At 37.4% G+C, this 144,179-nt stretch overlaps 3 protein-coding genes across 4 annotated transcripts; 1 reads left to right on the plus strand and 2 right to left on the minus strand.

Annotated features, from left to right (window-relative positions):
- The first annotated feature begins 28,093 nt into the window (after positions 1-28,093).
- Positions 28,094-76,263, plus strand: LOC139722696 (epithelial sodium channel subunit alpha-like). Its single transcript, XM_071633989.1, has 14 exons — positions 28,094-28,101; positions 50,966-51,168; positions 52,807-52,983; positions 54,304-54,399; positions 56,960-57,145; positions 57,773-57,935; positions 58,897-59,012; positions 59,272-59,435; positions 60,127-60,337; positions 61,413-61,485; positions 62,390-62,447; positions 63,029-63,102; positions 74,095-74,170; positions 76,027-76,263. Exons 1-14 carry the CDS (start codon positions 28,094-28,096, stop codon positions 76,261-76,263), a joined length of 1,842 nt encoding a protein of 613 aa, XP_071490090.1.
- Positions 76,264-86,851: 10,588 nt separating this feature from the next.
- On the minus strand, positions 86,852-142,837 carry LOC139722757 (uncharacterized). 2 transcript variants are annotated; one of them, XM_071634044.1, is made up of 4 exons: positions 142,638-142,837; positions 109,671-109,734; positions 90,938-91,135; positions 86,852-89,720 (listed from the first exon to the last, which is right to left on the minus strand). In XM_071634044.1, the coding sequence occupies exons 2-4, from the start codon at positions 109,720-109,722 to the stop codon at positions 89,305-89,307; spliced, it is 666 nt and encodes a 221-aa protein (XP_071490145.1). In that variant the 5' UTR covers positions 109,723-109,734; positions 142,638-142,837; the 3' UTR covers positions 86,852-89,304. The 2 variants fall into 2 exon arrangements, with proteins under 2 accessions (XP_071490145.1, XP_071490146.1); XM_071634045.1 differs by lacking the exon at positions 142,638-142,837 and adding an exon at positions 121,521-121,684.
- Positions 94,814-99,624, minus strand: LOC139722727 (uncharacterized). The gene is made up of 2 exons (XM_071634016.1): positions 99,465-99,624; positions 94,814-96,068 (listed from the first exon to the last, which is right to left on the minus strand). The coding sequence occupies exons 1-2, from the start codon at positions 99,601-99,603 to the stop codon at positions 95,659-95,661; spliced, it is 549 nt and encodes a 182-aa protein (XP_071490117.1). The 5' UTR covers positions 99,604-99,624; the 3' UTR covers positions 94,814-95,658.
- Positions 142,838-144,179: the final 1,342 nt, after the last annotated feature.

Genomic DNA, 144,179 nt, shown 5'->3' on the forward strand with positions numbered 1-144,179 from the left:
AAGCCTTAGAATTTCGTTAGAACTTTCACCTCCCTTAATCGAAACTGAATATCCCTCAAATTGATGCATTTTCATTGCAGGCATCAAAAAATGTTGTCCTTTATCCATAGATGAGGGGACACATTCACTCATTCAATTGTAACGTTGTTTTTAATCATTAGCGGGAAAAGGATATTTGAATGAAACCTTTCACAGAATTGAGAAACAACAACAAAATTAAACAAAAGCAATAGGAGAAAAGAAAAAGGATGGGAAAAGAAAAGCAGCAACATTAAGACTCTAATACGGAATGTCTTCATAACAACTTCCCAGCCATAGGTAGCAATTGTTTCCAACCACATGACCCAAACAATAACAAAATCGTATCCACTTTAGTGTTTCTATACTTCTTCGTGTTTTAATTATCTTTTAGAAAAGACAAAAAGTGGAAGAAATGAGCTTTAAGGAATTGAAAGCCGGCTGCCTAACCTTTTAAATGTATAGAACACGTATTAGAAGACGTTTAGAAACTAAATGGCAAACATTTTGAAAAGGATTTTTAAGTTTATTCAAAGCATAATGACTCACTTTGAACATAGATAGAGCTAGAAGTTGTTAAAGAAAATCCGTTGCAAACGTTTAAAAGGGTTTATAAACTTACCATGGATGTTTCCGCACTCCTTGGCAACATTTTACTTTTTATTCATAGCAAATTAAAACATTGGATGTAATTATAGCCGATTTGTTTCAAAGCGGCTTTACCGGGATTTTCAGGCACACTTTCGCAGGTTAGGCGGAGAAAAGTCTTTGACCTACGAAGCTTTGAACTGAAATTCTAAGTTTAATATGATTCTAACTGCCTTTAAAGGGATTGCATAGTTTTGGTTGAGACCTAATTTCAGGTTTCTAACATTTTTTGTTGAGATAATGAGAAACCTCTTATGAAATATCAAAGAGCATGTAATTCTATGAGGAATTCAACGTTTATTTGATGAAAATTGGTTTTGAAATGGCTGAGATATCCAAACAGAGCGATTCTAATAAGTGTGGGACCCACACTTTATTACGATCGCTTTGTTCTGCTTTGTTTTTGGATGTTTCAGTCATTCCAAACCCAATTTTTATCAAATAAACTTTGAATTCCTCTTAAAGTGGTATGCTCTGTACTATTTAATATGTGTTTTCTTGTTATCTCGCAAAAAGTTAAAAGCCAAATCCTCAGCTCCACCAATACTGTACCATCCCTTTAAGTACTTATATTTGGATTTCACATTTTCAAATTATAAAATCAGACAAAAACAAGCTATGTAATAAGGCCTGCCATCAAATAACACTCAAGCCTATTTTGTCTATCTACCAAGCACATACATTTAGACCAACACAAACACACACACACACACACACACACACACACACATAAACACTCACACACAAATACATGTAAATCATGAATGTTTTTGTTACAATCTTTAATGATACATGGGCATAAGGGATTTCCCCCTGTGCATCAGAGTACTTCACGAGTAGCTTGGTTGGGATTCCGTTAAGCACTAAAGACGGTAACGTGTAACACCCTACTCATGATAGTGAAAATTACTGGATTTAAATGCACTGTAGAGAGTTTTAGCCCCGTCTTGATTTTGTAGCTACAAAAGAAAAAAAAAATGATCAAGCTTGAGTTTTTTTTTTTTTTTTTGGACAATAATTATTCAGGAGTGAGTTCTCAAGTACTGCTGTGGCAAAAATTGAAGTTGAACACTTCCAAATCGAAAGAAAAAACGATGCTAGATGTAGCGTAAGATAAAGGTTTAGGCAACGTTCTTCCCCTGAGTTTTTTTTTTGTTTTGTTTTGTTTTTTTTTTGTTTTTTTTTAAGAATTGCTGCCAGAATACGCTGTCTTCCCTTGCGACTAGAGATGGTAAATTATTGATACGCCTCCTTTCACGTAAGCTCGGTCAGGTGAAGTCTGTTTTTGCTTTATTTCGAGGCAAATTTGAAACCGCCATCACTTTATTACATTGCATTAATGTTGTGTATGTTCAGTAATCGAGACATAAACCAAACAGACATTTCTCTCCAAGATATATATATATATATATATATATATATATATATATATATATATAATGAATCGTTGGCATGGTAACCACTTACACGAAATCTGTCATTTAACAAATCTAATGTGAATATTACAAGCAACTTACAAACAGCATTGGAACAATCGTCTGTCGCTGCATGGGGATAATGCTGATAATATTTTTTTTTTTCAGGATTCAAAATAATGATGAAAAGGAAGACGATCAATGACGTCATGTCCACCATCATAATCATAATTTCAAGGATAATAATGGGATTGGGCAATTATGGAGTGAATGATTCAGTTGCAGAATTAGAAAGAAAACAAATAAACAATGGAAAGCACTCGCAAAACAACTGTCGGAAATTGAAGGCATAGGCATTATAATATATATATATATATATATATATATATATACATTCTGTAATCATTTGTGGTCGTAAGTGCGTACGCATGAATAATAACATTTTGTGAGACACAAAATGAAGGTGTTTTTTTTTTCTTTCTTTAAATGAAATTTCTATGAATAGTGAAAGAATTCGCTTGACATTTACAAAAATAAAAACAAAAGCAAAATATTCGACGTACTGACGATCGTCCAATTACTGAGGCTGAGTCTCAGCGAGCGATGGCTTGTCGAATGTAGTTAGTTGCCAATCGATTCAAGTGGACTATTAAGCTGCGATCGTGGGGTAGCTTATTGAAATGGGATTGCTGTTCTTCCAGTAGGCGTTCCAGCAACACGGGGAGCAAATTATCCAACACTACAAGGGTCAGAATTGTCGAGATCTGCGGAGAATATATCTCAGTGCATGGTGATATGTAAGGATATAGCAATGGAGAAATTGAAGTGCGTAGCTTTGTTGATTTGACCGTACCGACTGCATATTTGTGTGGCATGTCATTTCAAATTAGGTATTGCCATTTTGATGACACCACATCTGGCATCGCCTGAATCAAAAACTCCTCGGTATGCTTTATTTTGAAGGTATTGTAGGTTTCGAAAAGCACGTTCTTTAATATAGACATTGTAGCCATAGGTTATATGCATATTTGACATAAGTGAATCCAAATTTCGAAAGTGCCAGACAGTTGCAGCTGCAGAAAATAATTACAGGGGGTCAAAGAAAACAAAAATATATAATTCTGCAAGTTGACAGGATTAAAAAAAAAAATGATTAAGTATCATTATTTGTGTTGACCAATTGACATTGTATTCGTTTCGCAAGTCCAGCTATTATGCTGGGAAATTCGGGATAAAATGAAGCTGGAAAAAAAATAGATACGATTGTTTACAAGAGTACTATAAACGCTGCACTATCCATCCCACGGAAAAGGGAGAAAAAAAAAAACTTTTACAGATAAAAACACGTCTAGTCAATTTCACTTTGCAAAAAAATGAATGGATGTTGTTTCATTAAAACCAAGAATAACAGAAAAAAGACAATATCAAAGATTGTATAGATATATATTATTGTCCCCAAGTAATTCTTGAATTTTCTATGAATCATAACGCATGCAGAAGTATGTGAGGTACGTGCTCTGTGTTTTGTGCGTCCTTGAAAAAAAAACAGTCATGTGTTTCACATGAAAAAAAAAAAAGAAACCATACCCCCAAAACACGAAAAAGAATATTATTGATTCTGGCTCGACGATAATGGCACAAATTATATGCTTACCCCGATATGATGTTTAACTACGGTAATGATGACAGCTTTACAAAGGCAGTTAAAGTATTATAAATCAGCTATTATAACAGCTTATTTAACGTATCATCTTACACTAAACTACCGGTTATCTAGCCATCAAATAGCAATGTGGATTTCCAACCATAAACTTAAAAAGTTAGATCGCTATGTCCTCCCTGTGACTTACAATCTGCATGCATGAGTATCATATTGTGAGAAGACGACGCATATTGCAACGTAATGAGCCATTCTCGCTCATGTCTGAAATCTACTTACCACAATCTACTTGCAACCTGGTCCCATCTACTATGGAGCTATCTGCTTATGAAGATGTCCGCTGCATTTCTAATTATCATGATATTATATTCATTTTTGCGTATTTAAGCTTTAAAATATTATACAACTTGTTTCATAGGCGCACACTAAGCCACTCACAAAGAAAGTAATTGAAATTAGAAAAGCAGTTAGGAGGTGTCGTTACATAGAAAGGGGTGAAAAGAGGATCTAAGGATTGTGGTGACTCAAGAACACATAAAAACATGATCCGAAAAAAAAAATACGCCATTTCTTTTTTGCTGCCAAATTTCGACTGTACTTCCCAAATACTGTAGAAATTTTAGTCGGCCAACCCAAAATAAATGATATATTTTTGTCCGTTACATTGAATCTTAATATAAGACTTTTTTTTTTTCCTTGGGAGGGGGAGGGTTGGGTTTTGAGATTGGCAGTCACGGATTAATACATATTTTAACTGTGCACAGCAGGGTTCAAGGGAATCTTTATCAATGAACGAATTAATTAATTAATTAATTATTGAATTAAATCATTTATACATATTTATCGTTTCCTTTATCTGTTACTTTTTACATGTGCTTTCAGACAGCCAAGTGAAGAACACTGCTTGCAGTGAGAAAGCGCAAACTCCCAGCTTTTTTGTCCTTAAGGTCTGATTAATTTCTGGCATAAAACTGTTCCGGGGCTTATCAGGTGATTATCTGTTAAAAGGATAGGATACTCTTGTAGGTATTTGAGCTTATGTGAATTTTGCATAAGCAATGTAGAAAGTTGACTTTGTATTATTTTTGAGTGTGAGTGTCAGTGTGAGTGTGTAATTTAGTGCGCAATTTTTTGTTTGTAGAATAAGAATGTTATGAAGTTTTCTTCTGTTTTCCTTTCGATATTCGAGTAGGTTTTGGAGCATTACCGGTGCTTAGAATGAAAAGTAATTTTGTCCTTTATATGTTTCACTTCAATTATTGCTTTCATAGAATAACAATTCAACAAACAAGCATTTGCGTCTCGATTTTAGCACTATACACCATCTAATATGATTATATACTTTTTGATGTTTCTACTTCCATACTACTCATTTAATCATTTTCTACTACTAGTGTCACCATATCCCATAGACAGAAGGAGAGAGAAAGTGAGAGAGAGAGAGAGAGAGAGAGGGTTGGTTCTCGTTAGTTTGAAAATAGGTAAGACTGCGTGCATTAGGTACGATAGCGCTAACGAGTCCTTGATCGACGTGGTGATGTACGGGCAGCAGGAAGACTTTATTTGTCTCTCTCTATGTTTTCTTGACTTGCTCCATCACAGCGGGACGAGACGGAGCGAAGAAACATCTCTCGTTACCATGACGACGGTATTCACCGCCTTGCCGAAATCCCGTGCCTCCAGCAATTAATGTGCGCCTTTAATTGATACCACTTCTCTCGGTTACACGTTACTAAGTAACCATGGACACAAGGTATCACCCCCCCCCCCAACTTCGGCCCTGTCCTGTCAGAAAGCACACGAAGAAACTTGACAAATGAGGTTTATTTATTGCAAAACCAGTAACGAGATCAAGTGCATTCATTTGTCACGCCTTTGCTTTGTTTTAATCCTATTTAAGTCGCTTCTCGGTTTCAATATTTCCAATATTATTATCATAAACATTTCTGTTTAAAGCGAGAAAATGAGAAATACAGTATTTGTTATCGGATAAACAATGAAATGTATATATGTACATATATATATATATATATATATATATATATATATACGATTATATATATAAACATGGATATATACAAACTTGAAGGCAAGCACGTAAGGGTTGCAAAAAATAGCAACGCAGATATAGAATAGATGGTTAGAACCGATGTTTTCGAGAAAGATTCATCACCGCAAACTCAAATACTTTTTTTTTACATCTCAGACACTCAAAAATTTATGAGAAGCCCGTCCTGAGTACACTTTAATGATGTCCCACCTGAACCTAGAGCGGTCGGTAGCAAACAAACACGGAATATATTCGTTGCAATAGAAACCCCGTAGTGTTACTTAATGCAACAACAGCGACGTCGGCATTAGACAGGCAACAAAGCAAAAGATTAAAAATAGGGAAATACGTGAAGCATTTTTTTAATGATTGCAACTGTAGACATTTTCGACAAGCCCATGTTTCTCCGGAGCAAGGGTTGTTTCTAAATGCGTGTAAATGCTATGTTTACCTGTGAATGTCTATTATCAGTCCCTATAAAATGATTTTATCAAAGACGAGTAGACAAGTATACAAACTTACAAGTATAAGTGATTTTATATTATTCTCTATACCTCCTTAAAAAAAATCTTCCCGAATGGCATCCGAGCGCTTGATAATGCTTCACTTGTATCTATTCCTAGCTGTGTTTGTTTGTATGTGATTGAAAGCTGCTGCTGTTTCCTTGTTTTTGGTGTTTTTATTCGTGTTTCTCTCAATAAACATTGGAACACTTTGACATTTTGCACATGTGCAAACACTCTGAACATGTTAATTGCTTGTCAGTATCACTGTACAGCATCTGATCACTGTTTCATACAGTCTGTCATATTATATTGTATCTATTGTTTGGATTTGTCTGAGTGTTTGTCTAGGGTAGTTAGGCTTGTATTCGTAGTTTGTGTAAGTCATTTGATAATTTAATTCAATTCAATTCAAAGTAGAAGATCAACGATATTATGTAGAATTGTTTAATTATGTACATTTATGAAGAAATGCACTCTACAAGCTTTGCTTCTTCAGCATTCCTCCCCATCTCCTGTATTTTCTAAACTTCAGAATGTTTTTTTTGTGCTTTTTTCTCACCTTATGATTTGTTTATCCATAAATATCATTCCATATTGTGTAATGTTGACACGTACATGTACTTATGTTTTATATGGAAAATATATATTTACATGCTCTGTTGGAGATGGAAAAATGAATGAATCAATCAATCAATCAATCAATCAATCAATCAATCAATGTATACTCTCACATATTTCCTGTTGGAGTGTGAATTCAAGGAGAAGAAGAAAACAACAAAGCAAGCAAACTTGGCATTGGTCTACCAAAACATTACTAGTAATCGCATAGGCAGCTCTAAAAGATTTAATTTGAAAATTAGCCAAAGTACCAACCAAAAACAAAGCAAAAATGAAATACATATGTGACCCTGCACCTCAAAACAAACAAAAAGTCGCCAGACATGAAATTTTAGTTAAGACCATATTCTGACAGAACAGACTTTAAGCTTTAAAATGATGTATAACTCAAATTAAATGGAATCTCCTAACCTATCTAAATATTGGAAAGAAAGCGCAAACCCAGGAAAAATGTGAACTGAGAAAAGAGGCTCTGAAGTACAGTGTCTATTCAAGCGCTTACTCTTTACCAAACCGTGCTGGCTGTGCGATGAATGGGACAAAAAACAGGAAGTAAACCACCAGAGTAACAACAATGAAAGGATTATCAGATTAAACTGAAATTACACATGCCTCATTAACACATTCTGTCCAAAATCAATGCCAACTTTCAAAGCAGTAGCACTATCCTTTCAAAAGTTATTAGAGTTGAAAGTGAAGAGTGTTGACAAGGTTTTTCAGAAATGAAAAAGGGATTCTAAAGACACACCAAATCACACTATTCCACCAAAAATGTTTGAGATAAAATGCTAAAAAACACACTTTCCTGCCCGTTTTATGATACCAATTTTTAGCATATTGTAAAAGAAGACCCGCTCTTTCAGAAAATATGAAAAAGTCAAGTTCGGCTAGGTTGACCCATTTCACTTATTTTCAGTCCTCACGCAAAATCAGTGTGTGCGACTTTATGTTCGTTTTGAGGTGCACGGTCACATATATATATATATATATATATATCAGCAGAGTGCAAATTATTTCCACTGTAATTCAGTTCATTACTGCCCATTTGTGAAAGAGGCATAATGTCGTATCAGCACATCGTATATAAATAAATGCGTCATGTGTTATTATGGCTGTATAATTCATTGACTGTATTATTCATTGTTGTATTACTGATACGTTTTGCTGTACGTTGTATAAAGGCAATGTAGAAAAAATATTGTGTTAACAACTAATGTTTATCTATAAGCATGTCAGGAAGAATGTATGTATGTATACATGCACATGTGCAATAACAATACAGAAGCCAATGAATAAAAAACAGATAAAAACAACAAATAAAGTGTATTATTTAAACACATGTAGTCAACTGGCTATGAGTGTCTCCTCCACTCTTCATTCATGCTTTTCATAGACTGTAGCTTGAATTTTAACCCCCAAAAGGGGGCTAGAAGAGGAGGTGCCACTGACACCATTTTGTGTCTCGGAGCGCGTGTTTTCAGTGATGGAAGTGTCATCACGGTCGCCACCAATCACGTGTAATTTGATTACATGCTTCGGGGTTGGGATGTATGCTTTAATAATTTCCTTAATAACTGGATGTAAGTCTGTGCTTTTTCGTTTTTCTCACTTGTTTTTTTAACCCTGATGTTGTTATCAATGAGAGGTCTCCCGCCATTGAGGGAAGATTTTTTTAAAATATTATTATTACAAGTGCGTATTTTTTTTTACGCTGTCCAGATAGAGAAATCCAGGACTTTCAATGGAGAACAGCTTAAACTAAGGCACAGCACACAAAAAAACAACTCTATATACAAGCCCTCGTCGTGCGTCAGTGCAATTCTAAGAATCACTATTGTGACCGCGTAACCTATTTAAAATTACTCAAATTCGTATTTTAACAGACATCAGAAACGCCGAGGGAATATTGCAATAAAGGAAATTATCAGTTAATTGTGTTTTTTTTTTCCTCAAGTGATACTGATTCTCCCTTTGTGAATAGCCGCCCTACCTCGTCCTTGATTCCAGCTTCCGACAATTGAGAAGAGATGGACAAATGATTGCAATTTTCATAATGTTATATCGTTACTACCTTCAATTCTTATATCAACTATAAACATGACATTGAAGCACAGAGATATCACCAAAGCGTAAAAGTAATAACAAATTAATTTCATTGTACAACGATTATGATGCAGTAAGTCCTGGAAAAGATGTTGCCGATTGGCAGCAAGACTCACTTCCGCTGATGACGTCACCATGTCAGACATCTCTATCAAAATGCTAACGAACTTGGGATATTGAACTAACGCTTTCAGCAGCAGGGTCACCTGGGTATCTATTCTAGCGAACTCATGCACGCCAACCTCGTCAGATTTTTTTTTTCTTTTTAAGTAACATTATATTTTTGACACCTACCACGAAAATATGAGAAAACCAGTCACAAGGTGAATATATATATATATATATATATATGCATGTATATACATATATATATATATATATATATATATATATATATAAGTATAGATAAATCCATGAATTCAAGAACATGGTGAAAACTATCACTTCACAGCAATCAGAGTTACCATACATTCTTGGCATATGGGCAAGATCACTTGGAGAGATTCAACGTTTCCATTCTCGAACCAATATCTATTGTGAGTATTTTTCACTTTTCTTGGTTCTGAGGTTTGTGACTTCATCTGGTTAAAGTGAGGAATGACATACAGAGGAAAGTAATAAAATAAATAAATCCGTACAGCAATAAGTTTTTCTTCTTAATTATTCATTTAGGTGGTGGAACACTTTGCCTGGGGTCAACATTAATAGTGCCATGTGGAATTAAAAGAGTGTTACTGGCTATAACAATGTAAACACACACACACACACACACACACACACACACACACAGACACATACACACAAACAATGTTAACTTTCAGTGGCCCGATCCAGTGAACAAATTTGCAATCAACAAACCAAAAATAACGATCATTTTTGGGCCTTTAGAATTTACATTATAAGCATCAGAGATTTATGCGGGAATTAAATGTTCATTATTCAAGTGTCAAAATTGTTACGATTTTAAGATTCGGGATCGCTGTGCAGCGCTACTCAATGAATTGTACAGAGCAGAAGGGACTTTACTTGCTGAGAAACATTAGCAAACTTAAATCCGGATTTGGTGGTAAATATGACAAGAATTATGATTGCAATACATATATTTAAAAAAAAAGGATGTAGGAAACATATTGCATCAAACACTCTTATCCACATCTTAATAGTTTACACATCTGCAAAATTGAAAGCATGGGCGCAAAGGTCTCTGAAGCACTGAATTGCCCCTGGGATAGTGACCTAAAATTGTCAGTAATGATGTCATGTTCCGCTACTTTTTCTTCAATTGTAAAATTTGTGAAGAAAGTAATAAGCCATTTTGGAACTTTTAACTCAATGAGGTTCTCGTATTATTATTGAATCATCTCAACCAATTTAAAACAAATATATTTGACAAAGTCATGCACCATTAGAAGAAGCTGTGTACTGCATTACACACTAAATGCATATCTGTTGTCAGACCAGTAAGATTTTTGGTTAACATAAGAAAAAGGGGGAGTTGGTAGCATTCCGGAATCTCTAGTCTAGGATACAGGACGGATTTATTTTGCTAATAATATAGAGTTTACAAAGTTCCATAGTGGTTATTATTCCAAAAAGACAAACAATGAATCATAGTCATGTACATTTCTGTAATGATGGCAAAAGGAGTAAAGAAAGAGGCATTGATTGACTTCAGTGAGTCTTTTTCTGGCTTCCAGAATGTAAAATGTTATAAATATAGACATAAACACACACATACACGCACACATTTGACTCACACACAAACGAACAACAACCACACACACACACACACCCACACACACACACACACACAAACCACGTGCATGTAAAGATTAGTATATTGTACGGCGAATTAGGACATCAGCATTCGTTACCTGGCGCTGAAAGATTTCGGACTTTTATCTGATATTTTCATTATCAAACCGAAGTTGAGTTGAATTGAATAAAACCCTTGCGCAATCTCAGCACTACATGCTATACATAATAATAGGAAACATCATTTTCAAACCGCACCTACTGATCAGTATGCGCATGATAGCAAACAGCCGTCTTTAGTACACCAAATCTTTCGTGCATTTTCTCTAATTTATTTTCGTTAACACATCAGGTAACTGTCTGGCGCGTCTAGATTTCGCACTGTTAGGGCGATGATAACAACTACTGTATAAAGTTCACTGATGTATCATAGTGCGCCATGGCGGAAAACGGCCACGAAGGTATTGTCTTCCCGCTGTCCTCCTCGTTGCGCACTTCATAACGAGGACAGAATTTTTTTTTTTTTTTTAATGTTGCTCATTTCGTCGAATCTACTCGAATCGCGGGGGCGCGGAAAAACAACCTGACAACATGGCTGGGATATCACGCTGGCAGAAAACAGACTAGATGTAGAATCGGAGACGATAAAAAAAGTTACCTATTCTACACAACCCAAAATAAGAAAGTGAACTGATAACTCCTGATACTTTATTAATGTTTGTTGTCAGTGCAGAGTCGATAAGGATCGATGTCTCGGAGCAGCGATTGAAGTGAGTGGTTATAGGGCTAGAAACTGACAAAATTAATGACGGCAAATGCGAGGGAGTTATGACAACATGCAAGGATCGATTGACTGAAGGCAAAAAGGGACAAGCTCTGTCAAAATTTGAAGCGGAAAAAAAAGAAGAAGAAGAAGTAAGAAAACATGACCTGGAAAGTGGCTTTAGAGCTCAGGTAGGGAAGTGAGGGGCTAAACGTAGCGACACGTACACCCCAACCCCTTCCGGCTACGTTCAAGGCAAGATGAAAGATATCTGAAATACTCGTGGCTGGACGTTTTTTTCTCTTTTTGTTTTCTTGGTTTCTGCGACATTTTTCACTGTTTTTTTTTTTTTTTGATCTACGCATTTATCTGAATATTAGCATACAGCTATGTTTTCATTGTAAAAGCATTGTCACACTTGTCAGTTTGACACTGGAAATAATGGAAATAATGATACGGACGCCGTATTTTTCTCACTCCTCATTCGTTTGATTTCTTCTTCTTTTTTTCAGCAACCAAAGTTCTTCTTGTGCTACTTCTTTAAGGACGGTAACCCGCCGTGTGAAGCTTCTGAACTTTAATGCACGCTCACTGTAGAAATGATACCCTTAACTACACGAGAGCATAGTGCCCTGTATCTTTCTCATTCAAATAATCTTTACATTGTAATGTCAAAGTCTTTGTTTGTGTAATATTTATTTTGATGTTATGGTTCTATCCGAAAGAATAAATAACTGATATTGAATATAAAAAAGAATAATTACACATACCGAATTAGAATCAAATGGTTAACTGAAATTTTCGTTTCCTCGTATTTGGAATGCGCAGCCGAGAGAGAGAGAGAGAGAGAGAGAGAGAGAGAGAGAGAGAAAGAAAAAAAAAACACTGTTCACTATCTTCATACCGTCCACGTTTTCTCTTGACTTGCCGACATTTCCGACTGCTTCCCGTCAACAGCGATAACATTACACTTTGGTTTCTGACCGACACTTCTCAGCGACTCCGTAGATTTTGTGCACAATCGTCATGTTCAATCTGAACATAACTGTGTAGACAATAATCAACCGTTTAAAACCCTTGATTTGAGCAAGTGGTAGACAATATTTTGCTGAACATTTCAGGTTATCACCGTCTTATTCGTGATGACAGTTATTCAAATATTGATAGCTTCTTCTTTTTGAGTATAGTTAATACGTCAGTTCGGGCATATCTACTGTGCGATAACGTGTCTACAATGTCTAGAGCTAGACATAGCAATAGCATGATATAGCTTACTCACGCTCATGTGAAAATATCTTGAAATGTAAATCCAGAGAGAGGGAGAGAGAGTTCAAAGAGACCGAGAGGTTTTCATTTGTGTATTGTTTTCATGAACAGCCAAAAAAAGAAAGAAATATACAAACCAACTAACAGACCAGCAAACAAACAACGTCTTATCAAAGTTTAAGATTAGAGAGAGAGAGAAAAAAAAATCAAGAGAGCAAAGGGTCATATCAGAGTATAGAAAATGCAGTTATCAGCCCCGTCTTTATTTTCACGTTTTCTGCATTTCCGGTTCTAAGCGTATCTGTCGCATTAATAGTCCAGAATTAAAAAAAAAAAAAAAGTTGTTGGAATGCAAAGCTGTTGAAATCTTATAAAGGACGGTCGATGAGAGAGCAACACGCCGCCGCACTGACTCTGTTACATTGAGGAAAACATCAGATAGTTCAAAGAATGCTAAATGGTGGAATCAATCAATCTTACCCATCTCGTCTACCCTCCAAGGACACGGCTGGTCTCTGAATCCAAATTCATGTGATGCAGAGGGTAGCAAGCCACCAGCACCTGCTATCCACAAGGCACGCGCTATACCCAAGGATGACACAAAGAAGAACACCAACAACAACAACTCTCAAAATTTCCGTTCGGCAGAGAGGAGGACCTCCAACTTGACAGTGGTCATTCGCTGAGGAGCTTCTGAGCAACTGACCGGGAAGCGCGCAGACAACTGGGAGTAGCTGGGGGAATGAACGGTCGCGCTATGAAATGAATTACTTGAATGATAGCAAAACGACGAAGCGTGCGCGCGTTCGCGTTGCCATAGTTACACATTGAGGAAGAGATCTGCGACTTGCGTCTCAATTTTCGTTTGTTTTGAGGAGGTCGGGATGTACGTGTTTGTTATATACTGTGACTGCATTCATTGATATCTTCTTGTTTTGATGGAATTGCTGTGGCGTAGTTTGCAATATTTCACTAACATCATGATTGAGACAAATTGCTAACTCGTTGTATACTCAGTTTTATACGCAAAGTTGAATGTCCCAGCTTACCCTTCAGGTGTTTATAATGCTCGGCAAACTATATTCTGATCCTTTTAATGATTATGCCTGTTATATTGCACACATGAGCTCCATTTTCTTTTGTTTTGTTTTCATGTGCTTTTTGCAGCTTTGTTTTCCAGTATGTCCTATAAAATTTATATTAGAGTTAAACTGTAATTGGGTATTGCTAATGGGTGGTGGTACATGTTCCAATGTATAGCCAGTAAGCTGCGCTGGACAATCCAGTAGTTGGCAATGTGAGTTGTTACGTCATTCATTGATTGCAATCTAATCATGACTATTACTGAATCTCAATGCAATTAACATCATCCGTTCAAAAGGCCAAAAAAAAAGTAAAAAGGGCAGTGTTTAACGGACTTCTCGAGCACCGAATTCACATATCTGAGAAAGCTCACAACTGACACACACTTTATACATACACACACGCACACAAACACACAAAGTGTCCGACAAATACTACAAAAAAGATAACTCCCCCTGCGAGATAATTATTATGATTCAACACTTTAGAAGATCTTTTTAGGGAGGGGGGTTTATGCATTTAGAGGGTTGACCCATTTCAGTTGTTTCTAGTCTTCACAGAAAATCATGTCATAATTATGACTTTTTGTTGATTTTGTGATACACCGTAACATAATCACATGCATATCATATTGTACAAATTGTATAACGTATTATACACGTGAAAAACATAACACATTATAATTATGTATAAACATGTATTATGGGCTGCATAACATAGTGCTTGTTAGTATGATCATATAGAACTTCTTACTATGAAGAACATATATATATATATATATATATATATATATATATATATTGGTAATTAAGATACCCAACTTGTTGCATCCTTATTTTGACAATAAAATCAGAAAATTACCTTTTTGTTGAACAATGATAGCTTTCAAACAAAAACCATATTTAGTAGGTCCCTTCAAAAGTGCATGAAAACGAACATTCTGTATCACCTAAAACATCACTGAAACAAATCAGCAGACGAAATAGCAGTGTATGCCCTATGGAAAAAAAAAAGACCAAAAACCAAAAACAAACAAACAAACATGACTCTTGGTGTAAGAAGGACACCAGAAGTGGCGTCCCGCTTATACACAAGAAACCGTCAATTTCGGCATCTCAATACCTTTTTCACGTTAGTTTTATGTTTGTTTCAATACAAGTGGTTATTTTTAGATAATAAAAAAGTCAACTAAACTATTCAAAGAATCACACTACCCCAATTTTGGCCCAGGAAAAAGATTCACCATCATTGGTGTGAGACTCACTATTAAAGGTGTCCCGTGTTCATTCTGTTTGTTTGTTTGTTTGTTCGTTTGCTTGTTTTTTTTTATATTAACACTGGCAATGGTCATTGTTTTACACCATGACCTGTTAAAAAGAAACCACTGCTACATTGTTAAAGTGAGGAGCAATGATTATCATTACTATTGTAATGAGACACACGCACACATACACACACACACACACACACACACACATAAAAAAAAATAATAATTGTCGATGTTCCCCGACGTAATATTTTTAGGACACCAAAGCCATCTCTGAAAATTACAAAATATTAATGTTCATAATTATACTTTTCATCTTTGGTGTTTTTTAACCCAATTTTCTCTCAAAATATTTAAAACCATGTGAGTGCCCTTACAAAAAAAAAAAGATTAAAAAACAGCTCTGTGTTGATCTTGAATACGGATTCCACCATGATAAGTTAAAGTTCGATGTGTAAGCAATGTTCGAGACACCAAAGTTCATACGAAGAACATAATTATTGATCACAATTCACTTGGAAAAAAAAAATCCACCATTTCATGCACGACTTTTGTTTATAGAATTCAGAAGTTGCTTGTCTTCTATCATTTTCCAGCCACTGAAATATATTTGTATCCACTAATAAGATTTAAATTAATCAAACTGGTATTACAATCAAAACATAATCACCTGCTCGAGAAGTCACGATTTTGTACATTTTTGGTGAAAATATGTTGGTATTTTGTACTGTCAAATTTGGTTTGCCTTCAAAAGGGAAAATACTTACCTGAATACCAACACTCAAGAACGAATTTACTGTAGGTTTGTATTTTGTTAGCAGTGACATGATCAACATGGCCTGTAAAAACTGTGACCATATAACAAGGATGCCTTCCGTTTTCCCTTTTCCATTTGAAATGTGTGTGTGCGTGTGTGTGCGTGTGTGTGGGGTGTGTGTGTGTGTGTGTGTTCGTTTAATTATCATGATACTGTATCGTCCTTGCCCTCCCATACTACAAGTAGTCGTCATAAAAGACTCCTCACTCCACAAAGCAATGACTACGAAAACCAGCTTCAAAGGGAATGCGTGGTAACATGATGTCGACTCAAATGTAACGCGAGATACCGAGACTATGTTCATGGGAGTAGAGACCTAAAAGAAAAAAAAATACGAGAATGTTGTAGTTGTAAATATTCACATTTGAAAGGATAAAACTGCATTACTTCACAGAGTCTTGGGAGTAGTATGCTATTGTTTCGACATTCCGTTCCCATTGTCTGCGGAGGAGCGCCTCGGGCAAGGTTTGCCTTCACAATCAATTCGGATGATAGCTGCGAAACGAGGTTGATTTTGGAAAGAGCTATCGGCATGAAGGGAAATGAATTGAAGCGTAATTGCTTCCATAAATGCTAATCATATAAGAAAAAGACAAAAATACTCAGACAGGATGCTGGCAGCAACCGATGTGTAGATTAATGTTAACTCCATCACACAATTATCTTCAGCAGAAGCAAATTAATTAAATGGAACATTGTGACGTATGAAAAAAAAGAAAAACAAGATGGGGATTGAATCCCTCAGGAGATTTTACATCCCATTTCCACTAACGATGCCTCCTTTCTAGTCAACATCAACCTAATGAGGTCTAATCCACCTACCCTGGCGAACGCTATCCCGATTCATCCTTGCTATACCTCTCTTGCTCGTGCCATACACTGCAAACTGGGACGAGAAGGCACCTCACATTCGTCATACTTCTCGACGAGTAGATCTATATGGGCATTTGAGACTCCGGTCTTCGCCAAAATACGATGTCCACTCGTCTTGATCACCTACCCTGATAACATGTCAATAATTACTACGCGAAATGGATACTGTGACGTCATGACTATACCCTTAGATCCCCAATTTTGACACCCGATGTTGTCATCCCATTAGGTAAACATGAAATCCTCCGTAGACGCGTTCTACATTAATGTATAGGAGAACCCGAGAGAAAATAACTATATTTGCATCTTGGCATGGAAACACTAAAATTGATATTAGAAGAAGAAAGCAAGGGAGAAAGGAGAGAATAAGAAAGAAGTAGAAATAGTGCTTTCTTTTCAAACAAGACTCTTACTAGTGTGTCAATTACAATTTGAACAGCCTCATCATGCCATCACGTTTTATCTTTTCGCAATGATAACGGCGTTAATGACACAGCTTCTAAAAACTTGTAACAATTTAAGATGATAATAAAACTCGAAGGCAGAGGTAATGATAGTGCATCGTTAACAATATTAGTGCTATTAGATACAAAATCACCATAACCTTGTCATGACCCTTTAACCATGTTTATGAAAAACAAAACAAAACAAAACAAAAACCTTAATCCACGTTTATGTGGCCCATCGTGTGGACAAATGTACGCGTTAGCTCTCTAAACGTTATTCATAAAACATGATATCAATTGATGTCGTGTATAGATTCCGAGCTTTAGATGAACAATCGCTTAATATTCTACAACGCAGCTTCTGGACGTTGAATAAGTAGGCTTGGTTTCTTCACAGCACGTGATGTATTGACACAACCACTACTTGAAAACTTTGTTCATGATGTCAGTGCGCAAGGCTATCGAAATACATCGTTAATTTTTCTAACGGGCAGGTACGAGGTGGGGTGTCTGTGGGTTTCCATATCAATGCGTGATATCAAATGAACAAGTAATGACTACACTGTCTGAAAACACATTGGCTTGAGATGCTGCTATCGTTTATACGATTTGTGTGCTTGCTTTTATTTCCATCTTATTCTAATTTCGTGCCAGACCGAGGGTGTTATTCTGTTGGGTTTGGAGGATGGCGTTAGGGGTTTTCGTTTCGTGAAGTGGTTCCCCAGGGTAGTCTTTTGTCCGTCCTCAACGCTTCTTGCTAGGTTGGATTAAGATGTTCAGTATTCAACGGACATACTTCCTATCTACTTAGTTTGCTGCAGTTTCCTTACTTAACCATAGCCTACATGTTACGACTCACATAGGGTTGCGAACATTAAACTCTTCCAAACGCCACATTTTTATTGAGGAGGACGGTCTGATTGACACACAGACAAATACGCTAATGCACACATGCACCCACATACCCACATGCAATACACGCAAACACACCCAATATCTCATGCACACAGTCTTTCCCTCTTCCTTATTTGAATATTTATCGATGCCTGCATAATCAAATCATTTTCGTAAGTGAAATCATACACAGACATTAAAACGATATTTTCAAGCTACTATGCCACTCACCTAATTCTGCCTTATAAAATTTCAGTACGAAGACTTGCAGTCGTATATCATTATACATACAACTCTTGCTTCATTGTTCAACTTGTTCAACCTAATCAAACTCATTAATAATGCTCGATCATACAAATTCATTCTTGCAAAGAAAGAATTGTACAGTTACATGCCAAGAAATAGATTCTAAAGAAGTATGTATACTTTATTTAATCACATATGTGATTCGTCTATGTTATTTTACAAAATTGCATTTCACCCTCTTGTTCTTGTTTGTTTATTTGTTTATTTGTTAGTTTGTATGCCCCACAATAATCATGTGTGTGCGTGTTTTCCGCGTTAAACCACACGAACAGATGGATGGGGTGGAGATGGACTATGAAAAGGGAGAGAAGGAGGGGGAGGGAGAGAAAGAATTTGATTTGACTTGTTATTAGTAATGAAGCAAAAATGTCACGATACCATTTACATTGTGACAAAAATCCTGTGGACTTGACTTCATCTTTAGTTTGTAAGTTTCATTGTCGTTCTGATGAAGTGGTACCTGTCATTCGTGATACCCTACAGTGCAAGCAAAGCTGATGCTTTGGAATTATAACCATACAACATATGCGTGAAATAATGATATATCATTTTCACGTGGTGCAAACGTATGTGTCTCTCTGTGTGTGTGTCTATGGGTGTGTTCAATAGGGTTTAAAATTACCACGAACGATCTACTCTTAATCACAGATCAAGACGGCCACTCGACCTTGCCTTCGCTTTCTCCATGCACGTGATAGCTGCGTCCGTAATTACCGTCAGAAATCTATATCCCCATTCAGCCAGCAAGCAGCAAGAAGGCGACGACCTCCAGTAGTGAAAGATCGCAAGTCAAAACGCCGATGTTTATCTTATTATTGCTGCTAATGCAAAACGCGCCGCCTCAATTACCTCACTCCACTCACCAAGCGGAAGATGTGTTCCAAGAATAAAGACTCAATTTCCCAGATAACGTAGTAAGCCTAACCCATTGTGTCAAAGTTCACCCGGGCCTTTCGACGCATAATAAAGAAGAAGAAGAAAAAAAAACCCAGGAAAAACATTTAGACCAAAAAACGTTCAATTCGATTCGCTGTACAGTAGCGAATAGAGAGAGAGAGAGAGAGAGAGAGAGAGAGGGAGAGAGAGAGACAGACAGACAGACAGACAGACAGACAGACAAAACCCAAGAGGGATGGGAGGTGGGGGGGGGGGGGGGTACAGGTAGACTCCTAACTGGGCTTGCATTTGATATCATTATCTACAGTTACAGTCATCATGACTTTTTCGAACAAATCCAACCCCAAACGATGCACTCTCCTCATTACCGAATCACATCAGCGGAGACCCCTGTGGCGTCATGGCTGCTTTAAGACTGTTTGCTCTCTCTCTTCAAGTTCTATTCGGGACAACGTGTAAGTCAAAATTTTGTCATTTTATAATCTCATAACTGCTTGGTCTTTGTTGTTGTTGTAGTTGTTGTTGTTGTTGACTTGTTGTTTTGTACTTCTCAGAATGTGACGCAATACTGTGATCTCCAACAAAGAAGCAGGAGGTTCTCAAGCAGAACGATAATAAATATTATAGTGTTTGCTGCGTTTTGTTTTAAATGAAATGGGTTTCAGACAATTGTGATATTTTACTATAGTGTTTCGAGCAGGCCGAAATATCCTTGAGACGAAATAGTGCGTTTTGTTTTGTTTTATTTTGCTTTGCTTTGTTTTACTTTGTTTTTTAAACCTTTGGTTTCGTTTTGTTTTTTATTTGCTTTGTTTTGTTTTTTTTTTTGCTTTTCTTTTTGCTCAAAGAACTGTTACGTTCCGTTGAAGATCCACATATAATCTAAAATATAATTTGTAACCCCTGATCGTAGCATAAGATTATTACCGTCGTTATACCTTATCTTTACAGTGTATAGATTCAATTTAGATTTAGATGGGGCTATTCAAAAGCTACAACCACCATGTTGATTATGTATTCAATTCAATGTATGTATGTATGTATTTATGTATTTATTTCCATCATCAAAAAGAAAAGAAAAAAAATTGACATAATCCAAAGGGATACAATTTTTTTTTTCATTTTTCTTACACTCGTCTGATACAGGATTTTTTTTTCAAATACAATTGATTATAAAGTATATGCACGAATGATGTCATAAAAAATAAATAATGCACTTTGGCATGGCAACAGAAATAGTAAATAAATCACAGTAATGGAAAACAATGCTCCGTTGAAAATTGAACGGAAAGGGAGGTATGCAATCAGCCACAAAACATAACGACAACAACAGCAACAATAACAACACAAAACACAGAAATAACAGAACTTGAGGAAATGCACTCAGACAGATACTGGACAACGAAGAACGAGAAAAGAGGAGCAGGGAAGATTAGAGAAGGAAAAGGAGAGGGAAAAGGAGAGGGATGGAAAAGGTCTGTGGACACACTACAAAATCTTAAAGGACAAGTGAAACATGACGGGTTTTTTTCATACAACAAAATTAACTGGTATATTTAGAAAACAAATATATATATTTTTAAAGTTTATACTTAAATGTAATTAACTTCACAGATTCACAGATGTATAATTTCATACCATTAATCAAGCTGTTGATGAAGGATGATATGTTCTAACTAATTGTATTGAATTAACCAATGCAGTTGATATCATGGATCATTCAATAACGATATAATTGCAAAAGTTATATCACTATGGAGTCTGGGGTACCACATGAAAACTCTTAAAATTATCTTTCAGATCGCAAACAGCTCATGATAATAGGATGGAATGTCATCAAATCTTGAAACAAAATGTTTATTATGTGCATTAATTTTCGACTCAATTCAATTCAAAATTTATTTCATTTTTCGACAGAAAACATGCACATTTTACTTCATATGGTAACAGAGAGTAAGGTAAATTGAACATTGCAAAATGAAAATACGATACAGTAATTGAGGAACCTTATAGGTGTAGTAATTATACATGAAACCTTAAATTTTTATTCAATCAAAACGACATAATTGTTATATAAACGGAAGCCAGGTAAATAATATCAGTTTTTGCATAACAATTAAGTCACGCCTAACAATTCTACTTATTTAATTTAGGAAATCGATGTTGGAATACAGAAATCTGTAAAAATACACTAAGTCAAGTCGAACCATTCAAACCGCAAAACTACACACACAAAAAGACTAAATCAATTTTGCTTTGAAATCAAAGTTTTTATGCAACTCAGTTTTACAACTAAAAAATGAAGTATTTTACGGACTGAGCGTAAAATTCACATCAGAATTACTGCATTTACATTAAACAGGACAAATCTGATTATTTTTCTCCTGTAACAAAATGCAGATATATAATGTATGCATAATAATTATATGTATATACATCATTATGTATATGCATAGGCCTATATATATATATATATATATATATATATATATATACAATATATATATATACATATGAAGAGTTTGTTAGCAAAAACCGATAAGTCCATATTTGCCAAATGGAGATATTGGCGATTAAAGATCAAGAAAAATAAAGAGAATAATAAGAACATTTTTGCTCCTTTTGACCATAACTTCAAATATGTACCTTTATATGTAGTGACCAATATATCATTTAAAAGGTATCATTTTGTACTTTATGACAGAGACCAAACTTCAAAAACTTCAAAAATGGACTTATCCGATTTTGCAAACAAACTCTTCATATATATATATATATATATATATATATATATATATATATAAATATATACATATGTATATATATATATATATATATATATATATATATATATATATAATTATGTTTTTTACAGTGTACAATGTAATAATCTTCCACTTTTTTATATAATGGTTCAAATCCTTTGCAATAATTTCTAAAGTCAGTGAAGTGTATTAGTCTTTACATCAATTCAAGGACCTTTATAAAAATAACTGTCTGACAAACTTGAAGACTCAGTATGATTTATCAGTCAGATATAAGATAATTCCTTCTTTTCCTTTTCCTGTACCCTTCGTATTTTGCATGTCTTAAGCTTGATTTTGACTGATGGATTTGACCTAGTGGATAATTATGATGAAGCCTTTAATGTATGCTTCTCCACTATCATGTGAAAGGTCGTGTTTTGTTTTTTGTTTTTTGTATGACCAATGCTGTTGTATTAATGTGTAATGTGATGACAATAAAGTCAATTCAATTCACTGCCTATATTCGCCTATTACATAGTCGATAAACTTGCATCTTCTTCTTTTAACATGTTCCACTTTTCCTTTTTTTTGAAACTGCATGGTAATGTTCATTATTCCATTAGGAAGATTGCAAATATCCCTGCATATTTAGTTCCACTGTCGTGTGTGTGTATCAGGAAAAAAAGCATAAAAAATTAATAGAGACGTGAGTAACTTTAGGTAGGATTCATACATATACCTAGATAGCACACAAAAGGAATTGAAAGGGGAAGGAGCGAAAAGAAAATTAGTCTTGTATAATATTATGGTAATAGTTTTATGAAAAAAAAATGAAAAAAGTCACATAAACAGACACAGACACACAGACACACACACACACACACACACACACAACAAGCAAAAGTTTACTGCCAGTTTTTTTTTTTTTTTTAATCCCATATCATTTGGTATGATTTTTGTGTGGTATGGGTTCACAATTGAGTTAAAAGATACTTATCATTCTATAAAATAGAAAAAAATTCACTTGCGTATGTCAATTTTTGAAAGAAGAAATATGTTAGGGTATCAATTCGGTTTTTGCAGATCCGAATGACATCACTAACAAAATATGCCACACGTAAAAAATCACTTTGCTCGGTTTTTGTGTCCCTAATTTTTCTCATGGTAACTTTGATATCAGGTAGAATATTGTATACTGCCTAGTTTTTAAAATGTCGTAACGTGGTTAATTCTCATTTTCGTTCGGTAATTGGAGGATGTCAGCGCGGCTTCCTGAATGAGGAAGAGTGGAAGGGAAAACAAACAGAAACAGAACAAATAAACCAACATGCATGCTTGCTGAACATAACATCCCTAATTCCACTGTCTCTGTGCAATTTAGTATGTAGATTGAAAAATAGTAATACTGCTTTTCTACAGAGATACATGTACGGAAATGTAGTACAAAAAGATGCACCAGGGTGACATAATGAAAGTAGTTTTGTAAAACACGAAAAAAAAACAGAGAAAAGGAGACTTCGGAATTAAGGGAGAGGTAGAAAGAAAAAAAAAATCCTACCCTAATCCTATTTCATTCCTTCAAATTCATTTTGCGTCCTCATTCATCCTTTCATGTGTGGAAGGGTATAATATTAATACAGAACCGCACGTTGTTGGACCAAATTTCATGATAATACGCAATTACCATGACGCCACCATCGTCAAATGCGGGCGCCCCACCAGCAAATGAATGAGCAGATATTGAGCTCCTCGCCCTCTTACATAGACTGTGTGGCAGCCTGCGGAGCTGGTGCCGGTAGTGCTTAATGAAAAATAAAGAGGGAAAGAAAATGAAGAAGAAGATTAAAAAAAAGACGTATGTGGAAGTATGTGTGTATGGGTGTGTGTGCTTTGAGACAGTACCTATTTGGGATAGATTAAAAGCGATTACTATTTTCAGAGTATTTGATTACCGTTTTGTGTTTATCTTTGATTTGTCTTTGCATGTGTGTATTTTATTTGTATGTGTATGTGTTTTGTTTGTGTGTGTGCATGTGTGTGCATGTGTGCGGGTGTGTTTGTGTGTGTGTGTGTGTGTGTGAGAGAGAGAGAGAGAGAGAGAGAGAGAGAGAGAGAGAGAGAGATTATTTGGTTTCATTTAGGAAAATTTCAAAATTATTTGTGAGTTGTTTGTTTGGACAGGTATGACAAGAAAGACATTCTTGAAAGGACAGGGTCCCTTGTACTTAACGTGTATGGGCCCGGGGATGCAGTTGGAAGGCGTGATGATCGCCATTATCTTTAATAAAATGATCACCTATGTAAAGCTCCTTTTTAATACTGTCACGGATCGCTTCACGTAAGCCGATGGCTAAACTATGCCCTTGCTTTTGAGGTTATTGCTGTTGTTTCATTACTGTACTGATTATGTCATTCATTTTTGTTTCACTCATTCCAACAGGTTTGTTGCTACATCAACCTCAGATCGCTGTTAGCATGCCAGGCCCTGCATTCCTATCGGATGATGAGGACTTTGCTCCCGCAAGGTACTGGCGGGAAGCTGAGGACTCGTCTGGCGACGGGGAACGAATGCTCGCCGCGATGGACACCGCGATTGGACAGGAACTACTTCCGGGTCATTCAACCAGTAGCAGGGTCACGAGAAGCGAGCACGGGCGTGGCGGATGGCGGGCGAACGTCAAGTCGGACAGCGGACGAGACGATTTCAGAAGGATGATGGCACGTGCAATGTCCGACTACCAGGCCCAAAGGGGAACGGACGGAGCGAAGTCGGCGGCGAGTACAAGCAATCTTCGGCACATCAGCAATCAGAAAACTGAAGGATGGAAATCGCAAGAGGGCGCTCTTTCGAAGATTGTAAAGCGATTCCTCGCGATGCAACTGACAGGATAAGCCAGAGAGGACAATTTGAATGGAAACAGTCGTCAAGTAACATTAATCATGATTGGAAAAGAAAGAGGGTAATGAGGGTGGGGGAGGGGGAGATGACATACTGAGCTTGCTATCATGATGAAGGGCACGATAGGATGATATTAACAAATCTGCGAAATGTGTTGAGTCAAACAAGGGAATCTTAATCTCAATAATTTTGTGCATAAAATTATGTTTATAATATTCATTCAGAATATTTTCTTGGTCGGCTAGTCTTTGAAATAATTTACGGACAGGATTATAATGATGATCTAGATGCACGATGTGTGAACCTTAACGGGGTATTTGTCATATGAAATCAATCATAACTTTTATGAAAGATTTGCTTCCATGAATAACGAATTTTTATCATAGCCTAAAGTCGTCACTTTCAGCTGTCACAGAAACAAAAAAGTTTTTAATTTAGGTATAACTATTGTGGGAAAAAATAATCCCAGCCGTTTATCCAACATCCGTTTAGAAACTTCTCAAAAAGGGAGAACCTACTTAAAGGCTTCAAATCATTTCATAAACTAGATATAATGAGGACATTTTGTCTTACACTATTTGACAATCGAAATCACAATCGTTGTGGAGTTCGCGTCCGTCTGGAAAGTGCGACACAGGGAATCAATAAACTAAACGACTTTAGAAGCCCATTCATGAGGTATATTCGGTTTGTTCAAACCTTGTGTCAGCATCAGACTGCGTCACTAGTATTTCTGCAATTGCTAAATCCGTCGCTGGGATTTACTAAATCTATTTTCATTTTTGGTTCATTTTTCCCGGGGGGGGGGGGGGGGGGGGTTACAATGCACAATTTCCTTCCCTATGTGGGTGGTATATGGAATTCCAATGACATACCAACGTATACTGCGAAATATCGTACACTCACTGATTGTTCACTTGCAGACGGATTTATTTGTGACCGTGCACCTCAAAACGAACATAAAGTCGCACACACTGATTTTTCGTGAGGACTGAAAATAAGTGAAATGGGTCAACCTAGTCGAACTTGACTTTTTCATATTTTCTGAAAGAGCGGGTCTTCTTTTACATTATGCTAAAATTTGGTATCATAAAACGGGCAGGAAAGTGTGGGTTTTTTTTAGCAGTTTATCTCGAACATTTTTGGTAGAAAAGTGTGATTAGGTGTGTCTTTAGAATCCCTTTTTCATTTCTGAACAACCTTGTCCACACTCTTCACTTTCAACTCTAATAAATTTTGAAAGGATAGAGCTACTGCTTTGAAAGTTGGCATTAATTATGGACAGAATGTGTTAATGAGGCATGCTTAATTTCAGTTTAATCTGATAATCCCTTCATTGTTGTTACTCTGGTGGTTTACTTCCTGTTTCTTGTCCCATTCATCGCACAGCCAGCACGGTTTGGTAAAGATTAAGCGCTTGAATAGACACTGTACTTTAGAGCCTCTTTTCTCAGTTCACACTTTTCCTGAGTTTGTGCTTTCTTTCCAATATTTAGAAAGGTTAGGAGAGTCCATTTGATTTGAGTTATACATCATCTTAAAGCTTAAAGTCTGCTCTTTCAGAATATGGTCTTAACTAAAAATTCATGTCTGGCGACTTTTTGTTTGTTTTGAGGTGCAGGGTCACATTTTGTGTGTGTGTGTGTATTTTTTTTTTTCAAATGAAAACACAACAATGGCTCACACATTTTCGTAAAATGGGATTGAGGGGAGTAATATTAAAAACGAATTTTACAAACAAACGTACATCAGTTAGATTCAAAGCAAAGAAGAATTTCCCTTCCCTCTCTCTCTCTCTCTCTCTCTCTCTCTCTATCTCTCTCTCTCTCTCTCTCTCCTTCTCCCTCTATCGTGCATATTTGGTATTTTTATGTAAGTATATCATTTGCATATGAAGTAGGCCTATATGTACACATGATATACCCATACACGCATACAAACACACACACACACACACACACACATCGTTCACTATTTGTATGCTATTCAACTCGCCTATATTATAATTTTATCTAGAAATGAACGATTATTAGGTTTGATTCTGAAGAATCGTTTGCCATTATGCGGTTATTCGGTTTTATTTCATTTATTGGAGCCAGCTGAGAGATGGTATGCGAATAGGGCTACGCTTTATGTTATTATTGGCATTACTTAGCGTTATTTCAACCCACATTGATTCCATGGAAATTAAAACAGATCTATTCATGTATATGAAAAACTTGCTTCCAAATGGAGCTAAATCCATTGAAAAATGATGGATTTAGCCTCTTTTGGAAGCAAGCTCTTCATAACATGTGGATCTATGATTATTAGAATGAATACTATGTGCGAGTATGTACTTGTTTCTTTGATGGAAATAAATGAATTATTGAATTGATTTGAATATAGTGTACTTCTGTTTGTGTTAGCATTTGCTTCAAATATCATTGAACCTTATCTTGTACAAATCGTCACCATTATTTTGCGATAATTTTTTATCATTTTGATATGGAAAAATAAAACAATGAAAAGTTATTTGCAAATACTTACCAATTGTGGTGAAAGGGTTAAAATTAAAAGACCGAACTCGTCGTGTTCTTGGAGTGTTCTTGGAGTTCTTGGAATATGGTGAGTATTTTCTAGGGTACTATTAAGAATTTTCGAGTCCAACTTGTACAAGTTCGGTGAGAACGTTTAAGGTCTGTTATTACTGATCCTGTGATTATTCTCACAAGAACGGGTGCGACAGATGGTTCTTATGCTGGATTATAAGATTCGTTGTGTGTTTTTGTTACTTCAGAATCGACTGCCTATCAGATTTTTGTTGTCGCATATTATACTTCAGCTCATTATTACATTCTGACAATACCTGCAGAAGGACAACAACACCCACAGAATTAGCAATTCTGTGCCCAAATAACATTTAGTCACGTGAAACCAGAAGCATTGTATTCACCTGGCCGCCTTCAAGCCCCTGATGGGAGCATTGCGGTCGAGTAACATTCATTCGATGTTCACCTGCCGACTAGATCACACTATTACCTTAGTTGCTGGTACACAGTGCGAGGATTTTCGCTCCAACCATGCCGAGGTGAGTGTCAGAGTTTTCTCTGTACTCCTGAGCTTATGTTCTTCACACTGATTTCACTTGTTTCACCTTTTTTGTATACTTATTTAAGACAATGGTATTTGTTTTCTCTTTCTCCGTCCCCTTCCCCGGCTGTTTGACTGTTTGTCTGTCTGTCTGTCTGTCTGTTAATCTCGACTTGTCGGAAGAATAATAAAATCTCAAGAGAATAAAAACGTTAAAGGTAAAAAGGTGACGTCATATTTGATAAATGGTACACGAAAGAACCAAACGAGGTAGTAGCTTTAAAAAATTGACGTTCACTTCATATCAGGAAAAAAATCGTGTATATGCACTGGACATTGGCACAGGGCATATTTTGGAAGAGCGGCGGCAATAGTACTATAGTATCAGTAATCATGGTATAGTAGTAGCGTAGTAGCAGTTAAGTGGTAGTAGTAAAACAAAATATCCGTAATATTATCGTACAGTACGAAGAATATAGTGTTAGCCACAACCACACATGAGAATTCAGCGGCAATAGACAGAGGTAAAATGTAGAATAAACTCAGGTGATGGAAGCGGAGGAAGAGGAGGATGAAAGATGGACATATCAAGAACAAATCTCAAGCAAGAAAGGAGAGAGGAGAAAAAATAGAGAGAAAGAGTAAACAAGAAGTAGTAGTCAGGTAGTAGATCAAGATAAAGTTAATAAGAGAATGAAGGAAATAAAATGATGACGAATAATTTTGAGAGAATGGATTAGGAGCGAGAAAGTTGAGCAATGTCACAATAATGAGGAAAGAAGGAACCCAGTAGAGGTGACGTTATTTGATTTCTAAGGACCTCTTCCCGAGGGTTCCACCTGACTAATGAATCAATTGCTGAATTATTCTTTATCTATATTGCATTTGAAACATGATGGGGTCGACATTGTGTGCACCATGCTTTTCATAAGCCATTATCTTAGAGGAAAAAAAGAATTTGTCTTTGCAAATATTTACATTTTATTCTAACCCTCATCACCTATGTGCCTCAAAATATGATAATATCGTTAGAGCTGTTTGCTCTTTGCTATACGCTTCGTAGAAATGAATAGTTTATACACAACCACCACACTATCACGGAATCGAAAAGCAAATTAGGACCTCATTCTGTTCGAATAAGTTTTTACCATTCAGTGGCTGTTCTAGAGCATGAATACAATCGAGACAAGGTTAATTATGAAAATTAAAAACAAAAACAACGGAGCTCCCACATGAAAGGTACAATCCTTACAATCCTTTCTGTGTTTCTGGGTTTCTTCCTTCGGGATCTCCGTACTGCCTCAAACACACACGCACACACATCATAGTCATTCACACGAAAGTTCTGGAACCATTGCAAACTTACTGCAGTTTGACATATGGAATTACCATTAATCGGTACAGAGCAAATTATATCTTGTCCATTAAGATTACTATAAACTATTATTTCCATTCGATGTGCATTATGTAAATCCTTCTGATGTCTCTCGCCTTCTTATGTGTATTTGTTCTTTTTGTCGTTCTCTTTTTCCTTTTTGCAACATTAACTATTACAACATTTTATAGATTTAAATCTCGGAATCGGCCCTAGAACAACCAACGGTGTATGCTTATCCCTTACAAACTGAAATACAGTACTCTCCGCGTAATCGGGTATCGCTTAAACGGGTACTCCGTTTAATTGGGTAGTAATGTCAAAATCAGTTCGAATGCACATTAAAATTACCTGATAATCGGGTTGCCTCTCCGCATAAATGGGTAAATAATTTCCTTCTTATCTACTTTCTACCCACATTTTATAGCAGATATTACACTTAAAGAAATCATGACTGTCAAATTTTCACCTTCTCTGCCTAATTTGCACAGAAGATGGACCATTTGGGGAGTGATTAATTATGTCCATAAAAAGAGTGCATATTATTGCTCGTGACTGAGTAAGTGCAAGGTATGTATAATGTGCAGTGCAAGCACGAGTGTTAAGCATACAGTGTAGGTGTTTGGCGCAGTGTACAATGCATGCACATACACACTGTGTGTGTCAATTGTGAATGAGACGTGTTCTTCTGTTAATCGGGTACTCCGCTTAATCGGGTAAGAAACGCTCTGCCCGAGCCTACCCGATTATGCGGAGAGTACTGTACCTGTTTTCATGTCGTCCTTTGTCTCTCGTCGAAATATTACAACACTTTTTTCATGGAATGTTCCAGGGTTCTTTCATGATAGTTCTTACATTCTTTGTATTCCTTACATCTTTTTTTATAGAATTCAAATGAAATTAAATGAAAATCGGAGAAACGGAAAGTCATAGAAATCTAACTGTTCATCTTTACTCGGCACAAGGAGGAGTTCCTAGTTTCTATCACAAATTCGAATGCATGGTATAGTGCTATAGGAAAAAAATAAATGATTGTTTCGTAACCTCATAGCTTGGCATGTATCCGACGCCAATGCCCATGATCTTGAAGGTGTGTTTTACATGACTGATTTTCGTTGTTCATAATAATCACGGAGTTCTATTTTTACCTCTTTGCATGGCTAGACATTTTTATTTTTATTTTATTGAAACATATTTATTCAGGATAGCTTGATCAGCATGAGCTGTTTTTCATCAAGGTCCTGAGATAAAACATAAAAATACAAACAAAAATTCAATCATTACAATGAATTGTCACCAGTATAAAATCCAAGTCAGCTGCAGTAATTAAAGTATCAAATCAGATGAATAGTGAATTATTAACAATATAAAATTCATGTCCTAAAATTCACTTTGCAACTCCTTTGGCGAGAAGACTGCAGAGAAAGACAAAGAAAAACAAATCTGGACTAAGCATTAGAATTCATATTGGCATAAATGCCGGCATACATGTCACTCTTTTCAAAGGGAGCACATGACAGTAGAGTACTCATATCCACCCAATCTCTCACTCACACACACACTCACACACACACTCACATACACACATACACACACACTCACACACACTTACACACACACACACATACACACACACACACACACCAAAGAATAATCATAATATTAACAAGCATATAAGAGATATGATAATATTCCCTCGCTGTCTCTCGCAGAAAAGAGGTTACAAAAAAAAAGCCCAAAGATAAATAATTTTCAATAGCTAGATTAAAAACGACAGGAAAGATCTTCTGCAGCTGAGATGGTCACAACAACAAGTACATATTACAAAAAATATAACTGCTTATATACACGCTTAAAATTGTGAACAGCCCGGGCATTTTGTAAAATGTCTGGTAGTGAATTCCATACTTGTGCTCCTGAGAAGCGAAAGCACTTCTTAAAACATGCAAGATTTGGTTTTGGAATGACCACATTGAGTGAGTCGGCTGAACCTGTGTTATGAGAATGCCTGTCACAGACCATTTCTATTTCATTAACCATAAGAGTGGGGGCTAAACCATAAACACATTTGTACATTAATGTTGCCAAAAAATAATCTCGTCGTTACTCAAATGATTTCCATTTTTTAATTTCTTTGATAAAATCAACACCATGACTATTAACATAATCATAATAACTTTTCACCACTCTTGCTGCTCTCTTTTGCAAATTATCCAGTGATTTAGAAGAGCAATGGCCCCACACAGAAGAAGCAAAATCTATGCAAGGTTGTATTAGAGTGAGATACAAAAAAATCAACACATTTTGACTGACAAACTTACGCATTTTCTGTAGTAAATACATTTTACAACCTAGCTGCTTCGTTAACTGTCGTACATAATTATTCCATAATAACTTATCATCAATTTCAATACCTAAGTACCTAATACTGTGAACTTGCTCAATACGTTCAGCATTAATACAAATATTCAGATCATATTTTTTGGACATACTCAAAACCATCACTTTGGTTTTATCAACGTTGATCTTTAACTTATTCCTAGTATACCAAAGATATAAATCATTCAGATCTGACTGCAGACGTGAGGATGCTTCATCAACATACCCACTGGTGGTATATATAACCACATCATCCGCATATATATTGCATTGTGAAAATCTAAGACACTGAGTTATATCATTCATAAATAACAAAAATAAAAGGGGTCCTAGTATACTACCCTGGGACACACCCACTCTAATATCACGGAACTTTGACAAAGATCCATGCGCCCGGACAGCTTGACTTCGATCATGTAAATAACTGGAGAACCCTTTATACTCATATTCCTGAACTCCGTACCATTTAAGCTTGGTCAACAAAATATTCATATCAATACTATCAAAACATTTAGATATATCAAGAAAACAGGCTACTACACATTCATTGTTGTTAAACGCTTCATACCAGTCATCCACAACACGATGCAAACAAGTTTGCGTTGAATGTTCGGGAAGGAAAGCGAATTGATCAATATTGATTAAATCGTTGCTCTGGAGATATTTCAGAAACTGTTTTTGGACCTCTTTTTCCAAGAGTTTAGATATATGGCAAACTACAGAGATTGGCCGATAATTGGTAGGGTCATTCTTCGAACCCTTGCCTTTGTAAACAGGTGTAGTTCTTGCTTTCTTCCAATATACTGGTACTTGACCAGTTGTCAGGCTTTCATTGAACAATCTACAAAGAGAGGTATAAATCACTGGTGCAGCAACCTGCAATAGTTTTGCATCCATTTCTAACACATCAATACTACTATCTGTTGGTAGATTCGATAGTAATGTAAAGATTCTATTTGAGTCGATACTATCGAATTGAAAAGAATGAATACACTGCGGGTGATAACATTTAAAACCTTCGTCTTGAAAAGATCTAGATATTGTTTCACCAACATTAACAAAAAATCTGTTTAATTTATCACCATCAAGTTCACCAGGGCCCCGTTGCTAGAAACTTTGCGTTTAAACGCAACTTGCAACTGATTGTCACTGGCCAATCAAAATCATTGTTGCATGCATGTCTTCTTAATAGGGCAGACCCTGAGCCAATCAGAATGGTTGTTTCAAAATTAGCAATTATTTGCAATTGATTGCATCTTTCTTGCAAGGGGCCCAGGTATAATAGATATATGCTTATTGTCAACTCGAATTCTATTCAATTCCTTCCATAATACTTTACTATTTTACCATACTTTCGAGTGACATTATCAAAATACAGTTTCTTACTCAATCTAATTTCTTCAGATAACTTATTTCTGACTTGCCGATATTCTGACAAGACTTCTGGAGATTTGACAGAAACAGACTTTTTTTTTTTTTAAAAATCTTTTCTATAGATCAACTTGATAATGTCTGGTGTCATCCATGGATTATGTCTTCGTTTCAACCTACATTGTTTAATCGGAGCATGCTTATCACATATGTCCATGAATGCAGATTTAGATTTATTCCATTTCATTTCCACGTTATCGTCCATATCATTTTCTGAATGAAATATATCACATTTTTCTAAATCATCAATAAAATGAGTAGAATCAAACTTACTATAATCACGAAAATGTATCAAATTGTGTCCATACTCTTTCTTATGAAATACCACACACGTATAAATCAGATAATGGTCACTGACGGAAATCTTTGCGACTCCACAGAAATCATGATATTCGGGTATAGAAGTCAATATATAATAAAGGCATTTAAAACTGGTTTCAGTAACCCTAGTTGGTTCACTCACAAGTTGGGTCATCATAAATAAATTCTCAATATCATTAATTGGATTACTGGTATCACTTATTACATCATTTCTTTTATAATCATAATTCATATCCCCTAGGATTATAAGTTCTTTATCTTCCGTCATAATTCTTTCCAAAGTATCAAATATGATATCCATATACAAACTATCAGCATTTGGGGGTCTATAAAGACAACCAACAATCAATTTGTTAAACTTTGTCCGTGGTAGCTCAATCCAAACAGCCACAAGAACATCATTACAGAGCTCATCACGTTTCATAAAAGTTAGCGAAGTATGGATGTACATACATATACTCCTCCTCCTCGCCGATTATTTTGTCTATCTTGTCTTATTACCGTATAATCAGGGATTTGAATTAAATCATCTTCAATTCTTTCATGCAGCCATGTTTCAGATATACATAGAATATTAAACTTGATTTTGGATAACATAAATCGGACTTCATCCAGTTTATCAAACAAACTTCGTACATTTATATCACCAAGTTTTAACCCCTTACATTTTGATAAATTAAGGTAACATTTACTCTACTCATCAGTGAAATCGTCATCATTATCTTTGAGATTAATTGTTTTCTGTTCTAATACCTGATTGGGGATGCGTACAGAGTCAGCGTTATCTTCAGTGGCTCTCTCTTCTTGGCCAAGGACCTAGAATTGGCAGAACTTTTCCTTATGGCCGAAGTTTGCACATTTCCTACATTGCAGCTGATAGGTGTGTCTGCATGACAAGGCACGATGATTTGGTTCACCGCACTTTTCACATCCTATGAGGTAGTCACGTGACTCAATGGCGAACCAAAGTTTGGCATCAATGGGGACTCACCGCGAATCTGGGGTGGGGCTTGCAATACGGAAGCATAGCTTGGCATGTATCGACCTACAACATGCATCGACCTGCAACAGCTCATTCCGCCAATAATGCTTTAAATTGTTTTGTTTTTGTTTCTCTTTTCTTTTTTTGGCTGAGGACAACTACAGATATTATGTCCATTAAGACAAATTATGCATTTGCGGATTAGCAAAACGCTCAGTGGCGGGGCTCCTCCGGGTTTAAATTCGTTTAATCCATGCCACTAACGTCCAAAGCTTGGTCAGTTGCTTCAGACCATTGTTGACTTTCACGCAGGCAACATTTACGTTGTGATGAAAACGTCGCCATTTGAATATTTTTTCTCCCCAGAAGTTGCGTAATCATCATCATCATCATCATCATGACCATTACAATGACTATATCTATTATCATCACTGTCATCAATATTTTCACCTTCGCTATCATTATCACACCGTAAAGATCTAACTGCAGCTTCAATGATGCAGTATAGTACAATGTGCTTTGATGTCGAGTTGTCTTGGCCTTTAAGTTTACATCTTACTTTCCTGCATTTTGGAAGGTATAGACTTATGTTGATGCAATACATGAACAAATGCGCCTATATAAATGAATATATTTATACACAGCTACAGGGAAGAAAAATCAAGAATCCGTCAAGGCAAACCTTAGTAACTTGCTGAATATATGTGACCGTGCACCTCAAAACGAACATAAAGTCGCACACACTGATTTTGCGTGAGGACTGAAAATAAGTGAAATGGCTCAACCTAGCCGAACTTGACTTTTTCATATTTTCTGAAAGAGCGGGTCTTCTTTTACATTATGCTAAAATTTGGTATCATAAAACGGGCAGGAAAGTGTTTTTTTTTTCAGTTTATTTCGAACATTTTTGGTGAATAGTGTGATTAGGTTTGTCTTTAGAATCCCTTTTTCATTTCTGAAAAACCTTATCCACACTCTTCACTTTCAATTCTAATAACTTTTGAAAGGATAGTGCTACTGCTTTGAAAGTTGGCATTAATTATGGACAGAATGTGTTAATGACGCATGCTCAATTTCAGTTTAATCTGATAATCCCTTCATTGTTGTTACTCTGGTGGTTTACTTCCTGTTTTTTGTCCCATTCATTGCACAGCCAGCACGGTTTGGTAAAGATTAAGCGCTTGAATAGACATTGTACTTCAGAGCCTCTTTTCTCAGTTCACACTTTTCTTGAGTTTGTGCTTTCTTTCCAATATTTAGATAGGTTAGGAGAGTCCATTTGATTGAAGTAATACATCATTTTTAAAGCTTAAAGTCTGGTCTTTCAGAATATGGTCTTAACTAAAAATTCATGTCTGGCGACTTTTTGTTTGTTTTGAGGTGCAGGGTCACATATGTGACCGTGCACCTCAAAACGAACATAAAGTCGCACACTCTGATTTTGCGTGAGGACTGAAAATAAGTAAAATGGGTCAACCGAGCCGAACTTGACTTTTTTATATTTTCTGAAAGAGCGGGTCTTCTTTTACATTATGCTAAAATTTGGTATCATAAAACAGGCAGGAAAGTGTGTTTTTTTAGCAGTTTATCTCAAACATTTTTGGTAGAATAGTGTGATTAGGTGTGTCTTTAGAATCCCTTTCTCATTTCTGAAAAACCTTGTCCACACCCTTCACTTTCAACTCTAATAACTTTTGAAAGGATAGTGCTACTGCGTTGAAAGTTGGCATTAATTATGGACATAATGTGTTAATGAGGCGTGCTTAATTTCAGTTAAATCTGATAATCCCTTCATTGTTGTTACTCTGGTTGTTTACTTCCTGGTTTTGTTTTTTTTTTTTGTCCCATTCATCGCACAGCCAGCACGGTTTGGTAAAGATTAAGCGCTTGAATAGACACTGTACTTCAGAGCCTCTTTTCTCAGTTCACACTTTTCCTGAGTTTGTGCTTTCTTTCCAATATTTAGATAGTTTTGCTGAGTCCATTTGATTTGAGTTATACACCATTTTAAAGCTTAAAGTCTGCTTTTTCAGAATATGGTCTTAACTAAAAATTCATGTCTGGCGACTTTTTGTTTGTTTTGAGGTGCAGGGTCACATATAACATTATAGTCCATCATTGCGTGCGATCCTGACTTCTCTTCAAGGTCTGGCAAAACCAATGCAGGTTTATGATTACTCGTATAAAATAGACATAATTCATTAGGAACAAGGACGGCAATGTTTCCCAAGGCTAAATACTCGTATTTGTATACATGTCAAAGAATATTCGTTCGTTCGTGCGTATTTAATTATTTTGTTTTTCAAATCAAATCAACATAAATGGCATGGGTATGACAAATTTAAACAAAACGCAACCAAATAACAAAGGGGAAATACAACTGCAGCAGCAGCTGCAGTTCTTACTACACGCATAACAAAATCATTGCATGAATGGTCAGAATGGTTGCGTACAACACAGAAAAGGAAGTACATTTGCTTCAACAATGAAGTAGGAGACCGTCAGCGTCAGCATAAGCATAGCTTGACTGAGCTGATGGTCTCGTATCCATAGCTCTGATTTGGCCCTCACGAAAAGTAGTTTTGTTCTTTTTTAATTGGAATATTATATGTTTAAGAGGGCAAGAGAAGATATGAGTGAGTGCTGTGCATGTGCAGTAGGTTCATGTTTAGGTGTAATACGAATTGTCGATTACACATTGTATATATCATGTGTGTTTATGTACTGCGTGAGTGTAGTTAATACACAAAGTGATACAATGGTAACTCGTCTGGATTGAATTTGAAAGTGTAAGAATGCACGTAATATATGTCAGAATGTGAGTTCATATATCTCCTTTCTCTTTCCATTCGATTAAATTCACAGTTTGATTTGAACGATGTTTTCAGTGTGAAATGGGGCCTATGAGCAATGACGAGCAATCGTGAATAGGTGTATTATACGTTATGGTATACCTCCTGTACTGTACAAGTAATGTGTGTAATTTGATTTCACTTGCAAGTGTTTGTTCTTCTCTGTAGAAGAAAAGCTGATTCTTACCTTGAACTATGATGTACTTACGGTTAACGGTATAAAGGTACCACAGAATTCAATCAGGTGGGACTTATACACCAAGGCATTGCGGCACTAATGACATCTTTCTTTGGCAGAGGTAAAAAATTACCGGTTCATCTGAAAACGGCACAGTAATTACACTTTGGATGCTTTTGATTAGCTTATGATCCAGATTACCAGAGCGAGAAGACGTCATTTTGTTTTCTCGTTTTGTTGCGTGACATTTTAGTTAGTGAGGTGTGTTACTCCGTGTACCTGCTGGTGTGTACGAAAGCTCAAAACTGCAGCCAGAAGGCAACTTGTTGAAACTCGCTAAGGCACCCCTCACTGGCCGGCACATAGCATGAGAAGGTAACAGGGCGCCTCGCTGAGTCTTAGCAGGTTACCTTCTCCTCGTCAGAGCGCCTGTCGAGGTGCAATGGTGGACTCTCAGCCTTCTAGTTCTATAATATGATAAGGCCTCGTGGTTAGAACGAGTACACTTTTCGTCCCGCACGAGGTGTCTTCGACCCTTCAAGGCGTCAGTTAACAATTAAGAGTCCTCATTGGCGAGCTGTACAAAGCTGTTACTCGCAGATATGTGAGGTTAGTTCCTTATCCCAGTGTCAATCAATGGTTTAATGAAAACGTGTAAATATTTCAGAAAAAAGACCAATGGTCTTAATGACCCTTGACATGATGTTAATTGCATGGGGTAAGTTTGCAGTGTATCAGGTTTGACCCCGTTCATGTTCTTCTCTCTCGTTTTCATCAGGTCTTGGGGACCATTGCTTGAAAGAGGAAGAGATAGAAAGAGGAATATTGAAGAGGGAAACAACATAGGGAGAGTGTAAGGAAGGCAAATAGTGACAAGTGAGGGGCAGCTCGCAGAGAGGTGGAAGTTGAAGTTGCACCAGTGGAGACGGAAAAGGGGGACCGAGAGAGACGTAAGGAATAGAGTGGAAATCGGGTAAAGGTGTGGACATCGTTGGATGGAGAAAGATTAAATGGAAAGGAGAGAGAAGTGGGAAAAGTTAGAAGGTTTTAAACATCATGGAGATAGGAGAGAGAAGTGAAGTTTCACAAAACCAAAGGGAGAGAAACCAAGTTGACGATCGATGTGGACTATGGAACGGGGAATCAAAACGACAAAAGGAGGAATAAATTGGGGGGGGGGGCAGAGGTAAGTCTAAGAGAGACGAGACTATTGTGTCAAAGAAAGGAAAGAAAAGGAGAAATGACAGCTCGAAGTGATGGAGATTGGATGAGTGTATCCTATGGAGGATTGCTGTGGGAGAGAGGGAGACAACAATAAAATGATTTAAGTTAAGTCCTGAAAATGTTCTTGTGAAAGAACGGGAATGGGACAGAATATAAAGTCTCCCTCAACACAAATAATAGTTCAATATATACCTGATCCGTACGGTGCATTACAATATTGTAAGCAACGTTCCGGTCAGCACGTACACCGGGCTCACTGATGAAAAAAAAAAATGGTTTTATCATCATTCAATGTGAGGGCACAAATTGATGAGGCTTTTCATAAACTTTATGCGTTGTTGTCGAGAAACATAATCATGGTTCTGCTGGCAAAGATCAGATTCATTGTCGCGTGTGTTTGGATTTTGGGCTCTGTCACTTCGCTCAGGCATTGACATAACATGAAAGCAATCAAGCGCTTTCAAGGCCACAAAGAAACGGGCGCTTCTCACCATATCGCAGTTTGCACATTCAAAGGCATTAAGCTTCCATTATGTTTATTAGACAGAAATAAAACAGCCAAGTCAAGGCCATTGTCATGCGAAGCTTACACATTGACAGGAGAGGGTTCGGATATTACTTCCATCCCTAAATTAAACATTCTCACTACAGGATGAAAAGCGGAGTTTGGGTTTAGATAATGGCTTTATCGATTAAAGTTAGTCATCGCAGATCAGTATTTATAGACATTAATAACGAATAGTGTCTGTCCGATAACATGTTGTAAAGCATTAGAATACATAATTTGAAATTTTACAATGAATGAATTTAATTTTGTGAAGTGTTTCGTAAGCACGACATCAGCTCCTCATCTTTTCCTGTAGGCTGCGTTCTCTTGAGGCATCGATCATTTTTACTGCGTACTAGTATTCCGTATGGTCGTGCCCTCACGGTTAGCAGCTCTACTCATATCACTCTCAAAAACGCTTTGCTAATTGTCTCTGCAGGCTTTGGCCCTTGGTGTATGCATCAACATGATTTAGGTTTTTCTTTCTCTCTCTCTCTCCCTCTCTCTCTCTCTGATTCATATTCAGATTCAGATTTATTCAACACTTGCAGTAAAAAAAAACAGGAGAATACAGATAATTGACAACACCATCGTATAACAAGAAAAAAATTATCGCAATAAGCATCAGTACGAATACACAATACATTTGAAAGTGTTCGGAGACAGACAGAAAGGCTATGCCTTATGTAAAAGTCCTGTCCCCATACTATTTCATTCATGTAACATCAAAATATTGAATGAATACATTTCTTTATGAATTAATACACACATACATACGCACACGCACGCACACAAACATACACACACACACACACACTGACATATTTTATATGAGAAAAGTTTATCCCACCATTTCGGCATACTGATTTAAAACATGCAATCTTAATTTTCTTTTAAACACATTTAGCGCTGAACTTTATCTTATTTCAACCGGAATAGAATTCCAAATTTTGGGTCCATTTAAAAATATAGAATTATATGATGGCATAGTTCTGGCATAAGGCAATGTAAATTTATCTTTGATTCTCAAATCATATCTTCTGTTATCACTCATTTGAAAATAGTTAATCAAACATTTTTTTAAAGCATAAGTACATAAAAATTGCACTTTGATAATGATTATATATATCATTAGATTTTAAAATCTTCAGATTAAAAAATATAGGCAATGAATGGGCAACAAAATCACAGTGATGAATAATACGGACCAGCTTTTTCTGCAACAAAAACAATCTCCTGGCATTGGTCATACCTGAATTTGCCCAAGCTATTGCACAGTAGTTTAAATAAGGTAATACGAGAGTATTATAAAGAAGAAGCAACACCTTTCTTGACAGAAAACGCAATTTATGAAATATCCCTCCATTTTTGGACAATCTTTTGCAGACGACACCAGTATATTCGTTCAAATTAAGTTTGTTATTAATTGTCATACCAAGGAATTTAATCGAACAAACTTGATCAAAATGTAAATCTTAAATTCAATCTTAATTTTGTTGATATCTGTCTTTTCGTGAATACCATATAATTTGTTTTCTTTGCAATAAGAACAAGTTTATTACAGTCTAACCGATCAAAACAATTTAGAAATTCTTGATTAAAATCATTTTGAACTACAACTGGATCTCTACCCTTCATGAATATACTGGTGTCATCCGCAAACATTATTAACTGCAAAGAATCTGAAACATTACACATTATAATTTATATATAAAATAAAAAAAGCAAAGGACCAAGGATAGATCCTTGTGGCACACCACATCTTATTGTCATCATATCAGGTTCAATATCATCATACACAACATATTGCATCATACACAACATATTGCTTTCTTCCACTTAAATAGCTATCAAACCATTGTAGGTTCACTCCTCTTACGCCATACAAATTAAGCTTTTGCAATAAACTTGAATGGTTTAGTGAGTCAAAGGCTTTACTCAAATCTAAAAAAGACAAATCATTATTTCTTTATCATCAAAGGTATCAGCGACCTTGTGTATAAATTCAACAATTGCAGAAGATGTAGAATGTCCAGCTCGGAACCTAAACTGCTTATTACTGATTATATTGCACTTTCAACAAAAAAACAACAACAAACAAACAAACAAAAAAAAACAGAAAAACGATTATACACACATTTTATCTAATATCTTCGAGAAAAGAGGAAGAATAGACATAGGGCGATAACTACTAACTCTCTTCCTCTTCTAACTCTCTTCCTCTTCTCCCTATTTTCTGTTCCCATTTTTTTTAAAACTTATGCTTTCTTTTCTGTTTTTTTTTTATTCTCGACTTTCCAAGTTTCCAGCACTCTTTATAGTTGTAAGCTTTTCACCGACCCCCCCCCCCCTTATTTCCCCCTCTCCCTCAGAGGTATACCCACACATGATACAAGCATATAGTCTTTTGAGTGGGTACCTCCACCTTTTTTCTCGCCGAGTGTATATAGAGTATATGTTTCTTTTTTGTATTGATCATGTAGACATGAACATGTTCTTATCCTTCTCTGGTTATGTATATTCTCAACGACTCGCGTGTTATTTATCATTGTTTCTTGTACACTCTGTGGAAAAAGATGAAAATAAAATTTGAATTTGGATTTGAATAATAGAATATTGTTACACCGTATTTCTAACAATAAACCAGTTTCCCATACATACCTGCTGCTACATTGTTCGAGCTAACAATTAAACCATCAGCTAACAAAACGCGTAGGCTACAAGAGCGCTCTCTGTGCTAATCTCCTAACCCAAAATGACTGTCCGAGCGAGCCACGTGAGCTTCCGAATGGACGCACACACTCAGTGCGCATGCGCATAAAGAGAGGCCAAAAGAGCCACGCGTCTTCTGGCCTCTCTCCTCCAATCACCGCAGCTCGTGGTGACAATATTTGTGTATGATGCGTACACACACATGAACACACACACACACACGCGTCTTCTGGCCTCTCTCCTCCAATCACCGCAGCTCGCGGTGACAATGTTTGTGCATGATGCGTACACACACATGCGCGCACACACACGTATCGCAGTGGCAGCATTGTCCCACACGTTTATGGATATAGCACCGAGTCTGGCATTGCGCAATTTCATGCACAAACTTCGGTGTTCGGAGTTTACGTACCATTAGGGATGGCGATCGGCTGACTTTAATTAACATATTTGACACCACTTCTAACTCTTCCTAGTACTTACAATTCCAGTCATGGTTTTCTTTTAATTGTATGTCATACCCCCCCCCCTCCCTCTCTCTCTCCCTCGTTGTTGGTATATGTATATGTATATTTCTATTCATGTCTCTCATTATCCTGCGACTTGTTCCAGTTGTATCAGCTGCTTCAGTCTCTTTTTTTTTTTCTACTTCTTTTTAATGATTTTCATCCTTTTTTGGTCTCCGGTACTATCTATATATGAATTGCTTGTCTTTTCGCCTTTTAAGTTTTACAAGCGCACACATACACATAAAACATACATAAACTATACGCCCCTTGCGCAGTCACAGCCCATTACCCGGCGTGTGGTTTGCGAAGGTATTTCTTTGTGAAATAGCCTGAAAGCCATCAGTGACAATCACTTAAAGGCATACAATCGTGGCGAGTGGTTTGTGCGGCACGGAGACGAACGCAACACGCTGCCTCCCCCATTCTGTATCAAATGTAGTGACCCCGAATGAGAATAGCGCTGGCTCAATGGGTCAGCGAAAAACAATATACTACAAGGCCCGTATTCTGCTAAAAACTTAGACCCGAGTTTAGACCCACGCCTGGGTCTAAAGTGGGATTTTGGGGTTTAAACCTGGGTTTAAACCATCAGTTTAGACCAAGGTTTAAACCCAGGTTTAATTTGTATTCTACTAAGTCCAGCTGTGGTCTAAATCGGGTTTTAGATTAAACCTATCCAGGAGGAGGATTATTTCGAGTTTAAATCGAGTCTAACGATGACTGGTAAGGGTACCAGCACACGGATCAATGCCAATGGCACAAAATAGACAGGGCAGAGCCAGGAAAAAACTGCCTTTTTTTCCAGTCAAGGTTTTCTCATTTGATTCTGGTACTTTAGACCATACTTAACAAAATAAGCTTCTGCGCCATCTTGAAATCTGTCCCGAATCCAAGATGGCTGCCAAAAATCCAAAATGGCCGCCAGAGGACCTAAAAAGTGCCTTCTGTGGTTAAGATTTGTCTGAGGATGGTTTTTTTTTTACTCTATTTGATGATAAATGGTAAGCGAAATAAGATTCAGTGGATTAAAATTAGAATCAGTTTCTTTTTTATTGCGAAAATCCAACATGGCCGCCAGACGCAGCTCCCGAAATTAATAAATGTCATAATAACCGGAGGGCCAAACCCTAAAAACTCGCTTACTTAACGAGTGAGTTCCACTCTCTCTACAAACTAAGTAGACCATGCTTATTTTCAAATTTCTATTGTAACAAACAACATACCACTGGTCTACCTCAAAAAAATTGTTGCGAAAGCCTCCAAATCCAAAATGGCGTCCAAGATGGCCGCCATATTTACTGAATTTGCTATTTGAAAGATAGAATTTGATAGAAACATCAGATTTCAACAAATGTGATGTCATATGAAAGAGAATAAAATTTCCTACAAGTTGATACCATTTTTGTGGGAGATTGTGATAAATGGATTGAGATTTTAAGGAAAAAATACTTATTTTTTGATATTTTTCTGAAAAAAGGAAAATCATAAAAATGCTTGATTCAGCATAAATCAAAAAAAGACTGAAGGATTGTCTTGAAACGTTTTTAAGAATTTTGCTTAACATATAATAAATATTTTGAGAAAATTAGGTGCCAGTACCATATGCGGTTCAGGAGTTATAATGTCTCAAACTTGAAAACTCACTATGTAAAAATTTCCACTTTAGCTGTGACAAGACCTTGTTGGTCGTAAAGAGAGTCTGCACGCGCCAAGACTACAACACGCAACACTGGCACTGACGCTTGTAGCAGTGCCAGTGGTGCGTGTAGTAGTCTTGGTGCGTGCAGACTTTTTTGACAAACAAGAGTTTGAGCCTGCAAACTAACTTTTCATACCTAAGTGGTAGCTCAGGTGACGCTGATCGCTATCATTTCAAAGTAGATTGTTTTGGAGCAGATGAGATGAAGCAAAAAATGTCTTTCAAATAGAGGTAGAAGCTTGAAACAACCATGCTATAGAAAGTTTAAAACAAAATTTGGATCAATCACTCAAAAACTTCAAGATTGCAGGCCATCAAAGCTGACATAGTTTATTGCGCCAAATTAAATGTATTATTTTAATTTTGGTACAATTTTGTCTGTTGTGCCATCTATTTATAGTTTTTATATATTTTGAACATTGTAGTGCTATTTCAAACCGTCATGGGTTTTTAAGGAGATATTTTTAAAACCAGTGATATTCTACTCCGAAAAAGAAAAAAAAATCGAGTGGAAGTTTCATTTTTGAAGGAGTTAATAACGGAAAACAGTAAGTTTAAAGTAAAATTGGAGTGAATTTTGAGTGAAAATTTTCATTTTCACTCATTTTAGAGTGACCTTAGGGATCACTCGTCATTCTTTGAGTGATCCCTGAGATCACTCTAAAAGGAATGAAAATGAACATTTCCACTCTCGAGTGATCCTGATATCTAAAATGTGAAAGCATCTACCAATGGCATTAGTTCAATTCAATTTTGACACTATAACCCACATGAAATCAGCTTAAAACGATGTAAGAAAAATCTATTCACAGTGAATACACTTTCAGCATGCTTATTTGTAAATTCAATTCAATTCAATTCAATGTTTTATTTCATTTTTCGACAAGAACATATAAACATCACTTCTTTTTTGGTAACAGAAAATCAGGTGCTCAAAACTATGTAGGATGAAAAGAATACAATAATTGTAGCACCTTACAATCATTACAGATTATCATAAAACTCGAGTGATTTGAAGTAAGTAAACATTGTGGATAATTCGAAAAATGGAGGGACCCACTAAAAAGACAAGTTTTGGAGAATGTGGGCCCCTCAGAAATGTGAATATACAGCATGAATTATCATTTTGGACAGTGTTATTAGAATAATATACTGAAAAGTAATTTCGCACAACACATTTAAAAGCAACTTTGAGAAATTGCCGCCATGTCGGATTTTTTTTTTTTTTTTGGGGGGGGGGGGGGGGGTGCTCGGATCAGAAGGGCTTTCAAGGACATGTACGGATCAGATATTATTACACATATGCCATCATCATTCACGTTTCTACAACAGCAGAGTAACATACAAGTACAAAAGCATATCTTTCATACAGAAGCATTTCTTTTTTAAATGAAAGATCGGGCCTTACCCAAACACTAAAATGAGCTCCACCCCCCCCCCCCCCCCCAAAAAAAAAGAATAAATAAATAAACCCTCAATATGGTTTAAACAAGGACAATATATATGATAGACAGCAATACAAGAAATTCTAAAAATATATAAAATTATTAATCAAGATTTGACTCTGACGCAACACACTAAAGGTATCGTTTACCATTGGAAGAGATATCACATTCGATTTATATGTGCAAGTTAGTTGTATCATAAAACATTCTACCATGTAAAAAAAAAAATGTATATATGTAATGAAGCCTAAAACATACGGAGATATCACCATTTCTTTTCAAGAAACCATAACATTGATAACTGTTGACAGCTTAGTATAAAAAACTAGAAATGTCGCTACGGCGACTGGTATGCCTCCGCCATAATGCATGGTTCTCCTAATAGGTCTATAGTACAATGTCTTGACAATGTGTGATGACAGTTTCACACAATTGGCAAAATATTAAAATGACAGGTTTGCCACAAATCAATGTCTTGACAATGTGTGATGACAGTTTCACACAATTGGCAAAATACTAAAATGACAGGTTTGCCACAAATGTGCTGAATGTTCGCTTTCCTAGAACTAGGTTCAATTTAATGAATGATTAAAACGTCAGAGTGCAGGTATTTGGGGAACTGATGATTTTTACTTGACTTTTGACCCTTTTATAAGTTTATGCATTGAGTAATTTTCAAGGTATTGAGAAAAAGTATAATTTCAGTATCAAATGGTAAAATAGCATTATCTAAACCTGGCCTTTGACCTTTGACCTCACAGTTCCAAAGAGAATCACTGTCAGGTAGAACATGCATAAATATGTAAGTTTTATGATGATACCTTGAGTTACTTTCGAGATATGGAGGAAAAAGTGCAATTAAGCACTTTCACTTGACCTTTGACCTTTTGACTTTTGACCTTTTGGCAAAAACTTCCCACAGAATATATATTTGGTAATATATGCATACATCAAGTTAAAAAAAAAACCTTCAGGCATTGCATAAATATAAGTAGTGATATTTTGAGGAGTTGACCTTGACCTTTGACCCCCCTGACCTTTGACAAATGACCCCCAACTTTCCTAGATAATCACTGCCCATCGGTACAAGCATATAAAATAAACTAAGTTCCACGAAGATACCTTTAACCATTTGCGAGATACGGAGAAAAACATGAAATTTCAACCTTTTTTCACCAAATAACCTGTGACCTTTGACCTTTGACCCCATGACCCTAAAATCCAAACAAAGTATTATCCCCCAGGATATACCCTCATACCAAGTTTGATGTAAAACCACCACACGGTTCTTGAGATATCGACAAAAACAAAACGGGACGGACGTCCGGACGTACGTACGGACGGATGGACGGACGACCCGAAAACGTAATGCCTCCGGCCACTTCGTTGGTGGAGGCATAGAAAAATATCAGAACAATCTACTTTGAAATAATAACGATCAGCGTCACCTGAGCTACCACTTGGTATGAAAAGTTAGTTTGCAGGCACAAACTCTTGTTTGTCAAAAAAAGTCTGCGCACACCAAGACTACTACACGCACCACTGGCACTGCTGCAAGCGTCAGTGCCAGTGGTGCGTGTAGTAGTCTTGGCGCGTGCAGACTCTCTTTACGACCAACAAGGTCTTGTCACAGCTAAAGCGGAAATTTTTACATAGTGAGTTTTCAAGTTTGAGACATTATAACTCCTGAACCGCAAGTGGTACTGACCCCTAATTTTCTCCAAATATTAATTATATGTTAAGCAAAATTCTTAAAAACGTTTCAAGATAATCCTTCAGTCTTTTTCTGATTTATGCTGAATCAAGCATTTTCATGATTTTCCTTTTTTTCAGAAAAATATAAAAAATAAGTGTTTTTTCTTTATATCTCAATTCAGTTATCACAATCGCCCACAAAAATGGTATCAACTTGTAGGAAATTTTATTCTCTTTCATATGACATCATATTTGTTGAAATCTGATGTTTCTATCAAATTCTATCTTTCAAATAGCAAATTCAGTAAATATGGCGGCCATCTTGGACGCCATTTTGGATTTGGAGGCTTTCGCAACAAATTTTTTGTGGTAGACCAGTGGAATATTGTATGTTACAATAAAAATGTGAAAATAAGCATGGTCTTCTTAGTTTTTAGAGAGAGTGGAACTCACTTGTTAAGTAAGCAAGTTTTTAGGGTTTGGCCCTCCGGTTATTATGACATTTATTAATTTCGGGAGCTGCGTCTGGCGGCCATGTTGGATTTTCGCAATAAGAAAGAAACTGATTTTAATTCTAACTCACTGAATCTTATTTCTCTTACCATTTATCATCAAATAGAGTTTTAAAAACCCATCCCGAGACAAATCTTAACCACAGAAGGCACTTTTTAGGTCCTCTGGCGGCCATTTTGGATATTTGGCGGCCATCTTGGATTTGGGACAGATTTCAAGATGGCGCAGAAGCTTATTTTGTTAAGTATGGTCTAAAGTACCAGAATCAAGTGAGAAAACCTTGACTGTATCCTGTGATGTGCGCCGCACACGTACACAAACAAGGGGAGGTACAGTATACTAATGTACAGTGGTTTACGAGTCGTCGCAAGCAAAAATACAGCATGCTCTTATTCGACATAAATACCCGTAAAAACTATTCACAGTCCAAGAAAGTCACACTCATGTGCCTGATACACTGCCAATAATGAATTTAAGTGGATTTGTGGAACGAAACGTACTCAGAGAGAGAGAGAGAGTTTCTTCTTCCACGGAGGGCACCATGGTGGCTTGACCCAAGACTATTTCGGGTTTAATTTAAACCCGAAATAGACTTGGGTTTAACTAAACCTCGCTAGCAGAATACAAAATTAAACCTCGGGTCTAGCTAAACCATCTAAGGTGAGTCTAAAATATGTTTAAACCTTGGTCTACAGTAGAATACGGGCCCAAGAGTTCTGTGCCACAAATCTCCTGACCCGAAATGGCTGTCCGAGCGAGCCACGAGAGCTTCCGAATGGACGCACATTCTCAGTGCGCATGCGCATGAAGAGAGGCCAAAAGAGCCACGCGTCTTCTGGCCTCTCTCCTCCAATCACCGCAGCTCGCGGTCACAATGTTTGTGTATGATGCGTACACACACACGCACATACACACGTACGTGTCTCAATGGCAGCATTGTCCCACACGTTTATGGATATAGCACCGAATCTGGCATTTGTGCAATTGCGTGCACAAACTTCGGTCGTTCGGAGTTTACGTACCATTATAGCGATGACGATCGTCTGCCTTTAAAGCAAGCATTATGACTATCACGCTATATAAGCTATAGATCTTATGGCATGATAGTCATGAGCTTTAATCTATGTGGATCATGGAAACATTCATCAAAGACAAGGCAGAAATTATCTGTTCATTGTGCTATGTAAGATGGTTACAGTCGTCAAACAAATGCGAAGGCAATTCAGATAAATAATGTCGAGATTATAGATTGAACATGAATACTTAAACAACCAACCTATCAACACTTTCAACGTACATGAACGAAAGCATGGTCTTCAATTTGAATATATTCAAAATTTCTTTGCAACAAGAAAAAAAGCTGTTTGGAAAAATGAAAACCGTTGGAGAATTTGATTGGATCAGTTTACGACTTTGATTGCAACTCTTTAGGAACACTGACGAAACCGAGAATTCTTTACTTTTGCAAACATTAGCCGCTCAGTGAGATAACCCCGAATCGTATTTACCAAATCGTACAGATCAAATCGTACAGATTGATAAAAAAAGGAATGTCGTGTAAAACATCTTGTTCAGGAATTTACGCAACCCAACAAGATAAGAACGTTGAATTCCCTGTTTGAAGCATATACTGAGCTTTACAGACGGCAGCAGACTACCGAAGCTTAAAGTCTCTCCATTGCTCTCGGCGCGGCGTCTCGTCCACTTCGGGTGGGAGACGGCGAGAGATACGAGTTGTCTGTTCGTCATCTTCTCAACATCTCGGGTCCGATAAGACAAAAATATGAGATACACGACCCAGTCTTTGCATCTTCGACTATTCAAGAAGTCGAGAGGACGAGAATCTAATGTCTTAACTTATCGCCGTTTCAACACACTATCGGAATTGGATATCGTGTGGCCTTTATTTGGCTTTAATTCAGACAGAGTGAACCCAGATGAACAAAAATACAGAAATAAGAAAGCATTCAAATGAAGAGTTTGATTTGAAAATGCGCCAAGATATTTGTTCACATTTACAAGTAATTCCATCATCAGATAGAGCAAAATAAAACATTTGCGATATTACCTCACTTGTTACATTCACTACAAGTAATATTTTCAAAGTTTGATAAAAAATGTTCTCTGCTTTTAACAGCTTTCATTGTAAATATCTGAAATCAACAAGAATGGATTGACCTCTTTTTGCTATCAACTGTCAACACAATGATATTCGTAGGATTTCGAAAAATGGTATCCTTTTCATGAAAGTTATAGATTCTATCAACAACAGCCTACATTTGGGGTTAAGGCATCGCACTTTCCATGTTATCAATCAAAAAACGTGATTTTTGTCATGTTTCTGTCTACAAACCACAAGTGAGTGAATTTCAAGGTGATAAACACGTCGCCTCTTAATTTGTGCGTATGTTTGCAACGAATATCATTATTTGTGTCTAAATGCATTAAACCCCGAAATTTTGTTCGTCTTTATGCAGTCAACATGAACTGTATACGTCTTGTTTCAAAGATTATATAATACATCACAAAACATCCAGATGATGATAATTAAATGGAGATGTGGTAGAGGTGGTGTTAGTAGCCTGGTATTATTTCCCATCTATTCTTATACCACTTGAGAAGCAAGTATTATAATTCAAAAAGTATTTATATAATTGGTATAACTCCATCAATGTTTCTAGCATTGTTACCATGGATTTCAAAAGTTATGATAACGAATAGGTTACAGATCTAATCATTATGTATCATGTTATGAAAATCACAAGTAAAATTGATTTTTTTTTTCAGGAATATATAGGGTATTATAGTTGTTAGCATTATTATTACAAGTATCACTGTTATCATCATCAGAATTGTATTATTATTTTAAATATGCGAATGTTTTATACTGCCCTGCATATAAACCTGCCGTGGCCTTGCAGTTATTTCGGAATAACCATGAATCTTAGAATCCACGGAAAACTAAGTTTAGTTTTTCGCCCGATCTCATCAATCACTCAGCAAAGACGACGACATCGAAGTCGGGTCACGTGGTTTTGACGTGGAGTCCAGGTCTCCAAGCACCGTCACGGCTCTCCTGTCAGAGTTCGCCACCACGACCACCGCCCACGGGATACCGAATATCTACAGCGCCAGATCAATCATCGAGAAGATTTTCTGGACTTTGGCCTTCTTGGTTTGCCTTGGCGTGTTTCTCAGGCAAAGTATGCTGTTTTACTAGTCAAGATATATGAGGTTGATTGAATAATATTTACCATTCTCTGGCAAAGTATGCTGTTTAATTAATAGTCAAAGATTTATGGGGTTGATTGACTAATATTTACCATTCTCTGGCAAAGTATGCTGTTTTATTAGTCAGGATTTATGAGGTTGATTGACTAACATTTACCAGTCTCTGGCAAAGTATGCTGTTTTACTGGTCAAGATTTATGAGGTTGATTGACTAATAGTTACCATTCAGAAATGTAAAAGTACAAGTTTGAATATACTATGTCTGTCTGATTTCCTTGTTGAATTAAATTACCAACAGATAAAGTTCGTGAAGAACAAGATAAAAAATAATTGCATTAGAAGATTACAGAAAGTGTTATTGGAGAAGAAGATGAGGAAAAAGATGAAGAAAATAAATCCAGATTTTTATTTTCTTCATCTTTTTGAGATCAGAGGGCTGACGAAAATCACTTGAATTTGAACGCCTTCTCGTTTATTTGAATGCAAATCTAATGAAATTTGCCTTGAAGACCTGTACTAACGTAAATATGGAAATTATTCACTCAAACAGGCTAATGCTTTATTTATAAGCTAATAATCAATTTTACTAACTCGAATTAGAACAAATTGCCGGATGCTTTAAAAATGAATTTCCTGCATTTCCTTGATGGCTGCCAGTTTTCATGGCCAAACTTAAATCTATTTTACAAAAAAAAAAAAAAATAAAAATCGGTGAAATTATTCTTTGATTTTTACTACCAAACATATGTCTATAGAAGAGGATATACCCTTGTATTGAGTATGATAATTTCATAAATAAATCGGCAATGTCGTAAAAAAAGAAGTGTATTCCTCATTCTTAATATCTATTGCATATAGAGACTATTCGAGTGAATTTGAACTAGCAGAAACGAGCCCTGTATCATACCTGCCAATTTGATATTGTCATGGTTTTATTATGACCTTGATGTTGTATCAAAACTTTTAATTCCCAAATCTGATTGTCTATAAATCATAGGAACAGTGGTGGTCTTTAAAACATTATCCTCGTACTTGCTAGTTATTCACATGGTATCTATGGTTAGTTCTACTACTTCGATTTTTATGAAATTATCTATATCCTTATAATTTCTTTATTTTTTTCGGGTCACCGAAATAATGACATTTGATGATTTTGATGGATAGATAAATATGATAAGTATCATGAAGCATTGTCGTTTATTGTTTACTCGAGGTAATTAAAGAACAGATACTTTAATCATTAATTCAATAAGCTTAAAGTTTGAAAGGAATTGTATATCTTCCAAATTATGTTACTACTTGTAAGATTCGGGTGGAAATTGATAAGTAACCTCAACAAACAATTTGGATTAAGAAATGGCTCCAAGTAAAAAAAAAAGTATGTATATATCTTCAACTCTACCTCATGACAAATAATCAAAAAAACTTTGCAAATGAAATAAAATATACAGCGACATTGCACCAAAAAGATGTGTTATGTGAGAACGTTATGTGGACGGGTTACGAGATGATGTCATTTATGACGCACCAGGTTTTTGTTTCCTGCTCCATTTAGGATAGAGAAGACAATGGAAAATAAAGACAAAATACTTGTCGATTTTCCGATCCAGGTGAAATACTTATCGCCGACTACCTGAGCTTCCCATACACCACTAGAACAGACATTATCACTTCAGCGGCCCTCCAGTTTCCCGCCATTACCCTCTGTAACGTGAACATGATGAGGAGATCAAAGCTGATCAACACGAGGTTTCAGGGACTTCTCAAGCTGGACGAATCATCCACTAGTGAGTCTTACAGGAGTGGATGGGGTGCACGTCATGAGACCGACACCCACGAGTCATACAGATCATAAATCATACAACCAATGAATTATACAGCTCACGAGTCATACAGCCCATTAGTTCGACACTAAGCTAACAAGGCCCGCGAGACCGACACATTAATCCCCGTGTTGTATTTGTCGAACTCGTGGGCTGATATAACCTAGTGTAGAACTCATGGGCTGTATGACTACGGGGGGGGGGGGGGGGGGGGGTGGGGGCGCACGGGGGCACGTGCCCCCCCCCCCCCAAACCGCTGGTACAAAAAAAAAAATACGAAAATGGTAATTCAAGGGTTAGTAAACTGCTTTTGACATCGACATCACTGTATGTTACTACTATTAATAAAGATAATTCTACTTTTGCTTCTAATGTACCTACTACTAATTTCCTTTTTACAACTTTATATCTACACAAGAACGAATAATACTTATACTACGATTATACATCCACTAATATACCAATGGCTCTATCACTACTACCACTTTTTCTATAAAAATCACTACTTATCATGTCACAGTCATTTACTGTACGACCACTTCTACTACCATTACTACTACAACTAATACTACTACTATTTCTATACGACTACTGATACTTTCTTCGACTGATAATGTACTATAAAGATTTTTTTTTTAAGTAAGTGCTGTACTGATTTAAACAAAGAAACGGACAACACTCCCAAATTTGCAGTATGCTAATCATTTTGCTAATGTTTCACTCTCCGAACCTAGCAGGTCTATAAGTTTCTAGTACAAAAATTTTTGAATGCATTTTATGCATATAACAAAATTTACATGGGAAAGTTAGGGGAAATAAGGCATAAGTCTTATCGAGTTCCAGATATTAGTCTTTGTTTATAATGTCATGTTATGGCACAAGAGGGTTTTAGACCTACATGTACCTGTCTTCTCATGTCTAAAAAGAAAATCATTTGATTTTGTTTTTATATATCTAATGCATATATCTTATGAAGCTGTGTGATATCATAATAGTCATATTTAAGGATTTTGTCCTCGCATTTAAATTGTAATCTGTTTGCTTCGTTACACACAGTCCTTGACTGACTTTAGAAATAACAAGAAATGACATGAATAAAGGAATAATGATCGTGTGAATGATTGATTGAATGAATGAATGGATGGATGGATGAATGAAGGAAGAAAGGAAGGAAGGAAGGAAGGAAGGAAGGAATGCATGAATGAATGAATGTCCATTATAGCTATCGTTTTCATACACGTTTTCAGCATTCCCCTGTTCATCTCTCTCTTCCCGTATTTTTAGGTACGAACTATGATTATTCTGAATGGTTCAGCAGCCAGTACAACCAGGAGATAAGAGGAGACGAGTTTCCCACTGTGTCCGCCTCGGGCCCACCAGGTAACCATCAAGGTGGAGGGGACAACCTGTAAGACTCGTATTCTTCTCCTCATCAAGAACGGATGCTCTAGCTTTTACGTTTATATACCTACATACTTTCATACACAATAACTCACTCATATCAATGTCAATGTTTTATACATGCAGAACACTGGATCCAGCTGTATTGAGACAGTGGTAGAAAACTATTGTGTACTAAGCAATGTCAGCAGTAAAGCATTCGATTGAATGGGATTAGAGATAGTTGAAAACGTTAAAGGGATAGTACAGTATTGGTAGAGATGAGAATTGGGCTTTGAACTTTTTGCGAGATACCAAGAAAACACTTATGATGTTGTACTGCATACCATTTTAAAAGGAATTCAAAGTTTATTTGACGAAAATCAGGTTTAGAATGACTGAAACATTCAAAAAACAAAGTAAAACAAAGCGATCGTAATAAAGTGTGGGTCCCACACTTTATTAGAATCGCTCTTTTTTGATATCTCAGCCATTTCAAAACCAATTTTCATCAAATAAACGTTGAATTCTTCATAGAATTACATGCTCTTTCATATTTCATAAGAGGTTTCTCATTATCTCACCAAAAAAATGTTAGAAATCTGAAATTAGGTCTCAACCAAAACTGCGTAATCCCTTTAAGGAGACACAAAAATTAAAGTTGTCTCCTTATCAAAGGTCGAGTGCCTCCTTAAAGGACAAGTTCACCTTCATAAACATAAGGATTGAGAAAATGCAACAATATTAGTAGAACACATCAGTGAAAGTTTGAGGAAAATTGTATAAACAATCGATGCAAAAGTTATGAATTTTTTTAAATTTTTGTGTTGGAACCGCTGGATGAGGAGACTACTACAGCTTGTAAGTCATATGCGTACAACAGTATAAAGGAAATATAAAAGAAAATTCAACATATTTTCACTTTTTTCGCATAATAAAAGAGCAATTGACTTGTCTCTTTCTAAAGGCAGGGGGAATAATATTACCCATAACATTTATCGGAAACGAGTCAGGGGAATTTGTACTTTTTTCAAAAGATGGAATTTTGTGAAATTCTCTTTATGTTTTCCTTATATTGTTGTACGCATGTGACATCTAAGTTATTCATACACTGCAGTAGTCTTCTCATCCAGCGGGTACTGCACAAAAACTTCAAAAATTCATAACTTTTGAACGGATTGTCTGATTTTCCTCAAACTTTCAATGATGTGTTCTACTAATATTGCTACATTCTCTCAATCCTTATGTTTATGAAGGTGAACTTGTCCTTTAATGTATAGTAATATGACCATAGTAAAGGTCTCTCTAGAGCTGCTGTTGGTAAGTATTCATGCTGGGAGAGTGGGCTTCTTTGTATCTAACGTGACTCTATTCTGTTTTGATGTACAATCGTATTGTAAATGTTACCGCTGTGTAGATGAAACCCCATCTCCATTCCCTCCATTGCCCTCCTCGGCTGATCTAATCCCAGAGCTGTTTTCTGATCTCGACTTGCGCATGTAAAGCATGGGGTCGAAGCTATCCACAGAACTTGTGAAAATCCGTCGCGATGCCTGCCGATGACAACAGTATGACATTAAATAAATTCTGCATCGACTGCTTATGGAACCAGAATCGTCACCCAAAGTTTGCCTGATAAAGCAACAGATAATATAAGCAAATTATGGAATCTGTAATACAAGATCAATAACGATTTTTTAGTGAAAACCAGGTGAGCATAACTTAGCTCGTTAACCCTTGCTGTGCTATAATGAGTCAAAAATAAACCATTTCTGAGTTCCACTTTGGGTATGAGCAGAAAAAAAAGACCACTATATGTATTTGTACCAACTGTCATGTTGGTTTTTAAATTCACTGAGATAAGCATCTGGGATGTCATGATTATTCATGTAATCCATATAAATGGTGCTTGCCAGCATATCCACCTGACAGCAAAAGTAGCATTTTGCAATATCAATAGAAAGAGATTGTTGATGCATTTGATGCAAAGTAATGAAACGGATGCTTTCCCAAATGTTAATTCATCTGGTCTATATGCAAGTCCATTCTTTGTTTGAACAGAATTGATGAATCCCATACATAATGACAATAATGATAATAATAATAGTTGATATTTTTAGAGCGCCTTTTTCGCTGGATACAAAGCGCTAGAACATTCTTTAAAGCTTATCTACTATACAGTATGTCGTTCTGAAAACGTGTAAAGAGCCAATAACCGACTGAGCAAAAAAAAAAAAAAAAAAAAAGAAGAAGAAAGGTTATTCGTACCAATGTGCCACTGAGCTAATTCCGAGCTGGCTTATCTGAGTCAAATATGCACGAATTTCATACACATTATGGGCAGGCATGCTGTGGAGCACATTAGGGGAATACTCTAAATGTATTAAACGCCTTATGCTAATGTTACATCTTGCCCCCATAAGCATTATGTTTGGTTTGGTTGTTTGTTTGTTTTTTGTTTGTTTTTTGTTTGTTTGTGCCATGAAGCCCAAAGCCACCAAACACAACTTGTCTTGCATTCCCTCGTATTTCTTCCTGTTTTGTATTTCCACGTGAACAGCGACATCAGCCCAGACTTCCTCAGCCACTCAAGGTGGATCGTCTCCGTCACCACCCCCTGAGTCGCAGGATGATTCTTCCTCCTCAAGCGTGTCAAGCAGCCAGTATGAAACCTTCTCCTTTTTTCAGAGTTCGTGGGACAGCTCGCAATTTGACTTCTACAACTACGAATGGCAGGGTGTACAGGGTGAGGTCATTCATGTCCTTACATACCATGATCGTTGGTTTGATCTTTTTTTTTTTTGTTACAATGTGTTATTTTTAATTATTATTTTGCTTTCATTGGTCAGTCTTTGTTTCTTTCTTTCTCAACTAAAGCAAAGAGTATCTACAGGGAAATGTCAGATGCTTGAAACCTACGCACATGCACCAACCACTATTATATGTATATCTGTGTGTCTATGTGTGTCCAATTTTACACAATAGCAGTAAACATGCAATATGTTTGTATAGTAATGTTGCCAGTGAATTAGTCGCACACGCTTATCAAACTAAAAAATCTAGCAAAAGGAAGAAAAACCCAAATGAGCAAACGTTTATTAATATCTTTAATGAAGAGTAAGACAAATGATATATGTCTATATTCAACTCTAAACTGTCTCTCTCACAATCTTTCTCTTTTTAAAGTACCTTAGGCAAGATAAATAGTTTTGGCCGAATTTGATTCTAAAAGTACAGTGCCCAGAAGAGCTTTACATTAGATAGACGCATTATTGCCGAGTTTGAAAAAGTAGTGTACTCTTCTTTTTAAACTATGTAAACTGCCCGTGTAAGCTTCACCTCTAGAATCTGTACGATATGATTTCATCCAAAGGAAGTAACGACTGGCCGGCGATTGTCGAGCAGTCACGTGACCCCGATTTCTATGACGTGCGAAGTTTGTTGAACCCATCATTGGAGGAGCTGCGGGAATACGGGCACCAACCCGAAGACCTCATCCTACAGTGCTCCTTCGATAGACGTAACTGCAGCTACAAGTAGGAATTGTATCATACTCATTACTTGGATATTTAGATATTTCGGTTGCTCTTTGTACTCGTTTGTCTACTGGTAGAAAATAGTTACTAGCGAATTGATTGAGGTGAGACCATTCAAGGGAATTGTTTGTTTGTTTTTCCTTCTTCTCTTTTGATTCTTCGTCTTCATTGACTTTCTACATCTTCTTTTTCTCTTCCTTCTTCTTCATTTCTTCAGCACATCCTTCCATTTCTCACTTTCCACTCTACAATTATTATGCCTGATTCTGTCTTGGAAAATCTCATCAAACCAACATGAATCGGAAAGAAGAAAAACAGAGAGGCGTTCTGTTCACTTTAGATGACATCAATAAGTAGTGGTGAGCTTGCTTGTACGTGTACTTAACTTTTACTTTGAATTCAAGACTTCGATATGATTACATTGAAGATGATTAGAATGTGTGTGTTTTAAAGAAAGAATAGAGAGAGAAAAAAATAATTTGCCCCAGACAAAACTAACGTAAAATAAATAAATCTTAGAGATATTAAACAAGAATATTAAGTATACCATGATGTCTACACGAGGGAGATCATAAAGTCTCCACGAGGGAGCTCATATAGATTACAACTTTACGACTGTAATCGTCATTTTATGCGGCTGTAGATGGCAAGACACAGACATGTTGAATAATTGGTGGGTTGTGTCACAGAACTCTGTTCTGTGGGTTGTGTTTTTTACCGTATGTTGCCATCGTGACCAAAGGGAGCAACATGAGACTCCAACCCTTCGCAACACGTGATAAGTTAAATAATTCCTTAAATTCCTTTTAAAGTTTTCTTTTAAATGAATATTTCTACCCTGGCTTGTAAAAAAAAAAAAAAAAAGTGATGGAACCATAAACTAAGAACATGGCGCTTGCAATGATATCTGTATCAGTATTAATCGCCTTTTGGTTTGTAATAATTCTTTCATAAACCCCAGGAATTTTACCATGTGGCAGCACGGAGACTATGGCAACTGTTTTACATTTAATGGCGCGAACCCCGCAGACAAAGCCAAGGTAGCGAGATATACGGGCAGAACTGGTGCGCAGTATGGTAAGTTTGTCATTAATTTTGCCCTACTCATGCAGCATGTGTGTGTATTTTTTACAGAGAAAACACTAAAGAGTACTATTAATATTGCATTTATTCAACACAAAAAAGCAACATGAACAAGAGTGATTATGTCATAAACATGACGATCTTGAAGAAATTACTTGAGTAATATGCCTCGAGTTCAGCTCTGACTCCCGATAATATATTTGTTTGTATGTCTTTTTAGTTGCTTGCTTGTTTGCTTTCTTATCTTCCAAAGGACTGCATCTCACATTGTTCGTGGAGCAGCCTGAGTATGTTGGCTTGTTGTCCACGGATTCTGGCGTGAAAGTCTCCATTCACCCGCCCACAGTGCAGCCGTTCCCAGAGGACGACGGTATAACAGTGTCTACGGGTCAAAAGACCTCCATTAGTCTGAGAGAGGTACGTCTCTTACGTGTTGAAGTTCACATCAAATCATATCAGAATTCTACTGTGAAGAAAACGATGTGTTGATTTTGCTAATGGGGATTAGGATTATTGAGCGACTATCAAGGTGATGACGTCATAGCCTCATTTGACTTGATTTATGCGATTTTCAGCGGGGCGGTCTCCTCATTATAGTATCACGATATAGACATTTAGCATTATTCCATACTGCTACAGTTTCTAAGAAAATCAATCTTACTAGTTAACAAAGGCTAAGTAGAAGAGATATGTGATTGTGTGAACACTATCATATATAAACACGTACACATATTATATGTGTGTGTATTGATATATATATTACAATAAAAGATGTTATAATAAATGGTATAAGATTATGATAATGATTAAATGCATATGTACGTATTTATAACGAACGTAAAGAAATGTAACAAGAATTCGCTTTGACTAGAATGGTCTTGGGATTCCTTGATAATATGAAGTTTATGATACAAATTAATTCAATATAAGAAAAAAACGAAGAGGTTTGGAAGAAGGCTGCTGAAATATTTAAATAAGGCATGTATAGTAACTTGTTTCATTTCGTTTCGCTTTACTATTATTTCTTTTACATTCATTTGTTTTGTTTTGTTTTGCTTCGTTTGGCTTTGCTTTGTTTAATTTTGTTTTGTTTTTGTTTTTTTCCCAGGTCAACGTCACTCGACTGGGGGGTCGATATGGCGTCCCGTGCACCAGAGACGGGACGAACACTAACTTCACGGAGATCGCCGAGTTTTCCTACAGCAACAGAGCGTGTTATAAAATGTGCCTTCAGAAGGCTCTCTTAGATCGCTGTAAGTGCATCAAAGACATCAGACTCATCAACACGACCCAGTGTACCTCCCTCAACTCGACACAAGGTATATAGATTTATCATGATTTGGTCTATCAGTCCATCGTCACTGCATTATAACTCATGCCATCACCTTTTACTATACAAGTGGCTTTTGTTGTAATCTTGGTACTGGTGTACTGATTTTATAATAATGAAAATGATGATGACAATAATGACGGTGATGATAAGAGTAGTAGTAGCAGTAGTGGCATGGTAAGTAAGTAGTAGTAGTAGTAATGATAATAATAATGTAATGTAAAGCACAACTTATCAGTTAATACAAATATTCACAGGCGCAAGCAGCTCCCACAATGTCACATCATTCACAAAGGGGCAGAATATCAATGATGATAATAATAATCATAATAATAACAGTAAAACAATGGAGATTTTCCATCTCAATTTTGTATTCTTCCCACTCAATAAGAATGAAAAGGATTCAAATACACGATACTGTGATAGGCCTGATAAATCCTCATTCGAATTCCGTGTCGTTCAATTCAAATTCAACAGCTATTTCAAAGCGTTCTAGCATATTTGTATAGGAGCATACGATTTAAGATCTGAACATTCAAATTCATTAATGTCTCCCACAATGTTCTTCCCAAAACATCTTTCAATGACTCAACCGAAGTTAACGAAAAAAAAAAATATATTTCTTTCCACCTTCACTTCAAACACATGCCACAAAATTAACGCGTTGAAGTTTAGAACATTATTGAGTAATCGTCATGAAACAATCATAATGAAGATTAACAAGTAAAGGTTTCTAGATCCGAAGCAAGCAAGCATGCACAAAAAAGATCGAACAGACGTTGAATATTGCGGAAACGCAACAAATTATAAAGTGTCTATGCAACGAAGTGAATTCTATTATTTCCTGTGAGAGAAAACGTATTAAAAGAACCTACTAATAAGCTTTTAAAGGATTGGGGTCTCAAGAAAAAGCAAAAATGGAGGTGTATAGACTGAGGGAAATTAACAGAGACATTCAATTAATGCCTGTACGTAGGAGTTAGCGTGAGCATATAAGTTATTCGCACTCATCATAGTAAGTATTATACCTGCACATCTTTCATATACTTGATTTCTTGTTGCAGAAAGGTGCCTGCAGCTGGTCTTGTATCTCTACGAAACGAACACACTGGAATGTGCCTGCCCGATCTCTTGCAGGTATACATAATGCACGGACCCTAGAAATAAAATAACTGTCGACTTAGAATGTATAATAGTGCGTGAGAAATTTTGTTAGAATAAATTGTTCCATTGTTGAGCGTTGCCATGCAGGTATTTCGATGAGGGAATGCAATTAAAATGTCAGCAGTTCCGATACAGGTAGAGGCCAGACTTCAGCATAACGTAGAAGGAGACACTCACAGAAGAATACAATTTATAGTTTAATGTCAGTATCAAAACACATGTTATAAGTACCGCGAATCACTGCGTTGCTCTCTGCATATATCAAGTATTCTGAAATACATATCACAGATCAGAAATCCGGTAAATACGTAACATTGTCATCGTTATTTTATTATTATTATTATTATTATCATTATTATTATTATTATTATTATTATTATTATTATAATTATTTTTATTATTATTATTATCATCATCATCAAAGTATAAAGATAGTAATACTATAACATAGTAGTAGTAGTAGTAGTGTAGTTGTGTTCATCACTATACCAATGATATTGCAATAAATTATATTCCTGAAGCGTTTGTCACGTGATGGGACTCGAGCCATTTTAAGACATGTATAACGTATGCAACTACAACCATATGATTGAGACGATAATGATCATATAAAATTAATCTTATACTTCTGTTGGCAGAATTAGTACTTAGGAAGCCTATGAGTACCTGTGGCTTCAATGAAACATGTTCTTCGATTAATCGGAAACTTCGCTTTGATAATTGGGTAAGAATTAAGAGATTACGGTGAGAGAAGGTTTTGCGTTAGGAGAACAAGTTACCGTGATAGTGATCGTTGTTACCACATCGAATCGTACCGTTAACTCAAACCTGTACTTGCGGCCTAATGTCTGTCTTGATCCTTTATATTCTTCAACAGTGAGATTATGTATCGTCCGAATGCATTTGCAGCACTCTGGCCAGCGGAGAGGTACGAGGTGAGTATACAGGCCTATAACATCATGTATTATGATTGTTCATCACCCAGACGGTTCTTTTCAGAGGTGATCACGCCGTCACTGTAATGCAGAAACAGTTTTGATATCCATTATTTTGTTCTTCTGCATGGATACTAAATAAAACTGTATAATTTTGATTCGATTGCGTCTGATAAGATAAGGGCTAGGAAAATATTACAAGAAATTACGCAAGATGATAATCCTTATTCATTTCGCTGAATAAATCGTTTCAGATTATTATTTTAGCATTTCTTTTCTGAGAATTGTATTTCATCGATCATCTAATATGTATTTCGATTCATGAATGTTTGATGATGATAGTATTTAAAAAAACACAAAATGAAATCAAATCAAATCTAGAAAAATCATTTCATTTACATTTCTATACAGTTTTGATTTTTTTAAAGACTGTGTCGATAGTGTGGATAGTGTGGAATAGTGTTGATAGTGTGGAATAATGAAAGGTAATATTTTTCCTCTCCGTTTTCCTTCTCCACCTTTACACACACAAACTATAATCCCTGTACACAAACACACACACACACACACACGCTCTCCAGGAACATCTAGCGCTCCAGCTGATAAAGATTAATGAGAAGGCTGCAAGAACTTTGAACAACACAGAACTGTCCAGGTAATGTTCCAGTTGTTTTATTCAGCATCACATTCTAGAAATTTGTTTCGGCAATCTGACACTTGTGTCAGATCACGAGTGCTTTACGGGAACCTCGTGGCCTTTGTATTAAGTTTATGGTGAATCCGGAATTCAGCATATGGAACGGGTTAATAGGCACCACCTGTGTGTTACATTTCATTTAAATATCTTATTATTGAAATGATAAGACAATCCAACAAATCATTGCATTCAATGGTCATCAACGGTGTCAGGGGGAACTTACTGCGCTACTTTACTCTAGTATAGACCACGTAAATAACACAGCGTGAAGATTTTTCTTTGAGTTCAAAAAGCAATAAACAAAAATTTAATTCCTCTACGGGTTCTTTGTTTTCTGACAAATGTCATCATAACGCAATGCAACATAAATGAATTATCTGCTTATATACTTAAATCAAATATTCCACTGAATTTATTAGATTAAATCAAACTCATCAAACTCCCTGTTACAATTACACTACACTTATACTACTGCCTACGGAGCTTCTGTAACTATCAACTGTCAGACGTTATCTTGCCGAGTTCTGTGTCCGATGACGTCGCTGGAGGGCGCCCTCGTCCGTCTTGTAGATCGCTAGGGTGCAGCGTCGGTGCCGACGTCGACCAGTCTGGCCCGGCCAGTGATGACAGCGTCTCTGTTGACGACCGTGACTGTGTCACCGAGCAGCGGCTGGTCCCGGACTCGGCTCGTAGTAGTGCAGCTGTCTCCGCTCGTAGCACTGCGGCTGCCTCAGCTCGTAGCTATGCGGCTGTCTCAGCTCGTAGCAATAGGCGGATGCGGCTGTAAATTTACAATTAACCATCACTAACACAATAATGTCCATCCATATTAACCCTACCTAGGCGGGGGGGGGGGGGGGAAGGGGGAGGGCCTCCGAGCCCCCCCCCCCCCCCCCCCCCCCTCGACGTACCGCGCGATGTATCGCTAACGCGAAAAGATATCGCCGCGACGTTTCATGACTTTTTTCTTTCGAGTCTCCCGCATCTTTTGACACCAAATTTGCGGTGCCTGGGCGCGCGGTTCCGAAGTTGCGCATAAATATGTACGTGCATGTCAGGCCAAAAATTTCTCAAAAACATGAATTTGAGTACAATTTCAAAGCAAACTGTGCTTACAGGCAAATTTCATAAAAGCATGATTATTTGGGGGTTTTATTGATTAAAATCAATTAGTAGCATATTTTCTAGGTTCGGAACAATGTCGCAGACAAGTTTCATCGAAAAAACAATGAAAAACATAAAGTCGAAAAAACAAAGAAATACATCAGAAATAAAAAAACAATAAAATACTTAAGAAATTTCTCTGATGCCGCATTTTTTTTTCTCTTATATTTGCTCAGGACACTGAAAAGAATATTAACACAAAAAATGTGCTCATTGTGAGCTTTATTTAGTGATTTATACCAAATTGTCTGGTTTCATGCATCATTATGCATAAATTTCTTTTAAAATTTAACTTCGTGGTACCATAGATTACGTCATAGGCAATGTGCGTGCCAATTTTCGTCGCGATCGCGCGGTCGACGGCCGAGATCAGGAGGGGGGGCCTGGGAGGCCCCCCGGCTCCATGATCGACCTAAATAGCCCGGCCTAGTTAGGGTTAATACTGTTCTGTTCTCACTTTGATATTCCCCGACTATACACGGCGACTATTCTGTGTCACACTCATAACATCAGTATCACAATCTTCTTATAACATCAATATCAAAATCATCTTACAGCATCAATATCAAAATCATCTAATAACATCATAGCATTGGCGCTCTCTATGGCGAATATTTAATACCTATTACTACTATAACTATTCCTTTAAATTCTCCCCAAAACATTTCTCTACCTGAGAATTCTCTTCATCATAATCTATAACTTCCGCATTTTTATAACCAATGTTTACAATGTGTGCATAAACCATAACCGAACTTGTTGGTTTACAGCTATAACAATATTGGATATACTTATGTAAACTTAATGTCTTCCAATCTGACCGTCATAATCATGTCCTTTATTTCTGCACGAAAAAAATTACCACCCTACTTTCTTCAACATATCAATTCATTCTTACCTTACACCTCAAATCATTCTCTTCGTACAAAAACATAATATTGTCACTTAATACCGGGCGCCTCGTTTTAACAGCGCCTCTATTGAGTCCCTAAGAAAAAAAAAACTAACTGGAAAAATTACTGAAATCAGCATTAAATTCCACGTACAGTTATTTTATGCCCTGCACCCGCGCGGAGAGTTGCCGTCTGCCCTCGGAGTTGTCGTCCAGTGCCCTGTCTGCCGATTCCGCTCAGCAGCAGGAATACCTTAGCCTCGGAGTATCACAGGTTCAATTTCTCTCTCGCTTTCTCCCTCACAGCCTTTTAGCTTGGATCTCAGCGAAGTCTTATCCTGGATTCCCTCCTATTTCGACGAGCCTGGACCTATGGAACGCCATTAAGGAAACAATACAAAATTCATTTCAATCCAGCCAATATTCATTTCACTTTTAACAAATACATTTCACTCACAAACATTGATTTTACTTTTTATAAAAATACATTTCACTTTTCACAATAATACATTTCACTTTTAAATTAAAATTCATTTCACTTTTCACAAAAATACATTTCACTTTTGAATTAAACTTCATCTCACTTTTCAAAAAAATACATTTCACTTTTGAATTAAAATTCATTTCCCTTTTCACAAAAATACATTTCACTTTTACATGAAGATTCATTTCACTTTTCACAAAAATACATTTCACTTTTACATAAAGATTCATTTCACTTTTCACAAAAATACATTTCACTTTTAAATACAAATTCATTTCACTCTTCACAAAAATACATTTCACTTTGGCGTACCATATCACTCAGACGAAACCATTTCACTGCGCTAAAACCATTTCACTCCGATAAAACCATTTCACTCCGATTAAAAAAAAAAATACGTTCCTCTTTTTTCCCGGCCAAAAGGTGGCGCCAGTCTGAGAGGAGTCACAGTGCCATGGCACTTTATTAGCACTGAGCTGAGGTGAGTGGCCGGCCAGCTGGCCGGCTGGCTATGCATGCAGTACCTAGATTTAGCGCGCTACGCTGGCGCGGAAGCGATGCGAGGCGAGCTAGCAGTCGACGGTCCTCGCCTCGGCCTCACTCACATGCACGCTCGTGCCGTTACATGCATACTACATCGAGAATTGAATCTACGCCTGACTTGCTGAATAACGTGTGTTTTACAACGCTTTTCAACAGCGATGTTGTGTGGTAAGTTTGATGTCTGACTTCTTGTGATCGACATGCTATTTTTTCCGGTTCAAAATGAGTATTTTTTGCCGTTTAAATAGTATCTCGAAGTTGACATAGTATTTTTCCTCTTTCAAAACATTCCCGTGTTTATAGCTGGCTGCTGACCCATCTAAAAAGGGGATTGATGTGACTTTTTGTTCATCAGGTCGGCAATACTTCGTGCTTTATGCAGATACCAAGATCGACGGTGCCCTAGAAGCATAACTTGTTAAAAATTAGGCCTGAAGATTGCATTTTTAGAGGACAAATAATGTATTCTAGTCCTCCGGAAGGTCACGTGATCGCATCTAGTGGGGAAGGGGACTTTTTCGGACCGTAAATGCACCGTTGTTAACGATCTCTGCGGAGGTGCAGGGTCAGTCCCATATATTGAAATTAGCGTTGTTCATTCGCTCAATTGGAACTTCGTGATATCGTGTGTTGTGTACAGTGAGTCAGTGTAGGCCGGTGGCGGTAGGCCTACAATTGTATGTGGCGATGGCAATTTGTAAATTTAAATTTACAACTTATTCACAAAAATTGTACAGTGTACAATGTGTATGCTGTCTATAATATCCTTCGTGATAGGCTGCATTTTATAGCCCTTTGAAGATTTAGAAGAAGAAGAAGAAGAAGAAGATTAAACAGGGTCTTAGTCTTCATCTCTTAGTAGTTAATATATGATTTAGTCATCACTTAATACAAACAAGAACAGTATAGATTCAATATTATTATCATTATTAGTTTTTTTCTTTCGCAAGGAGAAAGAAGGCACAAGAGCGATTCTAGTATTTGATGTAAACATAATTTTCATGACATGTTTAAGAGTTGACCCGGCTGCAATGTTAACACTAATAGAGTACCAGGCTATTTGAATTTTTCAAGTTGGTATACAAGTAGTCAGTAAATATAGAGATGTATTATTAGTCTTCCGCATCTACAATTTGTAACAATAAAGTTTACGAGGATGTCTGAATGAATGCAATTATTCTCAGAATAATATGAAGAGTTTGTTCGCAAAACCCGATAAGTCCATATTTGCCAAATGGAGATATTTGCGATTAAAGGTCAGGAAAAATAGAATACTAAGAAAATTTTTGCTTCTTTTGACCATAACTTCAAAAATGCCCTTTTATATGTAGTGACCAATATCTCATTTAAAAAGGTGTTATTTTGTACTTTATGACAGAGACTGTACTTGAAAATCTTCAAAAATGGACTTATCGGTTTTTGCGAACAGACTCTTCATATGTTTACCATAGTACAGTGCATGTCTGTAGTTTCTCTCTGCTTGAATTGGGGTTTACTCCAACATAATGTTTTCGGACATGTTATTGTGAATAATGGTTTATAATAATATTATCATCTATGATTAATTTGGATTAATATCTGGAAAAGTTGTTATGCATTTTCTAATCCTTTCTCTATTTGTGTCACATTGTATATGTAGGTATCCCCAGTACCTGACATCACACCGATGGAACATGCATATTTAAGGTGATTCTCTTCTCTGTGGCCTCCAGGAAAATCTGCATGACATAAACGAGAAGATCTACACTGTCAGTTCTATAGTGTATTTTGTTTTCTTGGATGCACACGTATCATTCAATCTCTGACAGATTTTTATCAAGGAGAGCACTGCAGTTTTGCAAGCGCTGAGTGACTTCCTCACAAGAATAGAAACAACTGATTAGTACACCTGTCAACTTTTTCATTTCATTGAAAAACCTAGAGCAGTATGTGATCATGATAACCTACCTCAGAAAGGTGCTAAATATGTGATATGATACAATAGGGAGAATGAAGTTGATATACAATTGTAACATATTACAGTATGTTACTGTATATCAACTTCATTCATCTTTCCGGTAACATTTTTAGTAAAGAGGATGTACATGTATATTCTTTGAAAAGCACGGTTGTTGTAGTAAATGTGAAGTTCGACCATTACAGATACATCAATGTGTGGAACTATGCAAGATAGTATATGTTAAATTATGTGCATATAAATTACTTTGGAGTCTGTACAGATGGCAGAATTATGAGCCCTGATTAAACTAAATATTATCCTTCATGATATTCTTGATAAATGTTATGGAAGCAAGTACATTGTACAGTATGAAGTAGTATCTGGACGTACAGCCATTACTCGACAGGGGGCATGTCTTGTTGCTGAAGGTATGAATTTAATTTGTACATCACCACTGAAGCACTATAAGAGGTTTAGTTAGTACATGTATGCATGTTTTATTGCTAATATTTTGGTTGTGACCCATTTCAGAAGAGGTTTCAAAGATGTAAGAATTCTGTTCAATCAGGAAGATACACAAGGTATGTCACCAAAAGGAATTGAACGGTCAAGAAGGGATAAGGAAGATGACGATTTTGACACAACAGTTAGATAGATGATACATTACATTAGTACTTCCCCCAAATCAACCAAAATGTTGAACATGTTCGCATTGAACGGGCATGCTCTTATTAGATACCTGTAAAGAAAAATTGTGGACCTTGTGAAAGGTAAGATGAGCAGATTTTTATAACACCTGGGGGGTTTCATGTTGGCCTGTAGTCTACCCCAGGGTTGTCGAGTGTTGTTACTGGTAAGGGGTTCGAATACACATTTGTATCATTCACTCAGTCATAACCATGAAGAGAGTGACACACAGATATTTTAAATGTGTATGATACTGCTTGTGTACATGTACTGATACATGTGTATTCAGTTGACAGAGATGTTGGGATGATTAGTTTGCCTTTTGACATTTCAGATAAGATTATATACAGTCAATGCTAAAGTTGGGAATGAAAGATTTCTTCACATAGATGTTTTGCAAGATGCTATAAGGCCAAATCTAATCTGTCTGCTTCGATTTCCAGTAATATTGATGTTTTAAAGTTACTTTAAATTTTGTATCTGTTTAGTTTCCAGTAAGTGTACTTCATACAGTGGCGGATCCAGTTAGGACCGCAACTGGCGCACGCCCCCCTTTATTTTTTGTTTAAACAAAAGAAATTAAAAGAAAAAAAATGGGGGAGGGGTGCATGCGCCCCCCTTTAATTTTGTAAACACGTCCCCTCTTTACGAAATTCCTGGATCCGCCCCTGCTTCATATGTAGTATGTACACTTCTGAATTGTTGATGCAGCTGCCAGTTCATGTGTTTGCAACATTGGCAGTGTGACCAATAGATACATTGTACTTGCCTTCAACGTATTTAAGGGCATATGTACACCTTCAAAACATTCTCTGCTGTTTGGACTGTCGATGAAGTTTATATATTTTGTACATGTTTCATTTTGTTTCCAGTAAGTACACTTCATATGTATACATGTACACCCTCAAATTGCTCTTGCAGCTGCCAGTTTACTGTCACCCTCTATTCATGTGTGTGAAACCTTGGCGATGTGAATACTATAGTAGATACACGTATGTGTACCTGCCTTCAGAGTACTCAAGGGCATTTGTACACCCTCAAACATTCATGCAGTTTGAACTATTAATGAAGTTATCTCTGTACATGTATCATTTGAGTGAAACCTTGCCAAAAGTGTAGATGGCATGTAATTTACAGAGTATTGCCTCAAAACATTTGTGGTATTCTTGCTTGATTTTATTCACTTACAAAACATTCAAGCGATATTCACAACTGTTACTTATGTTTGTGCAACATCGGTATCAGTATAGTTAGTTTATTGCCAGTGTCAAAATTTGCCGGCAAATTATTTGTACAGATCTGCTCAATACAATGTAGCTCTGCAATTGTTCAAACTACCTGGTACATTCATTTGCTCTTGTCTTATTACTGAGCTTCACCAGAAGATTTTTTTTTGAAATGTTCACTGTACATCACTGTTGTAGTCAAGACAGACTGATCCTACTCGCGTTCCTACATGTACTCACAAGACCGCTGACAGTTGTACCTTTCGTAGGTCTCTTACATGCCACTTGGCTGGAGACTGAGTCCAATGCCACCACCAAAAAATGAATTAAAAATAATTAATAAATGGATGAATAAATAAATGAGAGTTATAAATAAGAAAATAAAATGATTTAAAACTGCATTTGACTATACTGCTAAAAAATAGATAAAACTGTAGACTGCTTATGCAGCTCTTACTTTAGGTATTATTTTTTTTTTGTTATGTGTGTGATACATTGTCATGAAGATTGGTGGATACCTTGAAACTTAACTGCAATGTAGTTCTTTCAACACTTACATGTAATAAATATATATATATATATATATATATATATATATATGTATATGGAGATGTATATACATTTATAAAGAAAAAAAACTTGTGGATTGTGCTCCTTTCTCTGTTGTTATTAATGAAAATCAAGGTATTTTATTAATTGATGAGAATGGCACGTGCAATAATGTATGTAAATTTCTCTGCCTAGTTAGGTAGGCCTATAGTAATAGAGTGAAGTAATTTAGTGAAGTCCTTGGGATCAACAGCTTTCTTTTGTTATATCAAAATGTTGTTATAATCAAGCATGTAAAAAAAAGTGGATAATGTGAGCGGAATTTCGATATAATGTAACTGTGTTCACTTTAGCGGAGTGAACGGTATAAGTAGTGGTTATAATGTATTTGAGTGGATGCTTAGGATGCTTTGAATTGAGAGAGAGTGATGTGAATGATTGATGGCAGAATGAAACTGAGAATCAGACACTTCCTGTTGACGAAATCAGAAGGGTGGACAAAGCAAACAAAACAAAGATACATTGTATTATGAATAACAAGAACAAGACATATAATCAAAAAAGAGAGGGAGAGAGAGAGAGAGAGAGAGAGAGGCCAAGCAAGAGGCTGTAGACTATTAGTACGTATTGTCTAATGACAGACACTGCACACAAGTACAGTATATCACAGCTAGACGCTCGAAACTGACCACGTGTATTTACGCTGGGGTCGCTCATACAGTAACACACACGTACAAAGGCATCGAGGACACACGTCAATTTCTATGTGGGACAGTACAGTACTTCGCGATTTCGTGCCGAGAAAAAAAGGAATGACATCCCTATGATATCAGCTGGCTGCTGACCCATCTACAAGTCATCATATTACACTTTTAGGTATCATCTTAAAGCTGAATAAATTTCCTTTTACATGATATAACTTTTGTTGGTGCCCCACGATGAAAAAGAAGACTTTTAGGAGAATTTTAGAAGAATATCTGTATCCATTATTTCCGGAACATCTGCAATTAGTGAGCCACGAAGTTGATAATCTTTCATGTCGTTCTTGGAAAAATCAACAAGATAGCATCCAAGTTTTAACCTTTACCTATCAAATAAAAGAAAAATCATGTGAAAACAAAATTCAGTGACCAAGATATGAGCATTTCAAAACGATTCTCCAATCGCGCTCTCTATGACTTGCGGGGTCAACTCGCGTGCGAGGACTTGGACATTATTCTAGACAGGTTTTTTCGGGCTTGCCGACTGACTGGCTACTCAGTAAATCTAGGTACTGCATGCATAGCCAGCCGGCCAGCTGGCCGGCTACTCACCTCAGCTCAGTGCTAATAAAGTGCCATGGCACTGTGACTCCTCTCAGACTGGCGCCATCTTTTGGCCTAGAAAAAAGAGGAACGTATTTTTTTGTTATCAGAGTGAAATGGTTTTATCAGAGTGAAATGGTTTTAGCGCAGTGAAATGGTTTCGTCTGAGTGATATGGTACGCCAAAGTGAAATGTATTTTTGTGAAGAGTGAAATGAATTTGTATCTAAAAGTGAAATGTATTTTTATGAAAAGTGAAATGAATCTTTATGTAAAAGTGAAATGAATCTTTATGTAAAAGTGAAATGTATTTTTGTGAAAAGTGAAATGAATTTTAATTCAAAAGTGAAATGTATTTTTGTGAAAAGTGAGATGAAGTTTAATGCAAAAGTGAAATGTATTTTTGTGAAAAGTGAAATGAATTTAATTTAAAAGTGAAATGTATTATTGTGAAAAGTGAAATGTATTTTTATAAAAAGTAAAATAAATGCTTGAGAGTGAAATGTATATGTTAAAAGTGAAATGAATATTGGCTGGAGTAAAATGAATTTTGTATTGTTTCCTTAATGGCGTTCCATATGGACCCTTCCAAATGGGCACAAACGGTCTTTCCACTCTCGCGTCGGATTAGCTTCTCCTCTTTTATTCCTCCTTCACAGCTATTTATCTTCTCTCACGCTCCCTCTCTCGCTCTTAACCTTGCATACATTATCACTCTCCAATCAGTGCGATTCCCTTAATTTTAACCTTTCACTCCCATACCAATACAATAATAATTAACGTGTAATTTGACTTCTCACTGTCGCTTGCATTATCTTTATTCAAATACCGGGATGGGGCCTTTATTGATAACCAAATGAATTATAACAAAATTCGCGGGAAACCCAGCCAATCATTTCTTACCGTGCTACGAGAAGGATGCAGCTTGCAAACCCTCGATCTCGCCAGCTGTTGGCCTAAAAATTCCTTCTACCTAGACAGTAGCCCACCGTAAACAAGAGGTAGGAGAAAAGGAGGGAAAAAAAACCCTTCCGTGCCGTTTACCTCTGACAAGCAGTAATTGTGGAAGAAAACAAAAGATGTGTGTTTTTTTTCTTGGCATGGAGATTGCTGTAAATGGACGTCTGAAATATGTATCCCTCCTCCCGCACAAGTTAAACAAAGAGGAAAAAGGTAAATGTGTTGGTAGCACGTGTACGAGGTGACTTTCACAAATCATGATTTCCGTGGAAACGCGTATCCCGAGGCGTGTTATTATAGGCCATAATTTTTTAATCATTTTCTTTTTTATTCATTCATTGATTGATTTTACTGATTTAATGAAATATAAAATGAATACTGCATTGAAATGGAAGGAGGATCAACATGGAAACTACACGCTTGAATGAATTCGGACCTCTTGGCAAAGTGGCCCACATTTCTGCAAGCTTGTCTTTTACGTTGGCCTCTCTTATCCAATAACAAAATATTTTGAACAATAATTGGTTTCACATGTACATAACTATATGCCTACATAGATATATTATTGTAATACATTGTACATTGTTTGTTTTTTCCTTGAACTTGTATCAACAAAAAATGTGCTTAGGAAATAAAATCTCATTTGAGTTGAATTGAATTGTAAGAAGACAAAAATGGTAACTATAATAGATACAAGTTTACCATTACAATACTACTATAAAATTATCAAGAGAAGAAATAGCAATAAGAACATGACGTGCCCTGTAAATTTAGGAAAAATCAACAAGGCAACCTAAATGAACAAAATGAAAAAGATTAAAAAAACATGTCAAATGGCAAATCTAGAGGCAAAAAAAAAATCAGACTTTGTTCGCACCTTGAATGAAAAAACAGATTGTATATTAAAATTTATTTGAAAATAGGATGTACGTTCCAATTCATCGCAACTTTACTTGACCTTATTGAGATGTCATGGACTTCTGCTAAAACAAAAAGGAAAACTTGCATTTATTTTTGGGTCAAGATGATATTGCATGACTCATTACGAGTAGATTTTCACAAACATCAGATATTGTTTAGATCAATTCATTTCGCTACATATTTCATCACGTCCAGAAGAGGGAAAATATGCAAGTTAATGCAATTTTTGGTGTTGCGATTGTCTCAAATATATTGATCAATTACATATTCTTTTTGTTACAGGAAGAACCTTGTCAACCTTATCGTATACTTTGAGGAGCTGAACTACGAACTTAACTTACAAGTTGCTACTAATTCGGTGAGTGTTTCAAAGAGACCAGACTCTCTTCTCATAACGAAAGTTTACTCCGCGTATTCAAGTTTGATTTTGGTAAAACAAGAAGTGGAATTATCAGAAGTTAAGAAATCCTCTAATGGACGGATCGGTCTTCTGCCACGTTATACACAAATATGCAAATTAAAGTGACGATGTGATAGTCTTTGGTGCCAAATACTTTCATAGATTCATTTAATATTCTTTATGTTATAAACTCTACAGAAGAAGATTTTATATCCGTCGCATATTGGATTTTGAGTTGTGAAGGTTAAGAAATGATGACATGATGGCTAACAGGAGGGTCGTAAATTTTCGGATATCTTAGAAAGAAAGGCATGAGCTTAGGATTTTTATTACATAATAATAACAAATTGTTTATTCTGTGAGATATGGACCGTGATTTCTTCATCTCCTTTTCTGTTTTTGCCTTTGTGGTGAAGACCAGCGGCAGAGTAGCTTGAAAGCACTGAATTGAATTGAATTGAATTGAATTAAATTGAACTGAAGTGAATTGAATTGAATTGAATTGAATTGAATTGTATTGAATTGAATTGAATTGAATTGAATTGAATTGATTTCCACATCATGGGGTGGAACACCATGATCAGCCGAGCTGGTTTCCATAGGGTAGGAACAGATTCTTATCTATTACTCTCAGATATTAACATGTATTATGTTTAATCTCTGAATTATACATTATTATCAATAATGGAATTCATTCGATTTCTTAGACGTGATGGTGTGCCAAGAAATATAAGTTCACATTTTTTTTCTTATTCACAATTAATAGTTTGTTATAGGATAACCAGTGCGATACCGAAACAAGATTTTCATTTAAGCGTTTAACAATGTCCTCGGTTTTTTTTTTGCAAAGTAAAATAAACATATTGTTCCATCTACGTAAAGTGACAACAATTCATTCACATATTATTGGGGAAAAGATGACAGGTCCAATCAGGGATCCCTGTGGCACCCCATACAGTTTATACTTACCTAATCTAAAACGAAACCATTCACATGTATAGATTGTGTCCGGTTCGACGAATAATTTAAAAACCCATCTTATCATAGCATTTTAATCAAAGCCATATACATATATATATATATTATATATAGTTTGTGAGTTGATGTAAAATGCTACAAAAGCCTTTAAACCAATGATTATTATCAACCAATGTCTAGAGTCAACAGCATCAAACTATTTTTTTTCTGTTACATTTAGCAATGCATATTGGGTAGAGTGCTTTGGACAAAAGCCAAACTATTTATTTGTAAAGATGTGGTTATAAATCAAGTAAGTCTGACGTTGGTCATAGGCAACTTTCTCTATGATCCTGGCGACAAACGGGGTAACAGAAGTAGGTCTAATTACCGATATCATCTTTGCAGCTTTCCTTGTGAATTTGACTATCACGATCATATCCTTCCATTCATCTGGTATTGTGGCATTTTGTATTGGTATATTTTTAGAAAAGTTAGAGGGGGAGCTATCAATGATGAGTTGATGCATCTCCAAAGTTTGGCCGGTATGTTGTTGTTGTTGCTGTTGTTGTTGCTTTTTTTATACAGTGGGATATACCTCCTTTCTATATAAGGGTTTGTTCAATCCGTGATACTATTACTATTGCTGTCTCTTAATTTCTGTGCTTCGTTTACATAGTCTCTACCGCATTATTTCTTCTGCAAATCTGCTGAAACGGGGGTATTTTCTCAGAGACTACAACTAACTCTTTAATATAGGCCTCAAAGGTTAATAACGATATAGAGTCTAAACACTCCATATTTTACCTGCTGGTTTGTTATCAAACTCGTCATCACTTTCTCCCACTCCCTCCCAGGTCGCCAGTCTGTTGGGTGAGTTGGGCGGTATCCTTGGTCTCTACATCGGCATGTCATTCATGTCCATTGGCGAGATCATTCTTCTCTTTGGCTTCATCTTCCAAATCCTCGCCAAGAGAATCCGCCGACAGCCCACATCGCCGACGGAAGAGGCGAAGGAGAGTCCACGCGCCGACGCCGCTGACGAGGTCCAAGGGGCAATGCAGCTGCGCGACAATATTGTCGCCGCGTGCTGATCGCGCTGATCGTGGCCGTCCTCCTATTAATCATCGCTGCGGTGGTGTGCCTTGTCGTGCTTTTTGTTCGAGGGACAATAGTCTTCGCCTTTTGATTGACTCTCTGGGATAACAAAGCGATTAATTGTGATTATAAAAGCAGAGGAGGACATGTTGTAGGCCCTTTATCATGAAGATTTAGTTCTCTGGTTAGCTGTCGCAATGAATTGATTTCGGCTAACTTGAATTTTTCTGGTTACATTTTGAACATCCTTTTGAGCGCCAAGTTAACCATGTTATAATACATATTGAATTATTTTTCTTAATCATAATCTATATTGCCTAACTTACAACGAAAACATGCATTCATGATAGTGAACACAACCTGAATATTTATGTTCTTTTTCCCGTTTTTCCTTTTCCATTTTTATAAAAACTGTCATTTATTCATGCATTCAAGATACCATAACAACTCCCAGAAGCATTACTATATAGGGCCTATGTACACATTTCAGAATGTACTCATCACACTAGGTCTGAAATGGCAGGATTTTATAAGGCACACCGGTAAGGCTTGCTGAAAACGATCCCATTCTTCCCATTTTCCAATGCTAGATACAATCGCTACAACCAATATCTCGGCTAAAGAGATTGAAATGAGAGACCTGGCTTACTTTTAGCATGAGCATAGTATAGCCTGTATGGCGGTGATATCTACTTGCATTCTATGAATTAAATCTATAAAATGCTATCTAGATATCACCACCATATTGTGGTGGTAGGCCTAACAACAGTTTGGACATAGTTTATGTTATCTGTCTTTCACGTTCCTGCTCTAGTGGTGGTGCACATTTGGCTTCATCCTACAAAAACGCTCTTTTATGTATACACTATGTACATTTGCAGTCCTTTTGTATTTCTATAAATGCGACGACTAAGAGTGGATTAGGGCCTAGTGAATGTTACACCTAACACACGCCTCCACTTTTAAAAGAGCGTGCTCGCTGAGCGACTGATTGCCGTGAACTTCACCGATCACAACAAGAGTCTTGCTTGAATTCGTCGCGCCTTGTAGAATAGCAAGGTACAGGTCACGAGACTTTGTCAAACGGTTTATAGATAGGTAACCATGGTAACTCACCCTATCGTGTGTTCGTCTCAACAGAACCTTTACATCCAGACGGGTATATTCATGTTTCTGCGTTATTTGGAAACTCAAAAATTGCACCAAAGTTTGCAAGATGTAATGTGTGTTGATATCGGGGCAGTCTTTGGAAATTGCTGAGTGCATGATGTGAGCAGATGACCACTATTTTGCTCAACATTTAGGCCCTACCTCTTTCATGACGTGCACCTTTTTTCAGGACGAGGAGTGAGGGCAAACATTTTCAAGAGACTATAAGCGCTAAGGCGGGTTGCGGCAATCCTCCCACCGCTTTCTCCAGGTTAAGAAAGCGCGCCACGAAATGGAACAATCACCAGAATTCTCCAGTAGGCCTATAAACTATGGGCCTATTAAATAGGGCCTTTCATACGGTATTACATACACACACTTTGGAAAGCACGGGGGGAAGTTTGAAGCTTTCTTGTAATGTGTGCAAAACACTTGGTGTGTGTGTATTTTTCATAGTTTCTGTTTTACCTCCCTTTATTTTTTTTTTTTTTTTGGGGGGGGGGGTGGTATCGATGAGTTGACTCTTTATCCCATTATAGAAGCAATAAGACGAACACAATCCCTCCCCCTTTCGCCGACCTCATAATAACTCAAGTTTGAGTGTGTGACAGAAATCTTATAAGCACTCATTACGGCATATTGTGCAATGTAATCGTCTAGAAAATAATGATTGTATGCAAAACCGTGTTTGATTAGGCCTGCATTTTTGTGCAGAAATGTTTCGGAATGCAATGTTTAGGAACTTTTCATCAAACGGTGATTTGGATCAAAGTTGTGCCAACAGTGCATGAACTGTTATCGTACTAACAATGCGACACAACACACTTAGTCAAAAACCACCACTGCTTAAATCAGCTCACACGAATTCGGGTGCGTATGAGCAGGTTGTTCGGGTAAAATTTTCATTTTCATGTTTAATAAGAATAATAATTACAGTAGTACACAGTTACTATAGGCATATCAATAATATCATCAACAATTAAAATGGCTATGATAATGGTGATAATGATAATAATTTTGATGATAATAACAATGAAAATAATAATAATAATAATGATAATAATAATAATAATAATAATAATTATTATTATTATCATTATTATAATCATTATTACTATTATTATCATTATAAAATAGATAGCACGGGGCATTGCTTCATACGGGCGTTTCTTAGTGCATTGATGCAGAACAGAATAGTGCAGGATATAATTTCCAACATTAATCAATCAATTCAATTAGTTTATTTTCAATCAACGAAAATCAAAACATAGCACAAAGTAACATGTCATGAAATAATTTTGTTCAAACATTTGCAAAAGATTCATGCAGTATCCGAGAGAAATCATATAACAACATAATGAAGAGTTTGTTCGCAAAAACCGATAAGTCCATTTTTGAAGATTTTGAAGTACGGTCTCTGTCATAAAGTACAAAATAATACCTTTTAAATGATGTATTGGTCACTACATACAAAGGTACATTTTTGAAGTTATGGTCAAAAGAAGCAAAAATTTCCTTATCATTTTCTTTATTTTTCTTGACCTTTAATCGCAAATATCTCAATTTGACATATATGGACTTATCGGTTTTTGCGAACAAACTCTTCATATATATATACATATATATATATATATATATATATATATATATATATACAATAATTAGGTGGAACAATGCATATATACTTCGTGGGCGTGCGCAAAATAGATTCGTTTATGGAAAATAGTGATCCACTAAAAGCAAACCTTGTGGGACGTGGATCGCTAGATAAATAATAAGTAAATGATATATCATTCGAGGGTATTTTATAACTACATGTATTGTATCTAATATAGATTAATTGAGTCATTTGTAAAGATATACATGCAGTTATATTGAGATACGCAGGTCGTGATATACGTATTAAAAGCAAGAGAGAGAGAGAGAGAGAGAGAGAGAGAGAGAGAGAGAATAAAACAGCATCATTATACAGGTTACCATGGACCTCACGTTCATGAGGTTACCAAACTGTCTTCAAACAAAATCTATGTTATGAAAGTAATGCCACCTGTTTTCTGTTTTTCAATTGGAAACCATAACAGATGGATTGAAATTCATATTTAAGCATTACATTATTTTAGGTGTATAGACTTGGTGTATAGACACTTGGTGTATAAACACTTGGTGTATCATGTATACTTTACATCGGGTTTTGTTTTCTTTTTGTCCAATCCAAAGCCAAAATCATCTTCAGCTTATCTAATCTGTTTATAATTGATGGCCGTGCCTGTGCATGCTGCTGATGTCTGGAGACTATATGTTCCAATCGTTACATGACCGTGTCCGGTCATAATGAAAGTGTTTCAGTTGTTGAAGTTCACATTTTCGTTGTATATTGCATAATAGAACTGAATTTGGAGTCAGGAGTTTCATTTTTTTTTAGGTGGTTATTCAACCCGATTGTTGATATGGCATCATAGACGTCGTTACCTCAATTCATTTGAAATGAAGTCATATACCCAACTTCCTTTCTACATGTCCAAAATATAGCTTTGTGTATACGGGTAATACATGTGGAAAAATACAAATGATAAGAAAGAACGCCTATTAAGCCTATTTGAAGCGTTTCTGTTGCTTATCGTTTTATCGTGCTTTCAAGAGGAATACAGGTAAACACAATGTAGATAGCATCATAAATATGAAAGTTAGAATCGGGCACTTGGGATACTAAAAAAAGAAAGAAGAAAAAAAAAAACGATTCTTGCCTTACTATTCTTGTAATGTTTCTTGTTGTTATTAATGTTTTGTTCAACACTGTAACGTTTTCGTTAAAGCGCAAACTATTTTGGTAATGTGATAGACATGTATTTTCGTGATTTCTACAATACGCAGTACTAGTATGTGGTAGGTCGTATAGGTGTACAACAAAGTTGGGTGTGTGAATTATTTAAGTGCTATAATGAATATCATGTGGCTAATTTCAAAGTAAATTACTATTGTGATGACTAAATTTAATGCTACGATGCAGATGAAGAAATAAATGGGAAACGGAAATTACTCAGGTTATTGAGTGTGATATGTGTAAATAATCATGTTCGTTTGGATGTGTCCGTCAAGTAGCAGTACAGTACACTCCCGTTATAACGAACACGGTTATAACGAAATTCCGGTTACAACGATATAAAAATCCAGGAGGTAACATTATCCACTCTATGTATTTTTATAGTTTGTTTGTTCGGTTAAAACAAAATTTCATAACGAAAGAAAACTGCCGGTCCCGAGGACTTTACTATAACGGGAGTCCACTGTACATAGTCCTGTAGCAGGAAAAAAAAAATTAAAAAAATATAAAAACACACACACACACACACACACACACACATACACACACACACACACACACACACACACACACACACACACACACACACACACTGTTATAGATACATGTGCATTGTACTATCATTTCTGGGCACTTTATTGTTCCGCGGAGAAATATGTAAATAAAGGAGTTCGACAAGATGACCGAGATCGACCATACACCTTGTTTGAGAGTCTGGGTATATTTGGTGGTTATGATCACGATGATGGTTCGTTAGTCCAAGTTAACCTTCGTAACAACACATACAACAAAAACAAACAAACGTGTGTAATAACTGCAATGTCTATTCATGGTAATCCAAGAAACAAAATCTCAGATATCTTATCCATTGCATCACCACCTTCCCCATACATCATAGTGACTGATATCATTAGGTGTAAGTGTATAATATGGAGTATTTCATCACGAAGGGAATCATGTGAAAGGAACCAACTCGGCAATGTATACTGTATAGCCCTTTCTACATTATGAAGGATTGCAAGTGGCTTGCAGTGTATTCATTTCCATCCCCATCACATCCCCACTGCACAACAGCAGCAACATAATGTGACAAGAGAGAGATAGCAAAGACGGATTCATCCATTCTAAAGATTTGTGCCATTTTTGCATTTTATGATTCTAAATACATGAAGACATTTATAGGGGAAAAAGACAGGATTCATACATTACATATTTCATGAGTCCTGGAACCTAGTTATGAGAAGGGCCATGGGATAGTGACATTAACCTTGTTTCTTCTCCTACCAGGGAAAATAAAAGAAATATATATATATGGACATGCACAATGACTTAATCATAACAGGACATTGTTATATCCAACAGCAAATGTCAAACACCTCTTCACTCATGAAGTGACTCACTAAAATGCAAAGATCGATCTGAGATTCACTATAAGCACGTCCATCTACATGTAACACATAGTTTTCACTGTGTTGGGGAAAAGTGAACCTCGTCAATTTTACCTACAAAACTGACACTCTGCAGGCATTCCAAAGATTTCAACAATTAAACTTAAGTTTCATTCACATTTTCTGTCAAACATAAAAGATATGTATTCCATTTAAAAGGTGAGTTGCATTTGAGGGTTGTGATCCGAAGTGTAGATACACGTACACTATACGAGACTAGCGTACAAGGTAATCTCAGTATACTCTAAAGGTCCCTTTTACTAGGAAATGTATGCCTACGCCAGTCATTACGCGATTTGCTTAAATTCTGTGAAGGGGTATAGTTCCAGTAATATCGGCCTTATTTATAAATAGTCTGTAGAATATATGAACAATGCACATTCAATGCAGCAGTGGTAACTGTTACTCAGCACTACCAGCAGTGCGATGGGTATCTAGTTAGCCGGGGCCAGCGGGGCAGGCGTAAGGAGTAATAGGGTTACAGTACATGGGCGTCACCAGGGGGGGGGGGGGGTGCGTTGGGTGCGAACGCACCCCCCTTCAGATCCTTAAAAAAAAAAAAAAAAAAATCAGTCTGCGAGTGACCTCAACGCCGGACGCTTAATAATTATTCTTTTATATTTTCTTTTTTATAGTTTGCACCAGGGACACACACACAAACACACACACACACACACACACACACACACACACAAAAAAGCTCGTCGGCAAAACCAATACGCACCCCTGGTTCTGGCAGCGCTGATTTTATACATATCTATCAGTATTCTACAGTGTTTACTATCTATCGACCATACAGATCGGAGCACTTACTCAGTATACACGTTTGCATGTACGTGTGCTACTTACAAGTATGTAGGGTCTATGTATTACTAAAACTGACCAATCCACATTGCCAGCCCAAGAGCGAGCCTTAGCCTCATTAAAAAAAAAAAATGGAGGGGCAAGCATATTTGAGTTTTGCCCCCCCCCCTCCCCCATAATTAATGATTCCCGAAATGAGAAGATTTTCTTGCTTTTGAAAGAAAAAAATGTTGGCCCCATAAAGATATTGGACGGCAAGCGCACCATTTGCCAACCCCACATAATCATAATTCCCGCGATGAAAAGATTTTCTTGCTTTTTTGTTAGAATTCAAGAAATCTGTCCAATTATTTCACTCAAAAGCAGTGGCGTAACCATGGTAACTACGGAGGAGGGGGGGGGTGCGCCCCCTCCCAATCCGCTGGTTAAAAAAAAAAAAAAAAGATTTACCGAAATAGTAGTTCAAGTGTTAGTAAACTGCATGCTTTTGAATGAAAGGGTGATCCAGAAATAAGATATTTTTCTATGATTTCCTTTAACCATAATTAAATAGGCATATAGCGTGAAACATTGTTCAAAAAGCCCGGACCCGACAAAAGATTGTGATTCCTGGTCGGCATTCTGCATATAAGCAGGATGTGCGCAGTGTACTCAGTACATCCGAACGAAGAGTCGCTACAATGTTGCGCAATGTGATGTAGAATGTACACCTTTGTACCTTACTCTTCGTTATTATCAAAGCTAGATCATTGACTTTGCAGTGTTGCTTTACATACTAGTCTATATCAAAATGTCTTGCATTGCCAATAAAAAGACTTGACCTGGGGTAATTCCTAACTTTTCCATGTATATAATACACACACACAAACACGCACAATTAGTTTAGGGGATGCTCTATAAAGTGCAGATTTTGGACATCCTTTCCCCGCTTGGTCACTTTGACGCCACCTCGCTGGTCATACCTCCCCCAGTCATGAACATAAACCCACACCCTTATACCACTGGATCCAGGGGGAGGGGCGCATCGGGCGTCCCCCCCCCCCCCCCCCTTTCATTTCCAAAGCGAAAAAAATAAATAAAATAGCTGCAAACGGCAGTTTTGGGACAGTAAAATGTCAAAATTTTCAAGCTCGCTCGCTCCTCTCGCTCGCATTTAGTCCTAATGCCATTCTCCTGAAGTTGCTGCCAGTAATTGCCGGCAGTTGCGCCTGGTGCGCCCCCCCCCTTAATTTCCAAAGCGAAAAAATATAGCTACAAACGGCAGTTTGGGGACTATAAAATGTCAAAATTTTCAAGCTCGCTCGCTCCGTTCGCTCGCATGTAATCTTTATGCCATTCTTCTGATGTTGCTGCCAGTAATTGCCTGCAGTTGCGCCCGGTGCGCCCCCCTTAATTTCCAAAGCGAAGAATTAGTCCTAATGCCATTCTCCTGAAGTTGCTGCCAGTAATTGCCGGCAGTTGCGCCTGGTGCCCCCCCCCCCCCTTAATTTCCAAAGCGAAAAAATATAGCTACAAACGGCAGTTTGGGGACTGTAAAATGTCAAAATTTTCAAGCTCGCTCGCTCCGTTCGCTCGCATTTAATCTTTATGCCATTCTTCTGATGTTGCTGCCAGTAATTGCCTGCAGTTGCGCCCGGTGCGCCCCCCCCCCCCTTAATATCGAAAGCGAAAAAATATAGCTAAGAACGGCAGTTTTTGGACTGTAAAATGTAAAATTTTCAAGCTCGCTCGCTCGCATTTTATTGTTATGCAATTCACCTAATGTTGCTGCCAGTAATTGCCAGCAATTCCGCCCGGTGCCCATCCCCCTTAATTTCCAAATCGAAAAAATATGGCTAAGAATGGCAGTTTTTGGACTGTAAAAATGTAAAATTTTCAAGCTCGCTCGTTCCGCTCGCTCGAATGTAATCATTATGCTCTCCTGATATTGCTGCCAGTATTTGCCAGCAGTTGCGCCCGATGCGCCCCCTTCAATTCTAAAGCGAAGAAATATAGCTATACAAACGGCAGTTTGTTTGTTTGTTACTGTAAAATGTCAAAATTTTCAAGCTCGCTCGCTCGCTCGCTCGCATTAAATAATTATTATCAAAGACTCGCATGCCAAATGTATCATATTGTTTTTTGTACATTCTGTTGGAAAAAGAGTGAAAAAAAAATAAAGTTTGAAAATTTGAAACTATCGTAACATTTGTCACCACTCCATGCACTGCCGGTTATTCTGTCACTGCCGTTGAGTACTCTGCTTGTCCATAGACATGATACCCTATGGACACCCACGCGCTCATGAAGACGTGACAGATGCTATTTCCCACGGTTTATCTATTCAATGCGTTCTAAAAGATTTTTTTTTGTACGATTTATTTGATCATTTTTTTGTGAAAATGTCACCAAGAGCATGCATCAGATTCTTGAATTTCCTTGCAAAAGTGACAAATTTTCTTAGCCTCTTTTGAAATTACTCCAGGGAACCCATGATTTTTTTTAACCAATTGTGATTTTGTGAGATTTGGATCACAAAGAGGAATGACTGTCTTTTCATTTTCACTTTGTTTTCTTTCTTGAAATATCAAACAGTCTCTTCAAGTTCAAGTTCAAGTTTATTTAAATTTCCATCAAATAAACAAAGAATGTATGTAATGTTTTAGCACAACATATCTGTACTAATTGCACTCATCTCTTGCTTGCAGCTCAAAGTCCTCAAGGTCGAAGATTTTCTTTACATTTGCACTCATGACTTTGTACGTCAAAATACCGATACGTCGTTTTCTGCAGAACGAAATGATGAATTTTGAAAAACGAACTTTGATGAAATAGCGTTTCTTTTTTATCTTTGGTTTTGTGTTTTGTGTTGTTTTTGTTGTTGTTGTTGTTGTTGTTTTTTGTATGGGCAACACTCCCGGCTTTGTTAACAATCCATGTGACACTATGTAGATTAATTACGAAACAAGGATATTAAAGAAAGTTCTCTAGTATTTCCCAAAGGAATTATTTGTAGATAATGGTTAAGAGTTGATGTTACGGTCTGAAGACTATGGCGGAGCAGGAATATCTGAGCTTGATACGAATATAATTGTAATGACGATATGTCATAAAACTTGATTAATAATACCAGGCCGGTCCTCTTGATCACAAAGAATAGATTAAAAAAAAAGTGTTTCATGATTGCAGAGTCTCGATTCTGGAGGAAAATAAATTGAAAGTTATGTGGGAGTTGATCCCTGTGTCTGTATACTTCACGCAAATACACACATGCCCACACACACACCCACACACCTACACACACAAACACACACACACATGCACTCACACACACGCACACACACACACACACACACACACACAGAAACCAAACAAACCGAAACTCTCATCATAGATGATATTTTATCATTATCCTGAAAAAATTAAAGTATGCAATTACCTGTTTCCCCATACTATGATGTGGTGAAATGATCCCGATAATGGCATTTTTTCTCTTTGAGATGAAGAGGACAAAATCTCATTACATATGTTGAAAGGGCATTCATTCCCATGAGTGAAGAATGAATGAATCTAGAAAAACAGTAAATCATAATAGTAATACATGTAATATAAAATCAAGTGTGCCATCACCGACAACATCTTTAAAGGGGAAGGCTAGTAACTGATCAGTGGGAATCAGTGGAAATGCTGGGAGATGATTGTTCCAATCCTTATGGGATTCATTCAAGAGTTCATTGTATATCTATTGTTGTGTGAAAATGATTTGCTTCAGAACGGTCTCATATTCAAGTAATGTGCAGATTAATGCTCCGTCACTGACCAGGGACGCTAACCTGGAAGCATTAAACTGCACATTACTTGAATATGAGACCATTCTGAAGCAAATCATTTTCACACAACAATAGATATACAATGAACTCTTGAATAAATCCCATAATGATTTGAACAATCATCTCCCAGCATTTCCACTGATTCCCACTGATCAGTTACTAGCCTTCCCCTTTAAGATTTCATGACGAGTTGTGTCTCCTAAATTTGGAAAAGTTAGAAAAGGAGTATCTTATAATCATGATTATATATACATATGTATATATATGATAAACATATATATCATATATACCTCACAATATATATATATATATATATATATATATATATATATATATATATATATTATACATTTATGCTAATGATGAGTACCCGGCTGACAAGAAATGACGAGGAATACAGAGAAACTAAATGGAATTTTAGGATAACCATGTAAACTTATTTCCTGTATAATATAGGCGTCATACTCTGTTACTCTTACTACAGCTGACTGTACGTTCTCATTTATAGCTCGGCAACCCTTTAAAGAAAAGGTTAATAAAATTGAAACGAGGAGAAAAAAATAAAATTTTTTGTCACTCTTACTTTATTTCATTTGCTATCTAGTCGACAAACGAACCTATACACTAACACTCAGTATCGTCCGCAATCAATAGTATGGAGGAGACAAGATTCACAGATGTACAGGCTGATATTTGGTATATACACAAAAGTGACAAAATGTGGAAAAAATAATTAATTTACTATGATTCAATATGACTGCTTCTCGAGGTACGATTGTAATTAGTTCTACAAGATTTCAGCATTTAGAATAATTTCATGATAGAACGACTCCAATCCCGGTAGTCATAAACATCAGTCTTTCGTCTTTGCATACTAATGTTTGCTGGTATTCTCGGCAGGTAACTTCAAATGCTTTGGAGATTTGAACGGCAACAACCATTGTGTTATGAAGAACAGACGATCCTCAGATACCCGAAACCTTCATCGATCATGACGATTGGGAAGATGTTCAGCCATAAGATCGATACCACTATAAAATCGAAAGCTTGTGGGTTGGTCGCTACAATAACTGACATCATGCCCTACTCTGCTTTGAAAAAAAAAAAAAAAGTGATAATATTTCCGATTTATACAAACCCGTAATCATTGGTTGGGAGTTCGGCGAAAACGTGCCGTGGATGTCTCCCTTTGAAATGAAACCGATTGTAGGCACAATTAACTCAAAGATTAGTACTCATATAACGGACTTTCAGGATGATACATCATTACATCACCACATATTCTGTTTTATGAAGCAACGACACATGCACCGTAATTCAATTCATATTTTTACTACCTTGGTCGAATTGACAATTATTTGTTGAACAATGGGTTTGCATTTAGATGTTAAAACGATGCTTAATGCAAAGGCATTCAAGTAATACACGTCATGTATCAATGTCCGAATTGCTGAAACCGGACTGAAACGCATGCGGGGCAGCTTATTTACAGTCATGTTATACAATTATTAGAGTTTTTTTTTTTTTTAACAAGGCGTGAAAGAAGGAAGATTGGTGCGTAATCTTTCGTGAAGAACAGGATCTTTTGTTGCAGTAATTAATCACACATCCGAGTAAGAAATGATTACCTGTATATTATACCTGATTGAGAAGGCATTATCCAACTGCACATGTACAAGTACTGTTCACCCTTTCAATGACATGAGGCAAGAGATGCTTTTTTATTGCCATGTCGAACATGTCGAATGAAAGGCAACTCAGTCTCTACATTCACAATCATTATCTACAAGACGTCACAATCAATTAAAATCTCTCCGAGAGGCATGGTATTCTATGATTGTATACCAACGGAGCTGACTGTAAGTATTAAATACATTTCAAACTCTAGACGACAGAAATAAAGGAAGGAGAAAATAGCATATTTGAACATGAGGAAAAGGAAGCACAAAGAAAAAGAGACAAATCTTTACTATAATCGTTATCGTTCTCCCTTTTCCTGCGAAGAAAAACAGAACTTTTTATTATTCCTCTTTTGTTACCATTGAAAAAGTGTTGCCTCACACTCCTTCATTATATCATGTCTAACCTGCTGTCAGTTGAATCCTTCAGGAGTATGACGCATCACGAGCCAAGGCAAAAGAGTACATATCAACAACAAGAATGATGATCCATTTTTTCGAGATTTTATGCTACCAAAGATCGTCAATGGGCAGCTCATCTCCTACCTTATGTTCACTACATCTAAAATACACGAACCTTGATGACCGCCTACAACGGCTTGAATTTTGTATTGCGAGGTTTACGATGACATGAGAACACTGATATCAATCAATCAGAAATGTTTCCAATATGACACTATTACACTATGTATATATTTTCACTGCAGTTCTCCTGAAATACACAGCTTTGCATCTGATTAAACTGCAATTAAAGTAAAAGACAAACAGATTTCATTCCTATCTGACACAAGAAAATCAGTTTATTTGTATTAATCTTAGCAAATGTAAATTAATCGAAAAAAAAAACACTTCAATTGTTATTTTTTTAGTGGTTATCACCGATATAGGTAGCCCATGTATATTTAGTGATTTTGGCTTGCATTTACAGCTCTGAAATGCACACCGATTAATAAAATCGACTATTAATAAACTATCGTTTTATGTGAACTTCTTAGCAAACAGAAATGGTTATTACGTATTCACAATAGATATCTCTGTGTAGGAAGTGTTCCAATACAAAGCATCAAGACGAGCTAAATGTACCGGCTCTTGTAACAAACTATCGTACATCTACTTTTGAAGGAATATTTCCTATATAGAAATTTTCCTAATGTTTCTTTAAAATCTAGATGATATTTTTGCTGTAAACTTGCATTGATTTGTTAAAAAGAACTACATCGTATAATCTTAAATATTAATCATGTGAACACTTCCTATGCTATCATGTATGTGCCACAGAGAAGCAACAGCAGGGGCTATTTGCCTATTGGGTGACACAATCATCCAATCACACGGCTCGGAAAACGATGGCGCTAAGCAAAGAGCTAATCAGCACAGTCGCACTCGCCAAGACGTGCACAGCGCCCGCTGTCGTTGTCTGCATCGTGGTGTCCTGTTCGGCACCATCTCCAGCCTGCGGCTCGGCTGAGCCAGCCATCATGGACGGAGCAGCACTGGTGGGGTTGCTGGCAGCTGCCCCCGGCACGACGTTGCAGTTGTCCGTATCGCACACGCAGAGGGAGCCAGTGGTATCGGTGACTGTGATGCCGGGTGGCAAGTTGCCTTCCTGGCCCGCTGACTGCGTTATTTGATCCGCAATCACGGTTACCATTTGCGGGGGGAGGCAGTTGTCTGCACCAAGCATGCTGTCCATGCTCGGGTCACTACAGCCTAGCTGCGTCATTGTAAGGGTACCGTCACCGTCTATTGGGTTCGAATGGTCAGCAGGAAGCATAAAAGAGAGAGAGAGAGAGGACGACAGAGAGACAGATAGAGATAAGTGAGAGAGAAAACATTGTGTTATAGGTAATTCAATCTTTTCATGCATCTTTTCAATGTCCTGTACCTTTGTCCATTTCCTTATTTCTTTTAAATTGATTAGCATACGACTAAAGCAAAGTATTATCACAATGGAGGAGAAAAAAAAAATCTCACTTTCTTTCAGAGTCAAACAGAAAAGCACCAATGCATTCTCTCTCTCTATATATATAAATATATATATATATATATATATATATATATATATATATATATTTTTTTTTTTTTTTTTTTTTTTTTTGGGGGGGGGAAGTTGTCTTCACCAAGTATGCTGTCCTTGCTCGGGTCACTAGTGTACAGCCTAGCTGCGTCATTGTAAGTTTATCATTGTATATCATTGTCTTTACACTGACGAGGGTCTGAGGAAGACCGAAAATTTTGTAATAAAAAACTTCTCGTTGGATATCCATGACAATGATAAACGTGTTTATCATTGTATATCATTGTCTTTACACTGACGAAGGTCTGAGGCAGACCGAAAATTTTGTATTTTGCTGCTTTAAATATTCAAAGCACGTTTTTTGACGAGTGCGAAAAATCATTTCTACGATGTCTCTTTTAATTGATTTTCTCAAGTCCCTAAGCCCGCTTTTCACTTTCAACTCTAATAGCTTTTGGGAGACAGTGAAAAAATGGTACTGATTCTAAATTTGTATCGGTCACGAATAATATGTCCCAATACGCTGTACAATGATAGCTCAATCTGATAATCCCTTCTGTGAGTTACATTCTGTTTTGTCCTATCTATGGCACAGATAACAACACTTGGTGAGATTAAGAACTTGAATAGACCCTGAATTACAAGTCTCATTTTTCATTAAAGACTATTCTCTCGTGTGTACTTTCTTTCCACTTTTTAGACAGGTAAGGAAAGTCCATTTTTAAAGCAATGCATAATTCTATGGCTTACCGTGTCTGGTCTTTCAGAATCTACCCTTAACTATATGTGTATGTGTGTGGTTATAAGAACAAGAAATTGTGATTGCCCCTTTGGGCCGCAACACCCCCCCCCCCCCCCCTCGGGGGTCTGAGGACCTGTCTACGCCGCAGACGGTAAGTTACTGCCCAAGGCTCAGAAGGCGAAAGTCGTATGGTATACTTACATGTATCGCTGGTGAAGGTGAAAGTGAATTGCTGCGTCATGCACTTGTCACAGGTCATCGGAACAGGTGTCTGGCAGGACATTGACGTGGGCGCGCCAGTACCTTCGGCCCCCGCACCCTCGGCTGCAGCTAATCCAGCTTGAAGAACCGCGTTTGTAGAAGACATCTCCATACACATATTACAAGTGATGGCGCCAACTGGACAATTAGAAGAAAGTAGATGGGAAAGAGTGAGAAAGGACAATGTTATTCATTTGTACTTATTAGCAAACATGGCGTTGCATGGTTTTGATCGGTGTTTTTTACGCCCATACGACCACACACACAAACAAACACACACACACACACACACACACACACACACACACACACACACATTTCTCTCCGAAGGGACAAATATAAAAAAAATACAAAAAATAATGTGGCACTGTTACTTAGCAAAGGAAAGCATCTTTTTTATTCATTTTTTTTTAATACGAGACTTTGATAACCATTAAACATCTATTATACATATCAAAGGTAATGTATTTGTCTTTTAACTGGGAATGTGAACTTAGGGACAGAATTTCCTTATGGGTGAACACAGTCATATTACTGTTCCAATAAGCAAAATAAAAGGAAAGAGAAAAAAAAATGTTCCCTAAAAGTCAAACTCATTGGAAATCGGTCTTATTGCACAAAAGAGTAAATCAAAGCCTAATAAAAGTGTGCATGGTTCACGGCATCTAAAAAAGAAGAATATAATCATATAAAAAAGAATGTTCCTTCCGTCTTCAGTGTAACCAGTTGAATAGTACTTTCTTACCCTACAGTCTTTCATCCTTTAAAATCAAAACCTTATTCAGCCACCAAAAATGTCAATCAGTACAGTGCGTCAACAGTGCATGCTGAATGTCACTCTGCGTTCGGACGCCTCTTCAGGAACGGCACGAGTGGAATACCCATTTGATCCCCACAAAATGTCACTGTGTTCCCGGCAATGCAGTGTTCCTACTTGCACACGCTACCACACCACTGTCCACTATAGGAACCGTAAACTGGCATTACAATAAATCAGCCTACAATTTCAGGACACAATAATCCTTGAGACTACTCAGATCCGATATAGATTTGGACTCAATAGAGGCTTCGTTCCCAATCTTATGATTTAATTTACTTATTCTGTCTCTAATTTATTGTCTCTCATTTCGTAAGTTTGCTATTTTGTTTCGGTATTTATGAGGACGTGCACGTATTCATATTTGTGCATTATTGTCAATCTTTGGCAATTATTGATTTTGCGCTTTCAAGGAGAAAGTCCACGTTCAAAGACACGTGAATTTAGTGAATGCAACATTACTAAAAGAAAACATCAGTGAGAGTTTGAGGAAAATTGGACAACCCATTCAAAAGTTATGGATTTTTGAAGTTTCTTCTCAGTCATTGCTGGATGAGAAGACTACTACAGCTTGTGATGTCACATGTGTACAACGATACAAAGCAATATAAAAAAAAAATCAACATATTTCCACCTTTCTCGCATAATAAAAGAACGCTTGTCTTGCCTCTTTTAGAAGGCAGGGGAATAATATTACCCTTAACATACATGCAGTGACAGGTTGAGGAAGTGTGCATTGTTTGAAAAAAAAAATAAAATAAATTTTGTGAAATTCTCTTTATATTTCCCTTATATCCTTATAGGCATGTAACATCATACACAGTGGTAGTCTTCTTATCCAGCAGTGACTGCAAAGATAATTTAAAAATTCGTAACTTTTGAATGGATTGTCCGATTTTCCTCAGACTTTCACTAATGCGTTCTACTAATATTGCTGCATTTACTCAATTCACATGTGTATGGAGGTGAACTTGTCCTTCAAGTCATCATTATCATCCTACCAAAATGAAAGCGGTGTCAAATTGTTCTCAAGTTAACATTTCATTTGGTTCTACGGCAGTCTTGCCTGAAGAATTTGAACAGGAAAAGGCTCTCTTTCTTGTTTCTTGTTTATTTTTCTTTTTTTTCTTTTGCTTTTGTTTTTACCGGGTGTATTTTCGGATGATTTAAAGGGGGAGGCTAGTAACTGATCAGTGGGAATCAGTGGAAATGCCGCGAGATGCTTCCAGGTTAGAGTCCCTGGTCAGTGACGGAGCATTAATCTGCACATTACTTGAATATGAGACCGTTCTGAAGCAAATCATTTTCACACAACAATAGATATACAATGAACTCTTGAATGAATCCCATAAGGATTGGAACAATCATCTCCCAGCATTTCCACTAATTCCCACTGATCAGTTACTAGCCTTCCCCTTTAAATTTCGTGATAATTGTTATCAATGAATTCCAGAACTCCCGTATTAGGTACAAAATGAACAGTAGGTCTGTTTTGTGCAATCGGTGTGTGCGTGTGCGTTTGTGTATGTATGTGATACTTCATGTGATACTCCATCGTATCAATTACATGACATTGCTTGCTGAAATATGTTACAAGAAGTTATTGTTATTATCATTGTTTTCCACTAATTCCTATCTATAAGGCTGTTTCCATTGTACAGCAAACTTGTCAAGAACGCTCTGCTCTGTTAATGCGCAGTCATGAATATGATATATAGAATGAAACTACTGATAACTAAATTCATGATTAACCGTTGAGGACGGTTTGATTATGCTACAATACACATTTTCCATTAAGACACCTGCATGCCCGAATATACTCAGGACTCGTCCTCAACGGGTTAATCACGACCGTGAGACAGGGAAGAGCACAACCTACACCTTTGCATTCACCAGAATAATTATTGTATTCAATCACAGGCTATCACTCATTCGTAACGTTCAGGAGCACGTTTTTCCTTCACTGCACACTGCATCGCACAACGAAAACGACATTACATACACGCTTTGAAGTAAGAATGGCGATGTATTGCTTTATTTGTATTTTACATCAAATATCTCAAAGATATTAACAAAAGGTACACACATCTAAATCCAACAAGGTTACAATACGTATTAGTACTTGGCTTGACACAGTGGAATCCATAAGTGTATTCATCCAATTTTACGTCTATCAAAAGACAGAAGGGGCAAAAAAAAAAAAGAGAAAGAAAATATGATACAAAATTAAAAGAGATTTAAATGTAAAATGATGATGAGTAATGTCGTTACAAATGCTGGTATTCCCAGAAAATATTACTGTTAAAAAGCTAATGAATTTGGTGGGACAGTGTATTGTAGTATCTGTAGGTTTCGCTGTTCCTTATCCACTTAATTACCACGAGTAATCAAAGAAAAATTGAATGTACACACCATGGAATAAAACAAATTAAAGTAGGAAAATTTGCTAATTAGGAGGAATCTACATAAAGCATTCCTTTTCAGGCGTATAGATTCAAAGACGATATTGTAAATTGAGTTCCTACATGAAATTCATTGTTGTATCGTCTGGCAAACTAGAACAACAATAATAAAAGGTATGTAAAGCATAAAAACGAATGCCCAATACTTATAACTACGAAATTCATTTTTGTTTCGTATGGCAAACTAGAACAACAATAATGAAAAGTATATAAGAGCAGAAAAAAAAAAACGAATGCCCATTACTACGAAAAGAAATAGTGAAATAGTGAACTACTACTACAACTACTACTACAACTAACAACTACTACTACTACTGCTACTACTACTACTACTACTACTGCAACTACTACTACTACAACAACAACAACTACTACTACTACTGCTACTACTACTACTACAACAACAACTACTACTACTACTGCTACTACTACTACTACTACAACTACTACTACTACTACTACAACTAACAACTACTACTCCTCCTCCTCCTCCTCCTCCTACTACTACTACTACTACAACTACTACTACTACTACTACAACAACAACTACTACTACTACTACAACTACTACTACTACTACTTCTCCTCCTCCTCCTACTACTACTACTACTTTTATGCATACAAGTCTAGAGGCAAAGAACATACCTTGCTTAGACTCTCGAAATGTGAAACGACACAACATTTTGTGAAGAAAGAACAAGGTTTTCATTTCGGTTAAATCGAAAAAAAAAATGAATTGTTGGATAAAATTTAGTAATGAAGAATAATTTTGTTCAATATCATACACTTTTAAAGTATATTTTTGAAGAGGGGACCTTGCAGTGAGCATTATCTTTTTGAAATGTAGGTATGATGGGAGAACTATTCTCGACTTGCAATTGTGCTAACTTTTGGTTTCTCCCTTTAGCAGCAATATCTTCTGGGTTTTTTTTTTTCATAACCTCTGTCCATACATCTGTCTATGCATTCTTATTCGTATTTCTTTATTAAACTGAATTAAACTACACCATAACCTGCTGTTCCTATGTATATAGGATAAGTATACAATTTGCATATACAGATGTAAATGCCTGGAATATCATTGTATTTTTTTTCTAAAAGTTGATATTATCATATCTTATGTATTTTCATGCTATATCAATATGCAATATGCTGTTAATAAAATTCAAGTCAATGTACACATTTTGTCTGGTTAACAGATAACAGTCCTCTTCTCGCCTTTATAAAGTAGGGCTAATACCGATTTAATCGGGCAGAATTGCATCGTCTTTTTCGTTTAATCTTTGTGATGTGATGCGAACGATACCAGAAAATTTCACGTAACCAAAATTATTCCCTGGTTTTAGAACGGTAATTGGTGCTAAACCAGGAAAACCACCCCTTTAAGCGAGGTTGATAGCAGCCGTAACAGAAAGGGAAGTGCCAATGAACAAGAGCGCCCCGTTCATTGTGAAGTGCATAGCGCCCCCACGAGTCGTGGTCTGCACAGTAGTGCCAGCATCTCCGCCGCGGCTGCCGTCTCCTACGATTGGCGCGGCTGCGACGGTCGTTCCTGCCGCAGGTGGCGCTGTAGTGGTGCCGATGGCGTTGCAGTTGTCGCCCGTGTCGCAAACACACAGACTGCCGCTGACCCCCCTGTACGTCAGACCAAGCAGTTCGAAGATTTCCTTTAGTGTATCGACAACGGTGGCTGCGACGAGGGAGGCAAACGTATCGCCAGAGATGCAGAAAGTTCCCTGGAGCCCGCCCTCATTACATCCCAGCTCCCTTTGAGTAAATGAGATATTGCCCACTGAGCGTAGGAAGGAGAAATGTGAAAATAAAAAAAAAGAACAAGAGCGAAGCATACTGTCAGTTGGCATTCGGCAATCCTATGTACAATGACCCATCACTGAATGGATGGCTAATCTACACAAAATGAATCATAGATGTGACAGGTAACATAATCATAATATCACACAAACGGTCAAATTACATTTGAAGGCAATGAATGGGATACCAAGAAATTTAAGCCTGACGAGTGCAATATTCCCTAGTGCGCTATGAAATATAAAAATGGGTATTACTTTTGAATAATAATATTATTTATTGATATCATCATCAATAAAGTAATATCATTCATTAATCGGCCGTAATCTGGCAGAACTCCCTAAGTCGATTTTGGTCGATTTTCAGGTTTTGAGTGTTTTGTGTGTTTTTTCTCATGCTCTTTCAAGTGGGCCAAAAAATAAGTTGTGAATCGGTACAGAAAGTTATTTTTAGAAAGTGATTTTGGCAAAATTCCTAAGGAGAGAGGGCGATTAATCTGGCAGAACTGCGTAAGTCGAGATTCGAAATGAATTTTCCGATGTTTATCAGGCAGAACTGCGTAAGTCGACTTACGACAACGCTTGGACCAAGTTGTTCCTGCATCCCGCACGGACATGGTATATCTTAACACGCGCGTGCGCGACCTTGGTAGTGACGAACGCGCTGCGCGTTCAGGCTAGCAGTGCCTAGCTAGCTAGCTAGCTAGCTAGACACGTCGTACGGCTACGTGTATTGTACACGACGACAGTCACGCTAAAGCAATAATCCTCGTTACTCTTGGGGGAAATTGCCACTTTCTTTCCCTTCATAGACTGGCAGGCTTCAAAACAGGTCAATATGCGGTATGCCTTACTAATAAGTTTTGCTACAATCTAGTGTCTTTTAAGCCTAGAGCATTTCTAGATCTAACAAACGTTATAGTTTGCATCTTGTCTGACATCACGCTCCAGTCAACTTGAGGCCTAGGCCTACTTAATACTGCTGCAGCACTTGTCCATTGTTAATGTACGTGAAATCAATGTACTGTGCGGTAGCGTAGGTCACGCGAACAACAATATCTGTAATCCATTGACCATAGCTTCTTATTTTGTTTTTCATTGTAATAAGCGGTTAGTGGGCTTGGATCTATGGGATTGATCTCGAGAAGTTTAATGAATATCTGGGATACCGTCCATAACGATGGCATTTTCGATCCAATCCTACAGACGTCAGAAATTGACCAATACTAACACTTTTACAGTTTACTTTTTAATGCAGGCACCGTACCGGTACTCTCAGTAGAGTTGTGCAGTAGGGGCCTACTAGACTACTGGGGCCTACCGTTACTTAACTTAGGCTGAATCGCCGGTTATTCTGTCTTTACTCAGTTTTCTATTTGTCTAGATTTGATTCGGCCAGACATTCTCGAAGTTTGTAATATGAAGAATCTAGAATCTACAGGTTAAACGCTAAATTATAAACATTTAGCCCTAGAAATAGATCTGAAACTTAGATTTAGATTTGTGTTCTAGACTATACATTACTACTACTAGACATTATAGGCTACCATAGACTTACCGTTAGTCATTATAGATAGGCCGGTTAGGCTTTACGTTGTTCTTAGATCTACTATAACATTAGTACCTTCTAGGCCTAGATCCCCAATAAACAGTCTAGCTGGAGATTTAGCCCCTACCTGGATATAGAGTTTAGATCTAGAGTCTAGACTAGAAAATCTAGAAACTAATTTTCATTGATCTACTAGTCTGTTATAATGACGCCTCAAAATAGACGTCTGGATGTTACATAGACCTAGACAATCGAGTAGACAGAGTTCGAGAGTTCTCGTTCGTTTTTAATAGGCCTGCGTAGATAGTAACGGTTAGAACGCTACTACCCTGAAACGTTAGTACTGTAGTGACAATAAGGCCTAAAGTAGGAGTCGACACAAACGAGAACTAGGGTCTATTTTTTTATTTTCTAATAAAGCTGTAAATAAACTTTTAGTCAGGCCTAGCTCCTAGTATTCTTTAGTTTAAATAGAGTTTAGGCCTTCAGCCAAAAGGGTCTAGGCTTACTCTTACTTTGGGCATAGAGTAGGAATACTAGGATAATGATGAGATCAGTAGGCCTATCGTGTGCAGATTCCTATGTACCGCTCTACTAGTCTCTGGATGTCTAGTGTATCGTTAGGCCTGAATAGACTACGGTCTAGACGGTCTACAGTGTAGTACCTGTAGTCTTGATGAACAATATAGCTTAACATCTAGAACCTAGTCTAATATTATTCTTAATCCAAATGCAATGCTTCATGAGATCGACAATAACCCAAGCAGCAGCCAGGCTTTTGATGTAGCAGTACTTCTTGTGCCGCTAAATAATACTGAAACATGAAACAGACTGACAACATTTGGGGAAAGCAAGTTATTTTCCACATACAAATGAATGGATAAAATGAAATTAAATGTGAATCAATAATGATGACTTTATACAATACAAATATTTCAAAAACATTGTACTCGATCTAAAATATTCATTGTTTTGACACTGCATCCGCTGAATAGTAAGAGGGTGGATGGTAAAATACGATAGACAACCCGCAGAAAATAGACCGAGATACGTAGTTCTGGTTGATAAACCACGTGTTTATCAGCCAGAACTGCGTATCTCTAGGAGATACGCAGTTCTGGCTGATAAGCACGTGGTTGACGACGAAAAGAGATACGTAGTTCTGCCTGATGAAACACGTGCTTATCAGGCAGAACTGCGTATCTCCTAGAGATACGCAGTTCTGCCTGAAAAACCCCCCGCATGGCCAAAAACTTACGCAGTTCTGGCTGATCAACCCGGGCACGTGACCAGAGATACGCAGTTCTGCCAGATTACGATCGCAAAAATTTGGCGACGATTAATCTGGCAGAACTGCGTAAGTTTTTTAAATTGGTAATTTTTACTACTTAAAAAGGTCAAATTGTCATTTTTTTGCTGGAAATAAATTCTTTAGACCAATTATGACCGAGAAAAGAGGAAAAATGCAACTCATCGTATCTCAGTTTAGAAAGGTGTAACATTGAATCTTTAAACCCGATTTCTGGCGTAATGTGTTAAAGGAGATACGCAGTTCTGCCAGATTACGGCCGTAATGTATTATACAATTTGTACAATTACTATTTGGAAAAAAAAATGTATTGTGACTCTATTTGGATATCATTAATTTGTCATCGCAATAGCACAAAAAACGAACGAAGCAGATTTCACTTATACTTTTGTAACACAAATCCCTCTTCCATAATGTATACATCCCTCTTGCTAATCGATTGCCTTTATTAATTTATAATACTACCACAAGTTCAGCTACTATAACACTACACTGCATACTGTAGTAGAAACGGGTACTCACGAGTTTCATGCGTGTAGGTCTGTTCGACCACATTTGCCTTGCACGCTCTCGGCATGGAACAGTTCACTGTCAGCGGAGCATCGCACGATACGGCGTCCGGATCACTAGGCGGCATAAAGGCGGGGTTAGACGACGTCATCTGAGTACACTGCTGGCATTCTATAGAATCCTCACCTGATTCGAAACACACAGTGAAAGCCCGGATGTACGTTCATAATAACAAGCCTTTTTCCAAAGGCCTCACAGGCTGGCCATCATAGCGCAGAAAGATCGTAGTAGCCAAGCGCCTCAGCCGGAGAGAATAGAACCCCACCCCCTATTTTCTATGAGACATGCAAATGTGACAGCAGCTATTCATGAGCTATCAAAACGATGAATATTTGTGACCGTGCACCTCAAAGCGAACATAAAGTCGCACACACTGATTTTGTGTGAGAACTGAAAATAAGTGAAATGGGTCAACCTAGCCGAACTTGACTTTTCATATTTTCTGAAAGAGCGGGTCTTCTTTTACATTATGCTAAAATTTGGTATCATAAAACGGACAGAAAAGTGTGGTTTTTTTTGCAGTTTATCTCGAATATTTTTGGTAAAATAGTGTGATTAGGTGTGTCTTTAGAATCCCTTTTTCATTTCTGAAAAACCTTGTCCACACTCTTCACTTTCATCTCTAATAACTTTTGAAAGGATAGTGCTACTGCTTTGAAAGTTGGCATTAATTATGGACAAAATGTGTTAATGAGGCATGCTTAATTTCAGTTTAATCTGATCATCCCGTCATTGTCGGTACTCTGGTGGTTTACTTCCTGTTTTTTTTTTGTCCCATTCATCGCACAGCCAGCACAGTTTCGTAAAGATTAAGCGCTTGAATAGACACTGTACTTCAGAGCCTCTTTTCTCAGTTCACACTTTTCCCGAGTTTGTGCTTTCTTTCCAATATTTAGATAGGTTAGAAGAGTCCATTTGATTTGAGTCATACATCATTTTTAAGCTTAAATTCTGCTCTTTCAGAATATGATCTTAACTAAAAATTCATGTCTGGCGACTTTTTTGTTTGTTTTGAGGTGCAGGGTCACATATAGAAGATGATGGCGGTAATGACACTCCTTCTGCTACCAGTTACAATAAAAAAGCCCAAATGACAAAGAGAGTACAAAGAGATTATACTGTATGTTATTAGACAACTTGTTATATCTTAATTACATGGAAAAGGGGGTTTTTATACGGAGGATCTACCGCTGGATGAGAGAGACCAGAAATGGAAAAAAAAAACCATTAATGATAAATGCTAGCGGATTATAGGGAATGGCATGTATAAAATATATCATCTCTGTAATCTCTATTTGTAGAACACGTGACGTGGCTTCCTGCCTACTCCAAAAGAGCGCCGTCTGTTGGTGTGAGTCACCGCTTTTGGACAGGATTCGTGTTTACCTGTTTATACACAGAACCCCTTCCCCTTAACACTTTCCTTTATAGGAACATTGATTCCCTAACACAGTGACTCACTATTCAGTCTGTTCAAGGATGGTAATGATCACAGGTAGATACTACTATTTGATTGTGCATATTGTAAATAGTACATTACGGCAGATAATGTCAGTATGACTTGGTACGGGGAGAAAATGAATTGGACACAATGTCCATACGATTCAATAGATTGCACTGCTGTTAAGCCCCCGTTCCACTATGCCGTTCTCGCTACGATTTGACAATTTTCTCAGGTCGGGAAGGATCGGGTAAAACCTGAGCCGATCTGGACACAGTACGATGTTAGAACGCTCTAAGTACGCTGCAGTTACGACTACCAAGTGCTTGCTACGCTCTTACTACGATGATCGGGAATTAGACATTGCGATCTCTGCCGCTGCCGGTACGCTTTAGAACGATGTAGCTACGCTGTTAGTGCGATGTTGCCGATGTTATCCGATCAATGCACGCTGTATCTACGCTCTGAACGATCTATACGATCTTATCACGCTGTTACCCCGTTCAGAGAGCTGAAAAGTGCCCGATGTGCCCCGATGTACCCCGATTCGACTGTGGGTCAGCAGTCAGTCAACTTATTAGCATGTAGAACCGAAGAAATATACTGTGGACCTCGAAGATTCATTCTTCTTTTTTCACTTTTGATTTTCAAAGTTGTTGTTGCTTCGTTATTCTCACTACTCTTTCTTCATCAGCGAGCCCGTGCTTCTGTGCCTCCAGTGCCCTGGTTATGACCCACCATTTCCCTCTCCTCTACTCTCCCCTCCTCCCCCCCCCCCCCTTTGTCCACCTCGGACTTACTACCTTCTTCACTACTATATCTTTCTATCCTCTCATCAATTTTTTCCTTACAAGAGAGCCGCCATGTGTTTGTTAATGTGCGTCCGTATGTGTGCATGTATGTGTGTATTACTCTGTCTGTCTTTTTTTTTTTTTTTGCTACCGCTTAGGGAAATTTGTTGTTGTTGTTTTTTGCAATTATATATTTTTCTCTATGAGGGGACTGCATTCTAATACTACAAGCTCTGCTTTTTAGCAGTCCCCTCCATTTCCAGCAATATTTTGTATGCATTTACCACAGTGACGTAACTTTTATTTGTATCTCTGTTGATAATTTGCCTGCATCTCTTTTACAACGTTATTCTGTTCATCGCATTGTAGTACTGATTTCATGACGTCTGTGTATATGAGCGTTTCTTTGTATTTTTTATTATTTGTTTGTTGGAAGTGAAATAAATCAACTTGAACTTGAACTTGAAGAGCCTCCTCAACTCACGGTTCTTTTGCAGCAATGCATTGTATAAACAAAGACGTGCTGATTTTTCAAAGGATTTTTCTTGATGTCCTTGCTTTTATAGTCCGTCTTCCTCCAGTTGTAGATGATTTCATATTCTTCAAAATTCTGCTATGTCCTCTTCCTCCTCTTTCACCATCACGTGCAGTCTCTCTTTCTTCGCCTTTTGGGTAGCTGCTTCGCTGCTTTCTTCTCTTCTTTTTCTTCATATCTTCTTCTTCTTCGAAAATTACAGCTAAAATTACTTCCCGTTCTTGTGCCGATGTTACTACGCTCAGAAAGACCTTGTTACGCTCATCCCGCTGCGTTTACGCCGTCATTACGCTCTCCCCGCTGCGTTTACGCTGTCACTACGCTCTCCCCGCTTGCCGTACGATTAAAAATACAGTAAACCTTGGATAAGTCGACGTCGAGTGAGTCGAAAATCACTTAACTCGAAGCAAAATAAAAAGTCCCGATTTTTCCCTATGTATTTTCTCTAAGAAATATTTGGATAAGCCGAAGTACGAGAGTCGAATTTCGGCTGTGTCGAAGTAAAACAGTCAGTCCCTTTTGTACAAAATACACGTAGTTTACATCACTTGAGCCGAAGAAGATTTGTCTGGCATTCTCATTACATTTAGAGGAGAACAAAATAATCGGCATGTCGCAGAACCCCGTCCCTGGCCTGCTGCAGGTAAGCATGCACACTCACCGTACCGCTCTGCACGCATGTCGAATACATACACATGTATGTATACACACAGCACATCGATCCATGTACTTTATCCATACACACAGCACATCCATACTTTATCCATGTCAAGCCAGAACTCCTTGGTCAACCAATCGCTGCTTTAATATTTTAGTGACAGGCCAAGTGGGTGGAGCTTGTTTGTGCGTGCCCGGCTGGCTGTATAGTTTTGTTCAATGGAGGTAGGATGGGCCTGGGAGAGTGTTTGTCTCAGGGTAGGTTGACAGAGATGGCTACCTATGTTGCACCATAGACATAGCACATGCACATTGCCACATTAGCGCAGACATTCTCAGCGAACTACGTTTAACTACTAGGTACTAGTATTGATACAAATTCCATGTTCAATTTAGAACAAAATAAGAACATTATCTTCAAGAACAGACAAATTTGAATGCAAACACACACAAGCACGCACACACACACACACACATGCATGCAAATGTCCTATACTACATGTACATAACTGTGAGTCGAAAAAAAAATCGACTCTCGCGAGAGTCGAATTTCACTTAAGTCGACGCATTTTTGTCAGTCCCGAGAGCTTCGACTCATGCGAGGTTTACTGTATGTCAATTTTGATCGGGGAGATCGGGAAGAAATTTTGAACCGGTTCAAAATTTCTTCCCGATCTGAAAAACTGCCCGCTCCAACCCCGACCTCCACACGCTGCTGCTACGATGCTTCCGATCCCCGTACGCTTTTGCCGCTCTCTCCCGATCTGCTAGATCGGGAGAGATCGGGGTCCAAATCGTGATAGTGGAACGGGGGCTTTACCAGAAGGAACCTGCTATAAATTAAATAATCATATAATATCAAACAATGGATAAAAGTTTTCTGATAAATGAAAGAAACATGAGACATGACGATGCAAATTATGCAAAGATGGAACATAGATGCCAGTACAAACACATTGACCTACATAGTGCATACATGACTCTAGCTCCAAAAAATCTACCAATAATTATGCTAATTTGTATTCTTCTAATTGTTTTTTTCATAAATTTATGTTAATCTGTGTGCACTGATCGTATGTACATTATTTGCCTCTATAGCTCAGAACAACCGTCTCTTTGTCTTCTAAATAGTGTCACACGAATTTCTCACGGGATTTGATGCGCAAATATTCACGGACACACCTGAGGCAAGTCTTGTACCAAGACTAGTGGGTGGGGGGGGGGGGGAGCTAAAGTATAGTAGAGAAAAAAAGAAGAAAAGTATTTGCAACCTAGAGAACAGCAATGTCAAGGACAGCATCCCCCGGCGGGCGCGCCAAAACAAACAGAAGTCTGGGGACCACAGCGGGGGCGCCATATTGCCTCAACCGCTGCGAGTTTCAATGCAGTTAATTGTAGCCACAGACATTTCGTGCCGCCAGCTCTTTACTACATGAACATTTTTCATTCGATTTCATTCGATATGATGCAACACAGAGTCATGCATTGTTTTCATTTCAGGTAGAACGCACTGCACCATGAATTAACGTCGAATGAACTCTTTCTTTCAGTTTCAGTGTTACTGATGCAACACAGCACTTTCTCAATTTATGATGCGCGTATTAATAAAGCATCAGCAAAAGTGGATATTTTTAAGGAGAGGGGAGATGATTGCAACGCATGTCGAAATAGCCTGGCATTGGCGCCAGGTTGAATCATCAGCTTACTCATTCACGATGACCGGGCGACAGGGCCGAAGGCGAGGGTTATACATCAAAGGATGAAGCAGAGCGTCCTTCATTGGTATTATGACCATGGAATTACTACACAGCGGTCTGTGTGTAGCTCCATGGTATGACGCACTTTCTTGGGCAGCTTTCACCCCGTGGCATAAACTCCCAAACACACACACACACACACACACACACACACGCCCACATACACATAAAATGCCCTCGTGCCTCCCCTCCTCTCGGATCACCCTCTCCCAGCCTCCCCATCTCTCTCCACCCCGTAGATTTTTCCAGTGTCTTCGAGGCATAATTATGCCTGCATTTGACCCACTCCCCTACACACTCAGAGTATTACTACTCATCACTACTGGCTCATTGATTGTCTCCCCCCCCCCCCCCTCTCAGCTTGTGGCCCACGTATAAGGTGTGTGCTACGCATGTCGTAATGCGCGTATGACGTGTATTAAACACGATTTTGTATGTATGTTTGTATGTATGTATGTGTGGGTGTTTCTCACTCTGTATCTGCGTGTTTATGTTTGTTTGCTCGTTTGTTTGTTTGTTTGTTTGTTTGTTTGTTTGTTTGTTTTAGCCGCCCATTTCCTTCTCGCTTGCAGTTGATTTGTTGGCCCCCACAAATCGATCTTTCGAAGTTCCTGAAAGATACAGGTTTTGTTGTTGAAATGTTTCTGTGTTACTTCATTTTCATTCTTAGTTTGTTGTTGTTGGTTTTTTTTTTGTGTGTGTTTTTTTTTGTTGGGGGGGGGGGGGATTAAATTCCGGAGCAACCAGTGTGCAAGTAACATATGCTATGTTTTCTATTTCTTTCTTTGAGCAAGTGTGAATTTTCTTCATAGCCTGGATAGAGCTCTTTTATGAATCATGACAATCACCTGGTCCCTACAGTTACAATTTCTTTCTTAAAAAAAAGAATAGTTACCATTCTTCACACCAAAACAGTAGTTGTTTTCGACGTCTGATCAAAAGCTCGCGATAGCAGCATTTGTTTTCAAATTTGATATCCTATGATATAGTTATGTGTTTCACTACATGTACTAAGAATGCCCTGTGGCGTAAAGAAACCTTGAGAGTTTGCCCAACTCACATAGCCTTATGAATTGGCGTTCCTTTGACTGACATTTGTATTTCGTATTTTGTGATTAGGAAATATCTGCCAATATTATATCTAGCATGGAGATAACTTGCATCTGCCAAAAAACAAACAAACAAACAAACAAGCAAAAAAAAAAACCAACAACATACAAATAAAAAAACACACACAGATAGAAGAGGAAACTTCACGAGGCTTGAATTTGATACGATGTTATGTTGTAAAAAAATAATATACGTTTTCATGGCAACAGATGCTAGGTAGCTATAATTTTCCTCACAGTTAGTAATCAGCACACAAAGCTCTCTTCTTTTAGACATTAAAAACGAAGTGTACGTGACAAATTCCGGCGAAAATGATCGTTAACTATAGCTTGCACCATTTATAATTGAAGTCACGAAAACGTAATCCGAAGTGGGGCCAACGATTTGCCATCGCTTCATTCAGTTGAAGGGTTCGATAACAATAGTTCGAGAGCTACGAAACAAAGACAATTATATGGAACGATGGTATACGTTTATCTTCATAACTTTCAGAAAGATTAAAATGTCTTGGAAACAAGTGAGGTATCATTTGAACGGTTAACATAGTCCCTATCTGACGACAGACTAAATATTCAAACCGTTTAAACGTTTTACCATAATATGACATTTTCCAACTGGTTCTGTAATGATTCGTTAGTTACCAATTTGATGAGACTACCTGCAATAAATATATAGCCTCATTTCGAGGTTATGCCTTTTTGTTGAGGCCTTCCAGACAATATTAATTACATGTACTCCTATTGAAACTGCGGTTGGCATTTAATTACAACGCCCTCACTCTTATAAAGTATTGCCTGTGTGTGTGTGTGTGTCTGTCTGTCTGTGCGTGTATAGGTATGTGTGTGAACAGCAAGCGAAGACAAGCGACTATTGTTGTTTTGTTTAGCAATAAAAGTAGATATGGGGATAGGGTGATTATAATGTATTAAAACAAACAATTACAAATTCTGTTCGTTCAATGTAACACTAATTTATGATATCTTAGTTTACTGCCTGCAGCTTTTTTGCTATGCTGTCTATTCGTATGTGTACTTTGTGTAATTAAGCACGCCATTATTGATGAGTAAGAGCACGTTGATCAAAGAAGAACTTTGGTTGTCTTGTAAGACTTACAGTGTAGGCGTATGTAGAATTTTATATTACTTTTGTACTTAGTATGAATTGGCATAAATATGTCTCTTCCGATTTAGTGAAAATTATTCAGCAGCACAAGTGAGAAGTATATAGCTACCTTAAGTTTCTTATTCATGTTCGTTTCACTGCTAATATACGATGTTGATATCAAACACAATTATTTTTTAAGTAAAAAAGTTGCAAAGATACATATTGTCATTTTGTGTGTGTGTGTGTGTGTGTGTGCCGTAGTCCGCATCAAGACCAAATACAAATAGATTGATTAAAAAATATTAGTTGTCATCAGGTGAGGATGTAAGGTTCTACGTATTTACGAGGAACATGATAATATCTCAGCTTTCTTCCCTCAACTCATGTGGATTTCAAAGACAAAACGCGAACGTGACAAAATCAATTAAACGCACACATCTATGCTCGCAGATCAAGCTGATTATAATATGGTGATGACACATATAGTACAACATTTCCCCTATGGTCTATATTGAGATTGAAATCATACACATTAGTAATGTCATTTTGATTATCTTTATTTATCAAAACTAATAATTTTCATAAAAGTTTTTCGATCCATCTGTGAGTAAAATCACAACGTACAATTAAAATCCCGGCACCATTCTTCTGAAATGAACATGGACAAACTGACATGGTGTAAATCAAATAACAATTGTCAGTGAGCTATTTAAACTCCATGAATTAACCATTATAAGATTGGGTTTTCTGGTTGAACGAGAACTTTGCTATTTGTTCTCTATCATCCGACTTTGGAATAGTACAACACACTCTGTATGTTAAGGCTAATATAATAGGCCTACATATACACGAGCACATCCCAATACATTCACACACACATAAACACAATGTCACACACATTAAGAAACGGCATTTTAATACTTTCTCACACAGTTCATCTTAGCAGTGATGGTTGAAGCAATGAAAAGAAGTGCATTTACGTATGAGTAAAGACCTGAAAAAAAATGATGAAATTTACTTTGTGTAGTTGCCAATGAACCCTTCTGTACTATGTATATTGGACAGTGTGTCTGAAGTTACGTCGATTTTCATGTCAATCATTAATCAAGCCTCACAGAGTTATTGACGAAATAATCATTAATCTGTTTGTGATATATATTTGTGAAATGTTCACAAGGTGTTACACTAAACTACATCAACACGCATCATAATAACTACAAAGTTCTCAAAACTTATTCAAGTGTTTCTCTGCGTGAACCTAAATTCTGAAAGTATGTCATGGATCGTATGTGTTTTCATTAAAATGATCACACAACTGATAATCATTTCAAAACATGTTAGCGTGTGGCATGCTCTTACCCCTTGAGAATTTTACTTTCTGTTTACTTTCCCATGTTCTAGCTTTCGCAAACTTTCCAAATCCTGCCACTCCTGAACAAAAGAAAAATCTATAAATAAAAAGTTGGCACTTTCACAAGAAGCTTATTTGTTTTATAATTACAAGGCAAAATGAAAGAAGTTTGAACACGTGACGAAAGATTGTTTTTTTTTCTTTTTTTTTTCATGCATGGACACGCAAACTCCTTGTCACACACACTAACACACATAATATACAAACATGAACATATTATCAACATGAAACAATTTTCAAATGAGCTCGTGCACTGTCTTAAAGGAATTTATCCTTATATTTTCATTTGCATTTCACACTCACAGACACTGACTGTTGTTGTTACATAATCAGTTATTCAGCAATTGAAAACAATGACTACACGTGCAAAAAAAAAATACATCTAATCATGATGATGATAATGGAACATCGGTTAAACTAGATACTTTTGTTAATACATGTAATAGGTAGATTATTCGATGATATCTCCTCTGCAGGATCATCCCCCCCCCCCCCTCATCATTTCCTAATCAGCAGGACTTTCATTTCTAATAAAATGAAAACGATCATGACGATGATGATACTACTACTACTACTACTAATAATAATGATGATAATAACAATAATAGTGATAATGATAATAATGAAAATATAATGAAATTATAAGTAAAATAGACCAATCAATTAAGGAAGTGGACATGTTCCGAAAGGTCGTAAAATAAGAACACTCATATCCCAGTAAATTGTAGGACCACTGTTGATACGAATGAAACACACTACTAAAACAGCACTCATTCGTCCGACCCCATTTGGGCCTCCTCCTAATAAATGCTAACAAGCAGGCAGCAAGTTCCGATCTATGATACGAATACTTCAGCCAATCGTGCTAACTTATGTTCATTAATCACACAGATATGATTGTAGAGGCGTACAGTTGGGAGTATAGGAAATGAAGAGAGAGAGAGAGAGAGAGAGGCAGAGAAAAAAAACACCGATATATTTATATATGTGTACATACATACATTTATATATCCCTCTCTCTTTGTCATACACACACACACACACACACACTCACATGCACACCTTTAACAATCACGTATTTTCTTTATGGAGTGAACGCTTGCGTGACACACTAGGCACTGCTAGGTAGAGTTAATATATGGGTTACATCTCATGTACTTGACTCATTTATTCCTCAAACAGGGCAGCGAAAGTGGGGGTGGGGGTGGGGATGCTGATAAATGAAAAACCGTCTGTTTCCGGGAGGGGATACACATGCCCACACTGGACGGGGAATCTAGGCACACTGGCGACACTCAATGGAGTTGCATAGTATTCCATTATTCGTTAAGGGGTGGGGTGGGATGACTCACCGTTTGAGAGGCCGCCACACAGTAGCATCACTGAAGTCAGAAGGAGCATCATATTGACGAATTCCTATACAGTGGGGAGACAAGCACAAGAACAACAACATTGAGAAACATGTTAAATAGAATAAAGGTGCGTTTCAATCAATCCGTAGCGGTATAAGATGAGCGTTGAGCATAAACATTAATAAGCCCATATAAGCGTCTAGTCTGCAGGCAGCAGACCGTGACGAGGGCTGTCCATAGCCAAGCCCCTGAGGGAGAGTTGTGCTTTGATACACGAAAACTTGCTATCCTGGGCAAAGATAACTATATTGATGTCATCATGATATATCTAGTGTTATCCCCCAATTCATCATAGCAGGAATGACAGCATCATACCCCGCCGCACAAAGAGTAAGCAGTTAATTGAATGAAGGATTTGAAAAAAAAAAACAACATTACATTGGATAGAATAAATAAGCGCCAATAATGAAATTATTAAATTATGAAATAGGTAAATTTCAGTTTGGATACATTCAACATTCAGTTACTAGGAAAATGATATACAAAATATAATAAGATGTAATAACACAAACACACAGGTAACAATGTAGGGCACACATAGTATTCAGGTGATATAGCTACATGTATACACTACGTTGAAACGGAAAAAGAAAATCTTGAAATAATGATAACAATAATGATATTACTACTACTAGTAACTACGATATTAGTTATCATCATCATCATTGTCATCATATTATCATGATCATCATTATAAATAAGTGTCTGGAAATATATATATATATATATATATATATATATATATATATATTTTTTTTTTTTTTTTTTTTTTGCAAAGTTAATTGCCCTCTAAAATAAGAAATCCACTTCAGAACATTATCAATTTATGAAAGAGAGAGAAAAAAAAAATCCCTTCGGGACAGTGCAAATTATGTTCAAAATTAAATAATAAGGAGATGATATGCTGAAATTTCAAATGTCATATCCTCATTTATTCATTTTTTGTTTCATTCGAAAAGAGAAAATTATTTTCTCTTTGTTTGGAGCGATTCGTTTTTGGAGTTAATTCCTAAAAGGGAGAATTGAATGACCGAGTGTAGAAGGTCGTGGGGTTACATCGTACAATAACGGAGCTGGAATGAGAACCTCATGTAAGTCCACGATGGCATTATGCAAAAAAAAATACAACATATATAAATAAATGAATACATGAATGAATAAATAAATGAATAAATGAATAAACTCATTTATTCTATAATGTGACTGTGCATCGTAAAGGCAACAAAAAGTCGCGAGCAATGATTTTGTGTGAGGACTGAAAATAAATGAAATGGGTCAGCCTAATCAATCTTGAGTTTTTCATATCTTTATAAAGAACTGAACAAATCTTCTTTTGCATTATGAGAAAGTTTGGGATCATAAACCAAACAAGAAAGTGTGTTTTTAGAAGTTTTTCTTGAATCTTTTTTTTTAAAGAATAGTGTTATTAGGTGTGCCTTTATAAAGAGTCCCTTTTCATTTCTCAAAAAACCCTGTACACATTCTTTACTTCCAACTTTTGTAACTGCATAAAGAAAGATGCTACTTCTTTGAAAGTTGGTATCAATCATTGACAAAAAGTCTTTCATAGTAAAGAATGCTCAAATCTAGTTTTATCTGATAATCCCTTCATTCTTGTTGATCCAGTCTTTACATGTTGTTTTGTCCCTTTCATCACACAGCTAGGCCCTAGCACGGCTTGGTAAAGATTAAGCAAATTAGACCCTATACTTCAAAGCCTCTTTTCTCAGTTCACAGTCTTCCGATTGGCTTTTTTTTTCCCAATATTAAGAGTTAATAGTAAGGTCAGGAAAGTCCAATTAAATCTAGTTGTACATTACTATGAAGGTTAAAAGTTTCCATTTGTAGAATCTGCTCTTGACTGAAATCACATGTCTGGCGAGTATTTTTTATTGGGTTTGTGATGCAGGGTCAGATATATACATATATATATATATATATAATCACAAGACAGTCACAAATTTACTTGGCCACATAACTAATGGCTGAAGCCTAAAAGTCATGACGTCATTACCATTCATTGTTTTGTCTTTGCTTAACCCTTTCTGTGTCAATGCATCAAATGTGCACGACTTTCATTCACAAACCAATGGACAGGAAATAGAAGAGGCACACAAAGGTTCAATGTCCAAAGTGTGCCGTATTCCTCTCTTTTACAAACTCGTTCTTTGCCCCCCCCCCCCCCCCCCATCTCAACCTACACATAGCTACACTATACATCAGGGATCGCCATCCCACTGACTTCTTGTCCTGACAACTACAGTACGCTGGTATGTTACAGAACAACAATTCATATTAAGTTCCAGACGGCCTCTAAAAGGCTATGATCCCAATGACCCTGCGAGGACAGAAACCGGAGCGGGGAAAAAAAAATGCCGAGAGGTCGCGTTCCCAATCTGCGTGCAGGTCGCGTAGACTTGACCTCCTTGCTCGCCTCTTGTTGTTGTTGCTTATTTTTTCCCCTGCTACTTGGAATAGCCTTGCTACCTATATACTATCACTATGTTGGTACTTTGCGAGTATGGGGCGCCAAGTGTCACATGGTTCCTTTCGTCACACAAAAATCTAATCAGTCATTTTCTAGAAGAAATGTTCATTTCGTTACGAATAAACATTTCGTAAGGAAATGGTCATTTCGTCGACGAAATGATTGATTCCGTAACGAAACGGACAATGCGACACTTGGCGCACCATATGTGAACACCTTGGACCCGCAGATACCAATCCAGCAACTGCAATCCGAGTCGTACGTCTTCGTGTCACGCATCAGTGTTTATCTTGGAATCAAACCAGAGCTCAGTATGACGCTGTCAACTCACCCCCTTTAAACCTAGCAAGCTCTAAATGCCAGAGATGCGGAATATAGACGGGTTATGGGTATTACTAATCAAAGAGCGATGTGAAAATGTTAACGCTATGAAGCCATCACCAATATGATAATTGCTCGCGGAGCGAACCGTTCCATTGGAATAAGAGTCGAAATACAGGAAATTATATAAAGGTAATATCCCTCCCAAAGGAATAAACCATCTTTACGCTTTGTAGATCACTGATCCTAATGACCTAATGACGAATGATATTCTAGGCTGATGCAAATCATGAGATATTAATATGTGTAAAGTGTTGTCCAGTGGTGCTTCGAATTAGTTTTCATCTTGAGCGAGAATTGGTGGTTCACCATGAGCTGTGCCCTGTAGCAAACGGCCTGAGATGATTTGCATCCATTTTTTATGAGGCAGTTTGCCTCTCCGCCTCCATCTCATTATGTTCATTCGACGAGATCAGTCAAATTTGAAGGTACAACGACTGTCGCACTGAAATTAAACAAAATATTAAAGTGTTCCCTAGTGCTTTACTGTGAACTTATCAAAGGCTGATGAAACGAAAATCCAGCTCTAGTGCTTCAAACCAGGTGTAAAATGTGATTTAGGGATAGATAGCAACAACCAACGTAAGAGTTTTGTGTTTCACTATTTGGCAAATTTGTACTGAATTTCACGTTTCTACCCATGCCTTGGCGACCTTTCCTGAAAACCAAATTGTAGACCACTTGTTTTTGTTTCTCTTCATTTCGTTTTTTATCTGTAGTTTGTTATCCTTCCTGTTCCGTTCCTCCTTTCGTCTTGTCCTTGTCATAGTCCTTTCTTTCTGTTTGTTTCGCCTGACGTCATAATATCATTTTTTTTTTCATACTTGACGTCCTTGACGGACCTTGAGATGCCCTCATCTTCTAGAGTAATTCATAAAATTCAAAAGCTGAGCTTCTCTAGTGAATTGCTCTTTTTCATAACGGTTACAAAATAAAATTTTATTGCTTACTTATTTATTCACCTACAGAAAAAGTTAACATTATAATTGTATCCATGATTTGTTGAAACTTACGTGATTCAAAGATCCTTGAAATATTATGTGATCCTTATTTCTTTTCTATTTCTGTATGTGGAAAAAATCACTTGAATTGAATTGAACATGAATATGTAAATAAGTTTAATCAATGTTAAATACTAATAGATACAGAAAATGCGAACAATAGTTATGATATAGTTTCTAGAATAAAACATTTAAAGGTTTTTGTTGTTGTTTGTTTGTTTGTTTGGTTTTTTTTTTTTTTTGCATTGAGAGAAAATAGTGAAATTCCTAATATTTTACCCTTTGTCGCAAAATATTCATATGGTACGATGTTTGTGATACAACAGACCTAAACGTATGCATTCAATGTGATTACCCGATTTTTTTTTTCCCTCACTGTTCCCAAGGGCACAGGTTTCCTTTAAATTTGTTTGCCATAGATTAAAAAAAAATCTTTCTATTTGTAACTGTTTAAAAGTGATATCAATAAGTGAGGCATTTCGAATTTCTTTTCCTTCATATACTAATGTAAAATTTATGGTAGTTGCGAGGCAACGAAATCGTCCCCTTGTTATAATTACAACGATGCTTTAAAGTGCTTTGAATATCTCATAGCTTCCCGATGTTTGTTTCTTTACTGAAGTGAAGCGTAGACTAGTTTGCTGCAAGTTTTCGCAGTATCCATTTACTTAAAAGGGAAATTAATCCCAATATACAGGTTTGAGCAAAATGCAGCACTACAATAAGTAGAATCCAGTAGTAATGTTTGAGTAAAACCGGTTTCAATCGTTCAAACGTTAAGACCTGTTAAGCTTTACGTGCCACAATCTGGTTGAGAAGATAACGGAAGTTCCTTACTTCACTGCAGGACAACAATAAGAAGAAAGTATTGACTATAACGATACGTCTATGAAACTCCATCTTTATATTCATTACACACGCTTTGATACAATTGAAGACCTGAATATAAGAACGACCCAAGTCCAATTTTTGGACAAATTCAGTTTGACATGGGAAATTGTAGCTTATGCATGGACTCATCTTGAAGTATAAATGATAAATCATAATTACCCCCGGAAGTGCCTCAAATGAATGAGTTAAATCTTATATTAATGTAAGAATGAAGGACTTGGGTCATTCTTACATTCATATAATAGCGCCCTCTCTCATCCTTCTCTCATCTCTATAGCAGAATATCATGTATATGAATCAACTCAGGAAAAGTGTGAACTGAGAAAAGAGGCTCTGAAGTACAGTGTCTATTCAAGCACTTAATTCTTACCAAACCGTACTGGCTGTGCGATGAATGGGACAAAAACAGGAAGTAAACCACCAGAGTAACAACAATGAAGGGATTATCAGATTGAAATGAAATTAAGCATGCCTCATTAACACAGTCTGTCCATAATCAATGCCAACTTTCAAAGCAGTAGCATTATCCTTTCAAAAGTTATTAGAGTTGAAAGTGAAGAGTGTTGACAAGGTTTTTCTGAAATGAAAAAGGGAACTCTAAAAACACACCTAATCTCACTATTCTACCAAAAATGTTCGAGATAAACTGCTAAAAAAACACACTTTCCTGCTCGTTTTATGATACCAAATTTTAGCATAATGTAAAAGAAGACCCGCTCTTTCAGAAAATATGAAAAAGTCAAGTTCGGCTAGGTTGACCCATTTCACTTATTTTTAGTCCTCACGCAAAGTCAATGTGTGCGACTTTATGTTCGTTTTGAGGTGCACGGTCACATATGCAATGTTGCCTTCCCATCACAGTTAAATAGAATATTTTTGGACAAATAAAAAAGATATGAAGTTTTTTTTAAGTTTACTCGAAATGGTCTTCCATGGACTTGGGTCGTTCTTATATTCATATACTAAATTGTTACTGAAAGATTATTTCTCCTGCATAGTTTCTGCGGAAAGAGAGGTAAGTCAAGTGCTCTTTCATTTTGCAAGAGAAATGAGACAAAAACAATCTTTAAATCGTTGTGTCTATTTCCCTTTTAATGTTATTATGCAGTGAGGTGAGAGCTGTTTTTTTTGTTTTCATAATTTCCTCAAACTGAAGTAATGCGTTTACCTACATTGCTGCAATCACTAAATCCACATATATTTGGGCTTAGACATATCTTCTTGGTCCTAAATTCTTATTCGGTGAGATAATGAGAAACCTTTTATGAAACATGAAATAACATGTAATAAAAAAGAGGAATTTCCGTTATCTTAATGAAAATTGATTTTGAAATGACTGAGAATGCAAAAGAAAAAGAGAGCCTTTATCCTAATGATAGTGTGACCCACCTTTTATTAGGATTACTTTGTGCTACTCTGTCGATAGATATGTCAGCAATTGCAAAACCGATTTTCATTAAATAAAGTTTAATTCATCTCAGAATTGTATACTCTGCACTATTTCATAAGTGGTTTCTTGGTATCTCGCAAAAGAAAAAAGTTAAAAGCCCAATCCTCATTTCCACCAATACTACACCATCCCTTTAAACTGAAAGCCACTTGGGGTTGCGCCTCTCTTTACGCAGTCTACCGTAAACAGTCATGTGCGCCGCTAAATGGGATCAAGAGCGAAGTCTCGATGGCGCCTCGCTGGTATGTTGTGAGAAGATGTCTTGAGGTATGTCAAAAATATCTTCTTACATTGCACGAGAAGCACCAAATAGCACGCCCTGAGTCCTCTACAACTGATACAAAACAACCCCTAAAACAATAACAGTTTGTCATCTTTTCAAAGGTTAGCTTTTTTGAAGGTTACTTTTATTATAAAAGTACGTTAATGCAAAATTGGAAAAAAAAAGTAAAGAATCGTCCAAAAGTTCGTTGTTCCGAATATGAAATAAGGTTCGTTATTTTGAAGACCATTAATCCGTAAACGGAAATGGGTTTGCAAATCCGGCGGAAGTTTGCAACTACGCACCCTCAAATCATTTTCTGATGAAGGGATTGTATTTCATTTTTCTGATCAAGGACCCTTTGAAATAAAGATAATCACCCCAAAAATTGAAACAGCCAAATCATGTATTTTGAAGAATCTTATTAATGGGAATGTGCCCATTATGTGAATGGATTCAGATAAGGAAACATTGGTACAACAAACCAGTGAAGTTTTGGACAATCCGTTCAAAAGTTATGATTTTTTTTTACGTTTTGGTTGAATCCATCTGCCGTCAGCGCTGAAAAAAAATATAGGCCTATATATAAAGATCGAAGACTGCAAAGTTATTGATGTCTATAAGAAGATCAACAGTATAAAATAGATAAATACTGATTGAATTATACATATTCTTCTTTTTTTTTGGGGGGGGGGGGCACAATGTAAAAGCATTTGACTTATCTCCTTCAGAATACGGAGGGCATAATGCGACACATAGTTATGTCAGTCAAAGATATATGATTCCATAAAAAAAAAAAACCAGATACGTTTGTGAAAATTAATTATTAAATGCGGTGAAAAAAGTAACACTTGCTTCATACCCTAATGTGAAGTAATCGAAATTTTGAAATTGTACATTTCTCCATGGTATTTGGTTCAACCTCTCATGATTTAGTGTAAAGCATGCCCCAAACAATATAAAAATCGAATAGTTTGCAATCTAGCATCTGGGAGCAAGACTAGATAATATGTCTAAGTCTTTCGCCACGGGATGACGACGGGCAAGCAGGGAGGAGTGCCAAACCAAGGTCTTGAGACGTCATTATTCATTTGTCTCGCGCAACATACATGCAACTGACAGTGCGGTATTTGTTGCTTGTAGGTCTAGCGGTAATCTTGAACATGAGCTGCTCTATTTTGATTTCCTTCCTTTTTGGGGGGGTGGGGGGGTTGGTTTAAACTCTACCAATGGTTTCAAGGTTTCAGGCTCCCAGTCAGAGGAAATTTGGAGGTCAAATAACGTACTTCCTTATCAAAATGCACCATCCTTCCTCAACGCACGCAATCCCAGGTGCGTCTCATGCCCCCCCCCCCCCCCCCCCCCCATCCACACGTACCCACACACTCACGCATCTATAGACAATTTTCCATTGAACGTCGAAATAGGTGTAGGGAAAATGGGATATGTATGTTGATGATGGAGTGATGATGTTAAGGGTCCTGTTTACCTTTGGGAACAGTGAATTTAAAAGTATTCAAGATATCACATTTGATGTATAATGTGTAGGTCTGTTGTATCACAAAACATCCTGCCATATAACATTTTCGCAATAAAGCCTAGAATATGATACAGGAGATATCAGTATTTTTCTCATTAAACCACAACTGTACACGGTTTAGTCTGGAAACATTTTTATTAAACTATCGTTCACATTTTGTGTATTTAACAACACTTAACATTAATTATACGGATTCAATTTTTTACAGTGGTTGTTTCTACCCCGAACTCACATTTTTGAACTATTTCAAAGCACTAATGCTTGGTTTTTGTTTTATCTGCACACGGTAAATTATGCCTTTGATTTTCTTTGTCAATAGTGCTTGTAAACTGTAATAACTTTTTTCCTGGGTTTAATCTTCTCTTAAGCAAAAAAAAAAAAAAAAAGTCAATATCATCCGTAACAACAGCATCGTTTTTCACAAAACCATTATATCAAAAAAAAACAAAAAACAAAAACGTATGATCTTCACTACTGCTTGTTTGTTCAAATAAAATTGTTTTTTATCAACAGTTCAATATAACTTAATAGTTATAGACATAACGAAAGTCATTGCTCTCCTAATTACTCTCCTCGTTGGTTCTAATCATTATAAATACATAAGCTATAAGAGGAGCAATAATCTATTACTTGCCGTGCTATTTCTGGGGAAAATCAGAGAGTTCTCTAAAATAGAATTAAATGTATATTCACTCAATGACAGGCAATGTGAAACATATAAATTGCAACCTGAAAGGAATTTAACAAGTTATTTACAGAAATGTCTCAAGTCTCGTGCGCCAGACGCTTTGTATTACCGTCATTCAGAGAGATAGAAGCAGACAGAGAGACAGATAGAAAACACAACTTGTCACACTCATCAAAAATATATATTATTCAAATCAGGACAGAAGTACAATGATGTGTGTGCATCGGTGTTGTACGGTGCTATTTCAACGACAGGAACTCTCAAAATATTATGGTGAATCGTTTCACACAACTGAGTAATAAATCTCCCGGAAATGTGAATACCAAAGGTGTTCTTTGTTTGTTTGTTTGTTTTTAGAGAGAGAGCATTATAATATATCACGTGAATAGTGATGGAATAGAATCAGGTCTCCTGAAGGTAATGATCTTTGGTGAGATCGGTGTCGCTAAAAATGGGGACGAAGCCCATGTATTCTCGGGGATTGAGTTAATGCGGCAATATTAGTAGAACACATCATTGAAGTTTGAAAAAAGAAATTAAGAAATGGAACATTTTTTTTTTCAGAAATAAAATGAAAAAGTATTATTTTTTTTTCTTTAAATTTCGGTGCCGCCATAGCTGCATGGGAAAATTTTAACAGGTGGTGACGACACGATGGACAGCCATATAAATAAAATATAAAAAAGGAAAAATTCCACCCATATAATTTCTCTTCTTAATGAAAGGTACACCTTCCCTCTAACTGCCATTATTTTAGAAAGTTATTACAATTCCTCCTGTTTTCCGAAATAAGTCAAGTGCCTCTTCCCAACCCTATTTATAAGATGAAAATATGTCAGATTGTCTGTGATTTTTTTCAAAATTAAATGCTGTCTGTACGTATCAGAAAAATGTAAATGGTATTAGGTATTCGAAATCAATACAGAAAATGTGAATTACATGCGCGCACCGTCGAAATTACGTCACAAGAGTATAGTATATACACACACGCTGGCATCAGTAGGAGCGGCAGCAGTAGGTATAAAGCACAATGTTTTTCCACACATTGTCCGTTTTAAAGTGATGAAATAGGACTGGTGGAGATGGCAATAAAGCTTTAACTTTTTGTGAGACAGTAAGACAACACTCAGGAAACGTTGAACTGCATATCACGTGCAAATTTGGGCTGCCGCGCATGAAAATGGATGCGCGATGGATTCTAGGAGAGATCCATTTCGAGGCGGATTAGAACAGGAACTATTTAATGCTTATTTTATTACAAAAAAGGAAAGTTAATTATTGTACTCTATTCTGTTGTTGTTGCTTTTGTACATTGGAAAAGGCAATTTGTCCTCAACTTTATTTCACTTTCAGCGAATATTTCTGAAATCGCCTGGTTCCCTCTTTCTTTTAAGTTTCCAATTCAACATTGACAATAACTTTTCTTTGAAACAATTCGGTTATAATTTGCCTATTCTAATTGCGTCCTCTTTTAATTTTCACATTGCTTGAGCAACGTTTTCTGTATTACCCCCCCCCCCCCAAAAAAAAAAAAGAGCTGCATTGATTTGTATGTATATGCAAATGTTATTATTGTATAAAGCCGTGGATCTTGCCCATTATCTCACACACACAACTGTTCCAATTTGCGTAGGCCTACATGTTTTGCACTCTATACCGTAAATGACTCTGGATGGGAGATGTATGTCAGACCAAGCTGGAAGTATGGGACTGCCTTCAAACCAACACGGAAAGCCAACACGCAACAGCACATTGCCCTGTATAATTGGGTGGAAACCCACGCTCGATCCTTGACCCTCCAGTCTTCACATACCCAGACAAACTCACTATTGCTGAGGCGCATAGTGCTGATGTGTATTAACACCAGAGAGGTGGGACCCGCCCATAATAATCATTGATTACACACACACAAAAAAAAAATACAAACTGGTATTGCAAAATTCAAATGAAATAAAAGAATAAGGATACATTCAAAACACCTTCCAACAAACGCACGCGAAAACGTTAAATGCATTAAAAACTCTTCAGCTCACCAACTCATAATACACAAAACGATCGAGTCCCAATCTTTCAACAATAAAGTGTTCGTGATAGGTAACGACCAGACCAGGGGGGGGGGGGGGAGTGAACCCCCCCCCCCCCTTAAACTCACACGCACACACGTACAACGATACGATTTTGCAGGACATTACTGGTCCACATAAGAATTATCATATTTTCCAAATATTTGTGAAATGAAATGGACAAGTTAAGAAGACAGAATTAAAGACGGCCGAAGAATTAACAGAGCCACTATAACTCGGGACAGCACAGGATTTCAGGGAATATATATATATATATTTTTTTTTTTTATAATGGTTCACTTTCACAGGTGAGCTCTTCAATAAATACATTTTCAACTGAATCTACGATCAATTTAAAACGTTTTTCTTTGAAGCACCCGAGTACCGCACATATTACTGATGTATAGTGTCTGCCATTACATTATAAAAAGGAAAAACAACAAATTATATTCAACATTCGTGGTTAGACGGTATATAGATCACCGGGAATTACGTATTTTCAGAAATTACTTGAGTAGGCCTACTTGAGCACAATCCCAGTAGCGGATCGGGGGTGGGGGAGGGGGGGGGGGGGGGCGCACCGGGCGCGCGCCCCCTTTTTATTTTATGTTGAAACAAAAGAAATAAAAAGGAAAAATCGGAGGGGGCGCTGCCCCCTTTTTTTTTTTATTTTGTGAAGGCGCCTCCCCCTAACCGATTCGAATTCCTGGATCCGCCCCTGTTCCTTACCTCGAAACGTATCTATATATTAAAGAAGACACAGAATATTAGTATACTTTATAGAAATAATATAAGGTTTGCAAGATTGCAGAAAATAAAGCCATGTCTGCAGTAGCATAAGGAAACCATAGTGACAACTTCCATGAGACTTCGTGCTTAAAATTGAAATCCCCATTAGGGCATGGTTAAGAAGTCTAATTTGATGATCAGTCCAAATTTAAAGTTTACGAGCTCCACTTCTGCATGGTCTGTTAGTTGCTCCTTTCTTGCTGCAGTCTAAATGTTAGGTCGAACACGAATGCTTACCGTTAATGTACAACTCCTTGAATGAGAATGTCAAGAACCACGTTCCGAGAGCCAGCCGTACAGCGATCCTACAGATTATCGGCACAAACTTGAAAGTGAATGACTTTTTTCGCATGTCGAACCGGAATTTATACCTTATGGCGCACAGGCGATCATTTCGGGTCTGTTGCGCAATTTATCGTTGCAACCCACCCCTTTGTAATAAGAGCCAAGAACAGTATCCGGGTCTAGTTTGACTACGCGAGGTCAAGGACAAGGTAACCTCCCACTCAAACATCTTGTTCATCTAAAGGGCTTTTTACACTTGTGTTTCTTAACCCCGGACTTTCTCTGACCCAGGACTATCGTTAGTCCCGTACCAATTTTTTCAGCTTTTTACACTCGCCAATTAGTCCCGTACTATCTCTTGTCCGGGGCTAAGGAGAAAACTGACCTTTTTACACTCGTATTTCTTAGCCCCGGACTTTCCAAACCACATGAATATTCATAATTACGCTGTGTACTGTACACGTACACGCACGCACCGGCAGCAATTGATTACCTCGTTTCTGATTGGTCAGTGAGGGTCGGACTTCGTCTCCGTCGCTTAGCCCAGGATTATTTTTTCGTTCTGTTTACACTCACTTGCAATTGCGGTGGCACCGCAATTGCGGTGCTAACCCCTGCTATTTTGCAGGGCCAGATAGTACCGTACTATCGGTGGGGCTAGCCCACTTTGGCAAAAACGAGTGTAAACAGAAAGTGGGCTAAGGATAGTCCCGTACCAACGGTGGGGCTAAGGCCCCCCCCCCCCCCCCCCCCCTTAGCCCCACCGTTGGTCCGGGGCTAAGCAAAATTTTACAAGTGTAAACACTTTTAAGGGCTTTTTACACTTGCGTTTCTTAACCCCGGACTTTCTCTGACCCAGGACTATAGTTAGTCCCGTACCAATTTTTTCAGCTTTTTACACTCGCCAATTAGTCCCGTACTATCTCTTGTCCGGGGCTAAGGAGAAAACTGACCTTTTTACACTCGTATTTCTTAGCCCCGGACTTTCCAAACCGCATGAATATTCATAATTACGCTGTGTACTGTACACGTACACGCACGCACCGGCAGCACTTGATTACCTCGTTTCTGATTGGTCAGTGAGGGTCGGACTTCGTCTCCGTCGCTTAGCCCAGGATTATTCTTTCGTTCTGTTTACACTCACTTGCTTGGCACCGCAATTGCGGTGCTAGCACCGCAATTGTGGTGCTAACCCCTGCTATTTTGCAGGGCCAGATAGTACCGTACTATCGGTGGGGCTAGCCCACTTTGGCAAAAACGAGTGTAAACAGAAAGTGGGCTAAGGATAGTCCCGTACCAACGGTGGGGCTAAGGCCCCCCCTTAGCCCCACCGTTGGTCCGGGGCTAAGCAAAAATTTACAAGTGTAAAAAGCCCTCTTCTGGCATACATGTTGTTAGTACCGATAATCATGTATGTATAATCAGTGATGTTCCTAACTGACGACGACATTAGGTTTTTGCCGCTGGTTCAGTGACAACATGTATACTGAGTACAGTAAACTCAAATTGTTTTTGACATAGTATGATGACAAAGCAGGATTCACGCCAGGATTTTCTCATACTTGTGGATTATCGCAAATGCACTATAGGCGCGTACACAACGAAGCGCGAAAGACTCTAATGTTCAATACAACACAGATAAATCACCGCTAAAATACCACTTTTGAAAGGTCATGCACCTATAAAAAGAGAAGTGAGGACAAACTATGGGGAAGAAATTGATACATATTGACGCTAGTAATAACTCATAATATTAATTTGTAATATTTCTACTCTTTGTTAATATGTGGAAACATGATGAACACATCGTTTTCAGAAACATCTGTAGGTCACTGTACTGTATAGAAGTTTCAGTAGTGTTTAAACAGTCCCACTCATTTGTAACTTTTTCTCGTCGAAAAAAAAAGAATGAAATAAAAAGTTGAAACAAACTGAAGTCGTTTACTTTCATTTTTACAAGGGAAACCAGAGCAGGCATTAATTCCACGTTGAATGCAAAAGTATGCCAGCAGTGAAACTGACAATACATCAACAACAAAAGCAGGGATACAGTGACAAAAACAACAACAACCACAAGTAGCAATTATCATTGAAAATGGTTAAATCATGTTTGTTATGAAATCACGAACAGATGTCAAGGACAGGATATTGCGCTTGTGATTATTTGTTGCTCGTTAGAAAGTAATAAAGACTAAAAAACACGCAAATAGAAAAAAAAAAATACCAGTAAAACTAAAACTAAGTCACAACATTGAAGGTCGAAGGAGAGATTGAGCACGGAGTGGTATGGTGGGGGCGTGTAACGTTTCATTAAAAAAAAAAAAAAAATCTTACTAGCAAGATTGGAAATGCGGGGCATTCATTTTTTTTTCTTCTTAAGCAGCATTAGTTGCAACAGAATTATGCAATGTTAAAGTGGTCATGACGTTATTGGCCGACATTTCTCCATTAATCTGCAAAGTTTTCCTTCGCACCTCTTTTCTTTTTGTCAAAGTTAAAGACATGATATGCATATTTTTTTGTGTCAAAAATATATATAGGCCTTATCATTATGCTCCGAAATGTGTATATATATATATATATATATATACATATATACAAATAAGTAGGCGACCTATATATTAGCAAGCACTAGTGAATTTATCACCACGCACTCCATGAAGAGTGATTATGAATTAATCGTATCTTCCATGTCCAATGTCCCATTTAAAGGGGATAGCTAGTAACTGATCGGTGGGAGGCAGTGGGAATGCTGGATCATGATTGTTCCAATCCTTGTGGGATTCATAGAGTACATTATATATCTATTGTTGTGTGAAAATTATTTGCTTCAGAATGGTCTCATAGTCAAGTAATGTGCGGTTTAATGTTTCCAGGTTAGCGTGCCTGGTCAGTGACAGGGCATTAATCTGCACATTACTTGAATACGAGACCGTTCTGAAGCAAATAATTTTCACACAACAGTAGATACACAATGTACTCTTAAATGAATCCCACAAAGATTGGAACAATCATTTCCCAGCATTCCCACTGATCGGTTACTAGCCATCCCCTTTAAAATCACGTGAAGCTTTTTCAACTCACTAAAGGATACATTTTTTATCCAAAACATAATTTCAACTATGTCAGAATGTTGGCCTGTTTGACACTCCAAGAAGTACTACAAAAAAGTGATATCATTTTGCAAATTACATGTAGTATGCTATTTGCAAAATGATATCACAAAGCAATTCTGAAATTATGAACACCTTCATACCGTTACTCCGTGAAATGTAACAATTTCTAACAAAACAATAATTGTGACATCACAAAGCATTTGACGTCGTGCACTGTGTCGTATCTTACTGTGAAGCTAAACATTCCCCCCCCCCCAAAAAAAAAAAAAAATAATAATCTGAATACGTTAATGAAGTGACTTATCATGGGTACAATGTGATGTCTTTATGGACGCGAGATGTATGGGTTTGCAGATACGCACACATAATGCATTGCCCATAATCATGTTCGTATAAAAAACACCCAGCATTAATCAAATTCCCAAGTGCTTGATAAAAGTCCATTATATCACTGCGCTGCTGCAATGGACAATCCATCTTAATTCACTGAGACATCACTCAGATAAAATTGAACTTAGAAGAACTTTTGGTTTCACACAGTACATCCAGACAATGGCCGGGTAGTTTCGCATTCTCATTACGTGCAGTGGGGCCCCTCCTCCTTTCCAAAAACAACAAAAACCAAAGTTTTACCAGCAACAATGACTGATTCATTTCTTTTTACAGTGATCAGTGAAGTTTACATAGTGTTACAAAATACCATACTTAAAAGGATATGTCCACCCTCATACACATGTCAATTGAGATAACGCAACAATATAAGTGGAACGCATCAGTGAAAGTTTGAGGAAAATTGGACTATCCGTTCAAAAGTTATACATTTTTAAAGCTTCCGTGCAGTCACTGCAGGATGAAGAGACTACTGCAGTTAATGATGCCATATGCGTAGAACGATAAAAGGAAAAATATGAAGAGAATTCCAAAAAATTTCATTTTTTTTTGAAAAAAAATACACATTCCCTCAAATTGTAACTGACATAGATATGTTAGGGTGATATTACTCCCCTCGCCTTTTGAAAGAGGCAAGCCATGTGCTATTTCATTATACGAGAAAAGTTGAAATATGTTGAATTTTCTTTATATTCCCTTTATATCGTTGTACACATATGGCATCACAAGCTGTTGGATTCTTCACATCCAGCGCGATTATGGATCTGAAACCTAAAAAAGTCATAAATTTTGAACGAATTCTCCGATTTTACTCAAACTGTCACGTATGTGTTCTGTGAATATTGCTGCATTCTCTCAATCCATGTTATGTTTATGAAGGTGGAAGAAAGGCATGGTCGAGTGGAAATAAGGCACCCTTAGCGGTGAAGTAGTCGTTGCAGGAGCTCTGACGTCGGGCAGGCCTATAGTCTATGTATACCTAGTGGCGAAACAAGCTTCGAAGAAGCCACTATCAATACAATCTAGTACGATTAAGTTTACATTGGACCTTATCTGTTACAGCAAATTAATTTTTAATCCTATTTTCAATCATGTACTTTTTTCACAACGACGAATCTGCGCTTTTTGCATGAGGTGAAGGCGGCATCCATTGCTGTGTTATTTTGTTGCAAGGCCCCTAGGAATAACAGTATGTAAACGACGGGGCAGATATCCCATGATACTCAGTTTGTGAATGAGAATGGCTACCGCCCAACAAATCAACGCACTATTGATAACAAGGCAACGCAATTATAATCTTAATGCGCTGGGCGCGGATTTGCAGACCTACTGGGGTTGCTCGGTCCATTGTTGAAACATTATCTCTCCTCGCAATGCTAATTTGAGAGCGCGCAAAGATCACCGGGTGTAAGCATCCGGAATCCAGCATGGACCACGAGGTACACCATCCTTGTTTTTCCATTATGACCACGTGATGACAGACTTACAGGTCAAACTGCGGGAATGGACATACCAATGCAACCCTATGAACTCTCGTGTATGGAATTTGCCAATAGCAAAGACATTCGCAATGATAAGCTAATACATACTTGTGTAATACATGTACGTCATGTATCAACTGTGTTCCTGTGTGGATACTTATGTGTGTGTGCGTTACATGTACATTATTGCACACATATATCACGTATCCTTCCATATAATTATCAAATTACTCGGTGAATTGGTTTCACTCTCACCTCAATCTCATCCTGTCGCCATGCTAGTCAATCTATGAATAAAGGCCTACATGTACTTTCACTTGACTTTGATAGACGGTCATAATGTAACAGCTTGGCAGAGAATAACATTACATTACATTTTGAGTTCGACTTTTTTTTCCAATTATAAAACAACAACAACAACAACAACAACAACACCAACAACAAATCCTACCGGCTTCCAAATGTTGCCTTATTTCTAACTTTTTTTCTACATGAAATCATCCAAAAGTATTTCGTTGCCAAGGACCTTTTATCTATGTTTTTCCCTTTACATTAATTGACAACATGTATATAACAATATCATAAGTCTATAGACCTACTGCATTGGTTTTGTAAGGACTCTGAGCTAAATTCGCCGTATGATGTGGGATTGCAGTCATACCAACCTTTGCTTGAAATGGGACTAAAATAAAATAATTGAATTTCATTACTTTAATTTCGTTTAGAATTTCTTTCACTCTTCACTCCCTCTGCGTTGAAGGATTCTGCGTTAAAAATTATTCAAGAACTCACATGCCCAAATTTTCAAGTAATATGCTTCGAAAGTGACGTCTGTGTTATTCTAGATGAAAATGACATACATACACAGACCTCGGGGTAAATTCCATGAGCATTCTAATGTATTTGAATGTAACATGGCCAGATTTTATCGTATTTCATTATGAATACATTATTATATACGGTGTTGGATATCGCCTATTTTGACATACACCATACAATGTATTGTTTGCATTTTGCTTCACTTGCTTTGACACGGACATTTCTGGATGTTGTTTTTATTGATGATATTCTAATGAAACATGCTTCTTTATTCCGTATCGGGCACGCCACAAGTTAAGTTTATAGTGATATTTACTAGTACTCCAACATCTTTTTGTGAAAATGATAACTCGAGAAATGTTGAAATAATGTTGATGATTATAATACTAATGACGATGATAATGATGATAATAATGATAGTAATGATAATAATAATAATAATAATGACAATGATAATAGCAATAACGATACTAATAATAGTAATGGTTTTCGGTTGAAGATATTAGTTTCAGTTGTCAAATACTGGAATTGAGCAATAAAGTAGTCCATGGAGGGTAAAAAAGATTTGGAAAGAAATCTGAATCGTTATCTACATTCAACACAAAAAAAGACAAGAAACACATAATGTGAATTTATTTGTTATGAACCCCTGCCTTCTTAGTTTCTTGTTTATTTTCTGCTTCCCATGGTCTTTCATTTGTTCTTTCACTACAGTTGTAGAAATGAACTGAAATGGAAATAAGGTAAAAAAATGAGATACATTCTGGAATAATAATAAGAATAATCGATTTGAATGAAAAAAACAAAAACACGAGTTTTACATTTCATATTTCATATTAACGTGAACGATTTTACGGATATTTCATTCATTAATCATCGACTGGCACTCACATCATTTTAGGCAAATATGTCTCTTTCTTATCTCCTTTAAGTACCATCGCTGACTACAAGCAACAGTGCAAATAAAATCACAGTCAACGTGTATGTAATATCGGGAACTCATTACACGAGCCTTTAATCTCTAAAAGGAAAGTTCTTGTCTGTCATTTGTCCGTTGCATTTTTTATATTTGTTATTCTTCTTCTTACTGAAAACTTTGCTCTTCTTTAGATTCTCTCGTAATGAATCCTATAGCTTTCAACCGTTTCCGTCAAGTAGCTGCTGACCTCATAAAATATTTTAAACATAACCCATCCCGATCTAATAGGCATCGTTTTCAAGAAAATCCAACACTCACCAGTGAATGGAGTCACGGTGATATACTTTGCATACTTTATCTCATAAAACCGCTAACAAGGTCGTTGTGACAACAGCGATAGATTGCTGGCATAGATTACCATTGTTTTCTGTCAGTCGTGCCAACGGGGAAATTTGTCTGAAATGATTAAAGGGCTTTTTACACTTGTAAATTTGTGCTTAGTCCCGTACCAACGGTGGGGCTAAGGGAGGCCTTAGCCCCACCGTTGGTACGGGACTATCCGTAGCCCATTTTCTGTTTACACCCGTTTTTGCCAAAGTGGGCTAGCCCCACCGATAGTCCGGTACTATCTGGCCCAGCAAAATAGCAGGGTTAGCACCGCAATTGCGGTGCCAAGCAAGAGAGTGTAAACAGAACGAAAAAATAATCCTGGGCTAAGCGACGGAGACGAAGTCCGACCCTCACTGACCAATCAGAGACGAGGTAATCAAGTGCTGCTGGTGCGTGCGTGTACGTGCACAGTACACAGCGTAATCATGAATATTCATGTGGTTTGGAAAGTACCGGACTAAGAAATATGAGTGTAAAAAGGTCGGTTTTCTCCTCTTTTCTCCCGGACAAGAGATAGTACGGGACTAATTGGCCAGTGTAATAAGTTGAAAAAATGGTACGGGACTAACGATAGTCCTGGGTCAGAGAAAGTCCGGGGTTGAGAAACACAAGTGTAAAAAGGGCTTAAGTGGATTAAGTGAATGCAGCAACTTTAATTGGAAACATCACTACAAAGGATGTTTAAAGGAAAACAAAACTCAAAGAGAAATGTGGATTGAATGAAAGCAACAACAATAGTAAAGCACATCAGTGAAATTTTGAGGAAAATCGGACAATCGATGCAAAAGTAATGAATTGTAAAAGTGTTGGTGTTGGAACCAATGGATAAGGAGATTACTGGAGTTTATGACGTCATGTGTGGACAACAATAAAAAGAAAATATAAAAGAAAATTCAACATGTTTTCACTTTCCTAGCGTACTGAAAGAGTGCTTGACTAACTGCTTTTAGAAAGCAGGTTGAATAATTGCTTCCCATATGTCAGTATCAAGTGGATGGAACATGTACTTTTCATGAAAAATTTATTTTTGTGGAATTTTCTTTATAACTTATTTTCTTGCTATTGTTGTCCACAAATGACGTCATGAACTTTATTAGTCTCCTTATCCAGTCATTGCAACGCCAAAATTTTAAAGATTCATAACTCTTGAATCGATTGTGGAATAGCGGTTGTAATTAAATTCTTTAACGTCCTATAATTACATTTCTCACGAGCCGTTCTGTTTTTGTCCGCCTGATATCCAATCTTTGAAACTATCATACATAAGGAGGTGACTACAACATACCGAGTAGAGCTAACACCTGTTTTAACGTAGGAATGGAAAAAAGTTTCATCTGGTTTGTGTCGAGGACAGGTGGCTATTTTATAATCATGTTTAGTAATATTTAACAGGTGTTTTTTTTTTTCTTCCTCCCACCATTTCCTTTACTTCCTCTAGGTATCCGCATCCGTATCAGATTCCGTATCCGTTCGTTGTCAAATGATCTACCTGTTTCCGACTTTTTCAGTGTTGATCTACTTTTGTCCGGTCAGTTGTGTTAAAAAAAAAAAAAAAAAAAAAAAGGTGATAAATATCTTCATATCACTAGTAAGCAATTAAAGCGAATGAACACGCCAGAAGGAACAGGTCGGAATATTACTCCTCGCATAACATTCTACTTTTTACACATTCTGAACAAAAGAATAGAAACAGAACAAAAATCCAAAGAACAAACAAGAAAACAAAAACAGGAAATGTCGTGAGTGTGAAAAATACATTTAGACAGTTTGTTTGTTCTTTTCTCCTTCCTCACTCGAAATTTAGGAAGCAGTCGCTGTTAAGGTTACAGAAGGGCTTTTTACACTTGTGTTTCTTAACCCCGGACTTTCTCTGACCCAGGACTATCGTTAGTCCCGTACCAATTTTTTCAGCTTTTTACACTCGCCAATTAGTCCCGTACTATCTCTTGTCCGGGGCTAAGGAGAAAACTGACCTTTTTACACTCGTATTTCTTAGCCCCGGACTTTCCAAACCACATGAATATTCATAATTACGCTGTGTACTGTACACGTACACGCACGCACCGGCAGCACTTGATTACCTCGTTTCTGATTGGTCAGTGAGGGTCGGACTTCGTCTCCGTCGCTTAGCCCAGGATTATTTTTTCGTTCTGTTTACACTCACTTGCTTGGCACCGCAATTGCGGTGCTAACCCCTGCTATTTTGCAGGGCCAGATAGTACCGTACTATCGGTGGGGCTAGCCCACTTTGGCAAAAACGAGTGTAAACAGAAAGTGGGCTAAGGATAGTCCCGTACCAACGGTGGGGCTAAGGCCCCCCCTTAGCCCCACCGTTAGTCCGGGGCTAAGCAAAATTTTACAAGTGTAAAAAGCCCTAGAGTCTTGCACGCCATTGAGATCAATCGAGGCTATATGATGCAATGAACTGTAATTCCATACGTCACAGTGTTGCAACCTGCTGACAGGATTGTAAAGGATTTTACTCTATGGTCCTCGAGGGAATCGTTTCCGCGTAGGTGTGTATTATATTCCGTCGACAAAATGCTTTCAACGTACTTGTGTGAATGGATGCGACCAGCATTCAAATCTACACTCAGCTGCCCTTGGGCATGCAATTTCCTACCACTTCTACACTCAAACAATACTTGAAATCTTCAATAATGCCACGCTATCGCTTGAGAAGATAAGAAACAAGAGACCCGCGGGTCTAGCGCTCACCTGAGTATCGCAAGTTCACCTTTTACGCAGTCACTAATCTAAATTATTCACAGCTCTACCAAAATTTGACAAGGCATTCTCAAGTGGAATATGAAAATGTACAATAAGGGCCCAATTTTTTTCAAGATTCCTTAATTTGGGGGAATTGGGGCCCCCTGGGGCCCTCTGGGTGGGGCATGGTGCCCAGTTTGATAAATTGAGATCCTGACCACCTAGGGATGCTACCTGCCAAGTTTGACAAAAATCCATCATGAGGTTTTCAGGAAGAAGATGAAAATGTACAATTCAGGCCCCCATTTGGACCCTTCCAACCACCCCCCCCCCTACCCCCAAGAGGGGCACCCCTGGATCTCCTATGAACAAACTTGAAACTACAGTCATTAATGTACTCACTCATAGTATTATCTCAGCTCTATAACTTCTGATTCTAGAGAAGATTCTTAAAGATTCCTTCATTTGGGGGGTTTGGGCCCCCTGGGGGCCCCCTGGGCGGGGCATGGTGCCCATTTTAACAAATTGAGATCGTAACCCCCTAGGGATGCTACCTGCCAAGTTTGGTGAAAATGGGTCATGGGGTTCTCAAGGAGAAGATAAAAATGTACAATTTAGGCCCCATTAGGACCCCTCCTCACCCCCCCCCCTGGGTCCCAAGGGGGGCACCCCTGATTCTGCCATGAACAAACTTGAAACTACAGTCATCAATGTGCTAACTCATAGTATTAACCTAGCTCTATCACTTCTGGTTCTAGAGAAGAAGATTTTTGCGGATTCCTTAATTTTGGGGGGGTTTGGGCCCCCTGGGGGCCCCCTGGGTGGGTCATGGTGTCCATTTTAACAAATGGAGTTCCTAACCCCCTAGGGATGCTACCTGCCAAGTTTGGTGAAAATGGGTCATGGAGTTCTCAAGAAGAAGATGAAAATGTACAATTTAGGCCCCATTAGAACCCTTCCCCACCCCCCTCCCCTGGGTCCCAAGGGGGGCACCCCTGATTCTGCCATGAACAAACTTGAAACTACAGTCATCAATGTACTAACTCATAGTATTAACTTAGCTCTATCACTTCTGGTTCTAGAGAAGAAGATTTTTACAGATTCCTTAATTTTGGGGGGTTTGGGCCCCCCTGGGGGCCCCCTGGGTGGGGCATGGTGCCCATTTTAACAAAATGAGTTCCTAACCCCCTAGGGATGCTACCTGCCAAGTTTGATGAAAATCGGTCATGGGGTTTTCAAGAAGAAGATGAAAATGTAAAAAGTTTACGCACGACGCACGACGGACGACGGACGACGGACGACGCACGACGCACGACGCACGACGCACGACGCACGACGGACGCCGGACGAAGGGCGATCGCAATAGCTCACTTGAGCCTTTGGCTCAGGTGAGCTAAAAATGGGCGGGGCATGTTCAGTTTTAAGGAAACATGATCTTTAATTCCAGCCCCTATACAGATTATGCTTATGATTAGTGCCCCCCCCCCCGAAAGAAATATATATATATATATATATACATATATATATATATATATATATATATATATATATATATATATGTTTTGAAGTCAGTAGAGTCATTACCGATAAAGAATTGTGAAGACTTTAAGTAGCAATGACTTTTGGGGTTGATCAGTCTTCTTTCCTACACAAGTAGTAGTAGCGCAGTAGTAGTTACAGTAGTAGTAGTAGAAGTAGTGGTATAATAATGATATTAGTAACAGTTGCAATGGTAAGGATGATGATAATGATAATGAGATATTGGACATGATATGAATCATTAACGCCAAAGAATTATTGAGAACACTTTAATAGAGAAATTAATTTGGGGGTTGACCAGTCTTCTTTTCAACACAAGTAGCATTAGTCTTGTAGAAGCAGAAGTTGCAGTAACAGTAGTAACAGAAGTAGTAGTAGTAGTAGTAGTAGCAGTAGTAGTAGTAGAAGTAGTAGAAGTGGTATAATGATAATGATTATAGTTACAGTGATGACAAGGATGATGATAATGATAATAACATATTGGATATGGATTACTTGTACAAAAAGAATACGAGATTGGAAAAAAAAAGTAAGCCAAAAAATGTGTGTCAACATAAGTAATTGTCATATTTTTGAATTTCTTTTTTTTTTAGACACCGTATCAAGTCTGAGCAATCAAAAGTGTATCTTACATGTATATTTTGATCAAAAACATTTAAGTAGTAAGTAAAGATCTACTCCTTTGATACGAAAAAATAGCATAATCAAAATTGAAAACAAAGTGATTTTTTGTGGGAAATACAGAAATGCTACAATATTCACAGTTGTTATTTTAACCCTTTATTTCATTGCATACCTATCTAAGGATCTTCTCGTTTACTTATTTTCTTCTACACAATTTGGACGGAAGCTGTGGTACAGCAGTAAACGAACTGAGAGAAAATAAAACAAAGTTTCCGTAGGGGACTTTCTTGTAACTACAAGGAGCACTGCCTTGACCTTTGACCCTAGCCAGCCAATCGTGCCGTTGCCTCTGGCAAGAAATTCCTATTCGTCTAATATTTTCCTTCGTCAGTACATTCTTATGAGGCAAAGCCCTATTATGTACTCATATTCACAGTTCACATATCATATGTGACTGTGCACCTCGAAACGAACATAAAGTCGCACACACTGAGTTTGCGTGAGGACTGAAAATAAGTGAAATGGGTCAACCTAGCCGAACTTGACTTTTTAATATTTTCTGAAAGAGCGGGTCTTCTTTTACATTATGCTAAAATTTGGTATCATAAAACAGGCAGGAAAGTGTGTTTTTTAGCAGTTTATCTCGAACATTTTTGGTAGAATAGTGTGGTTAGGTGTGTCTTTAGAATCCTTTTTTCATTTCTAAAAAAACCTTGTCCACCTCTTCATTTTCAACTCTAATAACTTTTGAAAAGATAGTGCTACTGCTTTGAAAGTTGTCATTAATTATGGACAGAATGTGTTAATGAGGCATGCTTAATTTCAGTTTAATCTGATAATCCCTTCATTGTTGTTACTCTGGTGGTTTACTTCCTGCTTTTTGTCCCATTCATCACACAACCAGCACGGTTTGGTAAAGATTAAGCGCTTGAATAGACACTGTACTTCAGAGCCTCTTTTCTCAGTTCACACTTTTCCTGAGTTTGTGCTTTCTTTCCAATATTTAGATAGGTTAGGAGAGTCCATCTGATTTGAATTATACATCATTTTAAAGCTTAAGGTCTGCTCTTTCAGAATGTGGTCTTATCTAAAAATTCATGTCTGGCGACTTTTTGTTTGTTTTGAGGTGCAGGGTCACATATTATCACGTTTGCTAAACGGGAGTGCCAGAGTTAAGCCAGCTGCTCAGAGGTCACGAAACTGCGCGCGCAAAATTGTCACGGTGCATGTTGTACTGTACTAGGAGTCGATATCTTGAAGTCATGGGCTGGGCTGGTATTCTGTCGGAATATCTACATTGTGACTTACATACCCACCAGCGACTTTTGCGTTCATTACTACATAATCATAGGAAAATAGCATTGGCTTTTCTTTCAGGAAACAATGGAAACTACACGGGTACGCCACTGCATGCACGTGACGGTATCTGCGTAGTCCGAGACGTCCAGGCTGGACAATCAAATCGAATTGATATCATGCATTTTAATCATGTGGGCCTACTCTGTGTAGCACAAATCTTCTATCCAGAACGCCCTAGATGTTGTTGTTGTTCATTTTCCATCTGTGAAGATGGCTGGATAGCCCATATTCAGCTACACTAAGCTGGTCTTCCATGGGCTCCAGTTGGATGTGGGGTGGGACCACTTCACCGGGTTAGACACCCTGCTCTTTTCGATGAATGAATGAAGCGGGATCTTTTACGTGCATGAGCTGTGACTCTCTCATACACGGGACCTCCATTTTATGTCCTATCCGAGGGACAGAGTGTTTTGCCTCTTGCCAGAGGGGACGGTATGTTTACACACGACATTGCTCAGTCCAGACTCGGGTTCGAACCCGGGCCGCGTGATCGTGAGGCAGACGCGCTACCGACTGAGCCAACTCACCGCCCTAATATTATATTAATAATACTAATACTATATTATGAATACTAATACTATATTATGAAGAATTTTATCGCAAAAACGATCTCACTCCATTCTTGTTGAGTTGGAATATCCGCGATTAAAGTTGCTAAAATCAAAGAAAACAATAAGAAAATACAGGATATTTTTCAATCATCACTTCTAATTTATTCCTTGTTTCAAGGCATTTCTGGAATGTTCAATTTTCCTCTGTCTGATGATGGACTTGAATATTTTAAAAATGTTTAAAAATGGCGCTTACTTCATTTTGCCATAAAACTCTACATTTTTCGTTATTGCTGCCATAAAGGGGCCTCATGAATCATTCAAGTATTCTATTCCAGCAATGACAGGCACGAGGATTAAACCAACATTTTGAAAAATCAAACCTAAATCATCTCTAAAACGTCAGTGATTATAATAATGCAATACTAATAGACCCTTTGTGTATTCTTAATACCCCCCCCCCCCCCTCACCCCCGATGCCTTTCTCACGGATCTCTCTTACGGGCCTCTCTCTCTCCCTCTCTCATAGTTTGTACTCTACTCATCTCAGTTTTTGGAGTCAAAGGGGGCCTGAGTTTTCGATCCTAGCAGAATCTTCGTCAGAGGCAAACATTTAATGACAAACAGGCAGGGAGAGCAATCCCACATACATGTATAAGGACTTCACACAACAAGAACAGTCAGGGACAGGCTGGGGACACAGAACAAAGGACAGTTTTTAATCCAAATTTCATTCATATACTGGCTGTCCTTGACATTACGTAAATTGCATCTGGATAAAGGCTGTGTGGTCTTCCTCCCCCCCCCCCCCCTCTCTCTCTCTCTCTCCCTCTCTCTCAACCTACAGGATACAGCCTCCCTAGAGCCTCATGAACTCAGTCTACCATTACAGTGATCACAAAGAACGACGAGCTGAACTAACCTTGACTATAACCACAGCACACCACATTAACGCAAATTAGATCGGAATATTAATGTAATCAGCACGATACGTCTCTAAAATGAATTTGCGGCATCCCCGCCAAGCACTAGTCTGGCTACCAGACCGTCGGCTCGCACTTATTTCCATACCAGAATATTAACGCCCTCTAACGACAAAACTTGAGAAGTAGCAGGTTCAGGTGGATAGTTTGCCTTCGGCAAAGGAATCGACTTCGTCGCTGCGGAGACGGCATTTTGTAAAACAAGTACAGTTGGCAAAGGGTCTGGAAACCAGACTACGCAAGCACAGACATCTAAAACATTGCAGATCACTACGTAGATGGACGCACTCACATCTAACGCTAAGAGGATATTGATAGACTCTTTTTGGTTCAGCGCACATTTCCCACCCTCCACCCCTAGGCTTGTCTCCTGATGAAGCGCGTGCCGTAATGTGCGCATGAATACACTGCCAATCATCACGTGCCACCCCCCCCCCCCCCAACGTGGCTATCATTTCACTTCCCTGGTGAATAAAATGCATCTAGGGACCTTAATGACTCCAATACACCTACAGTCGGCCTCAATGGCCTTCACTTCTATCGGATGCACTTTTAAATTGAGTTGTTTAAGACCTTGAAAGTTGGCATCCGCTACGAGAGTATTATAGAGCAAGAGAAAATTCTCAACATGAACGACAACGAACGGATGCATCAAAAACAGTCGAAGGTCAGGCACGGAAGTGAAAATATAGAATAAATAATACAGTTTCATTTCTATTAGAAATATCTCCAGCATATTTCGGTTGGTATATACCTAACCATAAAAAAATATGCCTACAATAATATTGAACAAGAACATGGCAATTACTACAATGGTATGATTAATGTTTGAGCCTTTTTTTTTTTGTTTACCTTTACCGGTAAACATATTTTCATTTATCTTGTAGTGTTGTTGTTGTTGTTGTTGTTGTTGTTGTTGAGTTCATATTATGCTGTTTATAACCAGTAACATTACCGTTACACTAGCAAAGTAAAAATGATTGAAAAGTAGAATAGAAAAGTACAAGGGGTTATAAAGTACCTACATTCGCCATTATTTTGCTTTTCAAGGCAGGTTTTTAATCTTGAAATGGTTCATTATTATTCAATCTTTAAATGCAGTCGATTAGTCATACATAGCAGACAGCATGCTGTTGTACATGACGGATTTCCATATCTGACTGTGTTGCATTTCAGTTGTAGATTCAATCTGCATTAACCGACGACAGCTGTTTTTATTCTGTTTGAAAAATTTTCTAATCTTTTATCGTCTCTGGTTAGATAAAACAAACCGCAGTTGTCATTATAGGCCTATATGGGTAATAGCCTTAAGGAGGACGGCCTCACTTCCACAAACACGACAGAGCTTGATTAACAAGAAATGATTTTCATTTAATTCGCTGCACAAAATGTAGACAAAGGAACGTTGAGCGGATTAGCAATGAATGCGAAGCTAATGGCGGTATAGTGTTATTTTACTACACCTACTGACTTTCCGCTCCTTCAAGTACCAGCGACATTGGTAACTAGTGCACATAAAATGAAATTGGACCTTGATGGACTCTACAAAAGGACAATTAAGGTAGACGTATTGTCGGGGGGGGGGGGGGATTGGGATACTCGTAATTCATATCAGGATAAACTCTGATCTTACAGCCACTTTCACTCTGTCTTCCGGGATAGGGTTGTTTTTCTTGTCAGTCATTGTTCGTTCGTTTGTTTTACCCTTTCAAACGTTGCCTTTAAAATTGTCGCGTACTATTGTGAGAGCTAAAATACTCCAAATCTCCCGAGGGAGGCTGAAAGGGAGGGCGAGACAAGTAAAAATACAAAGTGAAAACAAACAAACAAACAAACAAACAAACAAACCAAAACACTCTATCATGATTTCTTTTAGTGTCATTTGTACGGGTAGCCGAATTTCTCGATCGATCTTCGTAGCTGGCATACATATTGCTCTCCAAAAAATATACTGTAGGACGGTTACAATAACGACGATGGTAATTAACGCCCATCGGTTCCTTTTCCGTGTTCCTCCACTTTCATGTCCACGTTCAATATGATACAAAACATTGGAGACTCGAGCACAGCGTATAGGTTTACATTGTCAAGAGAGCAGGCACAATGATATATTATTACAACAAAACTGAATCGACGAGTTCTAATAGCAGCAATACGTATATTATACGTATATCATTGTACCGTCGCTATCGACGTTATCTATTGTAAGTACTTAAAGGGGGAGTATAGCTACATTGCAATAGAGGTAAAGAGTCCTTGTAAAATTCCGTTTTATATTGCATCATTGTCGTGCTCTACTTTGGAGGGGCAGGAGTTCCATCTCAATAGCTCTTTGCAAAGTACAAGGTGTGGCTTTAATCTAAGGGCTGTCGATTGGATACTGCAATAGCAGCTGAAGCAACAACAGCAACAATAGAGAGAAACAACCTCACATTGCGGGACATGTTGAGTCAATGGGAAGCAATACGCTGAACACTGGGGATCCTGTGACGAATAGGTCACAGATTGGACGGGGGTCACTAAGTTCTAGCTCCAACAACAACCTCGTGGGGTGCTGATTCGGCTTGCTCCCACCACGCATCTATACGTATAAATGAATATTCTAGTAGGATGCTTCAAACAGAAATGCGAGTACAGCAAATACATGGAACTGGATGAATAGAACTAAGGATGTTAGACAATCTGCTACGAGAGTATTATAGAGCAAGAGAAAATTCTCAACATGAACGACAACGAACGGATGCATCAAAAACTATTATGCTGTTTATAACCCGTAACATTACCGTTACACTAGCAAAGTAAAAATGATTGAAAAGTAGAATAGAAAAGTACAAGGGGTTATAAAGTACCTACATTCGCCATTATTTTGCTTTTCAAGGCAGGTTTTTAATCTTGAAATGGTTCATTATTATTCAATCTTTAAATGCAGTCGATTAGTCATACATAGCAGACAGCATGCTGTTGTACATGACGGATTTCCATATCTTACTGTGTTGCATTTCAGTTGTAGATTCAATCTGCATTAACCGACGACAGCTGTTTTTATTCTGTTTGAAAAATTTTCTAATCTTTTATCGTCTCTGGTTAGATAAAACAAACCGCAGTTGTCATTATAGGCCTATATGGGTAATAACCTTAAGGAGGACGGCTAAGATTGCTCACTTCCACAAACACGACAGAGCTTGATTAACAAGATATGATTTTCATTTAATTCGCTGCACAAAATGTAGACAAAGGAACGTTGAACGGATTAGCAATGAATGCGAAGCTAATGGCGGTATAGTGTTATTTTACTACACCTACCGACTTTCCGCTCCTTCAAGTACCAGCGACATTGGTAACTAGTGCACATAAAATGAAATTGGACCTTGATGGACTCTACAAAAGGACAATTAAGGTAGACGTATTGTCGGGGGGGGGGGGGAATTGGGATACTCGTAATTCATATCAGGATAAACTCTGATCTTACAGCCACTTTCACTCTGTCTTCCGGGATAGGGTTGTTTTTCTTGTCAGTCATTGTTCGTTCGTTTGTTTTACCCTTTCAAACGTTGCCTTTAAAATTGTCGCGTACTATTGTGAGAGCTAAAATACTCCAAATCTCCCGAGGGAGGCTGAAAGGGAGGGCGAGACAAGTAAAAATACAAAGTGAAAACAAACAAACAAACAAACAAACAAACAAACCAAAACACTCTATCATGATTTCTTTTAGTGTCATTTGTACGGGTAGCCGAATTTCTCGATCGATCTTCGTAGCTGGCATACATATTGCTCTCCAAAAAATATACTGTAGGACGGTTACAATAACGACGATGGTAATTAACGCCCATCGGTTCCTTTTCCGTGTTCCTCCACTTTCATGTCCACGTTCAATATGATACAAAACATTGGAGACTCGAGCACAGCGTATAGGTTTACATTGTCAAGAGAGCAGGCACAATGATATATTATTACAACAAAACTGAATCGACGAGTTCTAATAGCAGCAATACGTATATTATACGTATATCATTGTACCGTCGCTATCGACGTTATCTATTGTAAGTACTTAAAGGGGGAGTATAGCTACATTGCAATAGAGGTAAAGAGTCCTTGTAAAATTCCGTTTTATATTGCATCATTGTCGTGCTCCACTTTGGAGGGGCAGGAGTTCCATCTCAATAGCTCTTTGCAAAGTACAAGGTGTGGCTTTAATCTAAGGGCTGTCGATTGGATACTGCAATAGCAGCTAAAGCAACAACAGCAACAATAGAGAGAAACAACCTCACATTGCGGGACATGTTGAGTCAATGGGAAGCAATACGCTGAACACTGGGGATCCTGTGACGAATAGGTCACAGATTGGACGGGGGTCACTAAGTTCTAGCTCCAACAACAACCTCGTGGGGTGCTGATTCGGCTTGCTCCCAACACGCATCTATACGTATAAATGAATATTCTGGTAGGATGCTTCGAATAGAAATGCGAGTACAGCAAATACATGGAACTGGATGAATAGAACTAAGGATGTTAGACAATCTGTTCGGATTTTTAACCCGTTCCATACTGAATTCTGAAATGGCAATAGACTTAATACACAGGCCACCAGGTACCCGTATGGAAAGGGTTAAGAAAACATTTCAATATCATGAGGTCAGATAAACCGACAAATGAAGAGCAAAATCTTAATCTTCCAGTTTTGTGAAGTGTCAACATTCATTGAGCCTTTAAAGGCATTGTTGACCGTTGGGAGCAGTGATTAAAAAAAAGAAAATGTCCGAGTTATCACATTTGATGCATATGTGGAGGTAAATTGTATAACAAAACATAATACGAGCTAAAGAAATTAACAATAAAACATAAAATATACGGAGATATTACTATTGTTTATCAGTATACCATAAATGTACACTGTTTATCATAGAAAATAATTTACTATGACTATTGTTCACTTTTTGTATATTTAACAATATTAATTTTACTGAATAGCATTTTTACATTAGTTGCTCTTATTCCTAACTCACATTTTGGAATTATTCTAAAGCACTTAAGCTGAGTTTTTGTTTCATCTGCAAACGGTAAATAATGCATTTAACTGAAATACAATTTTAATAATTCTCTGTTCCTTCATGAAGAGCGGGTCAAGTGATGTTAACTCGCGTTTTATCTCGATACAAGCCATTCAAGACAACTTTAACACTGTAATGCCTACTCTAAAATCTCCCAGAATAAGAGGACGCTCTTTTGGTTACATGGATAGATAAACAACTAAATCATATCAGTTATATATCAGTTATAATTATCACAATGTAGTAGTGACAGATATCGTATCATTATTCATACTGGAATAAATAGAGCGGAAGATGGCCGGAAGGTCCCACTTGTCTTAACACAGGGCAGATTGTGAAGATTGGCCGTCACGGACACAGAGACACAGAGACACACAGACACACACAGACACACACATACACACACACACACACACAGAGACTCCAACCCCAAGCACCTTCTGATCTGGAGATTCTCCCGCCTGAAACCCCTAAAAAACGGGAGACTCCAAGTTGATATGCGCGAAACGTGAAGTTCCTTGCGTTCGGGGCCCTGGAAGCTCTAGGGTTCAAGATGCTCTCTCGTGCTATCTAAGGCTTATTTTTCAACATACAGTGGCCATAAGTAAGAAATCCTTTCTAACGGGAGAGACAGAGCCAGGGCGGGAGAAATCAAATCTCAAGCGGGAGAACGGGAGATTTTGCAAAAATGGGCTTTCGGTGGGAGATCTCCCGTCGAAAGCGGGAGCGTTGGAGTCTCTGCACACATACACACACACTCATACACACAGCTTTCGTGCGGTATATGCGGTATGTCTGGTGTGCCTTACGGCTATCTTCCTATTTTTGAGTATGTATGTGTGTGTGTGTGTGTGTGTGTGTGTTTGTGTGTGTGTGTGTGTAAGTGTGTGTGAGGGTGTTGATGTGTCACGGAGAGTAAAAGAGTGCGCCTCAAGAAAGAAACAGACAAATGAAAAGAAACAGATCGAGATATTTCAAATATAACATGAAACGAAATCACCATTTTCCGAGTCTTCGGAGGATTTGCCAACATCGATATCACCTATTGTGCATGTACTTCTTATACGATTATGTTGTTGTTGTTTTGTTAAAACAGTTTATGTAAGGGAGAAATACATGGAGAATCCGAATGGGAACTTACCGCACAAATGTCGTTCCAAAATGCACCAAAGAAATAGTTTTCTTGCAGCTAGAAGCGCGCTTGAAGCCGGGATGGGTGCGGCGGAGGTCTGTGGCTGGCGAGCAGGCGATATACAGCAGCGGGCTACGAGACTGACTCTGCTTTCCCTTCGCTTTCGCTCACAGTATTTATCCAACCAGCACTCAGTCGACCACACCCTGCAGTCCTGTGAAATCATCTTGCAGTTTGTCAGACATGTCAGAGGAAGACACACTGTTTTGCGTGCGCACGCACACGCAAGGACGGTTTGATAGGCTGGTAGCGGTATTAACGCCAACAACTTCAGGTTGTAACTGTTGAAAGACAACGCAAGTTGGGATTACTTCACTTCGCATTGCAAGATGTATTGAAGATATGTTTGTTTGTTTGTTTGTTTGTTTGTTTGTCTGTTTGTTTGTTTGTTTCTTTGTTTTTTTTTCTCACAGAACCAAAACAAGATTCAGGCTGTCGGAAACTTCAGGAAATTATTCGCTGTTCCCCGCTAACTTTGCAAAAATACAAAATCCCGTGCGTGATCCTTGCATAGTTGAGCAAGTGAACAGAATATTATTATGGCCATTTTATTCACCATCAGACATTCCTAGCAGTACTAAACTTATATCGATGTTGAATTCGAGAAGTCTGTACATTGTCGATTCCTCATCAAGTAGACATATCGGTTTAGTTACTCTTGTAGGCCTACACCACAAGGTAAGATTTCATTTCCATACCATGACTTTAACCTTTTCCGTGCACAAATTTCACATAAATGTACCTATTGACAAGACGCACAGATGGTAATTGATAATCACAGAGCAAGATGGGACAGACGGATTAGTAGACGTTTAATGAAAATCAGACTTTAGGTTAAGAATCTTACATGAATTTGGAACATCCAAACTTTCCAAAGTCAGGGTCACTGTATCAGTGATGTTATAGAGCTGCAACCCAAAATCCAGATTGATTCTTTTAAAAACGTTTCTATCTCTTTTACCTGAAAGCAGTAGGAATACGAATTACTCAAATGTCTTACATTATGTTTGAATTTACTGACACATTGATAACATACAACCCTTTTAATAACAGTTGCATGTTTATTTAAGGTATATTCGAGGGTTTTAAAGGGAATAATGTTGAAACACTATTAATGCAAGAGGAAGGACAGGTTTTTAACAATTAACAATACAATATATGTTTGGTTTTTTTTTTTTTTCATTCAACGCCAAATCTATTGTCGCTTCAATGTGATATATCATTAGAATTACACAAGAATGATAATGATAAAAAAAGGAAATTCTATTAAAAATAATTTGCCTAGGAGAGAGCAATTGATTACAACTTTGCAGCGGTGATAAACCTGTACCAAGATATACCTGCAACAAGTCATTTCAATCTGGCCGTTTTAAAACACAGCAAAGATTTCTAAACTCCTGTCATGTTACTAGAGAAACCTTAAACTTAAATAGCTTCAAATTTCCTAAATAGTTCAAGTGTTGTTATGTCAGTGTGTTTTCATCCAAACGT

The sequence above is a fragment of the Diadema antillarum genome, unplaced genomic scaffold (assembly GCF_040938485.1).
Source record: "Diadema antillarum isolate AM-2024a unplaced genomic scaffold, OU_Dant_1.0 scf00000170, whole genome shotgun sequence".
Taxonomy (NCBI): Eukaryota; Metazoa; Echinodermata; class Echinoidea; order Diadematoida; family Diadematidae; genus Diadema; species Diadema antillarum.

What these genes read in the sequence shown, in the direction of transcription:
- LOC139722696 (XM_071633989.1), top strand. An exon ending in GTCCGCCTCGGGCCCACCAG is followed by an intron (nt 54,400 to 56,959) that starts GTAACCATCAAG and finishes CCACGTGAACAG; the next exon opens with CGACATCAGCCCAGACTTCC. An exon ending in TACAAGTTGCTACTAATTCG is followed by an intron (nt 74,171 to 76,026) that starts GTGAGTGTTTCA and finishes ACTCCCTCCCAG; the next exon opens with GTCGCCAGTCTGTTGGGTGA.
- LOC139722727 (XM_071634016.1), bottom strand. Translation starts at nt 99,603, where the DNA reads ATGACGTCGTCTAACCCCGCCTTTATGCCGCCTAGTGATCCGGACGCC. An exon ending in GACCTACACGCATGAAACTC is followed by an intron (nt 96,069 to 99,464) that starts GTGAGTACCCGT and finishes TCCTACGCTCAG; the next exon opens with TGGGCAATATCTCATTTACT.
- LOC139722757 (XM_071634044.1), bottom strand. Translation starts at nt 109,722, where the DNA reads ATGATGCTCCTTCTGACTTCAGTGATGCTACTGTGTGGCGGCCTCTCA. An exon ending in GTGTGGCGGCCTCTCAAACG is followed by an intron (nt 91,136 to 109,670) that starts GTGAGTCATCCC and finishes CTAATTGTCCAG; the next exon opens with TTGGCGCCATCACTTGTAAT. An exon ending in CACCTTCACCAGCGATACAT is followed by an intron (nt 89,721 to 90,937) that starts GTAAGTATACCA and finishes CGAACCCAATAG; the next exon opens with ACGGTGACGGTACCCTTACA.